Source organism: Pinus tabuliformis, chromosome 6 (genome assembly GCF_031772625.1).
Source record: "Pinus tabuliformis cultivar Carrire ecotype Pingquan chromosome 6, CPIR1, whole genome shotgun sequence".
NCBI lineage: Eukaryota > Viridiplantae > Streptophyta > Pinopsida > Pinales > Pinaceae > Pinus > Pinus tabuliformis.
In genome coordinates this window covers 1,524,011,515-1,524,155,693 of record NC_142292.1, presented here as the reverse complement: position 1 = coordinate 1,524,155,693, position 144,179 = coordinate 1,524,011,515, and positions in this window count along the sequence as shown.

Here is a 144,179-nt window from a genome sequence, read left to right as displayed (position 1 = left end):
ATTTGGGTATTGATCCTTGGTCGGGGTGTCAGTAGGACTATATCCTTCTAGCTCAATTAATAACATCCCTTAGGGATCAAGGGATATGTAAACTTACTCATATTGCAAACCTCACTTTGACAACCATATGGTTTCATGGGTGGAAAATTGTGGTTGATTTGGGCATCCAAAGAATGTTTTTTATACAATGGCACTTCTACGTATATGTACTAAATTTGGGGCACATCAAAATTTCTAATAAAGAGGATGATCTCATCTAGATAGGGGCCAAATGTGGTTCTTACTCTCCAAAGGAAGGGTATAATTATGTATATGTTTATCTACACCCTCTAGAGAGTAAATGGTGGTGGTCTTAGATGTGGCAAGTTAAATTTCCACCCAAAGAAAAAAATTATGTTATGGTGCATTTTGAGTGGAAGGGTATCGACTTGGGATGTCTTACAGAAAAGGTTTGCAATTGGTCCGAGTTGGTGTGCTCTCTATCGGCATGAAGGTGAATCGATTAACCACTTGTTTATGCATTTCACTTTCTATCAATCTACATGGGATCAATGTCGCATTGTCAAATCTGAGGTATCCTACTGGTAGGGCCAATCTATTGAATTTGCCTAGCATGTTTGGTACTCTCACCTTGCCTCTCGCAATTTTTTGGCCCTCCCTCTAATTATTTTCTGGGGCATCTAGATTGGGCGCAATATGGTGATCTTCTAGGACAACATCTCCATTCCTTCCCTTATTGTAGTTGAGGCAATGACGATTGTATGTCAATTCCCTTAGGACCTGGAACCTTGTCTTTCTCATGTTATTTTGGAATTCATCACAAATAAATATATCCCTTGGTCTTCTTTTGATGGTGCCTCCTCGGATATGGGTAGGCATAGCAGTGTTGTTTTCATTCTTCATATATCCATTATACACTCATTTCACATTTCCATTGGATTGGGAGCTAGCTCTAACAACTTTGCATAATTACATGTATGTTGGTTCCTTCTTACGTTTTCCATTAACCAAGGAGTGTCTCATCTTCATATTTTTGGTGACTCAAAATTAGTGATTTCATGGATGAATGGCTCTCATATATGCAGGAATTATATTTTGCAACGTATTTTGCTTGATTCTATGAATTTAAAAAAGATGCTCACACTGTGTTCATGTCAACACATATATAGGGAATTGAATCAAGATCTTTATGGTCTTTCAAAGGTGGCTCTCACCTTGGAAAAACATTTTTGATGGATTTTGGAGGTTCACATAAGCCTTTCTAATGTTAGAATTTCTTTCAGTCGTGCTCTAGACCTCCCTCTCAAGGTTGCTGGGGAGCCATAGTTCATATATATGATGGACATTATTGATATTTATAGTATGTATATTATTGTTTTCTTTTTTTGTTAATAGACTTATAGACAAATGACAGAAATTCTCTCTCTCTCTCTCTCTCTCTCTCTCTCTCTCTCTCTCTCTCTATATATATATATATATATATATATATATATATAGATAGATATATATATATACATATACATATATATATTTCATATATGAAATATAACGTAACAATAACAATATGATAATATGACAAGGAATATAATTTAACAAAGCTTAACTAACTACATATATATAATGGAATTGATATATCTATATCTATATATCTATATATCTATCTATATATATATATATATATATATATATATATATATATATATATATATATATATATATATATATATATATCAAAAATGTACAAATCTGTGTTTCCTTAAATTCAATACAACATAATACATAGGCTATAAATTTATTGTCCAATAGTGTAACTATCTAGGAAAAAATAACTACATTTAATATAATTTAATGTGTTCCATTCATAAGAAATGTATTAGTGGCAAATTTTCAAGAATGGTATCATGATATTTTATTGATAATTTCCATTGTCGTAGATTTTGTCTACTCTTCACTTCTTCACTTCTTTACTTCAAATAAATTCCCTAATAACACCACTAAACCAACTGGATATGTATAATTTGAAGGTTCTTTACACTATGGTAACAATGTGCTTTTTTGCTTAGTACATCACAATAAATAATAACACACTTTCTCTGGATTATCCTCTGGTGCAATGATAGCTAATACATGACCTTCTCTAACCATATCAGAAAGATGATCAAAATCCTTATCAATCACAACCACTTCATTGGTCATCTGCTCATCAGTGAACTTTGGAAGTGGGGGAAATAGTTCAATTCTTCATGTATCCATGGTTTGAAATATTTGTTATTATGGTTTACACACTCAATGGTGGAGTCCATGTCATCAATACATGCAAGACAGAAGCAAGAGTAATTTCATTTCTAAATTGAGAATATATTTATCATTTTCTCATTTCCAACGGAGTGCAAACCTCTTGTTCCATGGATTTGTTGGCAATTATATGGCATCGATCTATTAACATCATCCAATGCAATATTCCAAAATAACTTCTTGACAAAAAAACTCATGTAAGTTGAATTTATTTATTTATAAATATATCATTTCAATAGAAAAACACATGTATACACACACACACACACACTTACCTATGAACATGAGTCATCCTTGGATTTGATACATGGCTTAAATTTTGTTTGCACTAGTTAACAATATCATTTGAATCTACAAGTCAGGAAGACTCTTGATTCAATTTATGCATCCTAATTTTACGCATGCCACAACACCATCATGCTCTCCTTTGCCATGATATATATATATATATATATATATATATATATATATATATATATATATATATATATATATATATATATATATATATATATATATATATATATGCACATAATCCACATCCTTGGATTCGATACATGGCTTAGATTTTGTTTGTACCAGTTAATAGCATCATTTGAATCTACAAGTCAGGAAGCCTCTCGATTGGATTGATGCCTCCTAAGTATATGTTTTATGCATGCCCCGACAACATCATGATCTCCTTTTCCATGCCCCGCATAAAATAAATTCCATTTATGACGAATGTCAGTTTTTTTTATGAATGTGAGACTACCAAAGAAATTATCGTGATGATTTAAATTAACCGTCTCAATCATCTGACCATACCCAGTGTTCTTTAAAAGTGATTTTTTGTTATGATAAATCCTTATAAAGAATATTTTTACAATGTTGAACAAAACATGTACTATGTGTATGATCATCATTGATGTATAAATGGTACTCTTTAATCACTTCATGATTATTTTCATTACTATCAGAACCATTGGTATGAAGCTTTGCATGCCTATACAAAATTTGCATGAGTATAAAGGCCTGGTCTAAATTATAAAATTCACTTTATATTTTAGTTTGTGGAGCGAATGTGTAATTCTCAACAAAATCAACAATTGGTAATATTATTCCCTCTGGGAGCACATCATGTGATTGTTTGAACTATAAGTCTTTCCATTTTTCTCTGTGAGAGTACTTAATATATTCGTATATTTTCTCCCTAAACTTCTCCATAAAACATGTCATAGAAATGTCGTCTTTAATTAAATTGATTTTTCTTGGTGTTAATGTTGAATCTGCAATGACATTGTACATAACATATTCATATCTTCTCCACTTCACAGTGACATTTGACAATTTCAAATCATTCAAATCAATGGGATACTTAGCATCAAAGAGTGCCAAATGAGAGAATTCTTTGCATTTTCTTCCACCAACACGTTTTTCTTATAAAATAATTGGTCATTTTTGTGACCACATAATATCTTAAATAAAAATTCACAAACACTTGAAGAAGGAGGATCATTGGACCAATATTCTATGCTAAATTTTATAAATTCCACATAATATAATTGTATTCTACATGGTATCAACAATAACATGTGTCACGAACAACCACAGACTCGACATAACATGGTTTAATATTCACAAATGTGCAAAGGGAAATCTCCACATCAGCATTACTCTCCATAAAATTCAGAAATAACTCCACTTGGATAACTTATGTTATTTGTTTGGCATGATTTTCATAATGTTGTCTAGATATACAATGTCACACAACTTCCTTTTCATTTGGTAACACATTGGAATTTAAATTCCAAAACTCTTTCACCCTATCTCTCACATTATCTGGATGTCTATTTTGATAGGATTTCCTACATATATTAGCCCAACATGCAAGATCATCATTCTCATCTCCTTGAATCCTTCCTCCATGGACGTTTTCTTGATGTTTTATATATTCTTGTTTCCACTGACCTCAACTGATGCGATGCAGTTCCTTTTCCAACCAAACATATTAATAATGCTCTACGAGAAGTTTTTCCATCTCGAGATTGATTTTTTGCAAGTGTTACAAGGGTTTATGTCATATTCTTTTGTACCAACTGATTTACTTGCACCTCTTTGGAATATCTAATGCCTAGTAATTGAATTTCATCACTTAGATATTTGTGTTTGAAAAATTTATGTAACATTTAAGCTTGTGATATGATAGATTTAGATTAAAAAAACATTTTTACCACCTTATATACTTTATTTCAAATTGCCCATTCATGCATTAATGACCCAATTTCTTCCATTTTAGTTCGATCCATATTCTCTAGAAAATTATCATCAAAGACAATGTTCTTGTATCTTCCATATAATTTTTGTGCATTTATATATGTGGTAGGATCTTCTTGCAGGTTCAATGTTGTCCATGCATAAAAAAATATATAAATTTGTATTTTGTACTTGAAACATATAAATTGAACATTATTAAAATAAATTATAATGACAACTTTTAAATATAATTTAATCCCAATATTACAATTTATTCAAAATTTAAAACATTATTTGACTCACAAGTAGTATCGATATTCTTGTTGAAAAGTTCCTCGACATCTCTCATTTCCTCATCTCTTTCAAACTCTCTATTTTGTACCTCCACAACTCCTTCAGGCTCTCTATTTTGTACCCCTGCATCTCCTTCAAGCTCTTTATTTGGTACCTCCACATCTCCTTCAAACTCTACATTTGACATATCCACATTTCTTTCAACCTCTCTATTTTCTCTTAGTTCTCTCCTCTTTGCTTTTAGTTTCTCATTTTCTTCCTTTAAATCACTTTTAATAAGACTATACTTTTGTTTAAAATTCTTTTGGTTTCCCATGTTCAAAAATTTAGAAATCTAAAATCTAATTCGAAAACACAAGTGAGTTCAACCTTTTAGTACAAGTGATTCAAGAAAAATTCAAATATCTCAAAGCATAATGTTTTAATGGTGATTCATAATTTAATCTAAAATAAATTTCTATATATCTTCGTCTTTAGAAGAAAAGAAAAAACGCATTCAAAATATATTTTTCCATAGAAAAAAATTTGATATTTAATTTCCAAAGCGAAAAATAACAATATTCAATTTTCATAGAAAATCAATAAAATACGGTTCATTCTCTACCCTAAAATATTCATTTTCTCATATATATATATATATATATATATATATATATATATATCTCCTTTTTCCCTTAAAAAAAAATGTTTTCCATAGAAAAAAATAACAATATTTGATTTTCATAGAAAAACAATAAAATAAGGCCACTTCTTTCAATAAATAAAAAATCATCTATGTTTTCCTCATATAAAAAAAACAATCTTTATAGTACCTTCAAAACATAAATTTTCTCGAAAGATGAACTTTGTGTTTTGCACTTCACACTTTGACATTCTTTTCTTCAAAGGAAACTTTTGGCCAAGAATTTATACAAATATTGGCCAACAGAATTGTACATTGAAATGGGCGTCGATTCATAAAATAATCGGGTCAGTCTCAAGAGAGATTCTTTGACCAAACTCTTGGGATAGATTAGTTATAATCCATCTTTCATTTGTTACAAAAATGATAGATTAGAAACTATTGTCCCAATGGAATGCTCTATTTTCTGAACTTGTTGTTAGTTCATGTTTGAATAGCTATTCCCATTGTTGATTGAGAACTTGAGCTTTTGTTTCCACATTTCCAACATCTACTATTTTTGTAAATTTTTTTCTTGAATAGATTATTTGATTATGTCCAAATTTTTGTTTTCAATTAAGAACAACTTTCATTTCATCTAAAAAAGGTGTTTCTTCCTAATATATGGGTACGTGTGCATTAGAGTTCCCAAAGTTGTGATCTTTGATTTGGGTGGCTTTAAAAGCATGTTGACCTAATTGTTTGTGTTTCCCTTCATGTACTCGATCACTAAATGAAACTATTGATGAAACCCCATCCACTTATAATTCCTAGTCTATTGTAGCTTATTTTTGGCCTGCAAGTATTGTAGTGGCTAGTGATACATGTAGATTAGTATCTCCTTTCCCATTAGATAGTGTTTCTACTTCTTCACAGCTTACACAAGGGCATAGGAAGCTCCTTGTCATAGGTAGGGCAGTTGAGAACTGCCTCATCAAATACTTTAGAATGGTTTTTAGAGGCGAGGGAAGAAATGGTTGTCAACTCCACACTTTTTCCAATTTATACCTTTCAACCTTTCAGATGAGAGTTTTAAATAGAATCTAAACTCTCGGCAACAATTTTTAAATGGAATCTAAACTCTCTTTTGAGATATTTTAAATAGAATATACACTCTTGGCCAAGATTTTGTGCTCAAGAAATTAGTTTCAACCAAACTTTCATTTGAGAGAATAAATTAGAATCTAAGGCTGTTGCTTGTCATAGTTATAATCTAAACTTTTGGTCAATAATTTGTGCCCAAAAAAAAAAATCCAAAACTCTCGGCCGAAAGAATTTTGAACTCTCGACTGAGAAACTTTCAAACTCTCAGTCGAGAAAATATTTTATCTTTTTTTCTCGTTCGATAGTTTCTCGAACATAGTGAAAATTCTCTCCATATACCAAAATGTTTTTCCAATTTTTTCATTTTCACCCTTAAATGTTTCATGAGGGAGTTCATCCCTCACTCATTGGAAACAAAGGTTTCCATCCCTTATCCATTCTTTAAATTTTACAAAGAAACATAAGCTTTAATTTGAGCATAATTAACTATAGGCTAGTACATTAAACATGATGTCATATTTCTCAAACACATTACCCCATAGTTCCTCGAGCACAGTATCTTCGTGGCATGGTTGTTCCCAGCAGTGATTTATCCCTTATAAACTATTTTTGGTGATCCTTCCCTCTATATGAATAAATAGTCAATCATAATGACCTCATTTCCTGCCATTGTGTTAGTTATAATTCATCTTTTGGTTGTTGCAAAAGGGATAGATTAGAAACAATCAATCTCTTATAGATTAGTTATAATCCATATTTTGATTGTTACAAAAGGATAGATCAGAAACTATTGTCCCGTATGGAATGCCCTTTTTTTGTAAACATGTTATTAGAGCATGTTTGAAGAGATACTCCCATTGTTGATTGAGATCTTGAGCTTGTGTTTCCACATTTCCCATAGATATTATTTTTGTACATTTTTCGCTTGAATAGACTATTTGATTGCATCCAAATTTTTGTTTTCAATTAAGAGCACATTTCATTTCATTGGAAAATGTATTTTTTTCCCTCAGATATGAATCATTTCATTATATCTAGAGTATACACTTTGAATATGCCCTTTAAAAAATATTACAGAGTTCATGTTTTGGTTTTCTATTTTTATTCCTGGTACTCTTTCTAGACGATATATTCTCTTTTCCCTACACTCTATATGATATCAAAAAATTAAAAACATAATGGACAATTTTTTTGTCTATGTATGTTCTTTCTCATGCCCTCTATGTGATCTCAACAAATCAAAATCGTAGAGAAAACTTTCATTTTCTGGGTATGCTAACTGAGAGGACCACCTCACATTTGATGTAGGTGTTAGAGATGCTAAAGAATAATTATTTTTTGGAAAACCTCAAGAAATATGACTTTGCACAATAGTCTTTGCTGTATCTGGGGTATGTGATATGTGAAGGAGAGTTGAAGATAGATCTTGCCATGATGGAGGCCATCATGAAGTGGTCAGTGCCTACTAATGCTTATGACATTAGGAGCTCCATTGGGGAAGAATAGTACTTAAGGAAATTCATAGCCTCCTTTTAAGTAATAGTAGCACCACTCCATGCCACAATAGTAAGTGGTAAGATTTTCTAGTGGGGAATGGGTTAGTAGAGGGCCTTTGAGGAGTTAAAGAAAAATATTAATTAAACACCTATTCTAGCATTACCAATCTCCTAATAGCCATTTGAAGTGGAGAAAAAATGACTGGGTATGTTATAGGAGTGGTCTTGATGCAGGGATTAAGATTTGTATGTTACCATTTTGAAGTATTTCATGGGGAAATCTCAACTAACCTACCTATGACAAGGAGCTTCATATTCCCTTGTGAAAGCTATGAAGAAGTGGAAACACTATCTTGTGGGAAAGGAGATAGTAATCTACATGTATCACTAGCCACTTATAAAATACTTGCAAGCTAGAAATAATCTACAACATACCAGGAATTACAAGTGGATGGGGTTTCTACAGTAGTTTCATTTAGTGATCAAGTACAAGAAGGGAAGCATACACAAGTTGGTCGACATGCTTTTAAGGAAAACCACATCAAAGATCACTACTTTGGGAACTCTAATGCACATGGATCCATTGAACCATAATGAATATAAAGAATCATATTAAGAGGATGTGGACTTCAAGGAGGCGTTTCAACAATTATAGAGACAGATTAATGTGCACAATGGTGACAACAAGTTTCCTATTGTCTCTAAGATGTTTTACTGTACAAGTTGGATAAGTTATGTGTCCTTAAAGGTGAGTGATTGTAGATTATTATAGAGGCTCACATCTCCAAGGTTGTAATGCACTTTGATGTAGGGAAGAAAATGGCCAACTTGCAAAGATGTGCGTATTGGCCCAAGATGCAAGAATGGGTAGTTAGGTTCTTAAGGGGAAGATTTCTTTATTGTAATAGCAAGCCTAGTAACAAGAAATAGGATCTATATCATCCCTTACATGTACCTAATCATCCTTTGGAAATCCTTTCAATGGACTTTTTGGGAGGTTTACCAATGACTAGGAAGTGACATGACTACCTATTTGCGGTAGTTGATAGATTTAGAAAAATGTGTGTTTTAATGCCCTATAAAAAATACCAATAGCAAGCCAAAAGTAACAAAATTGTTCTTTAGATAGGTCTAGGTGCACTTTGTGATACCAAGGAGCATCATCTCAAACAAGGACACAAGATTCTCGTTGCATTTTTGACTACATTGTGGGAGAATATGGACATCAAGTTGAGGAGGTCTACAACATTCCATCCACAGATAGATGGGAAAATGAAAGTAGTAAATAGGAATTTGGTGTAGCTTTTGTGGGGTTACAATCAGAAGCATATGGTGACTTGGAATCAAAATATGGTATATATGCAACACTCCTATAATAGAGAAATCCACACTTCTACTGCTAAGTTTTCATTTGAAACTTGTTTCGGATATTTGTCACCTTCAACTTGGATATTGCATATGGGCATCAAGGAGGAGTTAGGAAGGATTTTATAGGGGATTTCTTAAGGGTAGGAAAATTTGTTGATAATATCAGGAAAATATGTATACAAGTACTGGAGATACTACATAAGTCACAAGAAAAATATAAGGTCGGACATGATCAACACAGAAAAAAGAAGTTCTTCAAGGTGGGAATCATAGTATGGTTATAGTTAAAAAGGAGAGTCTATAGGGTAGACTCAGTCTACTCCTATACATGTACATTTACTAAGTGGTGAAGGTAGATAATTTGAAACTCTATGAGCCTTCCATGGTAGATTTAGTAAGGGGAACAAACTTTACCATCTATAGAGGATTTAGCACCAAATGCTTAAGCAGAGTTCATAGAAGATATAGTTTTGCAAAAGAGGACCATAACTACAAGATAATGGCAACATGACCTTTGGAAAATTTGGATGAAAGGAAATAGTGTAGGAAAAGCTAATTGGTACACCTAAGAGAAGGTGGAGGGAAATTGTTCTCACCTTTTTCAATAAAATATTTTTGGGACCAAAATCCTCCAAACATGGGGCCGTGTGATTCAAATTGTGGAATTATATTATTTTTAATCCATATTTATTCTTTTAGAGTGAAAAAAGTGGAGGAATTATCTCATAGGACCTTTTTTATCAGCGGGTTCTAGTTCGGTGAATTGGGGTCTAAAACCTTCCATACGCAGTTTGAGGCATCAAATGGCATTTTTGGGGGGTAAAAATTTGTTGGTTATGTGTGGAATATTTTAGTGTTATTAAACACATTGATACCTTTACAAAATGAAAAAATTGCCTAAATCAGAGTATGTATGCAAAATATATTCCATTCAAAAGTTGATCTCCTTGTTTTGACCACCACAATTTGAGAGGATGCCAAATATTCCCCCATCATTCATGTAAAAAGGGCTAGCCACATGATCATGATGAAGACTCTAGAAGAGTCAATAGTGTAACTCTAGTCAAGAGTTAAGGAAGTAAAACGTAACCACTAGTAAGCTATTGGATTGTGTTATAACTAAGACACTAGGAGGAAAAGGAGTTTTATTCTATTTGAGTGCATTTTGTTCCATAGATGAGAATGATAGTCAATAGTGGATAGGGAGTGATAAAACAGAGAGTGTTTGTATAATATAGGATCCCGTGGCCCATAAGTCTCACTCCTTTGTATTCACATCCATTTTCCATTCAGAGAAAGAGAGTAGAGTAGTCTCACCTTCCAACTAGGTTTTATCCCGAAAGGGTTTCCAAAGTTATATCTTGTGTTAATTTGATGTTTATGAGTTTTATTTCGTTGTTTTATATCCTATTTTATCTGTTGCATGTGTAAGCACAACATAGTAATTAGAAAATCCAGAAATCTATGAGAAATTAACCCTCATAATGTAGATTTTGGATATTCTAATATATTTTATTAGATTTGTTCTGACAAATTGCCTTGTGGAATATTTGTGGTGGTTTATGGATCACTATATTTCTTCTACTTAAAAGTGCATCTTATATGACATTTTGTTTTCCTTTTCTATAGATGATTTCAAATTCATAATCTAGGATCTTTTTAACCCATTTTTGTTTCTCTTCTAAAGATAATTTTTTTTCCAAGAAGTAATCCAAACTATTATCATTTTTTTTTACTTTGAAGTCTCTTCGTATTAGGTAAGGTTGGTATTACTTCACTGCATGTAATATGGCCAATATTTCTTTTTTCATAAATGGGTTTAAGTAATTTCTTCTTCTTCTTTTAACCTGGATACTTTGAAAGGAAAGAGGCATTCCTTCTTTTATGAAAATTGCATCAATGCCATGGCCTGACACATCACACTCCACAATAAAGGTTTTTGTGAAGTTAATTGTAGTCAAATAAGAGTAACACATATATTCTCCTTAAGTTTTTTGAAATATTTTGTTGTTTTCCGAGTACAAGAAAATGACTCCATTAATAATGTGGTTAAAGGTGTTTCTTTTTTACCATCTTTCTTAGAAAAATTGTGGTAATATACTATCAATCCTAAAAATTCTCTAATATTCTTTAAGGTTTTCAAAATTGTTGATTCCATTATAGCCTTAATTTTTTTAGGCTCCCCACTGAAACCTTCATGAGATAAAATGTGACCCAAATATTCCACTTCTTGAACCCCAAATGTATGCTTGGAATGCTTTTCATATAGTTGTCTCTCTTCTAATATTTTAAGATCCTATCAACATCTTGTACATGCTTTTCCCAAGATTTTTGTAGATTTATATATCATCAAAAACTACTAAAACAATTTTATAAGGGTGTATTTTGAAATAGAATTCATTAAGATTTGACATGTTGAAGGTGTATTAATAAGCACAAATCACATCACCAAAAACTAATAATGAGCTTCATTTTTTCTAAATACTATTTTTGGAATGTCCTTTTCCCTCATTTTTATTTCATGATATCTAGAACATAGATCCAACTTAGTAAAGAAAATTTCTCCTTGCAATTCATCTACTAATTCAACAATGACATGAATAGGAAACTTGTTTTTGATGGTCATTTTCTTGAGTTTTCTATAATTTGGACACATACACCTTGAGCCTTCCTTCTTTTAAACCATCAACACTAGTGTAGAGAGAATTTTCTTTAGGTTGAATGATTCCAACCTCTAACATTTCTCAAATCATATGCTTCGTCCAACTCTTATGTGCATATGGGTACCTATAAGGCCTAATGGTAGGTGGTACACTTATTGGCTACAAAAAAATAGCATGGTAATGATTTTGAGGAAGTCAAATATCTGTAGACATCTCTTTAAATCCCTTATAATGATTGTTGATAATGTTTTGGAGATCCACTCGAGTAATGGGTCTTGATGTTTGAACAATTAATTAGCACAATTGTGCAATTACGTAATTATGTCTCTTTCTAAGTAATTTTGTCTAGATATTATAGATTATCACTTTATATGGTTTCCATTGGATACCTCTACCATCATTTTATTTTGGAGACATTTTTCCATGATAAAACACTCCATCCTAGCCATAATAAATCCATTTTACATCACTTTTGTCACTTTTTGAACATATTTCAGCCAATAAATCATTCCCTAAGGTGTTTTGTTATTAATTTTAAATTTTCAAAAGTTTCATGAAATTGATTACATTGTAAAATTAGTTTTCCATATTTAACAAGAAAATATTAATTCTCATAAATTTTCACTCTTTTTGATAGTTTCAAATCAATTGGGCACAAATGAAGACATGGGTTTTTTGCCCATGATCCCTAGTTGGTAAAATACCCCTTGGTTTAATGAGAAATGACATGCATAGGTCTGGTCAATGTGTGATCAACATAGCCACTGTGGCTAATAAAACACAGATTAAGTCAAAGAATCCACCTAGAATTGTTTGAACATCATTTCTTCCATGATCTAAGCCATGAGGGAGGTTGAATTTATCAAGAAGAAAGCTTTTAAGTAGCATAGAGGAATTTTAGTAGTTTGTTTCAAAAGTTATATATAAAAGAAAAGCTAGTGAAGCTTGTTGTTAATAACTTTATAATTCTATTGTGAGCTTAGTTTTTATAAACTTCAATATTGAATCTCTGATTACGCTTCATTACAATCAATATATGCAATCCTTTTTGAGTTTTCATTAGTTGGTAGCTCCTAGTGCGCAAGCTAAGGTGCGAAAGGCCCCCACAACCTCAGCATATGCATTTGTTTCCATTTATTGTGCATTCTTGTAGATGTTGGTGCACATTTTCACATGTTTTAATTTTATATTCATGCAAGAAAATAATTTGTTTCATGATATTTAAGCCATCTTGTTCATATTTTCAATTCTATGATTTTATGTGTTCATATTTGTTCATAAATTTGTTGTTTATACTTGTTTATAATGTGTTTCCCATACATGTTTGATTAGCTATTTTTCATGGAAAAATTGTGTCACTTTATCATAGGTTGATCAACTCACTTGAAAACAAACTTATTTTTAAACTAGGTAAAAGACTAGGATTTTTTATCTGTTATATCTCTATTTTGGAAAATTCCTTAGTGCATGCATAATTTATCAAACTAGTGTTGCCTTGGAAATTATAGTTCTTGCTTTCATATATTAATTATTTCTTGGTTTCATAGATTATCCAATAACTTGGCAATCGAGCTTATTGTTGGGTTGGGTAAAAGACAAGGATTTTTCGTCCATTATCTGTCTATTTTGGAAAAGGCTCTAGTGCATGCAAAGAACATCAAACTAGACTTACCTAAGCATTGTTTCCAATTCTTTTCATTTCCATTTCCAAGAACTCATTTTTAGTTTTAATACTTGAAATCAACCATACATGATGTGTAAAAGACTAGGAGCCAACAACTGTACCTTAGGAACCACGGGAGTGACAACATTTGCAACACTAGGGCATGATTGATCATTCAACATATTTTAATTATGTGTGTGCTTCACTTTCAAGATGCATGACTCGATTAGTTTTATTTTAAAGTTTTTTTTCATGCTTTCTTAATTTGATTTCTTGACTTTTTTTAATTTGGAATCTCAGGCGATAAGTAGTTAACCTCTCTACTAGTTAAATTTAGCACTTAGTCCTAATTTAGTTTCTATATTCTAACTTGAAAAAAACTCTATCCTCATTCCCTACATATTGTAATGTGCTTCTATTACTTTAACAGCACCCAAATTGATCTACATATTATGTCCTAATTTACACAGAAAGGTTAGCCTAACAATCACCAAGTTCAATTTCCTTATATTTTTAGAAAACTCTTATGAAAATATCCTAAAATTTAAGAGAAATTATTCGCAATTATTTTAACCATTGGACCACCAATATAACATCAACACCGCCCATGTGGATTTCAATCATTGGACTATCCAATAAATTTTAATGATCCAAGCAATTCAAAAATGATAAAAATTCAATGGATAGAATCCACTTTGATGGGAAACCTCCTTTTACAATGAATCCAATACAAAAGACAAGATGGAATGATCCTAAGTCTAGGTCTACTCGGTATATATATAGGAGACACAATACAATAATAATGAAAGTTTCTAGCTGACATTATAATATGACAATACAAAAGTAATAACTCAATATCTATGGTTTAATAAGGGGTTTATGTGCTTAGCATGCTCATCCCTTTCAAACAAGTGTTGTCCTTAACACTTGATAAACTCTAGGTGTTTCTGCATAAATAACTAATTTCCCATGTCACCTCTTCCACAAGTAGGTTCTTCAGTTTGATGGGGTACTTACTAATTTCTTGATTTTACAACTACTTAAACCTTATTTCAAGGATGCGTTCTATTTCTAGTATGATTTCCCCTTGCTCATTAATCTTTGGTAAAATAGTTTGGACTAAGCTCTTTTCATTGATTACCTTATTTGAACAAGAAACATGGAATGTCAAAGGTACACATGAATATGGAGTCAAATATAAATTGTAATTCATACTTCCAATCCTCTGCAACACCATATAAGGGCCATAATACCTGGCGTGAATTTATTGTCCTTATTTTACTACTTGAGGGTCATATTTTTGTATGATTGTAGCCTCAAAAATACCAAATCCCCCACTTCAAATTCCCTTTCATGAAAATGTTGATTTGTTGCATGAATCATCATATTTTGTGTTATGACCAAGTTGTCCTTTAATACTTTGAGAACCTCTTGTTGGTACCCTATGTGGTGTTCCACTACTTAAACCTTTGCAGCCCATTTAAAAGTGATGTAATGGATGGAGGATGATATTCATAAATTGTCATAAATGGGTAAATTTTTATGAAGTATTGAAGGATGTGTTGTACCACCATTCTACAAAGGGAAACCACGACTCATTGTGTGTATTTACTAAATGCAAAGCAATGTATATATCCTCTAAAAAATTATTCACAATATTAATTTCCCATCAGATTGAGGATGGTAAGATGAGCTATGAGCCAACTGAGTACCCAAACAAGAAAATAATTCAATCCAAAAATTTCTAGTTAAATTTGAATCTCTATCACTTACAATAACTAATATTCAGGATTCCATTTATGTTTTGGATTGTCTACATGAATGGTGCTATCAATATACTTTTGTTAAAAGGATGAGAAAGACCAAGAAAATGGGCATCTTATATCAATCAATCTACTACTACCATAGTGAAATTATTTCCTTCATATTTGAGTAACATGTAAAAATATCCATTGAAACTTCTTCCCAACATTTACTTGGCATAACTAATGGTTGTAGGAGACCTTATCTCTTGATTGTCTCTCCTTTTTCTATTTACAGACTCCACATTCCATCATAAAACTTTTAACATCATTTTTAAGAACTTCCAAAAAAAAAACCTTCTTAATCATGTGGTGAGTTTTCAAGAACCATAAATGTCCTCCTATAGGAGAAGTGGAAATTCCAAAATGACATTTTCTTTGAGATGGTAATTATTACATGAACATAGGAGATATTGATACCAAAGTAGATCATTCTTCAAAACAAATTTATCTAATGCACTTGGGTCCTCTTGTATTTTTTGAATGATCTTCTATACCTTTTAATATTGCTTCCATTTTATCCTTGCTTCTTCCACCCAATTATATTGTAGAATAGAAATATTACATAGTAAACCATATGTTTCTTCTTCTTTCCTTGAAAGTGAATTTGCCACAATATTATGTTTTCCATTTTTGTAGATAATTTCAATATCATAACCTAGTATCTTTGTAACCCATGTTTTTTCTCTTATGATGATAGTAATTGCTTCAATAAGTATTTCAAATTTTATTAAACTATTTATATTTTGAAGTGTCTTCCTATCAAGTAAGGGTGACGTTTTTTAACTATGTGTAGTATGGCTAACATTTCTTACTCATGAATTGTTTTGAGCAAGTTTATTACTTTAACTTGGTTGCTTTCAAAGGAAAAGAGCCTTCCTTGTTGCATTAAACTTGCATCAATTCCATGACCTAAGGCATCACACTCCACAAAAAAAGAAGAAGAAGGAAGTCAAGTGTGGCTAAGATAGGAATTGTACATGTAGCCTCCTTAAGTTTTTCAAAGAAGTAGGTTTATTTTTTAGTCCAAGAAAATACTTCCTTATTTAATAATATTGTTATAGGTGATATTAGTTGACAATAATTCTTGAAAAACTTATGGTAATAGCACATTAATCCTAAGAATCCTCTAAGTTTCTTCAAGGTTTTGGATATTTTCCATTCCATGAAAGATTTAATTTTGTTAGGGTCCACTTTGACACTTTCAAGATATGTAATATGACCTATATATTCCACTTCTAGAACCCCAAAGCCACACTTGTAAGGATTTGCATATAATTATTTATTGTCCAATAGCTTTAAGACATAGTCCACATGTTGTATATCCTCTTCCCAAGATTTGATATAATAATATGTATCAAAAAATACTAACGAAAATTTTCTAATGAAGGGTTTGAAAATAGAATTCATCAAGCTTTGAAATGTTGAAGGCGCATTGGTAAGTCCAATTGGCATAATTTAAAATGTTGTTTTGGGAATATCTTATTGCCTAATTCTAAATTGATGACATCCCAAACATAGATCCAAATTAGTGAAGAAAATTTCTCCATGCAATTCATCTAATAATTCATCAATGAAAGGAATGGGAAACTTATATTTTATCATCATCTTCTTGATTTTTATATAATATGGACACATACACCATGAACCATCCATTTGGGCAACTATCACCACTAGAGAAGAGAAAACATTTTGGTTGGTTGAATGATGTTATCCTCTGAAATTTCTTGAATCATATGCTCAATCACACTTTTTGTGCATATGGATATATGTAAGGTATAATTTTAGGTGGTACACTTCTTAGTTGCAACTGAATATCATGGTCATGATCTCTAGTAGGTGGAAAACCCTTAGGAATCCAAAACCTTGGAATAATTATTGATAAATTTTTGGAGATCCACTATAATAGAGAATATAGATGTTTGAACACCTAGTGAGCATAATTGTGAAATTACACTATGGTATCCCTTTTTTATTATTTTGTCATATTGTTAGAAATTACCACTTTAGAGGATTTCCCTTGAATGCCTATAAGCTCAAGTTCCTCTCTTTTAAGAAAAATCTCATGAAAATATATTGAAAGTTAAGAACAATTGTTCCCAATTATTGTAACGTTTGGACCCATAATATAGTATCAACATCACCCATTTGGATTGAAATCATGGAACTATCCAATAAATACTCCCCCATATTGAGATTAATACTATGAAACTTTCCTAAAAAATTTATGGCACCTCCATATGTAATTATTACTTGAAACTATGGTGCTAGAAATACAATGAAATTGAAATGTTTTGCTAATTTTTAATTAATGAAGTTATGGGTACTACCCAGATCAATGAACACTATTACCTTTTTATTTTTGATATATTCTTCTATCTTGAGGGCTTATGGAGTATTGATTCTATGAAATGCATGAAAAGATATCTTCGGAGTAGACTCTTATAGCTATAGATCTTGTGATGGTTCCAATTCTTGATCTTGTTACTCTTCACAATATATGTAGACTAATTTATTCTCACCACATTTATGCCCCTTAATATACTTTTTGTCATAATTGATACATAGTCCCTTTATTCTTCTTTCATCCATTTGCTGATGTCTCAACCTTGTCATTTGGGTGAAGTTAGGAGAGGGAGCATGTTGTTATCTATATTTTATAGTGACCACCCTTCTAGTAGCCATATTTGTACTTTCAACTTTCCTTGTGTTGACGATGCTCGATGTCGCCAATAGATAGGGGTCTCCCCAGTGTGAAGTCCCACCTAGATTGTTGGGTGTGTGATATATTCTTTCCACAACTAGTCATATGCTCCCTCCATTCATTGTGTCGGTCACAGCAAGGGGGTCACTTGGGGGGGTGGGGTAGCCCCCCCTATTAGGGGATTTACAAGGGGGCGATAGACTCCCCTACACGAGGTCCAGGGCAGCGGCCCGTAATTTTTTTTCTATATATATGCGGACCCAAGGATGGGGCACAGACCCAAAGATGGTGGGCGGACCTACCCATGGTTTTTTTCATGGGGTTTTCACATGGTTTTGGGCATGATGGTTTTCTTCCCATGGTATTTTGTAGATCTGGTTAAGGGAACTACAGTTATGTTATAATCCAGTGTTAATGGATTGGGTTTTATGAATGCTTCGGCATGTCTATATATATATATATATATATATATATATATATATATATATATATATATAGATATATATATATATATATATATATAGATATATTGTAACATTTAAAGGAACATAACGAAAAATTAATGTGGTAGTCCCGGTTTTGGGATCTAGGGAAAATCTCTGTGTATTTGTTTTATGTTCTTGCCATTGTATATTTTATGTTTTAAGAATTTGTTTGCAGGTAATTGTTGCATAGGGTTAAAACCTACATTAGACCTCACATTGTCTAGGATAGGAGCCCCATCCTGTATGTGGGTCTGGTTGTCACCATAAATGTTTTCACTCTTGGCCATCAAATGAAAAGGTGTCAAAGTGAGGACCAGAATGAAATTCCTAGATAATGAAACAAGTTCAGTCCAAGATTGACAAACCACAGAAAGAGGTACAAGAAAGTTACAACAACAATAAGAATAAGTATGCCATGAGAAGGATCAGTGAGCCAAAACCGCCTCAAACACACATGAACAAGAACATGCCATAGGTTATTGCAAATTAGTTCACAATAGGTCATTCGCGTGGAATGGAACAAGTAGGCACAGATTCAAAAGAAAACACACATGAAACAACTACAAACTAGTCCATAACATCTTTCCTCTATGAACACAACATACAAATACAATGAAAATACCAGACAACTAATACAACCACTATGAGTAAGCATGGGTCAATGCTGGAAAAGAAGAACTTATTACTGAAGTTGTTTCTAGTACAAGTACATATCCTGTAATTCATCAAAGCCCAATAGTGGAACATGGGCTACCCATACCATTATCCAATGAAAAACCCTAGCCTCACCACAAACTTACTCCTCTAGCTCCAAAGATTTGAGTGCCTATATCTCCTTAAGCACTAAATAGATATCTAATCCTGGCCCTAGCTCAAGTGCCAAAAGTCCTCCCTAAAATGAGGCCTGAGGGTATATTTATAGAAATTAGGAGAGTGACCTTTCACCTTCTCTTGTGACCTTTCATCTACCCTTTTGTCTCTTGACCTTTCATATTCCTTGTGGTCATAGTCGCACTTCCTAGTCATAGTCACCCTTGTAGTCACAATCACAATTTCTGGTGGCAACCATAGTTTCAAAGTGTGACTTGTCTTGTTAACATGCGATGAGAACATTCTTAGTTATAAGTCACATTTGTAGATAGTTGTGAGTAAGTCGCAAATTGGATCAACAATAGCTAATCACAAGTCATATCAATAGAGTCTAGTCACAAGTCACATTAATAGAGATTAGTCGCAAGTTTCATCACCAGGGGCTAGTCAAAATTTACATCAATAGTAACTAGTGGCAAGTTTCATCAACTAAGACTAGTTGCAAACCACATCAGCAGGGGCTAGTCGCAATTCGCATCAGCAATGACCAGCCGCATCTTCAAGTCATATTTTTGGTTGGATTTCCTCTTCACAGTGTTGGTCGCATCTCCAAGTCAAAGGGTTGGTCGCATATTCAAGTGGGGATGGTGATAAAGGAAAGTGTGACTTACAACTTGAGGGAAAAAGAAGGAAGATCTAGTCACAGGTCACAAGGATAAATTACAAGAAATGATTACTTGTGATGGAAAGAACATTTAGGGGTCGAAGAGTCCTTTTCATGCTCAAAGTGTAAGTCATTATCTAAGCTTGTAGTGGTGAAGAGTGAAGGTTTAATTTTGAGAAGAAATTGTGGGTTGCAGTAGAGGTGTAGTGGTTGCAAGGAAAGGGCACTTTGGAGAGTGAGGGCATATATGAAAAGGATGAAGAAGGATAAAGTCTAGGTGTAAAATATAAAGGGGCAATACACATATGATTCTGAGGTTTAGGGAAGAAAAAGGGTAGGGGAAGATGAAGAGACAAGAATACAAAGAGACATAGGAAAAAGTCGCAATCTCAAAACACAAGGAAGAGGGAAGATTGCGAGGTCATGAAAAAAAATAGGTCGCAAGGTCATAGGGGAGAGAAGGTCACATTGATCACTCACCTTCTCAAATGTGATCTTGTGACTTTGCGACTAAGGAATTTTCATTTGCAAATTGCAACTAGAGGTAGATCACAGGTCACATGGATAGGTCACAAGGTTGCACAAGAGACCAAGTCGCACATGTCATTGGTTTATGCAACTGTGATTATGACTTAGTGACTAGGGGTATGATAGTTAGGTCACAAGGATAGAAAAGGTTACAAGTCACAAAAAAGGGGATAGGTTGCAAAAGGAGAGGTTGCAAGAAAGCATAGGTGCAAGGTCACAGAAGAGACCAAGTCGTAGAGGTTACTAACTTTTCTAGTCGTGATTTTGTGATCTAAGAAAATTTCAAATCACACAATGGGTTAATGTTATTGTTGGTGGATCTGTGACTTGGTAGAGGCTAATATTAGTGACTAGGAGAAGAACTTATATCTTTCATCTTTTACAGTAGAATTTTCTAAGTTCTAAGGAACCTTAAATAAGTAAATGGGGAGTGAACTCTAAGATGCTATTGGTAAAGGATGATACAGAGTCCAATATGGAGGGGGTTCAAATTCATTATTGCATGTGGACTCAGGTGTGGATGAAGCTTGGTCAACTAGTGTGACAGTATGTCAACATTGAACTACAGATGGTTTGTGTTGCATCTTAAAAACCTTGACATAATAATGTATGCTTATTGCTATGAGTTGCATGTTGACAATGATGAAACTTCTAATCTAGTTGTAGCCTTGTCAAAAACCCTGGGAGATACAAAAGTACACATAAGTAAAACTTTGACGCTTTCTTAAAACAAATTATATTAACCTACATAAACATAAATGGAGAGGCAATGTTGAAACATTCTCTGCTAAACAAATGAATACAAAATGCCACAAACCATAATGTTAATGATGAATCCATACATGAAAGCATAGGTAGTGTGCTTCATGGACATATTATCACTAGTAGCCTCAATGACAGGAGTTTGACCATTGTAATTGGAAGGGGCATCAGTTAATACCTTGAAAAACACAAGGGGGGCAAAATTTTGAATATCATTGGAGTACTCTCTTCTAGCTAAAGATCTTGTGATGGTTCCAATTCTTTATATTGTTCCTCTTCACAATTTATGTAGACTAATTTATTTTCACCACATTTATGCCCCTTAATATACTTGTTGTCATAATTGATACATAATCCCTTTGTTATTCTTTCATCCATTTGTTGAGGTGTCAACCTTGTCATTTGAGTGAAGTTAGGAGAGGGAGTATGATTTTATTTATAGTTTTTAGTGACCACCCTTCTAGTAGAATATTTATACTTTCAACTTTCCTTGCTAGAATGAAAGCATGCTCTATGGATTTACATTCAAAGATATCCACATCATGTTGAATGTTTTTCTTTAAAGTTCCCATAGCGATATCTAATAGTTTGTCCTTTGGAATGTCCTTTAACCTAATACTTAGTTTTTGGAATTGTTTAATTTGCCCTACAATTGGATCTATTTTCCAAATATTTATTAATTTACTAAAGAATGCATTTCTCTTAATATCCCCGTAATGTGCTACAATTCATTTGTAAAAATGTACCAAGACACAATAGAATATATTTTTTTGTTTACAAATACATTGTACTATATAAACATATCATTTTCTAAGGTTAACACTTAGTGTAAATCAAAGAATTATTCCATCTATAATATCCATGTTATATGATCTTTACCATCGAACTTCCTCTTATCGATCTTATAAATAAGTGGTTCCTTGCAGCCAACTTGAAGCCCTGATGATGTGGATCTTGAAGTGATGAATGATCATGATTCTGAGATTCAATATTTGTGTTCTCAAATTATGATAAAATAGTATCAATATGTGATTTATTCTCAACATATTTTCTATCCTTATTTTGATGATTTCCTTGTATATTTGTATCCCTTTTAGGGAGCTTTTTAAGAAAATGTTTCTATAAAATTCATGGATTTTCATAGTTCTTCCTTATTTACATTCATGGACTTTTATGTTTATTACTTCGTGTATTTTTGTGTTTATTCCTTATTTTGATCCATCTTATTTTCCATTCATCCATATTTTTTTAAGGTATTCCTCACAGTATGATAAAAAATTTCTTGTTTCAACACACTACCACTCATTTCATCAACTCAGTCCTTTAATTTGGTTAGATTATTTTCTAAGTCTTCACTTTCTTCAAACACTATCTTTGAGTTCTTATGATTATTAGTGGTATTTCTTGTAGAACCATTTTCCATATGATAAAATAATAGTACTCCTCTTTATCACAAATTTTTAATCACCCAAAATAGATTTTCCAATCAAAATTTATGCCACTTCTAAGTTACTTACCTTTCAAACTTTAATTTGAATATCGTTTGGATTCCTGACCTTTGTTCTTGCATATATCTAATATTTGACCCTTTTGAGTTTGAAATTTTAGCCTATAATATTGTAATATGACTTTTTAAACTCTTGAAATTTCACAATCTAAAACTTCACTAAAAAAGCTACAAAAAAAAATACCAAAATGACTTGTTTAAGATTAATTTTAGGACTAGTAAAAATCCCTAACTTCCACAAGATATATATCACCAGCATAGATCCATCTTAAGCACAGATCTAACATGAGACGAGAGGGATCAAATTTCTTCATGTGCAAACTTCTTTGAGAGTGCAAAATACAATGTGTAATTTTTCACTTTTTAAGTTGTCTTTTTGAATGCTATATAGAGTACATAACTTTAACTTGTAAGTCCAAAAAAATTTGGATTTCGAAAAAAATATGTATACCTAAAAAATGACCAAATTGTAAAACAATTACACTACAATCGTTTTAACCATAAAAAATTTATTTTTCAATAGCTTTATATAATATATACATAATTTTATTCGTGCAGATTAAAATGACTTTTTTGTTATTAATATATTTTTAAGTGTACATCAACATTAATTCGTATTAAAATATTGTATTGATCATCCACATTGAATATTTTTATTATATGCAACTTTAAAATATTTTATTTTAACATTTTTTTTTACTTCTAATTACTTTACATGAAATTATATTACATCATATGGAAAATTAACTAAACATGCATAGCATATTCATTTTTGTTTTAAGAGATACACGTGTGGACTCCACGTTGAAGACGGACTTACTTACACATCACTGTCATACATGGTTGTAGAATGAGCCTCTTAGCTCAATAAAATATAATGAGTCGAAATATTAAATAAAATTACATAAGTAATTTTCTATTTCATATTAAGATTATAGCAAAAATTCCATGATGACTTTTAAAATTGATTTTAGAATTAGCTACAAACCCTATCTTCCATAGACTGTATCTCCAAAATATAATGAAACAAAACCCAAAAATTGTATCAACATATTCTATGGTATTTCTCCTTGGCCTCCGCAAAATTATGTCGTATGGGACTTCTCATAAAAAGAGTAATATTGAAACTTCCAATATGACTCATTTAAAATTGGTTTAAGGATTAGTTATAAAACATGTCTTCCATAGGCTCTATCTCCTAAAGTATAACAAACAAAAACCTAAAATTTTAACCAATTGTACCTTAATAGTTCACTTCAGTCTCCTTAAAAATTTTCTATCTGAAACTTCCCAAAAAAAAGTTATAGAAAAAATGCCAAGTTGTCTTAATTGAAAGAGAAAAACCCTAGGATCATAGGTTCTATAACCAAATGTTATGAAGTATATGTATCGAAAATGATAACAATTCAATGAATAATAATCCACATTGAGGGGGGAAATTCCTTTTACGATTAATCAATGCAAAAGAGAATTTGAGATTATCCTAAAACTAGGGTCTCTTTAGTGTTTGTGTGTATATATATAGGAAAAAAAGGATAAAATTACAATTAAAGGGTCTAGCTGACTGCAACAATATAGAAGTAGAAGTACAACTCACCATCTAGGACTTTACATGGGGTTTATGTTTAACATGTAACTTTTTCAAGGGTTTAACAAACATGATTTGCATTTTATCTTTATATATGAGTGGTAGCAATTGTCATGAAGTGGGGAAATGTTGTAAGACCTTAGAGTCAAGCAACATTTTAGCTAGTGTTTGAAGATAGATATATAGTTTGGCAGTAGAGGAGGAAATATATATATATATATATATATATATATATATATATATATATATATATATATATATAGATATCCTCCTCTAGTGACAAACTATATATACGAGTGATCACAACTATCATGGAGAGGAAATCATTGTAAAACTCTAAAATCAAGTGACCTTTTTCATAATTGGAATAGTGTATAATATTCTAGCTAGTGTTTGAAAATGGATATGTTATCTAATGCTAAAGGAAACAATATATATTTATCATATCTAAGGACTATTGAATTTCCATGGTTAGATTTTAAATTTGTATTCTTATTCTTGATTTAAATTTTTCCTTTGTGCTATATTTATTGGAGTTGAAAAGAAAATTTCAGTGAATTGTTTGATGAAAGGTTTAACAAGGCATGAACCTAGTCATGGATGTAGTGGAATTTTTTGTTAATTTATTCATTATTGTATTATTATTCCATGCCATCCTCAAAGGTTAGCTAAATTGGTTGAGTCCCTCTCATTAAAGCACCTTTTCTATTGAAAGGTTACGAGTTCAATTCTCTCAACACTCTTGAGGTCAGGTTCCATGGTTGAGCTGGTAGGAAGTGATCCCTTCGGGTGGATCTACCTAGTACAAATATTTTATGGATGTAGTGGTCATTGATTTTCTAGTTCTGTGAACCACATAGAAAAAATATTCTTGTTCCATGTGTGATTTATCAAATGTAAGTTGCAATCCAACAGGGAATTGATAGACACATCTAACATTCATGAACAATTTAGAACGAATTGGAGATATTTCAGTAGGTACACCTCATTTGTTAGGAGTTAAGGATGATTTTGGTTGTTATGTTTGGACAACAAATATAGTAGCCCCCATATTTATATATTTGTTGGAGTGTACACATCATGGAACTTTGATTGTTATATGATTAAACAGTCCAATTAAGCCAAGCATTAGAACTAGATAAAAATTGTGAAGGCACATATTGGTTCTTATCATCCTATAAAACATAATCAAGAGCAACACCATGCAAAATCCGGTGTAAGTTATCGAAATATCTTGAATGCATTGCTTCATAGAAAAATTCCATAATTGACAAAATTATTGTAGCAAGAAAAATGAAAGTTCCATGATGCATATAAAGTAATCTAATCATATAGAAATGCTTCCTCTGCAAAAATCTAACTAATTAAGAAGTCACAGTTCTAATCAATCTAGAACATTAATGGATTTTTTTAGCAAGTAGTGTTATCACCTAAAGGTTCTCACGTGTTACTCTTCCACAAGTCTTACTAAAATATCCCATTACTAACATGTTTAACATCCCTTTCAACCCATTTTGCACCATCATTTGACATCAAAAAAATACCAAGTCAAATCCACATTTTGACCAAAAAGGGATGGTGCATATAACACCCCTAAAAGTTGTGTTACTAGCATAAATAATACCCCCAAAAGCTACATAGCTCTACCAAATAATTGACTTTGACTATTTCTGGCATGGAATTGCCTAAAAAGCAAAGTTAGTCATATGCGGACCTTTATAACCCTAATTGGAATTCTTATGCTTGATTTGGTCATCTTTAACAACTATTTAAGACCATTTCATTGGGGTTTCAACACTATTTTCCCTATAAATAAAGGTTGAGTTTCTCCATCAATAATCAATACATTCATAGTAAGGACATGTTATTGAAATCACACTAAAAATATTGAGAACCTCTTCCTCTTAACAATGGATTTCATTTCGAGTTACCTTGATCACACACTAAGTATGGAATCATGCATACACCAAAAGAAACCAAGGAACCATCCCAAGGAAGGAGCTTTGGAGTGCACGAGTCTTCAACAAGTTCTCTTTACAGGTGTATCTTTGCCCTATCTATTTGGTATGGAGATATACTTTCATTCTTTGTAATCTCTTATTGATGTTGTGGTTTTCTTTCTTGCTTTTTCCATTTATTTTCATGAATAATGTGAATAGTATACATAGCTTGGAGTTAGGGTTTCTCATTCAAGAACCTTTTATTATTTGTGCTTGATAAACAACCATCAAGTTATAGTAGTTTTCTCACCATTTTCACAAATTACACACAACCATTGGGGATTTTAGAATGGCGAAAATTTACCACTCAACAAAATTCCAACATGAATCATGATATAACTTTTACCATACCAAAAAAATGAACAAAATTCAATTTACATATATTCTTTAAAATGGATGTTGATGGCTACAATTGTATCTGTGATTGCTATAAATTTGGCTTACTCAATATTTATTTCTCAAATATGTGATTGAGGATGTTGTGCATTCATTTATGTAGTATGTCTCCATAGAAGCAATACTTCCTTTCTAAGTTGTGCCTCTGAATATTTATGGAGACATACATGACTAATGTTATGATAAATGGTTTTGGTTGTGGGATATGGTGCACAACATATTTTGGTTCCTTTTCCTTACTTCTTTTATGAAGTTAGGTTGTGTCTTTCACTAGAAAGGTTGTGTCTCAACCTTTTGTGGATGTGGTTTTTTTCTCTCCCAAGAATGCACTTTATTAATAAGTATTGTTATGGATGCCCAGTTACTTAGCACTTGGTGCATCACTCCCTCAAAGGCCGTATACAATCATTTTTTTAAGAAGTTGCACTATTTTACTAGTTAAGTGTTAGATATAACATTGTGTATGGTCATTATATATGAAGTCTCATTTCATGTTGGTTGAGCATGGTTGTAAAATGGGCACAGTAAGATGAATTGGGCGAAGTGGCATTTAGCAAGGTGTTGTGATGATAGTTGTTGGAGATGTCGGCCTTGTACATAGTGCAGCGTTTAAACAATTCATATGGGAGTTGTGTCTCACCTACCCATACAAACCAAGAGATCAGTGACAAAACAAAAACATTGAAATCGTGGGCTAAATTCTAGTTAAAATGCCTCAATTGTGGGTGTTTATATTATTGTTTTTTATTTTTTTGTTTTTGTTTTTATTTGGCGCTTCAGTGTCTTGTGTTAGCTCCTTGGAACAAATTATTCTACTCCAATATAATGTTTTGGTGTGTAGTGATTCCATTCTTCAAAATGGAGAACCTCCTATGCCAAGATAATAAGCTTTATGATTCCAATGACCTCTTAGATTCCCAAAGGACTAGAAAAAGGTTGGTAAATTATTTCACCTACAAACCTTGCTCCAAAATTTATTATTTTTAATTAAAAAACCTTGTTAATAAATTAATTTAAAATCTGAAATTTTAATTTCACTATTTAGTTTTTATAATTTTAACAACTAATAATAGGGGTGGCAAGAGTGGGTGGGGTGCTCTATTGCCCTAAGGAAGTTAAAATTGAAAAGTATTCACGAAGCTCATGATGCGTGACAAACAAGCAAGCTAAAACTTATACCCTTTACCAAGGGATTCAATTAGCCAAAGAAAATCAAGTAGCTTCTCTCGCCATTTTTAGAGACTCCCTCCTTCTTATTCAATGTTTGGTGAAGGGTTCATCTTGAATGGACAATACATTAGAAAAGGATTAGGAAAGCAATGGAGGGTTCTCTTCAATAGCATATTTCCATATTCTCCATGATCTAAATAAAAATGTGGATTTATGTATTAATGAATAGTGTAAATTAAGATTTAAAAATTTAAAAATTAATAACTAAATCAAACTCTATCTTATTTTTTAGAGCTAAATAAATTAGCATTACACAATTAAGAAAGATTACATTATCTATAACATATAAAAAAAATTAATTTTATTTATTGATAAATTAATTTTATAAAATATATACTTTAAAGTTTTAGAATATTTAAAAGCAACGAAAAGACCAAAATCACAAATTTAACAATGCATCCATAGACATTTCAAATTTACCAATGTTTAAATTTCAATCCAATAAAAGAAACTGAGTTAGTATTTAGACAATGCCTCGAGATTAAGCATTAGGGCTATGAGAACCATATTGCAGGAGAATGGGCCTACACGTAAAATTATTTTAGTGATTGTAAATATTATTCTTGGTTGATGGAGTCATGCATGAGTCATGAAAAGAGAAGAGGTGGATATGGGTCATTAGCACCACATTTTATATATATTTATTTTAAATATAACAATTTTATTATGAAAATATAATAATTCCATTATGCTGGTTTATAAAAGTGCATAAGAATCTAACACGTGCTTATAGCTTCATAATAGCTTTGTTTTATGCATGATGTAAACATACGGATCCGGTTAATTATGTATATTTCCTTGTGGTATTTGACCTGGATTAATGGATTATATTTCCTTATATTACATGTATTATTGGTAGATTGCATGTAATGGTTTTCAGTGGACACCTCAAAGTTATAGCATGATTTTCATTTTATCTTCGTAAATGTGATGATTTTCAATTGGTTTTCAATTGGCACCATGGGCTCAGGTAGTAATATGATCTATGTTATGTTTTCCGTTTATAGATGTGTGACAACGCTTACCATGGAGGGGGAGATTGTTATACTACATTAAAGTTAAGTGATTTTGATTTTTTTCACTAGGTTGGTATACAACATTTTATTGGGCATTTGAAAATATATTCATTGTTTGTTATATTTTTATGGTTCGTAATAGGAATATATTCATTGTTGGTTATATTTATAGGGCCGATAAATATAAATATGGGTTATATAAATGCTTCGGCATATATATATATATATATTAAAATTTAAAGGAACATAACGAAAAATTAATGTGGTAGTCCCGTTTTTGGGATCTAGGGGAAAATATCTGTGTATTTGTTTTATGTTCTTGCTATTGTATATTTTATGTTCTAAGAATTTGTTTGCAGGTAATTGTTGCATAGGGTTAAAACCTACATTAGACCTCACATTGTCTAGGATAGGAGCCCCATCCTGTATGTGGGTTTGGTTGTCACCATAAATGTTTTCACTCTTGGCCGTCAAATGAAAAGGTGTCAAAGTGAGGACAAGAATGAAATTCCTAGATAATGAAACAATTTCAGCCCAAGATTGACAAACTGCAGAAAGAGGTACAAGAAAGTTACAACAAAAATAAGAATAATTATGCCATGAGAAGGATCAGTGAGCCAAAACCGCCTTAAACACACATGAAAAAGAACATACCATAGGTTATTTAAAATTAGTTCACAATAGGTCATTTGCATGGAGTGGAACAAGTAGTTACAGATTCAAAAGAAAACACACATGAAACAATTACAAACTAGTCCATAACATATTTCCTCTATGAAAACACACATACAAATACAATCAAAATACCAGACAACCAATACAACTACTATGAGTAAGCATGGGTCAGTGCTAGAAAAGAAGAACTTATTACTGATGTTGTTGCCAGTACAAGTACATATCCTGTAATTCATCAAATCCCAATAGTGGAACATGGGCTACCCATGCCATTATCTAATGAAAAAACCTAGCCTCACCACAAACTTACTCCTCTAGCTCCCAATATTTGAGTGCCTATATCTCCTTAAGCACTAATAGCTATCTAATCCTGGTCCTAGCTCAAGTGCCAAAAGTCCTCCCTAAAATGAGGCCTAAGGGTATATTTATAGAAATTAGGAGAGTGACCTTTCACCTTCTCTTGTAACCTTTCATCTACCCTTTTGTCTCTTGACCTTTCATATTCCTTGTCGTCATAGTCGCACATCCTAGTCATAGTCACCCTTGTAGTCACAATCACAATTTCTGGTGGCAGCCATAGTTTCAAAGTGTGACTTTTCTTGTTAACATGCGATGAGAACATTCTTAGTTATAAGTCGCATTTGTAGATAGTTATGAGTAAGTCACAAATTGCATCAACAGTAGCTAATCGCAAGTCATATCAATAGAGTCTAGTCACAAGTTACATCAATAGAGATTAGTCACAAGTTTCATCACCAGGGGCTAGTCAAAATTTACATCAATAGTAACTAGTCACAAGTTTCATCAACTGAGACTAGTTGCAAGCCACATCAGTAGGGAATAGTCGCAATTCACATTAGCAACGGCCAGCCGCATCTTCAAGTCATACTTTTGGTCGCATTTCCTCTTCATAGTGTTGGTCGCATCTCCAAGTCACAGGGTTGGTCGCATATTCAAGTGGGGATGGTGATAAAGGAAAGCACGACTTACAACCTGAGGGAAAAATAAGGAAGATCTAGTCACAGGTCACAAGAATAAATGACAGGAAATGATTACTTGTGATGGAAATAATATTTAGGAGTCGAAGAGTCCTTTTCATGCTCAAAGTGTAAGTCATTATCTAAGCTTGTAGTGGTGAAGAGTGAAGGTTTAATTTTGAGAAGCAATTGTGGGTTGCAGTAGAGGTGTAGTGGTTGCAAGGAAAGGACATTTTGGAGACTGAGGGCATATATGAAAAGGATGAAGAAGGATAAAGTCTAGGTGTAAAATATAAAGGGGCAATACGCATATGATGCTAAGGTTTAGGGAAGAAAAAGGGTAGCGGAAGATGAAGAGACAGGAATACAAAGAGACATAGGAAAAAGTCGCAATCTCAAAACACAAGGAAAGAGAGATCACAAATCACAAAACTAGTGGCTAGTCGCAAGTCACAAATATAGTGACTAGTCATAGCTTTCATTTGCATGGACAATTTGTAGGTATGAATGGTACTTCAAGGGACTTTCAGAGTGACACTAGGTCACAGGTTGCATAGATAGGACAGGTCATAAGAGAGGGAAGATTGCGAGGTCATGAAAAAAAATAGGTCACAAGGTCATATGGGAGAGAAGGTCGCATTTATCGTTGATCTTCTCAGATGTGATCTTGTGACTTTGCGAATAAGGAATTTTCATTTGAAAATTGCAAATAGAGGTAGATCACAGGTCACATGGATAGTCACAAGGTTGCACAAGAGACCAAGTCACACATGTCATTGGTTGTTGCAACTGTGATTATGACTTAGTGACTAGGAGTATGATAGTTAGGTCACAAGGATAGAAAAGGTTGCAAGTCACAAAAAAGGGGATAGGTTGCAAAAGGAGAGGTTGCAAGAAAGCATAGGTGCAAGGTCACAGAAGAGACCAAGTCGTAGAGGTTACTAACTTTTCTAGTCGTGATTTTGTGATTTTGCAACTAAAGGATCTAAGAAAATTTCAAATCACACAATGGGTTAATGTTATTGTTGGTGGATCTGCGACTTGGTAGAGAATAACATTAGTGACTAGGAGAAGAACTTAGATCTTTCATCTTTTACGGTAGAATTTTCTAAGTTCTAAGGTAACCCTAAATAAGTAAATGGGGAGTGAAACTCTAAGAGGCTATTGGTAAAGGATGATACAGAGTCCAGTATGGAGAGGGTTCAAATTCATTATTGCATGTGGAATCAGGTGTGGATGAAGCTTGGTCAACTAGTGTGACAATATGTCAACATTGAACTACAGATGGTTTATGTTGCATCTTAAAAACCTTGACATAATAATGTATGCTTCTTGGTATGAGTTTCATGTTGACAATGATGAAACTTCTAATCTAGTTGTAGCCTTGTCAAAAACCTTGGGAGATACAAAAGTACACATAAGTAAAACTTTGACACTTTCTTAAAACAAATTATATTAACCTACATAAACATAAATGGAGAGGCAATTTTGAAACATTCTTTGCTAAACAAATGAATAAAAAATGCCACAAACCATAATGTTAATGATGAATCCATACATGAAAGCATAGGTAGTGTGCTTCATGGACATATTATCACTTGTAGCCTCGATGACAGGAGTTTGACCATTGCAATTGGAAGGCGTATCAGTTAATACCTTGAAAAACACAAGGGGGGCCAAAATTTTGAATATCATTGGAGTACTCTCTTCTAGCTGTGGATCTTGTGATGGTTCCAATTATTTATATTGTTCCTCTTCACAATTTATGTAGACTAATTTATTTTCACCACATTTATGCCCCTTAATATACTTGTTGTCATAATTGATACATAATCCCTTTGTTATTCTTTCATCCATTTGTTGAGGTGTCAACCTTGTCATTTGAGTGAAGTTAGGAGAGGGAGCATGATTTTATCTATAGTTTTTAGTGACCACCCTTCTAGTAGAATATTTATACTTTCAACTTTCCTTGATAGCATGAAAGCATGCTCTATGGATTTACATTCAAAGATATCCACATCATGTTGAATGCTTTTCTTTAAAGTTCCCATAGCAATATCTAATAGTTTGTCCTTTGGAATTTCCTTTAACCTAATACTTTGTTTTTGGAATTGTTTAATTTTCCCTACAATTGGATCTATTTTCCAAATATTTATTAATTTACTAAAGAATGCATTTCTCTTAATATCCCCATAATGTGCTACAATTCATTTGTAAAAATGTACCAAGACACAATAGAATATATTTTTTTGTTTACAAATACATTGTACTATATAAGCATATCATTTTCTAAGGTTAACACTTAGTGTAAATCAAAGAATTATTCCATTTATAATATCCATGTTATATGATCTTTACCATCGAACTTCCTCTTATAGATCTTATAAATAAGTGGTTCCTTGCAGCCAACTTGAAGCCCTGATGATGTGGATCTTGAAGTGATGAATGATCATGATTCTAAGATTCAATATTTGTGTTTTCAAATTATGATAAAATAGTATCAATATGTGATTTATTCTCAACATATTTTCTATCCTTATTTTGATGATTTCCTTGTATATTTGTATCCCTTTTAGGGAGCCTTTTTAAGAAAATGTTTTCTATAAAATTCATGGATTTTCATAGTTCTTCCTTATTTACATTCATGGACTTTTATGTTTATTACTTCGTGTATTTTTGTGTTTATTCCTTATTTTGATCCATCTTATTTTCCATTCATCCATATTTTTTTAAGGTATTCCTGACAGTATGATAAAAAATTTCTTGTTTCAACACACTACCACTCATTTCATCAACTCAGTCCTTTAATTTGGTTAGATTCCTTTATAAGTCTTCACTTTCTTCAAAGACTATGTTTGAGTTCTTATGATTATTAATGGTATTTCTTGTAGAACCCTTTTCCATATGATAAAACAATAGTACTCCTCTTTATCACACATTTTTAATCACTCGAAATAGATTTTCCAATCAAAATTTATGCCACTTCTAAGTTACTTACCTTTCAAACTTTAATTTGGATATTGTTTGGATTACTGACCTTTGTCCTCGCATACATCTAATATTTGAGCCCTTTTGAGTTTGAAATTTTAGCCTATAATATTATAATATGACTTTTTAAACTCTTGAAATTTCAGAATCTAAAACTTCACTAAAAAGGCTATAGAAAAAATACCAAAATGACTTGTTTAAGATTAATTTTAGGACTAGTAAAAATCCCTAACTTCCACAAGATATATATCACCAGCATAGATCCATCTTAAGCACAGATCTAACATGAGCCAAGAGGGATTAAATTTCTTCATGTGCAAACTTCTTTGAGAGTGCAAAATACAATGTGTAATTTTTCACTTTTTAAGTTGTCTTTTTGAATGCTATATAGAGTACATAACTTTAACTTGTAAGTCCAAAAAAATTTGGATTTCGAAAAAAAAATATATACCTAAAAAATGACCAAATTGTAAAACAATTACACTACTTCAATCATTTTAACCATAAAAAAAAAAAAAAAAAAAAATAAATAAATAAATAAATAAAATAAAATAAAAATTCAATAGCTTTAGACACTATATACATAATTTTATTCGTGCAGATTAAAATGACTTTTTTGCTATTAATATATTTTTTAAGTATACATCAACATTAATTCATATTAAATATTGTATTGATCATCCACATTGAATATTTTTATTATATGCAACTTTAAAATATTTTATTTTAACATTTTTTTTACTTCTAATTACTTTACATGAAATTATATTACATCATATGGAAAACTAACTAAACATGCATAGCATATTCATTTTTGATTTCTTTATATGATTATTATTATAATGAACATTGCATTTCTATTTAGAGAATATTTTATTCTTATTTTAAGAGATACACGTGTGGACTCCATGTTGAAGACGGACTTACTTACACATCACCCTCATACATGGTTGTAGAATGAGCCTCTTAGCTCAATAAAATATAATGAATCAAAATATAAATAAAATTACATAAGTAATTTGCTATTTCATATTAAGATTATAGCAAAAATTCCAAGATGACTTTTAAAATTGATTTTAGAATTAGCCACAAACCCTATCTTCCATAGACTATATCTCCAAAATATAATGAAACAAAACGCAAAATTTGTATCAACATATTCTATGGTATTTCTCCTTGGTCTCCACAAAATTATGTTGTCTGGGACTTCTCATAAAAAGAGTAATATGGAAACTTCCAATATGACTCATTTAAAATCAGTTTAAGGATTAGTTATAAAACATGTCTTCCATAGGCTCTATCTCCTAAAGTATAACAAACAAAAACCTAAAATTTTAACCAATTGTACCCTAATAGTTCACTTCAGTCTCCTTAAAAATTTTCTATCTGAAACTTCCCAAAAAAAAGTTATAGGAAAAATGCCAAATTGTCCTAATTGAAAGAGAAAAACCCTAGGATCATAGGTTCTATAACCAAATGTTATGAAGTAGATGTATCGAAAATGATAACAATTCAATGAATAATAATCCACTTTGAGGGGGGGACTTCCTTTTACAATTAATCAATGCAAAAGAGAATTTGAGATTATCCTAAAACTAGGGTCTCTTTAGTGTTTGTGTGTATATATATAGGAAAAAAAGGGTAAAATTACAATTAAAAGGTCTAGCTGACCACAACAATATAGAAGTAGAAGTATAACTCACCATCTAGGACTTTACATGGGATTTATGTTTAACATGTAACTTTGTCAAGGGTTTAACAAACATGATTTGCATTTTATCTTTATATATAAGTGGTAGCAATTGTCATGGAGTGGGGAAATGTTGTAAGACCTTGGAGTCAAGCAACATTTTCCCATTGGAATAATATACAACATTTTAGCTAGTGTTTGAAGATAGATATATAGTTTGGCAGTAGAGGAGGAAATATATATATATATATATATATATATATATATATATATATATATATATATATCCTCCTCTAGTGACAAACTATATATACGATTGATCACAACTATCATGGAGAGGAAATCATTGTAAAACTCTAAAATCAAGTGACCTTTTTCATAATTGGAATAGTGTATAATATTCTAGCTAGTGTTTGAAAATGGATATGTTATCTAATGCTAAAGGAAACAATATATATTTATCGTATCTAAGGAATATTGAATTTCCATGGTTAGATTTTAAATTTATATTGTTATTCTTGATTAAAATTTTTCCTTTGTGCTATATTTATTGGAGTTGAAAAGAAAATTCCAGTGAATTGTTTGATGTAAGGTTTAACAAAGCATGAACCTAGTCATGGATGTAGTGGAATTTTTTGTTAATTTATTCATTATTGTATTATTATTCCATGCCATCCTCAAAGTTTAGCTAAATTGGTCAAGTCCCTATCGTTAAAGCACCTTTTCTATTGAAAGGTTACGAGTTCAATTCTCTCAACACTCTTGAGGTCAGGCTCCATGGTTGAGCTGGCAGGAAGTGATCCCTTCGGGTGGATCTAACTAGTAAAAATATTTCATGGATGTAGTGGTCACCGATTTTCTAGATCTGTGAACCACATAGAAAAAAAATATTATTGTTCCATGTGTGATTTATCAAATGTAAGTTGCAATCCAACAAGGAATTGATAGACACATCTAACATTCATGAAAAATTTAGAACAAATTGGAGATATTTCAGTAGGTACACCTCATTTGTTAGGAGTTAGGGATGATTGTGGTTGTTATGTTTGGACAACAAATAGAGTAGCCCCTATATTTATATATTTGTTGGAGTGTACACATCATGGAACTCTTATTGTTATATGATTAAACTCTCCAATTAAGCCAAGTATTAGAACTAGATAAAAATTATGAAGGCACATATTGGTTCTTATCATCCTATAAAACATAATCAAGAGCAACACCATGCAAAATTCGGTGTAAGTTATTGGAATATCTTGAATGCATTGCTTCATAGAAAAATTCCATACTTGACAAAATTATTGTAGCTAGAAAAATGAAAGTGCCATGACGTGTATAAAGTAATCTAATCATATAGAAATCCTTCCTCCTTTGCAAAAATCTAACTAATTAAGAAGTCACAATTCTAATCAATCTAGAACATTAATGGATTTTTTTAGAAAGTAGTGTTATCACCTAAAGGTTCTCACGTGTTACTCTTCCACAAACCTTACTAAAATATCCCATTACTAACATGTTTAACATCCCTTTCAACCCATTTTGTACCATCATTTGACATAAAAAAAATACCAAGTCAAATCCACATTTTGACCAAAAATGGATTGTGCATATAACACCCCTAAAATTTGTGTTACTAGCATAAATAATACCCCCAAAAGTTGCATAGCTCTACCAAATAATTGACTTTGACTATTTTTGGCATGGAATTGCCTAAAAAGAAAAATTAGTCATATGTGGACCTTTACAACCCTAATTGGTGTTCTTATGCTTGATTTGGTCATCTTTAACAACTATTTAAGACCATTTCATTGGGGTTTCAACACTATTTTCCCTATAAATAAAGGTTGAGTTTTCTCCATCAATAATCAATACATTCATAGTAAGGACATGTTATTGAAATCACACTAAAAATATTGAGAACCTCTTCCTCTTGACAATGGATTTCATTTCCAGTTACCTTGATCAGACATTACGGATGGAATCATGCATACACCAAAAGAAACCAAGGAACCATCCCAAGGAAGGAGCTTTGGAGTGCACGAGTCTTCAACAAGTTCTCTTTATAGGTGTATCTTTGCCCTATCTATTTGGTATGGAGATATACTTTCATTCTTTGTAATCTCTTATTGATGTTGTGGTTTTCTTTCTTCCTTTTTCCATTTATTTTCATGAATAATGTGAATAGTATACATAGCTTGGAGTTAGGGTTTCTCATTCAAGAACCTTTTATTATTTGTGCTTGATAAACAACCATCAAGTTATAGTAGTTTTCTCACCATTGTCACAAATTACACACAACCATTGGGCATTTTAGAATGGGGAAAATTTACCACTCAACAAAATTCCAACATGAATCATGATATAACTTTTACCATACCAAAAAAATGAACAAAATTCAATTTACATTTATTCTTTAAAATGGATGTTGATTGCTACAATTGTATCTGTGATTGCTATAAATTTGGCCTACTCAATATTTATTTGTCAAATATGTGATTGAGGATGTTGTGCATTCATTTATGTAGCATGTCTCCATAGAAGCAATACTTCCTTTCTAAGTTGTGCCTCTGAATATTTATGGAAACATACATGACTAATGTTATGATAAACGGTTTTGGTTGTGGGATATGGTGCACAACATATTTTGGTTCCTTTTCCTTACTTCTTTTATGAAGTTAGGTTGTGTCTTTCACTAGAAAGGTTGTGTCTCAACCTTTTGTGGATGTGGTTTTTTTCTCTCCCAAGAATGCACTTTATTAATAAGTCTTGTTATGGATGCCCAGTTACTTAGCACTTGGTGCATCACTTCCTCAAAGGCCGTATACAATCATTTTTTTAAGAAGTTGCACTAGTTTACTAGTTAAGTGTTAGATATAACATTGTGTATGGTCGTTATATATGAAGTCTCACTTCATGTTGGTTGAGCATGGTTGTAAAATGGGCACAGTAAGATGAATTGGGCGAAGTGGCATTTAGCAAGGTGTTGTGATGGTAGTTGTTGGAGATGTCGGCCTTGTACATAGTGCAGTGTTTGAACAATTCATATGGTAGTTGTGTCTCACCTATCCATACAAACCAAGAGGTCAGTGACAAAACAAAAACATTGAAATTGTGGGCTAAATTCTAGTTAAAATGCCTCAATTGTGGGTGTTTATATTATTGTTTTTTATTTTTTTGTTTTTGTTTTTTATTTGGCGCTTCAGTGTCTTGTGTTAGCTCCTTGGATCAAATTATTCTACTCCAATATAATGTTTTGGTGTGTAGAAATTCCATTCTTCAAAATGGAGAACCTCCTATGCCAGGATAATAAGCTTTATGATTCCAATGACCTCCTAGATTCTCAACGGACTAGAAAAAGGTTAGTAAATTATTTCACCTACAAACCTTGCCCCAAAAGTTATTATTTTTAATTAAAAAACCTTGTTAATAAATTAATTTAAAATCTGAAATTTTAATTTCACTATTTAGTTTTTATAATTTTAACAACTAATAATAGGGGTGGCAAGAGTGGGAGGGGTGCTCTATTTCCCTAAGGAAGTTAAAATTGAAAAGTAATCACGAGGCTCATGATGCGTGACAAACAAGCAAGCTAAAGCTTATACCCTTTACCAAGGGATTCAATTAGCCAAAGAAAATCAAGTAGCTTCTCTCACCATTTTTAGAGACTCCGTCCTTCTTATTCAATGTTTGGTGAAGGGTTCATCTTGAATGGATAAAACATTAGAAAAGGATTAGAAAAGCAATGGAGGGTTCTCTTCAATAGCATATTTCCATATTCTCTATGATCTAAATAAAGATGTAGATTTATGTATTAATGAATAGTGTAAATTAAGATTGAGAAATTTAAAAATTAATAACTAAATCAAACTCTCTCTTATTTTTTAGAGCTAAATAAATTAGCATTACACAATTAAGAAAAATTACATTATTTATAACTCTTTATTGATAAATTAATTTTATAAAATATATACTTTAAAGTTTTAGAATATTTAAAAGCAACGAAAAGACCAAAATCACAAATTTAACAATGCATCCATAGACATTTCAAATTTACCAATGTTTAAATTTCAATCCAATAAAAGAAACTGCGTTAGTATTTAGACAATGCCTCGAGATTAAGCATTAGCGCTATGAGAACCATATTGCAGGAGAATGGCGCTAGGTTGGTATACAACATTTTATTGGGCATTTGAAAATATATTCGTTGTTTGTTATATTTTTATGGTTCGTAATAGGAATATATTCATTGTTGGTTATATTTATACGGCTGATAATAGGATAAGGATATATATATATATATAGAAAAGGTTAATAAAATTGTAGGTTTAATGATTAAGAATATGGTTTTTTTTGTATTTGGAGGTCGTAAATTTAAAATGAGAGGGGATTAGAATTTGTACGTGTTGTTTGATTAATTTTGATTCATTATGACGAGGCTCGAAGAGTATGTAGAAATTTCGTGTAGGTTTGCAATTTCTCATGAAATTTTAATCAAAACCACAAGACACAAACTTACTCTACTCTTTTGCGGAATTAAATTCACAATTTAGAATATCAATCGCGAACATGCAATGAGAAATAACACACATGCACACAATATTTTTTTCTAGGGGAAAGCAATCTACTAAAAACCCCTTTGCTTGCTTCCATTAATATGATGAATAGAGATGTATTACAATTGCTAGCTCAATCTGAGTGTAACAACCCCTAGTTAAAAATCCATGCAACAAAGTTAATAAAAGAAAAATAAGACCAAGGTCATGGGACACTTATTCCAAGTTGAATGTTTGGCAAAACATCCTAACGTGTTTTCATTTGATTTATTATGGCTAAGGGGAAATTGGCAATGGAAATGGAAAAGACTTTGGAAAGGCAAGAGGCATTTATTGGCATTTTATTTATGAAAATAAAGGAAATTGGGAGAAAAGGAAGGTGAAAGGTCACAGGTTGCAGGTGAGGAGGAAAATGAAGGAAAAATAATAAAAATTCAAGAAAATAGAGGCCTCGTTAACAAAAAGGTTTGTGGGTATCCGTTCACAACCTTTTGTCAATTTAGTTTTGGATCTCTCTCTATTCTCTATAGTATCTCATACTCTTGCACACTTAGAGCATTTTTAAAGTACTCTAGCATTGGAGAAAGGAAGGCAAAGGAAGGAAAAGAAAGAAAAGGGAAGCAAAGATCAAGAAAGGAAGAACTATATCAAGCAGTTACAACAGGATTACTTGCAAGTATCAAGTTAGATGTCTGATTTCCTTGCTAGTTTTGTCAAGCATGGTACATGCATGTGTGTATTTGGTTCTCTTGTTGTCATTAGCATGGGTTTTTCCAGGTGTGACAGTGGTTTTCAGACCTGCCTTTCCATTTCCGAATAGTCATGGTGTGATGGGGTTTTCTTACATGGATGAGTTGGATTTCCAAATGGTTTCGAAACTGAGTGAGGTGGTCTCAAGAAAAATGACAAGGCCCAGGAATCCCTAGACTGGTAAAGGTGGGATTTTGGTAAAGCCTGGTTGTGTATACCCTCATTAGACCTAGGAATCCTCGACCGTAAATAGCGGGATATATGGTAAATCCTAGAGGTTTGAGACAAACAAATTCCTCATGGTTTAGGTGGAGAGGTCTTAAGGCATCCATGCTTGTATAGGCCTAGTGATCCTTGGACTAGTATGTGGTGGGATTGCGATAAATCTTGGTAGTGTATGTTTCTTGTTTGGGCCTAGGAATTCCTTCACGAGATATACATTAAAGCCTGGTTGTATTGGTGCTTGCTTCAGGCCTAGAAATCCATGACTGATTTGACAAGATATGCAGTAAAGCCTCAGAAGCATGGTCGATTTTGTTGTGAGTCCCACATTCATGCTTGGAATATTGGACGAGGGTGATTGGTTGAAACAAAGATTTGGTTCAACCCAATCTATGGTCGGGTGGTATGTGGAAGTCCCTAACTTGGTTGGATTTTTCATATGAATAATAAGAATATTTCCTCTTGATTTTTATAACTAAATGTGCTTGTTACTATGTGATTTTAATGGTTGTACTATCATTGTTAATTTTTTGGTTATATGTTGGTTATAAGCATGGTTTGTGACAGAATTTGGTTTTGGCTCGCATCATGTTTGGGTTATTAAATGAAATGTTAATGAATGTATGACCTAATAGATGATAATGCAGCTATTATGAGAGGGCATCAGACCTTCTTTACGAATCTCAGATAAGTATGAGCTCTATATGTTCATATGTGTTTATATGACATGTACATTACATGTTCTTAATGTGCTTGACGAAATTTTTTTCATGATTAGGATAAGTCCGGTTAGTTCCTTGTTCAAGTTTTGTAACAAAGGTCTTGTCTTCTTGTTATTAATCATTTCTAAGAATTTCGTCAAGTTATGGGTAGAGGCCTAGGTCCTAGCCTGAGAACATGGCTTAAGTCTCGCAGTCGTTGGCACAGAACTGGTTGAAAAAGGTTGCAGTCACTGGGAAGCAAGCCTATGGGAACAGCTAGAGGGTTTCAGCCACATTGAGGCCTTTTCATGGGAGCGACTAGGGGTTTAGTTCATTGAAAATCTAAGTTAACTCAGGGGTTGGGCACCTGGAGTGTTTGGTTATCTCCTGGGGATCCTGTAGCACCTGAGGAAGGTCTATAAAGTGTTGGTTCATCGATTCCACTTCCTTAAGGTGATCTAGGAGGTTGAATCATATCATAGTAACTCTTATTCACATATTTACCCCAGTGGACCAGTTGGCTTATGTAAGTGTGGGAGGAGGGTGTTACACTGAGCCCAACCTACAAGTGAATAACTTATCTCTCTGCTCACTCAGAAGCTTTGACCTAGACTTAGTCAATTTTCTGCCTCTTCTTGAGCCCCTATTTCCTTACGCAATTCTTGACGAAATTAGGCCCCTATTATTTAGGAATTTCCTCCAAAATGATTATGCAATTCCCAAGGTTGATCATCTTCCCACATGCAACACCTATACACTCAAGACTAGTCTATAACTGATGTTACACTGCTTTGGAATTTCCACCACATCTGGGGAACTCGAATTCTCTGCATGCACTAGCTACTTTAGGTTGATTGATCAGTTAATTGGATGATCACTGAGTAAGACTGAAGTCCCACTGCACAACTGGCCTTCCACTAGTCCTTGAACAGTCAGAACTAGTTTAATTGATAATAACTTAAAATAACTGACCTTGATTAATACAATTAGCAATCACGCATGCTTAACTGAACTCTAACTCCTCTAACACGAATTTACTAAGTAAATTGAGTGACACAAGCCATGTCATACAAGTTAACTGCATCCAAGTTGTTTGTTGATGTGGAAATTCAATTTTTCTCAACTTGACCAAGGAAAAATCAAATTGAGACTTTCTTTTTGCATTTTTCAACGCTCCCTCTCAATAAGAAAGGGATTATAAACCACCCCTATCCTGCACCTATGGAACTCCAACTTCCCTCTTGACAAGGCCTTTGTCAAAATGTTAGCGTCTTATTCCTTTGTCGGAATGTATTGTAGCAACATTATCCACCTCTGCACACAGTATCATAAATGGTGATACCAGATATCTATATGCTTGGATCGATCATGAAATACATAATTCTCATAGAGCTTAATGCAACTTTTATTATCACAATAGATCACAATTAGGTCCATCATCTGACCAAGCAATCTCACAAGTATCTTTCACATCCAGATTGCCTCACATGTTGCTTGACTTGCAGCCATGTATTTTGCTTCTGCGGAGTTGAGTGCCACAAATATTTGCTTCCTAATGTACCAGGACATTTTTGTGGACCCAACACTCAAAATTCCACTTGATTTCTTTTTCTATCAGATGGACTCCCTGCCTAACCTACATCTGTGAAGCCACACAGCTTCACTCCCTCTATATGTTTGTACCATAGTCCAAACTGGGTAGTGCCTATGATGTACTGTAAAACATGCTTATCTGCCTTCCAAAACAATTTGGTCGGTCTAACCATAGCTTGGCTCAGTTGTTTGACTAAATAGCACATATTTTGTCATGCATTCACAAGATACATTAGTGAACCCATTAGTTGTCGATAAATGCTAGCATCAACTTCTTCACTTGAAGTGGCATCTTCCTTCCTCTAGTTGGTTTCTAGAGGTGTCTCCATGGGTTTACAACTCTCCATGTGGAATATTTATAGTATCTCATTTTCATACTTTCCTTGAGACACAAATAGTTCCCCATCGCCTTTCCATACTTCCAATCCAAGGAAGTAGTGCATGAGACCCATGTCCTTCATTTCAAATTCCCTTGCAATGTCTAATCAGCTACTCATCACCAGTTAAAATCAAATCATTAACATATAAGACAATAGTAATCAATTTACCTTTTACCAAGATGTTATAGAGGCTTTCATCCACTTCTCTTTTGGTGAAGCCCAAATTGTTAAAAATAGCAACAAGAAATTCCAATTTAATTTGTCCTTGAATTAAATTGTGAATTAAATCAAAATTATATTTGTCCTTGAATTATATTGTGAATTAAATTGAAATCCTATTCTCATAGAAACTTGTAATAGTTAGCTAAGTTAAATTGACTTAGTTGATTTAGGAAATTTGAGTTGGAAGTCTATCTAGAACCATGTAGAATGATCCCTAAATTTATGGGCCCAGGTTGAGTTCTTTTTAGTTGTAATTAATTAACTCAGTCTAACTAAAAAAGTCAGTTAAACTAGTTCTAACTATTTGAGGAACTAGTAGGAGGTTTAGTAGTGGGGACAGGCACCAGTTCATCCTCATTACCACACCATTTAATGAAAGATTCACTCATAAATAACTCATGCATGTCAATTTAGAGGAAGGCCCGGTTGAGATTAGAGTTCAGGGACAATGTACTATCATTTGTATAATTTTTCTAGTTGTACATATGGTGCATGAAATCAGTTGAGGGCCTATGGATGGATTGTGTAGTCATGGAGAGTGGATTTCCCAATTGAATATGGGCTAATTCTCTCAGGAATTGTGCAAGGAAGTAGGGGCTTGGCAAGCAGAAAATTTGGCTAAGTGTTGGCTTGAGCTGGTTTGTGAAGTAGAGGGATAGATTGTACTAGTGCAGGAATTGTTCGGGTTGAATAAGAATTGTATTTTCTTCTCAGATCTTCTAGTTAATGAAATATATATAGCCTTGGTTTTTAGAAGTTGATTTCCCCAGAGAAATATTGTGTTATGTGCCATTGATATTCTTCCTTTTCTGCTTATTTTTTTCATCGATCAATTTTAGTTTCCGCTGAAGAGTAGAGTATATTATTGTCTTTTGTTTTAGCATATCACATAAGTTGTTGAATCTACAGTAAAAATATACATGGTATCAGAGCCAAAGATAGTATAGAAGAGGAGAATTCGATTTTGTTATGCAGGTGAAATCAAATTTGCAAGTCCATACTTCAGAGTCAGAAATATGTCATTCTATAGTTTGAGACTTGAGTATGCCCTGGAGGGTAGCTCGAACTACATAGCTTGGAAGGATGTGATGGAGGCGGTTTTGGAAGATAATGGCCTCAAGGAATTCATATATCATGATATTCCTAAGCCTCCAGCATCAAATGCTAAAGCTCTAGCTGAATGGAGAAAGTGTGCGGCAAAAGCGAGAAGGATTATCCTGGAAGGAGTTTGATATCACATTGTCTCAAATCTCCATGGTAAGGAAACTCCATTTGCAATGTGGAATGGATTGACGGACCTGTTTCAAAATAGCAGTGACGATAAGAATTTGGCACTGAAGGACAAACTCAAAAACATCAAGATGGAGAAGGGTGACTCAATTTAGAAGTACTTGACCAAGTTCACCCAATGTCGGGATGAGCTTGGAAGTGTCGGGATTATTGTTTCTGAAGACGATCTCATGAGCCTATCACTTTTAGAAATTCCCAAGAGCTTGTTTAGTTACCAAGACTATGTTAATGGGAGGGAGAAGCTACCAGAGTGAGAGCAATTGTGGTGCGACTTGGTAGAGGAAGAGATTCGGCGAAACACCATAGACAGATCCTCATCAAAGCGTGATGATGAGGAGAATTGTGCCTTAGCGGGTAAAGCAAATAAATGGAAGGTGAATTCATCCCATTCCAAATAAGATTCTTGTCAAGGTGGAAAGAAGAAGGACATGTCAAAAGTCAATTTCTTTCACTATCACGGGCTGGGACATTTTGCCACAAAGTTTCCTCTCAAGAAGGCTGGTAAGAAACCCTCAGGAGGAGTGGTCGATGAGGCTCTTTCTTCACAATTCTAAATGGAATTTACCCTCATCGCTTGTATGGTGTCATCGATTATGGGTAGTGTGTGGTACCTGGATAGTGGAGCTTCTTTCGACATGACTGGTAACAAATATCTCTTTAGTAACTTGGAGTAGAAGGATCTCCATATGCATGTCGAGATAGGTGATGACAGGAGGTATAGCGTTACCAGGATCAGTATAGTTACCTTTCATAGGGATTTGGATTCTCCCCTAACTTTGTGATATGTTATGTGTTGTCACTTTTAATGGCACTCGTAGCATAAGTGCTTTAGGAGACATATAAAGCTTCCTAGAGACAACCTTTGGGTTGATTGTAGATCAATTCCTAGTACATCTTATATAGAGGAGTGCATTTGAGATTATATGAGGGATTAGTTACGCTCCAATTGTCATGAAGTTTGAAAAAGAGAATGAAAGGGGGCTTGGTTCAAAAGGCTTTCATTAAGGTAAACTCCAGCCAACACATTGATCTAAATGTTCAGGGGGTAAATCGGTCCCATCTCAAGAAGGAACTTCTTATTCTAGTGGCTGACACACAACAAGAGAAGCTTAATATTAATGTTGCAATAAAGTGAAGAAGAGGAAAGGCAGGAGGTAAAGCGGTACGTAGGGTTGATTGCAATGCAGAATCCTAAGCCACGTTGTTCCAACATAAATATGAAAACGGGAGAAGAACAAAGAGCACAAATTAAGGTTTCAGGCCATTTACCTCATGGGCACATTTGTCACCAAAAGCATAAGTAAATATGTGCACATTACATGTACTTAAGTAAATATGTAGCTAACACAGGTACTGTCACTACTTAGTAACAAATATACAATCATGAACGAGGGCGAAACCTGCGGCTTCATCACACTATTTCATGGAAAGAAAACATATATGAAATGAGATTTATAGAGGGGAAAACATATTGTGCATTGCTATGATTGGAATCACCAATGAGTTTCATTAATATTCAAAGGAGTCCCATTCACCAGTCCATTTACATTCAACAATCTACAGCTCAAGTCCCTCATGAACAAGAAATTATAACCAAAATGGAAAAAAATAATTTGGACCACTATGGGTGAAGAATTCTGGAACCTCTATTAAGTGTTTCTTCCTCCCTTTTATAAGGAGAGGGAGAGCTCGACATGCAATAGCTCTACTGTTGTTGGCCTGTAGGGGCCTAACCCAGGTTTAGAGGTGATTTAGCCAAACAAATCCCAGTACTACTGGCCCTTTCGGCAACAGTCTACGAAGCGCGGACTGAGGTCTCACCCGAAGTAGTAAGGGAGGGTGTTATAACCAGGTTTCCGCACCCTAGAGATGTCTGATGAGTTCAAGTGGTCCGCGGTTCGACCCTGCGCACACGTTGCTACGCGCACTTACTCATTCCTCGCAACTTGAGGTGTTGCCTTCGCACAGCCCTACTCGGGGACCGAATAGTGTTATTACCCAAGTCCTTACTAGTAATCCAATATTAGTTGATTAATTTAGCTTATTTGTATGTTTTCAGTTATGCTTACAATATTCACAATTCATACAAGTTCGTGTAATAAAGAAACAATATATTTGCAAATGATATCAAACATGTAATTGCAATTCATAAAAACAGATAATAACTCAAGAACAGATACACAGAATTAGTAATAAAACCTTTCTTTTATTATTCTCTTCCCCTGTTACAGACTCAACTCCACCCTGTACACTCATTTGCAGGGGTCTGCACACTCAGCTGTGGAAAAATAGGCCTCTATGCACTTAGCTGCAGAGCCTTTTTCCTACTCTACGACCCAAGACACACTTAGACACTTGCTCTGTGCTTCTTCTTGCTATCTATTAGATTCCCTTCCTTCTATCTCAACTTAGAGCCTCGCTCTATTTATACAATCCCATGGTTCGCAGACCATGGGTAGGGTGACCTTACATTCAAAATAGGGTGAACATCTCTATGACTCTAACATATATTTCGCGCCCACAATTCACAAGATTTACAACAATATCAACTCAAAACTTGGGCTTTGAGCCCCAAAACATGTCGTGGGGGGATTTCGTGCGCAACAAGCCCCCAACACAAACATTGTGACTCGTCCTCGAGTAACTCTGTCGGCGCGACAATCTTGGCTCGGATTCCCTCCAATTGTTCTCGAATGGTACTGATGTTTGCAATGCACTAAGCTGCTGCTTGTTGAACCTACTGCATCCGTTCTTCTGAGACCTCTGTGCCCGGCGTGCTTCCCTGCATTTGTGCATGCATCCCCTGTATGTGTGTGACCTTTCCTTCGATATTCGTCGTGATTGTGAAGGCCTCATCAATCTATGGCTGAACACGCGCTTTGAGAACTGCCTCCTTGTGTCGCGCAACGTCCACCTGCTCCTTTAGTGCCTTAGCTTGTTGCATCCTCGCAAGCTGCTGAGTGAGGACAACTATCTGCGTAGTTCCTTGGACATTGTCATATTGTTGCTGAAGTTATCATGCCTCTGTCTTTAGGCATTAGATGTTGGGGTCCTCCTACAAATTTGTGAGTACCTCAAGTGCTTGTTCCAACATGCCAGTACAATCTCGCACTGCACCCCCTATTTCTTCCAACCCTGCTGCGATAGTGCTAGTGCATTGTTCTCTGGCTTTTGGGGGAGTGGAAGGTTGCGCCTTCAACCACTGCTCGACGATCTAAAGATTCAGCTCCAACTAAACCTTTGTCATTTCTTCCCTGGCCTCCTAGACTCCGGTTTCCAACCTGTGGATCTGCACCTCTACTGGTAGATCTACTGGGATGGCCAGCTTCGGGACACGTCGGCAAGCGACATCTACCATCTACTCCAAGTGTTTATTTTTTAATGCTTAAATGACCAAGTGTTGTTCGCTAGCCAGCCCTTTGTGTTTTATAGCACCTTTTGAATTCAAATTCGAGTGTTCCCCCCAATTTCAGGTCATTAATGCTTTCTTTGCGACAAATTTTCTCAAATCTTGGCCATAAATTGCGTCTTAAATGCCCGTCTTCTGCTCCATTTGGCCTCAAGTCGAGCATCCCATCGTGAATAGTGACTTCAACTATCACCTTCCAGCCAACACACGTGGCAGCCCAACCCTCCATGCACGGTCGTGGACCTTGTGATGCTCTGCTTCTGCGCACATCCCCAATATCGTGCAGCTCCCAGGCAAAATAGTTTATAGTCCCGCACTCCCTTTCAACTGCCTGGAGTGCTATGACTGTTCTTCCTGTGACTAGTTATGTGGTTGCACCACCCATGTGGGGCTCCATCCCATCCTCCATCATGGTTCGCAGAGAATCCCCACCTTCCATTGTTGTGGTCGGCATCACGCACACTACTATTTGCAACGCGCTACCCTAGTCACTACGTTTGGGGATACGTGGTCTAAGCTAAGGCAACAAACTAACCAGTTCACGGCGATAGTTTTCCCACTTGTCAGTATGATCATATGCACCTTGCCTTACCATCCTCAGTTTTTTGACGAGAAATGCTTCCTTTATTTTATCTTCTATCTTCTAGACCTCCATGTCCATCAAAGTTCTTTTCTTCCTTAATCGTACCCTTTTGTTTTCAAGTTCGCAGAGTCTAATGTTTCCCCATCGGATTTATTCCTTAAGTCTAATGTGTTATATTTCTTGAGGCTGTGTGATTCCTTTGTTCCAGGCTTCGTGGACCGTCGTATCTACGGATGCTACTATGTGCAGACTAGGCTTCGCATGCTCTATAGGGATCATAGCTCTTGCTTCATACTGCAGCTTCAAAAGTGCTTGCGTGGTCAGGGTTTTGCACATGGTCCTATAAGCCCATAGAACCGTTGGTACGCGTAGGTCCCAATCAGTGTGTCTCACATGGTGGACCGTGTTTAGCACTTCGCACACCTTGTCAAAGGCTTCCCTACATATAATCTTCGGCGTGCTTGGTCATATCATACTTCATCGTTCCTGCCTTTGTCGTGCCCACTCTTGCTTGTTGTTCCTGTTTCCTATTGCGAGGACGGTGTTTGTTCGTGTAGGTTGCGTACCATATGTTTATACCCATCTGGAGAGGTGGGCACGTAGGTTGTTTTGACCATCATACCTGACTTCCATCCACATCTGAGGCTTTCCAAACCATATAAGCATCAGCATTCTACATTTATGCCAGTCCACAAAACTTCTTTGATGCGCACCCCACCATCTTGTGGGCGTAGCGCGCAGTGCCCATTTCAGAGCGTCAAAACGCTACTGTTCTGGCACTTCTCTTTCAAATTTGTTCAAGAATTCATCCACCGTTGTCAACCCGTCATACATAGGCAAATCCCTTACCTCTCTTGTCATGCAACATAGTGATCTTACCATCATGTTGCAATTGAGCGTGGTTACCTCGTGTAACCGGTTCTGCCATCGTTCTATTTCCTCGTTCGAATCCGATGTGCAGGAGCTTTCATGCTCCCATGAAATCTTGTCATCTGCTATAAGATTCACCCAGTCCTGCTCCTGCGCGGTTATCTTGTAGATACAGTCTAGATCATCCTCAATATCATCATCGCGCAACGGTTTCGTATAGCGTGATCCTTCCACAGGGTCTAAAGGTACCACTATGAGCAGTGACTTTTTCTCTAAAATAATTTTTCACTTCTTTAGATTTATCACTCCATTCATATCAATGGCCCAATTTATTCCCAGTAGCGCGGGTTAGGGATTGTTGTCATCGAAAATCTCTATCACTTCAAATTCTTCAAGAGTTCTCGCACCCTCAATATCCACCATTACTCCCTGCAATCTTCCCATGGGTAGGATCTTTTGTTGATTTGACATTGGAAATTAAATAGGGGACCACTACAATGTGGGCCAGCCCATGCGCTCCCATGTCTGCTTTGGCAGTACATTCGCGTCCAATCCTAGATCCAGAATTACTTGATCCATTTCATACTCTATGATTTGTGCAATCAATCTCATCTCCCTTCCTATACGCATTGTGTGCTTCCCGAGATTTCAGACTACGCGCGGTTCTCCTGTCCCAGCACACCTAGTGATGAGTTCCTACAGTCCCTTCACATCCTTGTTGTCACACAGTAGCTTCATGCATGTCTCCAAAAAGGTAGTGAGCATTGAAGGATCCATCTCTGGTTCTAGTTGATCCTTATTACTTGAAGTGGAGGTCTCCGTGAAGCTCTTCTTAGCTTCCATGAATGTCTCCTTCGCACACTCCAAATAAAATTTAGGTCCCTTTGTGGGAGCCTTGCAAACCAAAGCACTTTCTTCAGGTTTCTTTCCCTTATCATCTCCTATCATGATACTGCTTTGAAGTCTTATGTTTACATTCGGGTCCTCTCTCAGACCTCATCATTTGCAAATTCTGAGTCGAGGGAGGCTAGAGTATCCCTTTATTGCGCAACCTTGCTATCAGTGTAGGGCAGTCCTCCATCTCATGATCAAACTGAGTACAATATAAACATGATTCTCACGTCAAGTTTGTACAATCGCAGGCATAATGCCCTAGCCCTCTGCAATTGTAAAAAATCAGCTGTCGGCGACCCCTTCCTAGTCCCATTCCACCTCGACCTCGTCCATGCCCTTGAAATCCAGTGTGTGCCATCCTTGCATTTTGATTGAGGGCTCACGTTTCGGTCTGCACTCTGTAGGTAGGAGTCTGATCCATCGTCAATTCATAATTCTACAGGTGCACTCATCATGGCCTACCGACCAGCAGAAATTACAGAACAACTGTTGGGACGTCTGTGTATACTTTTCTAATATATGACAATTATCTGTAGCATGTTTTCCTCCTATTTGACAAATCATGCACCATAATGCAGGCGTCACGCTCGGTCCTTCTTGTGCCTCTCGTATTAATGGCATCAACCCTCCTCCCACCAAGTAGTATGCAAAGACTAGGAAATGGTCCTTGTCATGTCCCTATTCCTTGCACTTTATGCACCATACCTCCTGACGCACCTCTGGGCGGGTTGTCCTGTCCTGTTTCAAACTCTCCATTTCGAGACATAAATTTTCCAATTGTGCGTGGATTTGTTGGTCTCCTAGACCAAGATCTTGTATTGGGGTCTCGTTTAGTCTCATTGCAATCTCCAAAGCTTCGACCTAGGTGGATAACTTCTGTTGTGATAGTCTGGTCCTTAGATGCGGCATTAGTGACACTACAAACCATGCGCGGTTCTACCCATCTGTCAAGGTCATGTTTGCTTCGCGAATCATGCCCTTCAGTCTCTGATCCAGTTCCTAAGGGGTCTCACCTGGAAGCATTGCGATTTCCTTAAACCTGATAATCGATTGTGCCTCTAATTTCAGCCTGCTAAATTCCCTGTTCAGAGCAGCTTGGATATCTGCAATCCCTGCATTTGGATTGTCATTGGAATGCTTAATGTACCATGTTAGTGCGCAATCCTGCAACGCACTTACCAGTGTTTCCTTCTTTATATTGTCATCCACGACTCCTTGTGCTTCCTATACAGCTTTTACCACAAACAAAAATTGGTTTGGATCTTCGTTCTCTACTCCTTTGAACACCGGAAATTTTATCACGCTTGCAATATTGAACTGTGGTGGTGGCAAAGGTGGTGTGGGAGGAGATGGGGGTGAATATGGTGAGACTGGTGGTGGTATAGGTGGAGGTGGTATGCACGGAATTCACTACCTTATCAGATTGATCGCACTTCTTGGTGAAACTTTCGTGAGATCTTCCTCGCTTTCTCGCCAAGGTGAAATCAAGTGGTTATTCTTTATCTCTGTGCTACCTTCATTTATAGATCCTCCCACTCCGTGTAGCCCCAAACATCAATTTATTTGCATAACCCATTTTTTACACAATAGCATTTTAATCCAAGTGTTCAAAGATTTAATGTACTTACCTCGCGGTCCTTTGAGGAAATGTTGTTCCGCCTCACTGTAGCTGACTGATGTATCTACCGCGAACTCGGTGATAAACCCTCCTATAATTCGATTGAGCCAATGGTCCACAGTGCGCGCAATCTTATTTTCCAACACTTTTAGTCTATGCACCAACTCTGGAGTCCACACGATTGGTTTGTCAAGCCTACACCTTTCGTGACTATCTGCTAGTTTTGCGATCCACTCGTACAACTCAGAGGGGAAAGATGCAAAGAAAATTTCATGGATTTCCATATACAAGTAGCACTCTAACAACTATTCCTTTGATACTTGCAGATTCTTGTTTTCCTGTGCCGCAAACTCGTGAATCTTTTTGTCCAACCACCCTTCAATTTATTTCTTCATCGAATTCTAGTGACACGACATCAGACATCCCTTATGCAGATCCCAGTCCTAGAAATGGAACCATTTATTGGCTTGTTGAGGCCTAACCCAGGTTCAGAGGTGATTTAGCCAAACAAATCCCGGTACTACTGGCCCTTTCGGAAACAGCCCACGGAGTGCAGACTGAGGTCTCACCCAAAGTAGTATGGGAGGGTGTTAGAACCAGTTTTCCACACCCTAGAGATGTCTAATGAGTTCAAGTGGTCTACGGTTTGACCCTGCGCGCACGTCGCTACGTGCACTTACATGTTCTTCGCAGCCTGAGGTGTTTCCTGCACGCAGCCCGTCTCAGAGGATGAAAATTGTTATTACCCAATTCCTTACTAGTAATCCGTTATTAGTTGATTAAATTAGCTTATTTGTATGCTTTCAATTATACTTAAAAATATTCACAATTCATACAAGTGCGCATAGTAAAGAAACAATATATTCACAAATGATATCAAACATGTAATTGCAATTCATAACAACAGATAATAACTCAAGTACAGATACACAAAATTGGTAACAAAACCTTTCTTTTATTATTCTCTTCTCCGGTTACAGACTCGACTCCGCCCTGCGCACTTAGCTGCAAGGGTCCGCGCACTCAGCTGTGGACAACTAGGCCTCTGCGCACTCAACTGTAGAGCCTTTTTCCTACTCTACGACCCAAGACACACTTAAACACTTGCTTTGTGCTTCTTCTTTCTTTCTATTAGATTCCATTCCTTCAATCTCAACTTAGTGCCTCACTTTATTTATACAATTCCATGGTCCACAGAACATGGGTAGGCCGACCTTACATTCAAACTAGGGAGGATAGCCCTATGACTCTAACATATATTTCACGCCTGCAATTCGTGGAGATTTACAACAATATCAACTCAAAACTTGGGCTTTGAGCCCCAAAACATGCCGTGGGGGGATTCCGTGCCCAACAACTACCCAAAATGATTCTAAAGGATTTGATTCCTTTCTTGAAAATACAGAAAAACTATAGAATAAAAAGAAATGACAAAAAATAGAAACAAGGGAAATTGAATGATGATGGAGGAAAATGTCCTTTTGTTGTTCCTGTGAAGCCTCTTAATCAGGCCACATCTCTGCATTGATGTGCCTTTCCTGCTACTCGGTTAGTTCCTATCACTTTCGCTTTAACTTTCTGGCTTCACCACTTTCTAGAGTTGGTAGCGATCGACTATGTTTGCTTGTCATAGAGAAGAATAAGAGTTTGTCTAAGCAATCCTTTACATTCACGACTGAGTGGAGCTCCACATTGAGGCATTAATTCTTCCTGAGTCCCCATACTGATTTACCACTACACCATTCCTTCATTCAATGTCTCAGTTACCGACGCATCTACCTTCAAAGCCTTGTACCATACTATCAGGGCATCGTTGTATTGGGACTTTCACGCTAAGAGGAATTATAGTATAGTGAGTCCCAATTTCCTTTGGTCCCCTTTGGTTTAGCCTATTTCTGACTTTCTTCTCATATGACTGGGGGGTTGTGACCTAGAGCTTAGCGCTAAGGCACTAGAGCCTTTATATTCTTGTTTGGGGGGGTATTTTTCCCTTTATAAGTGCTTTGTGTCAGGTTTCCTTGAGTCTTCATGACCGTGCACCCTTTATCGGAGCTCCTTTCTTGGCGGATTGCAATTGGGGTTTCCAGTCGGGACTTTTACATTAGAGCCACGACATGCTTGCAATCTCTGATTATGATAATCCTTTAGTGCTTGGCCCTTGGTTCCTCGAATCTTTATGTGATCGCGGGCCATCCCCCCTTCTCGGAGCCCCCTAATCAAAGGTTCACAATTGGAAATTCCTTTTCGATACACAACCCACCACAACTGTCAATCGCCGATCACCCTCCATGCTTAGCCCTTGGTTCCTTTGGTTCTTTATGTGACTATGATCCAGCCCCTGTATCGGAGCTCCTTTATTGTCGAATCACAATCGGGATTTTAACTTCGATGTAACAACATGCCTCAACCTGCAAATGCCGATTTTGATCTCTGATGTGACGTCATCCTCTTCCAAGTGTCACCTTGTGAGTGGTGATATGTGTCACCTCCATATACCCTCTTTCGACCTTTGTAAATGCCATATCTACATGCCACGTGTCCTCCATACTGCCACGTCATGCTAATGTCAGTGCCACCATGTATTTACCAGATCTAATAATATTCTGCCACGTGGCCTCCTGGAGGAGAGAGAAAAAAAGGCCCGCCTGCCCCTAGTTTTTCTTTGATTTCCTTTGTTAAATGTTTTTGGCCGTTTCCCGATGATTTTTACTATCATCTTAAATCTTGGCTCTTTTAACCACAATTGAAACTTTGGAAGGGTGTCATTTGTTTTATCATCGATTGCGATGCGCCGATCTTGCATTGTTAAGATCGCCGACATGCCATATTGCTAGAACCTTAGATATGGCCTGCTGCCTAATCCTCCAATTTGTGATTTTCAATATATTTATGTTGTTGTGATCGCTAGTCTTCGATTCACCCCACAGATATGCTTGATCACTGCCTTGGACCTCTGAAATTTGTGATCACCGATATGCGGGATCATTGCAACCTCTGATAGTTGATATATTGATATGTGCTTAGTACTACTTATGAGAAATCATGGATGTGCGATAGCCAGTATTGGAGCTCTGCTACACAAAGCATCGATTGCCTCATTTCTTACCTGATCCTTCGATTTGTGATTTGTGATATGCTCCCAGACCTACGATATGCTCTTCTCCCTTATTTCAAAGGCAACAAAACCCTCATCTTTAACAGGCCATATCTTTTGATTCTGGGGTCCATTTGAGGAGTTCCATATACTATTAGAAATCTTGTTCTGAGCACTATGAAATGGAGGGGAGGAGATTTAACTTTGAGTGATTCTATGGTATGGAAGATGGCTGCAAAATTTTCTGCTCTTTTGCACTTTGGGCAAATGAAAACATATTTTTGCAGCGAGTGATAACATTGGCTCCAACTGGGGACAGTGTCTTGTTGGCAAGGTGATGAGAACCTACAGACCAGTCACCTTCACCATTGGGCATGGAGTTAAAAATATAATGAACTTGTACAACAATAAAATCTCCATGAAATTTTGTTTGTAGGGAGTCCTTTCCTCATTAAACTAAAATGCAGAAAATAAATTCTACCAACTAGAAAGTAAATGCTCAGCTAGTGAGCTTATTTACATACAACTCCTACCTATGTACAGGGCTCAATTCACCTAAGTGAGTTCAACCCTCCAATGGAGCTAGACCAACATTTGGGTGTTGGACCTAATTCCACCTTGTTGCTGAAATTTAAAATTTAAACTAAGTATGCACCATGAAAAATATTCAAACAAAAAACTTGATGCATACTCCAAAAACAACCTTTGATACTAAACAAAGAATGTGTTCATGTAATTAGTTACAGGGTCATAGGTCCGACAAGAAGAATTTGCAGTTGCCTTATTTCCGTGAAAATTATGTTGACCGATATCTTCTTGGTCAAGGAAGCTGCAAATACTGTTCAACTCCTTAGCCTTAGATTTTTCAAGAAAATCTTGATGCTGATCTTTTGCTACCCATTTGTCAATGGGTCAACCCTCTTGGAAATTTGCAATAGAATCTTCAGTTTCTAAAATGTAAGAGTCATAGACTGGATGGGCTACTAAGAATTCCCGGTAGGGACAGTTCTGCAATAAGTAATCACAGACAATGCTTGGTCCTTCAACTTCGGGCTCTTCTTGAAAAATTTATTGTAGGGAGCCTTCTCGCCACTTGCTAGTAAATAACTCCCATTTAACCTCTGCCCGCATCTCATCCTCTTCTAAATAATATGAATCATAAGTTGGAGGAGGTTCTTGAACTTGATCTCCAAGCGAAGGCTCGGAATCATGGCCTAGAGCCTCTTCTTTCTATGCATCTTCCCATGACTGGGACTGTTGTAGTTCAACGTCGCTCGACTTCCCATCGGAGTCATACTCATCACAAGAAGGAGAATTGTCAAATTCGGTTGAATAAGATCTCTGAGGTTTTATTTGCAGCTCAATGATGTTTCCTTCTTTACTTTATTGACCACTGGGAAATTCTTCCTGATGTTAGATATCTTCTTGGAATGGAGTCTCACAAACATCTTTAGCAGGATCATTACCCTCAGGAATATTTTCAACATTAAATTGTGTGAAGTAATCTTCGAACAGAGCATTCAGTGGGTATACTCTTTTGCAATAATGATGGAATGCTATATGAAAAGATTTTAGAGAGGATATGTTGCCACATGGTATTATTCTGTACCAAACTCTAAAATCTTCTTCTAAAGAGTACATGAACAATTTCATTTGCGCATATTCACAAATAATACCTTGTTGCTCCATGAATTCATGAAAATATTTGAGGTGTTGGTCAGGTCTTCTACTGTGTTCCCACTGAATCTAAGAAAATAGGTATTCCATTCATGAACTGAAGGGACATGATTGGGATAGCCAACAATAGAAGAAAAATCTAGTGGGGCAAATTTGTTGGCCAAAAATTCAAGAATGGCCATTTTGAAAACCTTCCTAGGTGAGTGATTTCAAGTTCAAAGGTAGGGAAATTTTTCAGCTGCTTTAGCATCAAAGTGAGTATGATGCTGCTTGAAAACTAGGATGATCAAATAGAGATATGGACAATGGAGACTCCAGGATGTTTACCATAAAATTGAAACAGTGGAGTCTCAAAAGTGAGAGATCTTCAACCCAAACTTCCCTTGCTCAACTAACAGAGGGAATGTAAAGATTTGTCGTACCCAGGGAAAAATATTCTAATCTTTTCCCCAGAAACAATGCCAAAAAGATGTTGTCACTTTTAATGGCACTTGTAGCACAAGTGCTTCAGGAGACATCGAAAGCTTCCTAGAGACAGCCTCTGGATTGATTGTAGACCTGTCCCTAAGACATATTAGATAGAGGAGTGAATTTGAGATTATCTGAGGGATTAGTTTCACTCCAACTGTCATGAAGTTTGAAAAAGAGAATGAGAGGGTGCTTGGTTCAATAGGCCTTCATTAAGGTAAACTCCAGCCAACACATGGATTTGAATGTTCAGGGGGTAAATTGGTCCAACCTCAAGAAGGAATATCTTGTTCTAGTGATCGACACACAACAAAAAGCAGCTTAATATTGACGTTACAGTAAAGTGAAGAGGAGGAAAGGGAGGAGGGAAAATAGTGTGTAGGGTTGATTGCAATACAGAATCCTAAGCCACGTTGTTCTAGCATAAATATGGAGGAGGGAGGAGATGAAAGAGTGCAAATTAAGGTTTTAGGCCATTAACCTCATGTGCACATTTGTCACCAAAAGCATAAGTAAATATGTGCACATTACAGGTACTTAAGTAAATATGTAACTAACACAAGTAATGTCACTACTTAGTAACAAATATACAATCATGAACGAGGGTGAAACCTGTGGCTTCATCACACTATTTCGGAGAAATAAAACATATATGAAATGAGATTTATAGAGGAGAAAACATACTATGCATTGCCATGATTGCAATCACCAAAGAGTTTCATTAATCTTCAAAGGAGTCCCATTCACTAGTCCATTTACATTCAACAGTCTACAACTCAAGTCCCTCATAAACAAGCAATTAGAACCAAAATGGAACCAAAGAATTTGGACCACTGCAAGTGCAGAATTATGGAACCTCTATTAAGTGTTTCTTCCTCCCTTTTATAAGGAGAGGGAGATCTTGGAAATTAATTACAAAAATATCTCAGCCTGAGCATCCAGTTGTCTAATCGACTAGTTATCTCGGCGTGCGATAGCTCTACTACCCAAAATGATTCTAAAGGCTTCAATTCCTTTCTTGAAAATGCATAAAACCATAGAATCAACAGAAATAACATAAAATAGAAACAAGGGAAATTTAATGATGATGGAGGAAAATGTCCTTCTGTTGTTCCTGTGAAGCCCCTTGATTAGGCCACGTCTCTACGTTGATGTGACTTTCATGTTGCTCAACTGGTTCTTATCACTTTCACCTTAACTGTCTGGCTTCACCACTCTCTGGAGTTGGTAGTGATTGACTATGTTTGCTTGTCATAGAGAAGAAGTAGAGTTTCTCCAGGCAGTCCTTTACATTTATGACTAAGTGGAGCTCCATATTGAGGCATTAAGTCTTCCTGAGTCCCCATACTGATTTACCGCTGCACCATGCCTTCATTCAATGTCTCAGTTGCCAACCCATCCACCTTCAAAGCCTTGTACCATACTATCGGGGCATCGTTGTATCAAAACTTTCATGCTAAGATGCGTTATAGAACAGTGAGTCCCAATTTCCTTTGGCCCCCTTTGGTTTAGCCCCTTTCTGCCTTTCTTCTCATATGACCAGGGGGATGACACCTAGAGCTTAGCCTTGAGGCACTAGAGCCTTTAGATTCCTCTTCGGGGGCCTTTTTCCCTTTATAAGTGATTTGCATCGGATTTCCTTAATTCTTCAGAGCTCCTTTCTCGGTGGATCAAAATCGGGGTTTCGAGTTGGGACATTTACATTGGAGTTGTGATGTGCTTGCAATCTCTGATTGTAATAGTCCTTTAGTGATCGACCCTTGGTTCCTCAACACTTTATGTGATCGTGGGCCAACCCCGCTTATTGGAGCCCCCCAATCAGAAGTTCGCAATTGGAAATTCCTTTTTGATGCACAACACACCACAATCGTTGATTGTCGATCACCCTTTGTGCTTAGCCCTTGGCTCGTTTGGCTTTTTATGTGACTGTGGGAAGCCCCTGTATCGGATCCCCTTTATATGTGGATCATGTTATGTTCCTATACCAATAGGTGTCATATATCATGATTGACTTGATTTAGCTCTGAAATATATACATACCTTTGCTTGTTGCAAATGTTTTCCATATTCAAAATCAAAAGTTAAAAAATGTAAAGAGGGTATGTCCTAGAAAAAGAATAAAAGGACAAAAAGAATGAAAAGGTCAGAAAAAATAAAAAATGAACCCCAAGAAAAATAAAAGACCATGAAAGTGTGCTAGTCAAAATGCCACTGCTATTTCACTTTTTGTATAAATGATTGTGTGCAACTTGTCACTTATGCCACAATCCATGGTAATCAAACAGTTTAATCTTGGTTATTTCATGTTTTGAATTTCATGCTTAGAGATAGAGAATAAAACCTGACCAAACTATATAATCTTGGCAGATAAGTAGATAGGTAGAGTGAATAAAAGGATGCTCAACATTTTAATCTGAGCCCTTGGATGTAATAAGGTTAGACTTAGTTAGAATACCATTGTAAAAGAAAAGAAAAGGTTTTGATAATCGTTTGCCAATTTAAGTGCACCCTAATAAAACAAGTAAAAATGGTAGGATGTGTAGGTGGGTAAGTAGATGAATGATTGCAGAATTATGTATGATGAGTGATTATCCAGATATCAAGTCATATACTTTCATCATCAAAAGCACTTAAAGATATGGATGAAAATGAAGACATTTATATCATAGACAAAAGTCAAACTAATTAACCTCCTCACTCATTTTTTCCCTAAATTTTACTAATTTCCCATAAGTACTAAAGGCACCAACAACCTGAAAGTTAAAGGGGCCCAGAGCATTTCTCCGACTTTTGGAGGGACCGGACCCTCAGCCCAATAACTTGTAAGGCCTAAGTGCTAAAGCCCCTTCATAACAATTCACCCCCTTCATAATTCATTCATTACCTTCAAATCCTTTTCCCAAAGTAAAATCACTTTTTTACTTAGGAAAAATAAATGGTTCTTTATAAAAACCCCCCCAAAGACATTTTGGCCTAAGTTATAATGTTGGATGATGAATGTATTTTCTGAAACACTTACTTAGCGCATTTTATTTTCCATGGTCATATTAACTCTTAATTCCTATTGTTTAGTTAACTCCCGAAACACATTACCCTTTCCCGTATTATTAATAAAAATCACAAAATAAATAGATATCCCATCCTGATGGTTTGGAAAATAAACCATAATAAAGTTAATTAAGTTGGATTAATTAATCGAACCGTGCTTAATTAAGAGCCAAAACCCCCGATGTGTTAAAAAGGGATTAATTAGTCATCTGGATTAATTAATAGCCTCTCCACCAATACAATCATCCCCAATATAATTAAAGTCATTTTAATTATGTTGATTATGCCATCGGGCCCCCTCCATTAACTCCCTAACACTTTCCGCTATCGACTACCGTTCGATCTACCTTCCCTCATCCAACGACTCTCGCTCATATCATTTGGGCCTTTTGGTCGAATGTTAACCACTCGATACAAGCTATTTTGACTTTTCACCAATGTTATGTGTCATCCAATTTGTGGCATCGCGCGACCCTCTGCCAAAACCACCAACCTCCCAAAAGTCGTGTGATGAAAACCATTACCGCTTCCACTTACCGTCTCCACTGAATGATAAAGTGTCTCATTGGTTAGTTGACACCAACTGTCATTTTCCCATTCACCCGCCAAAATTCATTGACGTTGTGCATAAAACAAAAATACTCATTTTTTTCCCTTTTTTACCGAGAAAAGAAACTTCTTCCCCCCATGCATGCACAGAGTATGTCCAGACCAACAACTTACTCCCAACTGCCAACCACCATCAGTCGTTGAACACCAGGCCACTGCAGACTACTGTGCACACCCAACAAATAATTCACCACAGTCATTTGTCCCTTCAATCAATCATAACCAGGTATTTACCGCATTTCCTTCTCAGAAACCCTGTTTTTGTATTGGAACCTCCATCAAATTATTCTAGACTAAAGTAATCCAGTACAATTAAGTTGTTTCTTAGCCCCAAGGCTTCCCCAAGCACCTGTTTTATCTGAAATCATTGAAAACCCCAACTTTCTTCCTTGAATACACAAGAACCAAGGATGGAAGCTCCTATCGCCCTAAATGTCACGCCAATCACTACTCCCCACAGGGATTTGGACCACCTTCGCTTGGTCGATAGAGATTTTCAAATCAAGGACCTTACTTTTGATTAAACCCCCTTGAAGCTATACTGCAAGTATTGGGACAATTATCTAAACAATGTTGATAAAATAGGTCTTTGGGAATCAAACCTACCTAAATATCAATTCCCCACTGTCCATATTTTCCCAGATATTGTCCATGAATGCCATGCAAACTATGACCCCAATATGAGAGTTGTAATGTCCCCTCACTAGAAAGTACTTTTCACCATTACAACTGAATCTATAAATGAAATGTTGCAATTATAGTTTGGCCAGGACCTCACTCCTCCTTCCATTGCTGATTTACTTGAAAAATCTTCAAGGTTGTCTTGTTCTGAAATTAACCAAGTCAGTCAGACCTTCATTGAAGAAAAATATAGATCAAAAGACCCCCCTCCTTAGATGTCATGCACCTTTACTGGTCTGGGCAGGGATATTGTCACCATGTTTGCTTGCATTATGGATTTTACCACTAGTGAGTATGTAGACGAAATGACCTTTGCCTACATGTCTATTTTCACCCCTGGCCAACCTCCTGCAGCCAAATTTGACTATGCTGCATTCATTGCTGATAAGATGCATGACCAATTCATGAGATTAGAGAATGAGAGAGTATTTAAATATTCTTCAGTGATGTATCATCTTTTCCTTTACTACCAAACTGATAAATTCCCTTTCTCTGTACAAAATCTTGATAGCAGAGGGAACCCTAGGTTAGTCATCTTCTAGACTTCCCTTTTTCATTATTCGCTTTCTTCTCCCCATCCTTATACAAATTTTATTGATCAATTTGTGCATCCAGTTACTACCATGTTGAGAGGAAGTCCCCCTCCCAGAATCAGTGATGATATTAAGAGAATTCTTCAGTTATCCAAGCAATACAAGGTTGGGGACTGGTACTTATACTAGAACCATACCGAGATCATAATTTATGGGTGTGAGTTGCCTCCCTTTAAATTGCCCAAATACCTCCCCATGAAATTATTTTCCCTAGAGTACTACAAGCAAATGATCAATTATGATGAAATCCACTTTATGAAGACTAAGAAGAAAGCTCATCTAAGGATAAAGGATCACCTAGGCCCATTTATTTGCAACAACAGAAAAGCAAGGAAAGAGGTAGATGAAATCCTTGAGAGAATGAGATTGAAAAAGACTTTCATTTGGCCTTATGATCCTCATAGCTTCATCTGTGACAAAAGGCAAAAATATAAACTATCCCCCTAGATCCATCATAGAATTCCAGAGATAGAAAAATATGCAAATCAAAATGAATGGGTGGAGGGAACACTTATAGAAAAAGATAGTACACAAGTTGAAGTAGAAAATGTTATGAAAGATTTGGAAAGAAGACTTGATTTGGATTCCTTTGTACAGGTTCCTGGAGAATCTTCACAGAGACCAGCACAGGAGCATAGTGCACAAACATTAGGACAACCAGAGACTTCAGGACACGGAAAAGATTCAGGGTCACTGAGCATTTCTAAGGAGCTAACCCAGACTGATACAAACATGGGAAACCCTCCAATATTGCAGACCCCCCTTAATGAGGAGTGAATTCAAAAATAAGTAGGAATGATACTAGCCCCTCTACAGTGCCATTGGACCAGGTATATGTGAAGAGGAAAAGATTGAATCCTCTGTCCGAGTAGGAATATGAAGAGACAAGTGACACAGTGTAGACAACACTAGTAGGGGAGACACCATCTACCTCTCAAACACAAGCACTAAGCAGGCAGACAAGTGTAGAAGTGTCATCACTAAGGACAGTTTCATAGCAGAGCCAGAATTTGAAAGAAAATTACAAAGAGATTAAAGCTAGGAATGAGAAGCTCAAAGCTAAAACCTATGCCCAATATTTGAAAATGGCTCCTACAAATCAGACGAGGTTGATGTTAGCTTTTGACATCAAAGAGGGAAAGATGCAGATTTGATTTTTGAAGCCAACAATACAACAGCCAAAGTCCAATGATTACATAAAAACAAATTTTGAAGTTCTTGCCAGAGACATCCACCCACTTGATCAGATCGAGCTCCATAAGCAAACGGGTGAGATGGTCTATTCCACATTGACCAGTAAAGCCATCATTGCACATCAGTTGCAGAATTATCTGAGTAATATTACAACACAATTATAGTTGGAAAAAGCCTCTTCTCAGGCTAAGGACACCAGGATAAAATCATTAGAAGACCTGGTGATTGAATTGGGACATGATCCCAAAGATGTTAAAACAGCTAAAAGATTGATAAAGAAAAAGAATGAGGACATTGTTGCACTCAGGAAACAACTCAAACTCCCTCCCCTCATACATCCACAAACTCCATAAGAAATTGAGAAACAAAATGAGAAAGAACTTATGGACTTGGTCCTTAAGTTGAATGAGTAGTTGAAAGAAACAGAGCAAGAACTAGAAAAAGATTTGTAGTCCAAACAGGGCGAACCAACCACCATGCCTCAGACTGTAATACCCATAATTTCTACAGCAGTGCCATCTACTATTGCAACATCTTTGGCACCCAACATTCCCTTAGCAACAGCGCTGCCAGTAACAACAATAACAAGTACATCAGAAGCATCAATAAATTCAATAAAGAAAATAGAGGATTTAATAAAGTCCATGGAGGAAATGAAAATCCAAGCAACTAAAATAAAGAAACTAAAAGAAATGGTTACCAGCTTGGAAAACAAGTATGAGCTATCACAGATTAATTACACTGAAGAAGAGAGAAAAAATAGAAGGATGACTGAAAGAATCAAGACATTAGAGAAGGACTTAACATTGGAAAAGCCTTTGAGAGATATTAGAGAGATTTTATGGACCAATATCATTGATTCCATCAATGATATTTGGTCTTCTATCCAAATCATTTTTTAATAGACTGAGTTAGTTAAACTAGCTATAGAGGCTATACAGAAGACCAGGGAAGAATTGGGAGAAAAACCTGAAGAGGCAACCCAATTGATCAACTTCTTCAATAACAAAAGCAAGCACCAACTGGAATAATGGGATATCGAGGATCGAACTAGTACTATCCTTGAAAAGTTCTTACTAAAAAGAACTTAATGCTTAACCTGAAAAAAAGATGTCAAAGTATTCAAGAGGAAATAGATGATTTTATGTTAAAATATGACATTCTAAGAGATAAAGGACTTCCAAGCCCACTGGTCATAAATGACATGTTGAAGACTCATGATGACTACATTGAGAAATTGCATAAACAAGCTAGAAATCAAGGCAGCTCTTCCATAGTGAAAGCACTACCTACAAGAAAAGTGCTTTATGATGGTCTAGAAAATCTTTTTTATATTGAACATGAGGTGAAACACCTATTCACGGTCCAACCCAATTTTGTAAAATACACTAAAGCTGACAAAGTGTACAGGAAACTGATCAGGATGAAGATAGCAAATGAAGATTGGTGGACCAATATGATCGATATCCTATAATTTACTATGGTTACTCTGAGGTAAATAGAAAATATTTACTGAGGTAAACTCTGGTAAACAGGTAAAGAGTATCAGGAACAAGTAAAGAGTATCAGTAGGGAAAAGTAAGCAAAGATCCAGCACACAATTACTAAAGCAATAGCAAGAAGCAAATCCGAGTTTTAACCTCCAACTCATTCATAAATAAAGGGATAGCAGCAATCAGTTTTCCATCTATCTCTATCTTTTTTAAAAGATATTTTTTATTCCCTATAATAAATCTCATGTGGTTATGAGATATTTTTGATGTAATTTTTGTATAAATACTTCTCCATTCGAAGTATTGTTGGTGGATTCTATAACATCTCTGTAAATCTATGCTATCAAGCTGAGAAAGCTTTTTTACTCAAATTTGGATTTTTGCTGGAAAAGGAATGAAAGTTGAGGACATTTCATCATATTCCCGTGTAGTATAATTACAAATAAGTATTTTATCCTTGTGATTTGATGTGCTTTCTATATGTTTCAATGTTTCATGCATCTTAAATCTAAATGTTAAAATAGTCAAAGTATATCAGAATTAGCTTTATTGCTCTCTGCTATCAACAGTCTACCATTTATATGTTTTATTCTAAACTATCTCGATAAAGGAATTCTTAACTACTCCTCTATCCCTATAGTTTTTCTCTAATAAGTCCCTGGTATAGGATTCTTAAGTGCCCTCTTCTGGTTGACCTATCTTCCTTTCCTCTTTCTGATCCTAACTTGAGGATTCTTGATTTCCCTTTAGTTTTGAGAAGAACTATCATCCATTTAAGCCCCAAAGTTTGTTTCTATTATACTATCCTGCCTATTGAACTCATACCTCAGCAATTTGACTTGATCCAGTGAATTCTCCCTGATTGACTCCATAGCCCAATGGCCTAAAAGCCTAGTTTTCCCATTTGTTTCAAAACTCCACCACTATAAAAAAAAACAACCCTACTGAACACTAATACTAGCCTAAAATCCTTTCAAACATAGCTAAATCATAAAGAGAGAGCCCTCTTTGGACTTAGGTGGGATAGCACCCGAGTCTAAAAGCTGGTTTGTAGTTACCTTGGATCCTTTCCTTCTTTCAATAACTTCCAAGGAAAATCTGAGTGATAACAGATTTCAATTAGGTTTTTAACATCGATGTAACAACATGCCTCAACTTGCAAACATTGATTTACAATCTCTGATGTGACATCATCCTCTGCCACGGGTCACCTTGTTAGTGGTGACGCGTGTCACCCGGATATGCCCTCTTTCTACCTTTGAAAATGCCAGATTTGCATGCCATGTGTCCTTCGTACTACCATGTCATGCTAACGCCAATGCCACTGTTTCTTTACCAGATCCAATAATATTCTTCCACGAGGCCTCCTGGAGGAGAGAGGAAAAAAGACTCACATGCCCCTGATTTTGCTTTGATTTCCTTTTTTAAATGTTTTTGGTCCTTTCCCGGTTATTTGTACTATCGGCTTAAATCTCGCACTTTTAATCACAATTGAAACTTTGGAAGGGTCTCATTTGTTTTATCACTGATTGTGATGCGTTGATCTTGCACTATTGCGATCGCTAACATGCCATGTCGTTGGAACCTCAGATATGGTTTGTTGCCTGATCCTCCTATTTGTGATTTGTGATATATTTATGCTGTTGTGATCACCGATCACTGATTCACCCCACCCATATGCATGATCATTGTGTTGGACCTCTGACATTTTTGATCACCGATATGCGGGATCATTGTAACCTTCGACAGCCGATATACTGATACGCACTTAGTGCTACTGATGAGAAATCGTTGATGCATGATAGCCAATATCAGAGCTTTGCTACACAAACTATCGATTGCCTCATCGCTTGCCTGATCCTTCAATTTTTGATTTGTGATATGCTCTCGTACCTCCAATATTCTCTTCTCCCTTATTTCAAAGGCAACAAAACCCTCATCTTTAAAAGACCATATATTTTGAATACGAGTTCCATTTGAGGAGTTCCATATACCGTTAGAAAGCTCATTTTGAGCACTATGCAATGGAAGGGGGATGATTTAACTTTGATTGTTTATGTGGTTTGGAAGATGGCTAAAAACGTTTATTCTCTTTTGCGCTTTGGGCAACTAAAAACATATTTTTGCAGTGAGTGACAACATTATATATGTTCTTGTTTTGAAGAACTTGGTATTTGTTGCCATGTTGGAGGATATAGGCTTTGATGTGATATTTAGTAAGGGAAAGGAATTCCTTCATCACATAGCCAAAGGATAGGGGAAGAGGATAGGGGTTTGAGTGAAGAATATCTACAAGTTGGAGGTATAAGATTGTACTGCCTTGAGCATGAAGGCGGAGAAGGTGCAGAGTTGAGTCATCAGTGAGATGTGGCTCAAGAGGTTGGGTTACTTGCACCATGGCGCTTTGAAGATCATGCAGTGAATTTCTACCAATCTTCCCAAGGGTACACTAGAGAAGGTAGACACATGCAAAGGGTGTACATTGGGAAATTACACCAAAGCTTCCTTTCATAAAAAATACATTTGAGCACAGGCAATCCTCAATCGATTTCACTCAGATGTGTGTGGACCATTCTCGATAGCATCCACAGCCAAGCACAAGTATTATGCTATATTTTTTATGATTCTTCTCATAAGTGTTGGATCTTCTTCATGTAGAATAAATATTATACTTTTGCAAAGTTTTGTGAATTTAAATTACTGGTCGAGAAAGATACTAGAAGGAAATTTAAAGCTCTCAGGTGTGATAATAGTGGAGAGTATGTGTCGAATGAGTTCAAAAACCTCTATGCATCAGAAGGAATTTGATGGTAGTAGATAACACCTCATAACCCACAGCATAATGGGGTGGCTGAAAGGAAGAAAAGAAACATTGTAGGATTAGCACGGGTGATGTTACATGATCAGGGCCTACCACTACACTTGTGGGTTGAAGCATTTAACACGTTGTTTATTTGTTGAACAAAAGCCCTCTTGGGATGATTACATCGGAAGAGGATTTTTCAGGGAAGAAACCAGATGTGGGACACTTCAGGATTTTTGGTTCATTAGTGTACTTCCATGTAACAAAATATGCACGGAAAAATATTGAGCCAACAGTTGAGTTGGGGATATTTGTGGGGTACAATGATACACCTCACAACTATTAGGTGTACCTACTGACCAATAAGATGACAATGGTTCATAGAGATCAGCAGGTGAACTTTCATATCAAAATGAAGAAGAGCTCCTTGTGGATTGGCTCATGCGCCAGCTAGAACCACGGTTTTATGGACCCTTTAGTATTATTGAGAGGATTGGGCCAGTAGCCTATCGAATTGCACTACCTCCGATAGTGAAATTCCATGATGTCTTCCATGTCTTATTGCTTAAAACATATGATAAATATGTTTATCATGTGATTGACTGGTCTATATTGCAGGTGGAACCAGATGGAGAATTCTAGTTGGAGCCTCAGTGTATATTGCAGAAAAAGGTGCTCATGCTCCGGAACTGAGAAATCGAGCAAGTTAAAGTGCAATGAAGCACTTTGGGCCCAACGAAGCTACATGGGAGATGGCGGATAAGATTTGGGCTATGTATCCATCCTTATTTTCCAATTGAGGCAAAGTATATTTGATATGGTGGTTTGGTGATTGCTTATGGTGGTTTGGTATTTCCTTATGATGGCTTGGTATATGCTTTATGGTGGTTTAGTATTTTATTATGTTGGTTTCGTATATGATTTATTGTTATAGCACCATTTACCACTCTTGGTAGATCTGATGCTCTATTTATGGCCTAGGGAAACCCTTCCTTCCAGAATTGGTGTTGGCTTATGGGGGCCTGACCGAGGTTCAAAGTTATTTAGCCCAATAAATCCCTACACTACTGGCCCTTTTGGCATCAGCTCGTGGAGCGCAGGCTGAAGTCTCACTCGAAGCAGTATGGGGGGATGTTGGAACAAAGTTTATACACCCTTGAGATGTCCTTGATGTCGGTTTAGTCAACTAGACCTACCTTCGCACAGATCACTTCGCGCATTGTTCTACCCTTCAGTACCTTCGCGATTTATTATAATCAACTTTCACGTAGCCCTAACCAGGGGCTAAAGTCCTTTTGTGCTGCTAAGGCAGCGAACTGCGATATCTCCTAAACTATGCCAAGTATCTTACTTATCTTATTAACAGGCCTTGATTATCTTCACGTATACAGATACTCTATCTTGCATTCACTTAAAAAATATAGTTATACACATTCGTGCATCATACAAGCAATAGAAGTGCAATTCATACCCAATGGTAACATATGCATAAAACAAGAAATAAATATGCAGAATTGATAGAAACTTCTTGTTGACACCTAATCCGAAACGGATGAGGTGAAGCTGGACAGTCATCTAGAAGATGAACTGATCCGTTTTGTGTATGTATAAATAATAGTTGGCTAATGAATAAGATAACCAGTTCTGTCTTGCGCTCATTAATTGTTGGAGTTACCCTGGCCTGACATGGTATCAGAGCACAGGTCCCAGAAATAACTCCTGCCTCTGCCAGGTTTCTGCTGCCTCATGAAACCTCTGTCCTGAGACTGCGCACTGCCCCTGCGTTATTTGTCAGCCCACCTATTGCACTGAATACGGGAATCCTGAGCAGATGCTGGAGCGTTACGAGCTGCCTTTCAATGTAACGCAAGAAGGGTACGTTTTGAGCTTCGACTGCTATGGAAGCGGCAGCAGGAGGTATTGAAACCCTTGTATATTCAGATCTCTGAAAATAAAATCGCAACAATTTTTGCTGAAACAGTGAAAGTTTAAAACGTGCTCCTCTTTGCTGAGATAATGTGATTTTGATGCGCTGTTTTTGCTGATGAACCGTGCTCCTCTTTGCATTCATCTCAATGTTAAAAATTTGCAAGTGATCCTGAGTACTGCCAGGTATTTGAGTTTTTAAAGCGAGAATTCTGTTGTTAGGATTCATTAAAGCTGAATCTGCCATGATAGGCCTTCTCAATGGCTGCATAGACATATTCATATCAATGATCACAACACTCTTCGCAGGAGCAGTTTCCCGTACGCAGATGTACTTGTCGAACTCCATAGTGACATGAGTAAAGAGCTTTCGCCCTCCTCTGCCATGATCCCTGCGACATGAATTGTTGTGCATTTAATAGAGGGGAGTTCTAGCGAAGTTCTTGTAAGAGGATTGCATACAAATAAAAATGGTTTTCTCCCAAATAGCAAGAACAAGCCTGCGGCTGATCCCAAGATTCGGTTTTCTCCATTATTTGCATTTTCAATGAAGGACTCGTACGGAAAGAATAAATCACTTGGTTTTGCTAGACTTTCATTATTATTCCTACAGCTTTTCCCGTTGGGCTTTTTTTTGAAGATTTGTAGAGTTTTCCTCGGATCTTTTCAAACCATTGACAGTGGGATGAGAACCTTCAAGTTGCACTGCAACCAATGACTCTCCTTCTATGATGTTATTATGTTCACATGAAATGGGGAAAATAGAAACCTTTTCTCTGTGTGGAGAAGAATGCACTAGATAAGCTGCAAAAGTTAGCTTCGTTGTACTGTTAGACAGATAAACCTTTGAACCCTGCATTGAAATACGTCGTATATGACAACATATGCATTGCAGTAAGCGTTGGAACAACATTTATATATGTACATTGTTTAAGGGGGTTGAGCCTGTCTACAAATCATTTGTTTCACAGGATTATAGTTTTTAAAGACTTGGAGATGTTGATGAAAGGATTTAAAATCATCAGCCTTTTGATTTGAATGCCTATGCACAGTCTTGTTCATTCAAAGCAGTTGTAATATTGCACGATTTTTTTTTATCAGCAGAGATATTTTGTTACAGTATGCATTCAAGAGAAAGAAGAAGATATTTCAGAGGCAGGGGGGGCAGACACCCTCAAGAAGAAAAGGCAGACTTACATTGCATTTGCTGCAAACAAAATGGATCTCATGATGCTTCTACATGCAAGCTACCATGGGAAAAGATTGAGCAGAGAAGAAATCAGCAGAAAGGTAAAACTGATGACACAGAAAAAGGTAAAGCACCTGAATCCGCTCACTATATTGAGGCACAATGTAACATTGGAGTAAATGAAGATCTGTTTAATGCTTCACTTACTTCTTCGAAAAATGACTGGTTGCTTGATTCAGGAGCAACCTGTCATATGACTCATAGGAAAGATTTTTTTGAAGATTTCACTGATAATGTTGATGGAGCAGTATACTTTGCAGATCAGTCAAAAATCAAGCCATCAGGGCTTGGCACAGTCAGGCTTAAACTGCCTGGTCTTCCAGACTTTCTTCTGGATCATGTTCTATATCTCCCACAGCTCAAGAGAAACTTGCTGTCCCTGGTCCACATCCGCCAGCAAGGTCACTCCATTCATATGTTTGATGGAAAGCTTGAGGTAAGAAAGGCATCTGACCATTCACTTGTCATGAGAGGTATAGAAGAAGAAAGACTTCTTAAACTGCAAGGAACCTCTGCTCATGCACAACATTTTTCATATATTTCTCATCATGATGAAGGTACACTTCCATCAAGTTTATTATGGCATGCTAGATTTGGACATTTAAACTATGATAGTCTCCGCTTGTTGAAGAAAAATGGTGTTGCTGGTTTGCCTACAATTCCTAGAAAACATAAACAATGTGATGCTTGCATTCTAGGAAAGCATAGCAAACAGTCTTTTCATGATTCACATTCAAGAGCACATAGGAAGCTTGAACTTATTCATTCAGATTTATGTGGTCCAATGCCTGTTCCTTCTACAAATGGAAATAAATATATCATGACATTTATTGATGATTACACCAGAATGTGTTGGGTTTACTTATTGAAGAACAAATCTGATGCTTTTCAAACATTCAAGAATTTTCATAAGTGGATTGAAAATGATGCACAATCTCATATTGGGTCTATTCGCACTGATAATGGAAAAGAATATACATCAAATGAATTTGAACACTATCTTCGCCAACATGGGATTAAACATCAAACAACTGTACCTTATAATCCTCAACAGAATGGTGTAGCTGAAAGAATGAACAGAACAATTTTGAATATGGTACGATCCATGCTTTTCTTCAAAAATGTAAAGACAATGTTTTGGGCTGATGCTGTTCTATGTGCTGCATATATAAAGAATAGATGTCCATCTAGTGCTATAAGAAACAAGACTCCTTATGAATTGTGGTATGGACATGTTCCTTCGGTAAAACATCTCAGGATTTTTGGTTCCACCTGTTATGCTTTAATACCAAAGGTACATAGAAACAAACTTGGTGCTAGAAGTCGTAAGTGTATCTTCCTGGGGTATTCAAACACATCTAAAGCATACCGCCTTTATGATGAAGTAAATAAAAAGTTTGTTTTATCTAGAGATGTCATTTTTCTTGAATCATCCAAATCTGACAGTGTTGTTGAGCGGCAACTTGATCGCTTGTATAGATTCACAAAACCGAAATCATTCCAAGAGTTTGATAATCAGATTCCACATCTTGAAGGGGGGATTCCTATATAAGATCAACATGTGGAATCTTCTTCTGAAGAACAATCTCCCCTGCATGACACTCCAACAACGGATGATGCTTTAAGTGATGTAATTGATAGAATTGGGAGACTCAATCTTGATTCAGACCCAACTCAATCAACAGAACAGCCTGGACCATCTCAGAAAGGTCCCCCAAAGTGGCTGACAAAGACACTTGAAAGTGTTCATCTTGATGAAATTGGAAAAACAGGAACCAGAAATACAAACCGACAAGATGGAGGTGATGTAGATAACTCTAATTCACTTGTTGATATGGATGTTACTTATGATTGTGAATTGAACTTGTCTACAGATTTTGAACCAACTTCCTTCAAAGAAGCTGCTTCTCATGATGAATGGAAAGAAGCGATGCAGAAGGAGTATGATGCCCTCATAAAGAATGGCACTTAGAAGCTGGTTGATCCTCCATTTGGAACCAAACCAATTGGCTTCAAGTGGGTCTACAAGAACAAGTACAAAGCTGATGGCTCACTTGACAAACACAAAGCTAGGCTTGTGGCAAAAGGTTTTGCACAGAAGGAAGGGGTCGATTATGAGGAAACTTTTGCTCCCACAGCAAAATGGGCCACCATCCGGACACTCTTTGCACTAGCTGCTCAGAACGGTTGGAAAGTCCATCAAATGGATGTAAAAACTACATTCTTGAATGGAGATCTAAAAGAGAATGTTTTTATGTCCCAGCCTGAAGGATTTGCTGTGAAAGGACATGAACACAAAGTATGCAAACTTGTGAAGTCCTTGTATGGCCTCAAACAAGCACCACGAGCCTGGTATGAAAAACTAACTGAGCATCTTCTGAAACTCAACTTCAAACATTTTGATCTTGATGATGCAACTTTATTTGTCAAGAAAGTTGGCAAAACAGTTGTATATCTTGTGGTATATGTAGATGATCTTTTAATGACAGGGAACAATGAAAGCTATATTGCATCCATAAAGAAAGAATTAGGAAAATTTTTTGAAATGACTGATTTGGGCTATGTTCATTACTATCTTGGCATTGAAGCAACCCAACATCCAAAGTCCATATTTCTTTCTCAAAAGAAATACATTGGAGATATGTTAAACAGATTTGGCATGACAGAGTGCAATCCCCTTTCTTCTCCAATGGAACAAAACTTGAAGCTCACATCTATTGAAGGAAAGGAGTTTGAGGATGCAACAAAGTATAGACAGCTTGTAGGAAGTCTCATCTACCTCACTACTACCAGACCAGACATTTCATTTGCTGTTGGAATCCTCTCCAGGTTTATGCAAAAGCCTTGTGAGGGACATTGGTCTGCTGCAAAAAGAGTTCTAAGGTACTTGAAGGGAACTCAAGACCTTGGAATCAAGTATACACAGGTGGACGACTTCAACTTGATTGGATACTCTGATTCAGACTTCGATGGAGACAAAGAAACTGGGGTATCTACTTCAGGATATGCTATGAGTCTTGGATCAGGAGCTGTCTCCTGGAGATCACGCAAACAATCAGTACCAGCAGATTCCACAACAGAAGCAAAATACGTGGCAGCACTTGAAGCAACGAAAGAAATTGTGTGGCTCAGGAAAATTCTTGAAGATTTGCAAGTAAAACAAATACAATCTACTCCACTCATGATTGATAACACATCTGCAATAAAGTTGGCCAAGAACCCAAAGTTCCATGATCGCACTAAGCACATCAATACTAAATATCATCTGATCCGACATCATGTTGAGGCCAAAACAATCCATCTCCGTCATTGTTCCACAAACGAGCAAATTGCAGACATCTTCACCAAAGCGCTTGGAAGAGAAAAGCTTGAAAGATTCAGAACGATGCTTGGACTCACCAACATCCCTTCAGATTAAGGGGGGGAATGTTGACACCTAATCCGAAACGGATGAGGTGAAGCTGGACAGTCATCTAGAAGATGAACTGATCCGTTTTGTGTATGTATAAATAATAGTTGGCTAATGAATAAGATAACCAGTTCTGTCTTGCGCTCATTAATTGCTGGAGTTACCCTGGCCTGACACTTCTCTTTATTAATACTTCCAGATAATTACAGACTCGACTCGCCCTGCGCACTTAGCTACAGGGGTCCGCGCACTCAGCTACAGACTACTTGGCCTTTGCGCACTCAGCAGCAAAGCCTCTTCCTACGCTATGACCCAAAACTAGGCTTTACACTTCAGAACTATCTCGCACACATCCTTCTTCCTTAGACATTATGTGATTAGTTGCCTTAACTACTTAGAGCTTCGCTCTATTTATACAATCCCATGGTCTATGGACCATGGGTAGATCTTCTACAGCCGACATTACATTATCAAAATTAAGGGCAGACAACCCTATGACTCTTTTACAACTATGCACTCCGCGCCCACAAAATGTGGAGTCTTTACATTGGAATTACAAAATTAACCAAAATCTAGGCTCTAAGCCCCAAAACTTCCCTTAGGGGATCCTACACCCAACAAGCCCCCAACACAAGCATCACGACTTGCCCTTGAGTTACTTTATCGGTGCAGAGATCTTTGCGCGAAGACCTCCAAACTTTGATTGGATCACTGCAAGTTCGGTAGCGCACTGAGCAGCTGCCTGCTGAACTTCCTCTACGCGTTTTTCGGTGACCGCTGTCATCGAACTGCTACCCTGAATCCTCTCCTGAGTTGCTTGCAGCTGCGTGAGATTTGCTTCAATGGAGGTTGTAATGGTATATGCCAAATCAATCCATGGCTATAGGCGCGCTTTCAAAACTGCCTCGTTATGCAAGAAACATCCACCTGCTCCTTGAGCGCCTTTGCCTATTGCATCCTTGCAAGCCTCTGCATTAGGGCACCTGTCTGCATGATCTGTTTTACCTTGTCATTTCTCTATTGCAGCTCATGTACCTTTGTCTCTAGGCGCTCTATGTTTAGGTCCTCCTGTAGGGTGGTGAGGACCTCGAATGATTACTTGAATAGCTTCGTGTAGTCACTGCACTGTTAACCACTGCCATTGTTGTTGTGATTGGGGTGGTGCGTTGTTCCTTAACCTCTGGCAGAGTTGAAGGATGCGCCTTCAACTGCAATTCTGTTATTTGAAGGTTCAAATCCAGCTGAACCTTAGCTATTTTTGCTCTCGCGTGGAATACCCCTGCTACTAACTTTCGAACGCACGCCTCCACTGGTTCCTCTACTTAGATGGCCACCTCCAGTACCATTTGGCATACTTCCTCCACCACCTGCATTATCTATCTGTTATGCGTCACTACTTCATTGCGTTGCAGGCTCAACTAATCAAATTTGATGTGATGCTCACTCATTAGCTGTAGCACGCGACTCTCCCTAGCGTGTAGTTCTGCAGTGACTCCATCCTGCAAAATATAGAGCGTCTCCTCAGGGATCGCATCCATGTTTAACCTGATTCCTTTCAATCTGTTGACCATAGGCTTGTCTGCCTCATTTTTTGTAACGAGTGCTCCATTTGGTAGCACTATTTTGTTGGTCATTTGGGCGTGCAACATTTCCTCGGTCGCGAATGTGTCAACTGCGAGTGGTTGACACTGTGCCAACTTGCGGAGTGTGCACCTGTAACACCTGTATTTGGGTCCGGAGAGCCCCCAATACCATCTGGTGTTGCTCCTCAAACTGTTGGAGGGTCTCTGCAGTGACATCCCGCACCGTTTCATCGATATCATGTAGATCCCCCTCAGTGAGGGTGCTTGGGTCGAACAAATTTTTTTAGGCCTTTGTCGTCTTTCGTGGCCCTACCTACTCTCTTGGGCACAAACATTTTAGCTGGGTGGACATTGTCTACAGGTCTATGCCACCTTATTCTGTGTCTATTTCTAGCTCGGGCAAAGGCGACTTCTATCCTTCGTTCTCTTCTTCTGTTGTCTTCTATTGTTCCTCAGCCAACTTCACAACATCGTGTTCCACCTGGGCCTTAGCCGCTAATTTCTTCCTTCCTGCATTTTTCCACCAACTGCGCCATTCGCAGTTTCGTTTCTTCCTTCTTCCGCTGCACAGTGGACTTGTCTGCTTCCATCGTAGAGCTAGCTGGAGTGCGCCACTCCAGCGGCCAAGACTCAAGGACCATGAAAATTACATCATCGGTCACTAAGGTAGCTCATGCCACATCTTCGTAGGTTCCTTCAACACCCTAACGAAAACATGGTGGAAGTCTGCTTTGAACTCCACAAAGCTCTACAGACTATTGTAGACCATGGGCAATAACCATGGCTTGTGATTAATCCCCATTCTAATGTTCATCTCCATGAGCATCCAAAAGATATTGATCTCCCTTATCCTTTGTGCGTCCCTGGTTTCCCACAGCGAAGCATACTTCGTTGCCTCTGGAAGGTCCTGCGCAATCGATGGGAACTGGCTATCTTCAGGCAACTCCCATGCCACCAGTACTCTTGACAGCAGGAGCCATGCATAATGGAATGTTTTACCTTACTCTTATGCCTCACAGCAGTTCTCAAGGAACTCATTGCATAGATAGTTTGCCTAGTTGCACTGGATCCCTTCTGCGCATTGCGCTGCTAGTGTAACCATCAGTGCGGGCACCTCACCCGTGTGGCACTTCTGCATCACCTTCCCTACCAATATCTGCATCGTGACCTTGATTATAGGGTTGTTGATACTGGAGATGGCGTACCCTTGCTTCTTCTTCTCCAACTTAAATTTCTTTTTCATGGCCTCCACGATGGCCAAATTGTCACTCTTTCCTTCTAAAATGTTCGTCAGGTCCTCTCTTGCAGAAGGGAGCCGTGTAATCCTGTGAATCAGATGGTCTATGATGGGGATGGGCTCCTCCAGCCACAAGCACCCATCATGCACCAAGTAGCAGTTGCCTAATGACGAAAAGGGTCACCAGGGCGTGGTGGTAATGTGATACCCAGAGTAGGTTTAGCAACCCTACTTTCTCAACACCTCTGAGCCATTTGCACAGCTCCAACTCTATTATTCTAGTCGGCGCGTCTTTCTTCTGGCGCATTAGCTGCACAGTTACTAAATGCGGGAAATTCTGATGGTTTGCGAGGTCCCAATCTTGAAATTTAATACAAGAACTTGTCCCAAGTGCGCTCCTTCAAAAATAATGTCGTCAGGGAGCAGCAAGTTTGTAGAGAGCTCTTGCTCTCATCTATATCCTTGGGCACCTTAGCTATACCCTTTTGCAGAGGAACATATTCTGACAGCTTGGTGATAGGGTCCGCGCCCTGGGTTTCAACTTCCATTTCTACACCCTCCTCCTCCACCAGCATTTCTTCAAACTCTTCCTCCTCATCAGGCTCCAAATTAATGGCCTTCCCCTTTTCCTCCACTGTTAGCTTGGCCCTTATTGGATTCCTAGGTGAGACGTGCACTGGTATCATGGCCTGTTTATCCTTCTTGGGTATCGGAGTTCGCGGTGATTTAGGAATCTCAGCGACTATCTCGACGCTCTCTAGGGCTTCCACTTCCGTAATTTCCTGCACAGCTTCCTCGGCGATCATTTCTCCAGTATCCATGACTTCCTCGAGTGCTTCCATAGTGTGATTCCACAGTTCTCTCAACGTCTCTGGTAATTTCTCAAGTAACGAATTCACCTTTAGAATATCGAACAAGTCTCGGTTCATGAATATCTGAGCGCGCAACAACTCAGTTCTCAAATTGCCAAGTGTTCTTTTCTGGACAACCCTTTGTAATTTATAGCACCTTTTGAATTTGAATTCGACTGTTCCCCCCACATTTGGTCCATTAATGCTAGATTGGCGGAATATTTTCAAGAATCTAACCCATAAAGTTCGCCTTAAATCCCTGCTGCCCGCTCCATTTGGCCTCAAACCAAGCATCACATTGTGAATAGTGACTGTAACAGTCACTTTCCGATAGACCTGCATGCCAATGCAGTTGTCTTCGCGCTGTCGCCTACCCTGTGACACTTCACTTCTGCGCGCAGTCCTAACATCACGCAATTCTCGAGTAGAGTAGTTTATAGTCCCCCGCCTCCTTTCAGCTGCCTGGAGTGCTAATACTGTGCTTCAGTTGACTATTCAAGTGGTTTGGCCACCTATGTATGGCTTCAAATGACTTCCATTCACTTTTCCTGGGAATCACTCTCTATTTAACTTGACCAACTGTAATGCACCACCATCAATAATCTCCTTAATAACATACAGTCCTAGCCAATGCATTCTAAAATTTCTTGGGAATTTATCAAACTTAATATCATACAACAACACTAGATCATTTACCTTGAATGTGCATAGCTTGATGTATCGATCATGCCATGCCTTTTCACACTCATTTTGGACCTACTGGTGGAATCCAACCAAAAAATCATTCTTCTTCGAGCTCTTCTAGCTACGCGAGCCTCACCTCTAGGGCTCTGCAATCCATCATACCTATGAGCGATGCTATGCATAGACTAGGCATTATGTATTCCATAGGCATTATGGCTTCCACTCCATAGAAAATCCTAAAAGGTGTCTGTCCTGTCAGTTTCTTGCATGTCGTTCGATAAGCCCGTAACATTGCAGGTATGCATAGGTCCCAATCACTTCGTTGCGCATTGCATATCTTGGTCAGCGCGGTTTCCAGTACCTTTTTGAATGCTTCTACTATTTCGTTAGCATGTGGATGATACGGTGTGCTCTTTTGGTGATATACCTGAAATTCCTTTGTTAGTGCGTTGATCGTCTCATTCAGAAAGTGTGTACCGCGATCGGTCATCAAGATCTTCGGACATCCAAATCGTGTCAATATGTTTTCAAATAAAAACTTCATGGCAGTCGCACCTGTGCAACCCTTCACCGGCTGCACTTCTGCCCAACGAGTTAGATACGTTGTCGCAGTGATAATGTACCGCACGCCTGTCTTGCCTTGAGGTTTAATAGGTCCTTCAAAATATATTACCCACTTTTTGAAAGGTTGCAATGTCATTTGTGGATTTAAAGGCATCTCATCCCTTTGTGATGGCCTACCTATCCACTGACATACATCACATGCCTTGAAATATGATTTTGAATCTTGATGAAGGGTTGGCCACCACAACCCAGTGTATAGAATCTTTTGCGCGGTTGCTCCTCCTGCATAATGTCCTCCTGCAGTGCCCCCATGAGTGTCCTCTAGGATGCTACTTCATTCAAATTCAGGTACATACCTTCGCAGTATTACATCCTTCCCCATCTTGTATAGATTCCCAGCAATGACAAAGAAATATACCGTGTGCACCACTAATTCCTTCTTCTGCTGGACAGAGTATTCTTTTGGCGCAATTCCAGTTGCTAGAAAGTGAATTATATCTTCAAAATGTCCATTCACTACACGCAAAGCAAAGAGTTTCACATTGGGTAATCCTTCCTCCAAATTAGTAGGTTCCTCCTTAGTCTCAATATGTGATAAGTGATCTGGTCCCGCATTCAATTGTCCAGGCTTCACAACAACCTCAAAATCATATTCTTGGAATAATAAAAGGCATATGCAAATCCGCCCCCCAACACAGGCTTATTGACCTAGTAATTTAGTGTAGAGTGATCTGTATACATCTTAAAGTTACCTCCTAGCAAGTAGTGTTGATACTTCTGAAGTGCATATACCATAGCTAGTCCCTCGCGCTCAGTGGTGGAATAGTTCTTCTTTGTTTTGGATAATCTGTGACTTGCGAATGTGATAGGGTGATCCAAGCCTTCTCCACCATCCTGCATCATTACTTCCCCCAATGATATACATGACGCATCGACATGTACATGGAACTCTTTCTTCCAGTTCAGGAAGACTAGAATCAGCGCAGTAACCATCTTTTCTTTCAATATATCCAGGCTTTTCTTACAATCATCGTTCCAGTAGAACATGACATCCTTCTTCAACAAGTTTTCCATCAGTGTGGTTATCTGGGCATAGCCTTTGATAAACTTTCTTTAATATCCCTTATGTCCCAGAGTGGTGCGCATTTGTTTCACACTCCTCAGCGCTTCCAAGTTTAGAATCATAGCGATCTTCGCAGGGTATACCATCAACCCTTGTCTACAAAACACATGTCCCAATAGGTTTCCAAAAGGAACAAGGAACAAACACTTCTTGAGGTTGAGCACGATTTTGAATCTTCAGCAAGTATCCAACATCAAGCACAAGCTCACTACATGGCACCTAACTAGTCCAAATATAGTCCAGTCATCAAAATAGACCTCCAAGAACTTATGAATATATTCCCTGAATGTCGCAACAACCACGCACGAAAAGATAGCAGGGGCATTCTTCAATCCAAATGGCATGACAGTATATTGAAAGCAACCCCACTCAGTCACGAAGGTTGTATTTCTCATATCCTCCAGCACGATTTTGATCTGGTGGTACCCCAAGAACCCATCAATGAACGAATATGCTTCCTAACCTCCTACATTGTTTAACACTTCATCCGTGAACGGAATTGGGAATGGATCATGCACACAAGCGTCATTCAATTTTCTGAGATACACGCATATCCTTATTTCATCCTTCTGCTTATTCTCTTGTACCACCATTGGGCTTACCCAATCGCATTCTTTCACAGGTCAATGATGCCTACTGTGAGCATTTTGTCCAGTTCTACGCGGACCTTCTCCTTGTATTTCAGATTTAAGCGGTAAGGCCTCTGCTTAACTGGCTTTGCATCGGGCTTTAACGTGATCTTCATCACTCCTATGTCTCCGATTATTCCTTTGAAATCTGTAAACTTGGTCAGGAATAAGTCCTGATATTTGCGAAGTAATTCAGCAACCTTATCCACCGTCGCATCGTCCCAGTAGTCTACGATCTTCTCGAATTTGGGTTCTGCCTTCATACCAATGTTTACCTGCTTATTTTTCACCAACATTGTTATAGCAGGGTTCTCAATTTGTGGTCCGTGAACCTCGCGGTGGCCTTTTGTTTTTGAAATGTTAATATTCAACAGATCTTCATCCTCCTCTTCAGTAGTGACATTATAACATTCCAGCGCGCGACTCAGTTGAGTAGCCCATTCAAGCTGAATCAAGTCTACCGGCTCCTGTGGTATCCTAAAGATGGCTACTTTTACCTCTTGTAGCACTTCATCAGTACTGTCCCACCCATCCTCAAAACTGAAGGTCATCACGAACCCTTCACGCAGGATATCCCATTCACCTATCCCATGGCGAAGCTCTGTTTCTATATACCAATTCATTGATATAACATCTAGGGTATGATAGAACAGTTGCACCCACTCAAGTTGTGGCTTTTCTCCATAGACCTACGTCCACTTGTCCAAATGCACGCATGGATCATCCTGCCCATCATACTTGTCTGTCAGTCGCACCTTAGGCTTCCCAAATCGTACTCGCATCATTCTCCTACATTCGTGCCAATCATCAAAGCTTCCTTTGTGCGTACCCCACCATCTCGTAGGTGTAGCATGCAGTACCCAGTCTAGGGCTTGGAAGCGTTGCTTTTCTGGCAACTCCCTTTCAAAGGCATCCAAGAAGGTATATACCTCATTTAGACCATCATAAGTAGGCATATCTCTTACTTTTGTCGACATGCAGTGCAACGACAGGATCATCATGTTACAATTCAATGTAGTTACTTCGTGTAACAGATTCTGTCATCATTCTACTTCTTCATCAGAATCTGAAGTGCATAAACTTTCACACTCCCATGTAATCCGTCCATCTGTAGTAGGATTCACCCAGTCTTGGTCTTGCGCTGTTATCTTGTAGATGTAGTCCAGTTCATCACCACTTTCATAGTCGCAAACCGGCTTTGTATAGCACGATCCTTCAGCAGGGTCTAGGGGTATAATTACACGCAATGACTTCTTTTCAAAGATCATTTTTTGCTTCTTCAGATTAATTACCCCATTCATATCAGTGGCCCAGTAAATTCCTAGGAGTGCGGGGTAGGGATTGCTGTCATCAACAATCTCTATCACTTCGAAATCTACCAGTGTGCTCGCTCCTTCAATATCCACAGTTATTCCCTGCAATCACCCCATAGGTATTATTTTCTACTGATTCATCATTCTCAGCTAGATCGGAGACCATTGCAGCACAGGTCTTCCCATTCTCTCCCATGTATTGTTCGGTAGAACATTCGCATATGATCCCAAATCCAGAATGACCTGATCCATCTCATATTCTCCGATATGCGCGTTAAGCCTCATTTCTCGTCCCATTCTTGTTTTATGTTTCCCAATCTTCCAGACTACGCGCGGTTCTCCTAGCACAGTCCCAACACATCTATTGATGAGTTCATATAGCCCTTTCATAGCCTTACTGTCATGCAGTAACTTCATACATGTTTCAAGGAAAGTTGTCAGCATGGATGGGTCCATTTCCGGCTCCAGTTTATCTTTTCTTCCTGAAGTGGAGGCATCAGTGAAGCTCTTCTTAGCTTCCATTAAGGTTTCCCGAGCGTGCTCCAAATCACTTTGCTTAGTTCATCGGAGATTTTCGAACCCAAGTACTATCTTCTGTTTTTTTTCTTTTTTCATATCCCGTCGCAATTCCATTTCGGAGCACAATGTTTACATTTGGATCTTCCTCACATAGCTCAGACCTCATCATCTACAGGTTCTGAGTTAGGGGAGGTTGTAGCGCTCCTTTGTTGCATATCCTAGCTATCAGCGTAGGACAATCTTATGTCTCCTGGTACTCCGCAATTGTAGCAAATCAACTGCCCACGACCTCTACCAAGTCCTCCTCGGCCTCGTCCACGCCCCTAAAATCATGTTTGCGCCATTCCTGCATTTTGGTCAAGGGATCGCATTTCAGCCTGAACCCTGTAGGTGGGGGTTCTATCCATCATCAACTCATAACTTCTGCAGGTACGCTCGTCATGTCTCACTGACATGCAAAAGCTGTAGAGCAACTATTACTAATTTTTCGTATACTTCTGTAACAAGTGACAATTGTCCGTGGCATGTTTTCCAGCTATTTGATAGATTATGCACCATAAAGAAGGCACCACACTAGGTCCTACTTGAGCCTCCGGCCTTAGAGGAATCGGTCCTGCTCCTACAAAGTAATTTTTAAAAACTAGGCAGTGGTCTTTGTCATGACCCTAACTCTTGCATTTCATGCACCACACTTCTTCGCATACTTCTAGTCGAACCGTCCTGTCATGTTTTAGACACTACATCTCAAGGCACAGATTCTTCAGTTGTGTGTGGATTTGCTAAACTCACAGGTTAGGATCCTACATCGGGGTCTCATGTAGCCTCATAGTGATCTCTAAGGCCTTTTCCTGAGTATTTATCTTCTGCTGCAATAGCATACTCCTTAAATGTGGTAGTAGCGAAGCTACAAACCACTCATGATGTTGTCCATTTGTCAGATTCATATTTGCTTCGCGAATCGTACATTTTAGCCTCTGATCTAGTTCCCAAGGAGTCTCGCTTGGTAGCATCGTGATCTATTTAAATCCAATTATCGACTACGCTTCAGACTTAGGCATGCTAAATTCTCTATTTACCATTGTTTGAATATCCGCGACTCTCACATTTGGGTTATCATTTGAGTACTTAATTTACCAAGTCAGCGCACGATCCTGCAGGCGCTAACCAGCGTCACTTTCTTTATATGGTCATCTGTAACACTTTGCACTTCCCATACAGCCCTTATAATGAACCAGAATTGGTCTGGATCTTCGTTTCCCAAACCTTTGAACACATGCAACTTCATTATGCTTGCCATACTAAATTGCGGCGGTGGTGGAGGTGGTATGAGTGAAGATGGAGGTGATGGAGGTAAAGCTGGTGGTGGTGTGGGTGGAGGTGGTATTTGCGGAATTCTTTCTCTTATCATATGAATAGCACTTCACGGAGAGACCTTTACGAGCTCTTCCTCGTCTCCTCGCAGAGGTGAAATCAAGGGGCTATTTTTGGGACCCTTATTTCCTTCATTCCTATAAACCTTTCTGCTTTGCGTAGCCCCGAACATCAAGGTAACTGCATAACCCACTTTTTGCACAACAACATTTTAATCCAAGTGTTCAAAGACTTTACATACTTACCTCGCGGTCCTTTGAGAAAGCATCACTTTGCCTCACTGTAGCTAATTGAGGTGTCAACCGTGAACTCAGTAACGAATCCTGCTACAATACGATCAAGCAAATGATCGACGGCACGTGCGATCTTATCCTTCGATTCTTCCAATCTCCGCACTAGCTCTGGGGTCCACACAATAGAACCGTCAAGTTTCCACCTTCCTTGGCTATCTGCTAGCTTCGCGATCCACTCATATAGCTCAGTAGGGAAGGACGCAAAAAATATTTCATGGATCTCTGTATACAGGTAATTGTCTAACCAGTCTTCTATTGATGGTCATGGGTTTTTGTTCTCCTTCGCCGCAAACTCATGAATTCTTCTGTCCAACCAACCTTCAATTTCTTTCTTAGTTGGATTCCAGTGATACAACATCACACATATCTCATGCAGATTTCGATCCCGACAACAAAACCATTTGTTGGCTTATGGGGGCCTGACCCAAGTTCAGAGTTATTTAGCCAAACAAATCCCTACACCACTGGCCCTTTCAGCATTAGCCTGCGGAACGCGGACTGAAGTCTCACCCAAAGCAATATGGGGGGATGTTGGAACCAAGTTTCCACACCCTTGAGATGTCTGTGATGTCAGTTTAGTCCAACTAGACCTGCCTTCACACAGGTTGCTTCATACATTGTTCTACCCTTCAGTACCTTCATGATTTGTTATAATCAATTTTCGCGCAGCCCTAACTAGGGGTTGAAGTCCTTTTGTGCTGCTAAGGCAGCAAACTGTGATATCTCCTAAACTACAGCAAGTATCTTACTTATCTTATTAACAGGTCTTGATTATCTTTGCGTAAACAGATATTTTATCTTGCATTCACTTAACAAATAGTTATACACATTTGCGCATCATATAAGCAATAGAAGTGCAATTCATACCCAATGTAACAGATGCATAAAACATGAAATAAATATGCAGAATTGATACAAACTATCTTTATTAATACTTCCAGATAATTACAGACTCGACTCCCCCTGCGCACTCAGCTACATGGATCTGTGCACTCAGCTGTGGACTACTAGACCTTTCTGCACTCAACTCCAGAGCCTCTTCCTGCGCTACGACCCAAAACTAGGCTTTACACTTCATAACTATCTCACACACATCCTTATTCCTTAGACATCATGTGGTTAGCTACCTTAACTACTTAGAGCTTCGCTCTATTTATACAATCCCATGGTCTACGGACCATGGGTAGATCTTCTACAGCCGACATTATATTATCAAAATTAAGGGCGGACAACCCTATGACTCTTTTACAACTATGCGATCCGTGCCCACAAAATGCAGAGTCTTTACGTTGGAATTACAAAATTGACCAAAATCTCGGCTCTAAGCCCCAAAACTTCCCTTGGGGGATTTTGCGCCCAACACTTGGTCCAAAATCTAAAAGCAATGTTTTATTCCATATACATTACTTTTCCTTGTGATAAAAGCATGTACACGGGGTTAGCATATATCCAACCCGCATACATATGTTAAAACACTTAAAAAAATTAAATTTCCTTAATTTCGGGCAGAGTTCGTGGGTTTTACCTGTTACTCACCTCCTATTGTCTGTGGCCCAACTGTTTCCCAACTGAAAGAACTAATTTGGAGAGGTATAAACCTCCATGGGAAGGCCTTAAGAGAAAAATGATGAGATATTGATACTATAGTGAGATTATCCCTTATCAAGTCTGAAGAATCCCTGTGCCTCCTGCACTCCCCAAAGTTTCAGGAAACCCTTGTTTCCTTAATGATAGATATCCCCCGTCTTGCTTGAGATATCCTTGTGTTGGTGATGGAGGAAGATTGCTGAACGCTGGGAAAGGACGGATCCAGAGGACTGTTCTGCTTGGAGCCAAAGAAGGACTCAGGTTGTATTTCTCCACCTTATCTATAGCTTACTTCAATAAAAAGGAATGATGTTTTGTTTCCAACATGAAATGTGTTTATGCATCAAATTTATGTTGTAATTCATTTATGAATATTATATTGATGTATAATTATTCATTCATTTATATTATTTGAAGTTAACATCATGTATATCCTTTATGTTTCTACTGTCGTGTATGTTCTATTTGAATAATTTTCAGGTTTCAAGAACATTGGGAGAAGCTGAGGGTTTGCACCCTGTGGGATCTACCCAAACGAAGGACATCGAGTAAGGGCACTCCTACGCGATTTAGTAGAATAAGGAATTTTGATGATTGTTTGAGCATTTCTTGTTGAATTTCGCCCCCTACTCTATTGGGGTTCTCAACCCAAAGCCCTAGGGTGGTTTCACCCATAATAGAATTGGATACTCCACTGGGGATTACAATCTTGTTATTCCTGGTTTATGTTTTTTGTTCTTAATCAGGGTTCACTTTCTTGATTGCTTTCCTTTACAATATTGTTTGGTCCATTAGTGTCCCAGGCATCAAGTCTGATCTTCTTGATCAGACCTTGATTTTTGTTTTTCCTTATAAAGCTTTATATACGATTTTTACTTTGTTTACAGTAGCGTATACACACAGGTTTCTGTAAAGCAGACTCACGTATACGTGATTTTCCTGTGTTAGAAACGTGTGTGCACACCCCTGTGTTTTTACACAGTCACGTATGCAATTTTTTGGATGATTTTTTCAAATCTTTCTGCCTAGTTAGGTTTGTAGCTTGGTGATTTTTGTTATTGTATGGTCATGTGTTGTCTAGAGAATCTATTTTTCCTGCAAGCTTTCTTTTTCAAAATATCCTTCTCACTAAAAAGATTTGGCCTAAGTTAGCTTCTTAAGAAATTTTGTAGTTTGTATCTTGGTATTCAAGGCTTCATTTCAACGTTCTTGATTGTTTGGGTATTCCAGAACAAGAAATTGTTTTCAATTTCCTTATCAGCCCGATTTCAAGTTCTCTTGCTTTGCTTTCTCTTTTTTGGTGGCATTATTGCTTTTCTTGCTTTTTGAGAGCCTTTTTGACAAGTTTGAAAGTATTTCTTTCATGGTCTTTTTGTCAGTTTTTCAAAATCTTTTGCTGCTATTTGGGTCAGCTTGTACAAGTTGTAGTCTTTCTTGTTTAAGTTTCATTCATTTTCGAGTTTATAACTTGCAAGATTGAAAGATTCCTTGTGCTTATTTATTGATATTTTGAGTTTTAATAGTACACTTGTGACTTCAAAAAGTTGTTTTCATTTCCTTAAAAGAAAAATCTCAAAAAACATTGCTTAGTTTTTCTTTTTCCAAGTTTTTGGTTTATGGTTTCATTTTCTTTATTGTTGAAAGGTGAATTGCGATCTTTTGCAAATTGTTCTGCTTATTTTGAAGAGAGTTTTGTGTTCAAATTTTTGTTCTCTTCAGTTTTAAGTTGGCTCATTGTCTCTACAAAGTATTGCATGTGCTTATTAAGGTTGTTTAGGATCTTGCATCATCATTGCAACTTGCATTAAGGTAGTTTGCATTTTAAGGCATTCTTAGTATTTTTAGTTTTTGGGTGTGTGAAGATTGTTTTAGAAAAGAAAAGAAAAATATTGTGCTTTATATAAGTTTTCGTAGAACCCAAGTAGAGATCACTCTTCATCGAAGAAAATGACTGCATTCATATAGTTAGTTTTCTATTAATTTCTTTTGTGTCATAAAAACTTCATCAGTTTCACTCTCGTAATTTCCCCTGACTTAAAGAACAACTATAAAAAATCAAGCGGTTAATAAAATGAACTAGAACCTTTATTGTTGGCATTAAACAAACACCAATAAGCTTAGGTTCATTAGGGCCTTAGATTAGGTGAGTGGAGAGTTAACTCTCCATGGTAGCTCAAATTACAAAACGTAGAAGTTGAATAAAGAGCGAAACCTAATATCGTTAGAAAGACTGGGAAAGCTCTGTGATTGGGAGTTAAGCACGAGGGAGAGTGAAGACAAGGAAGAGATATACCCCCTCTCCAACTTGTTGGATCTCGCCTCATGACTGTTCCACCCAACTTTTGATACGAGTTGGTATCCATAGTTGCATTTCCTAGGAATCGCATAGGTGGCTGCAAAGGGGAATCATGTGGCACTTAAGGCTGCAGTTGCATCACATTCAATAATACTTCTGGAGGGTACCCTTGCGAAGCTTGGGTGCTTGCACCGGCAAAGGTTGTTGTCTGGAGGTCAACATAACTGCTTCTGATACCTTCACTAGTAGACTTGGGGCATAATTACCCCAGTCTATTTTCGGAAGGCCCTTGATTTTGGCTTTCTTGTATTTTGGTGTCTAGTCCTAATCACCCAGAGTGGAAATACTTGAGAGTTGTTTGATTGCTTGTATCCTTAGGAAGTTTTAGAGAGTGCTCTTTGCTCCTAGTTGACCTAGCTTTATAACTTTTTTGAGTCTTTAAGTAGATTTCTTAAAAATAATTCAAAGTGGCTGATCGACCAGCTCGTCGATCTAGGAGACTTTGTGGGCTATCACCTACGAGTCCTGATCCTTCTCCTCAAAGGCATAGGAGCAATATTGCCAGTGGTTTTCAACCAATGGCAACAGGCACATCGTAGATTGATCCTCCGGTTGGAGTCATTGATTCACAAGATAGACCTGGCACAAGTAGAGAGTTAGAGAGGAACACTCTGTTCTTTCTTGAGTCATCTTCCAGTCGGAAGATAATATTGAGGTTGAAGAGCTTCCTAAGTCGGTTGTGGCTCCTAATTCTCCTCTTCCTCCTGATCATCTAGACGTTCTATTGTACATCGAAACTCCAACCAACAGGCCTTAGAGCTTGGGTTTACATCAATATATTCCTTCGATGACCATTGCTGGAGACATGGCATCCATGACAACTACTACGAGTATGCAGAATCCCATATCTGTACAAGGAGGAGGAACAATTTCTACACCTTTTGTTACTCCTAGCACTGTTATATTTGGTTCTACTTCCATTCCATCATCGAGTGGAAGTTCTCAAGTTGCTACCTCTAGCATTGGATTTTTCCCTTTTGGAATGTCGACCAGCGCGATTCCTTTGTTTCCATTGAGTATTCCATTAGCTGCCTCCACATCCATGGCAAGTGGATCAGCTTCTTTTCAGGGTTTCTCATTTAGGGGTGGTCATATACCACATTCCAACCCAACAGTGGGATCCATGGATTTTTCCTTTTTAGGTCAAGGTAATAATCCATTTCAAAGTTGGACAAACCCTGCAGTTAGTGGTTTAGGAGTCGAGAATCAATCTTATTTTAGTAAATAGGGGAATATGCCGTATTCTTCTATCAATTCTAATCAAAACTTTTCTCCCTATGCTAATGCATGGAATCCTTATCAAGGGATTTTTGCCCCTTTTAACACTTCGTTAGGGGGTAATTTTACTAGTTACAAAGGATTTGTGGTAGGAGTTGGTCGAACTCTGAATTTTGATGGATCACAAGGATATCCTTATGGTTTAGTTGGGTCTATGAATTACTTCAGGCAACCTAGTGCCTTCACAAATCTAGGTCATTCTTTTCAGAATGTTGGGAGTTCCGCCCACACTGGGTGGAATCCTTAGGGTCCGCCACAACTCCATTTTCTAGCAGCGTTAAACTTGCTAGATCTCACTAAATTGACTAATGATCCGATTAGGTATAACCCAGTTTGTTCTCTGGTACCAACCAAACTTCCCTCTGATATCCCAAAATCCGAGGGGAAGACAGGTGAAGATCTAGGTGACCACGTAACAAATTTCCACTTATGGTGTTCGACCAACTCCCTAATATACGATTCAATCAAATTGAAATTATTTCAATGTACCCTAACTAGAAACATAGCTAAATGGTACATAGAGCTACCAGGGGGGCACCTTTACTTCTTTTGGTGATTTGGCTACTATCGTTTTGAACCATTTTCAATCACCTGTCCGATATGATGGCATAACTGAGCTTCTGGCTAATTTCCAACAAGATCAGGTAACTCACATTTCTGATCATATTCAGGAATGGAGGAGAAGGAAGAGGCTCTTCAAATCCGATATCCCACAAGATTTCCTTCTCGAATGGTTTCTTAAATCATTACAACCTGAGATCTCTAACGACGTGTCCCTCTCCTATATTTTCACTAAAGAGCGGGCTATTTTTAGGGCCAAGCAGTTAGAACTGATCTATTCTTAGTCTGGGGTTCTTCAAAAAATTCTACCTGAAACTCCTAGATCCAAAGTGAATATAGCCAAACCGAAGACAGGTCCCCGTGCGGACGGGCTAGTTGGATCTATTGATGTAAACACAGTTAACCTGCTAAATCAATTGCAGTAGTTGTATTTGCAAATTTCTTCCTCTATGCAGGCATCACCATCCACATCTACACCTTCTCAAACCACATCTATAAACGTCTTCCAAACTTCTAACCCCAAAGGAACTCAACAATCCGATGGGAAGAAGAAATGGCGAGGCAAGAAGAAGATCTAGGATGGGAAGGGCAATGCGAACAAACACGACAATGATGCCAAAGAGAGTAGGAAAGAGTCCAAGAAAAAGGTAAAATTTCCATGCAAGTTATGCAATGGGGATCATTTGACTCATCTCTGCCCTAAGATCCAAGACGCTCAGCGCTTATTAGCACAGCAGGGGTTTTCTAGCTCCTGGGTTGTTCTCACTAACCCTTTCCCCAAGGGCAGTAATTACTTGTTGGCACAAATTCTAATGTCGGTACCCTCCCAGGGGGAAACCAGGAAGGGGACAATTCATCAAATGTTTATATGATGAGCTCACATATCGACGTCTCTACGTGATCACATGATTATGGTGAATCGAAATCATCTAAAGCTAAGTCAGCTTCTGATGCCTCAGAGCTGCTCCATATTGAGAGGCCCTCTGTTGAGTCTATACCTCGGATGCCAAAAGGCTCCATGAAGCACTCAACCATTAAAGCTAATGCTAGGGCAGCCCAAAACTACTTGATTGTAGAATATCTGGCTCAGATTCCTTGCACTATGTCAACATTAAAGGTACTCCAGTCGTGCCCCACTCAGAGAAGTGCTTTGTTCTCGGCAATCGGAGCATTACATCCTAAAAATTCTCTTGTGATCACTTTTGATATGTCAAATGTAGAAAAGAGACTTCCCCATCATATGGCTTTCCAAACAAAGTCTACATATCGAAAGACCAACATCTTTCGAACCATTATAGGTGAGGGAGCTTCCACGTGCGTGATGTCCATGTCATGTTGGAAGGCCATTGGATCACCTCAAGCTAGTCCTTCATCGACTCTATTGACGGCAATTGATGGACATTCTCATAGGCCGCACGGGATTATTCTAGCCTTTCCCATATGTGTTAGGGGAAAGGTGGTAAATATTGAGGTAGAAATTTTATATGCGAACTTGGATTACAACCTCCTCTTAGGCAGGAATTGGATATACGACATGGATGCCATAGTTTCATCATTATTTCGCATCTTGTGTTTTCCTCATGAGGGAAGGATTGTAAAAGTTTATCAGATGGATTATTCTCCAGGTGACTCTCACGCATCTTTTGACTCTACTATTCCATTAGTGGACAATCCCAGGCAACTTATTGAAAATTTAGGAGTTAGGATGTACTCTTCTTTAATGGGTTTTTTTATCTACCTGCTCCTTCAGCTAGAAGCAATGCTATTTCATCCTCCAAGGAACCTTCTCAAAGGGAGTTCTTTCAAACTCATTATTTTTCGGACCCTTGGCCCTTACCTTCATCTACTACCACATTAGATGGAGGACAGGTAGGTGGAATGGCATTCCCCATGTCAGTGACAGAAATTGCTTATCATTCTATCGTTAACTCTGTAGAATCCCATCCTACTCCTTTCTCACCAGAGGAGTTAGATGGGGATGTGGCTCTGGCCTGGACCCTCGATTCAACTTCAACTCAGGATTACCTAGATATAGTCTTACCATCTAAGGAAGCAATTTTGGAGGCAATGATGGGTGTTGATAAACCATGGGATGATTTACATCATCGTTCATATTTCCTTCCTCATTTGCGCGAAATTGATTCAAGTTTGTCCAGTTCGTCGACTAGTGATGTTCATACAGTTTTAAACCCTTTGGCTCCAGCATAGTTTTCTGTCGAAGGTAACATGTCTGTTATCTCACAAATTGTACCTATGAACATCTCTAGGAATCCTAACATAATCGAAAATGTCTTCATCAGCGCTGATTGTTCCCCTGAAGAAATTCAAGTTTACACTGATCTCTTCATAGAATTTCGTGATGTGTTCGCTTGGTCTTATGAGTAAATGCCTGGAATAGATCCATCTATAGTCTAGCATGAGATCAAGCCATACGAAAATGCTAAACCTATTCATCAAAAACTTCGACTAGTCAATCCTAGAAGAGTAGCAGCTATTAAAGTTGGAGTTGAAAAGCTGCTTAAGGCGGGCTTTATATACCTCGTTCCTCTGACTCAGTGGGTCTCTAATCTAGTCCCCGTAGATAAAAAGCAAGGAACGATTCGAGTATGTATCGACTTTAGGGATCTAAATAAGGCTTGTCTGAAAGACAATTACCCCACACCCTTTAATGATCAAATTATTGATGAATGCATGCGTAATGAAATTTTTTCGTTCATGCATGGATTCTCTAGTTACAATCAAATTACTATTTGTCCATAAGATCAACACAAGAGAACCTTTATTTCTCCTTGTGGTACATTTGCATACAAAAGATGCCTTTTGGCCTTAAAAATGTTGGAGCCATGTTCCAGCGGGCCATGTCTTATTCTTTTCAAGACATCAAACATGTTATCAAAGCATATCTAGATGATTTAGTTGCTCGTTCATGAAAGAGAAGTGATCATCCTAAACATCTTCGGTTGATATTTGAACAATGTCGTTTTTATAAAATCTGGTTGAATCCAAATAAGTGTGTTTTCTCCATCACATCAGGTCAGTTGTTAGGATTCAAGTTGATCCCTTCAAGGTTGAGGCAATACTTCAGTTTCCTCCCCCATCTTCCATTTTTCAACTTCAAAGTCTCCAAGGAAAGGCAAATTTATTGAGGAGATTCATAGAAAATTATGCCAAGATTACAAAAGGATTTATGCATTTGCTTAAGATAGGAGTCCTCATTTTTATGGGATGATTTCGTGCAACGGCCTTTTGATGCTTTGAAAAAAGCATTAACCTCTGCTCCATTGTTGAGTCCACCCGATTATAGTAGAGACTTCCTTTTGCATCTCGCTGTTGCAGAATCAACTATTGGTATGGTTCTTGTTCAGGAAGATGATGCTTTCTATGAGCATGTAATCTAATACTTAAGTTGAAGCTTGGTAGGTCCTGAACTACATTATTCTCTCATCGAGAACTTGGCTTTGGTAGCTATCCACGTTGTCCAGCGGCTTCGACATTACATTCTGCTTCGAAAAACATTTGTCTTAGCAACCGTCAATCCATTTCAGTTTGTTCTCAGTAGGCAAGTGATTGGGGGCAAACACAATAGATGCATTGTTCTTTTGCAAGAATTCGATCTAGAATTCATGTCGACTAGATCTAAGAAATCTTTAGTATTTCCAGAGTTGATATCAAAGTTGCCTTGTGAAGAAGCAGTTATTTACGAGGAAAATTTTCCCGATGAACATTTATTCCTCATCTCTTCACAAGATCCTTTGTACGGAGATATCATTATATATCTCCAGACTTCGAAGTTTCCACCTGATTTCTCCAAAGACGAGCATAGAAAATTGTGTCACCTCACTAAGAATTATGTTATTATAGGTGACACATTATATCATGCAGGATTGATTCAATCCTTAGGCATTGTTTAACTTTGGAGGAACCTGAGCCAGTTCTTAATGATTGCCACAGTGGAGCTTGTGGAAGTCATCTATCAGGGCTTGCAACAGCCCAAAAAAATTTGCGAGCAGGCTACTTTTGGCTTTCGATTTTCAAAGACTATATTGAAGCGGTCAAAATATGCCATCCTTGTCAAGTCTATACTCAGAAAACGCAGGCACATCCAGCTCCGTTTTTCCTTGTTATCACCGTCAATCCTTTTACAAAGTGGGGCAATGGTTTTACTACTTGTAATCTACCTTCAGCAGGAAATCACAAGTACATAATTGTAGTTGTAGACTACTTTACAACGTGGGCTAAGGCTATGCCTACTTTCAAAAACGACAGTGAAACAATGGCTTTGTTTCTCTTTAATCATGTTATTTCACGATTGGTATTCCTAAAGAGATTGTCACTAACCATGGTAGTCACTTCTAAAATCAACTGATGTCTGAGTTGGCTCTCAAGTTGGTTTTCGGCAAGAGCATTCATCTCCATATTATCCTCGAGCTAATGGGAAGGTTGAAGCCGTGAACAAGTCCCTTAAAATCATCCTGCAAAGGACGATTGACAAAGCTCGATCCAATTGGCACATTATGTTGTATCCAGCACTTTGAGCATACCGAACGTCAGCTATGACTGCCACTGGTTTTACTCCTTTTCGACTAGTTTACGGGTTAGAATCTATATTTCCTATCGAATGTGAAATTCCTTCTCTTAAGCTAGCTGTAGAAATTCTTCCAGAGATGTCTAGTCTTAAGGAATGCCTCGTTCATTTGGAACATCTTAATGAGCAGTGTCAAGATGCCACCATAATAAATGAAGCACATAAGAAAAGGATAAAAACTTAGTACGATAAAGTTGTCCATCCTCGAAATTTTTCTGAAGGTGACCTTGTCCTGGTCTACGATCAAGACAAAGATGCCCTGGGGGTAGGCAAGTTCAAATCTATGTGGTACAGTCCCTTTATAGTTAAGCGTGTTTTGAAAAAGGGGGCTTATGAATTAATTGACTTTGAAGGAAAAAAATTGGCGGAGCCCAAAAATGCGCTCTACCTTAAGAAGTACTTTGCTTAGGCTTCGACTGAGCACTTACTTGTTTGTATATATTGTATGTTTGTACATATCTATCTAGCGGTTTTAGTGATGTCGATATTTTTTATTTGCTTTGGCAGGTATTGATGGACAATTCAGTATATCTAGGATTCGTCGATGGTGCGAGTAGGCATACCCGGAACCTTGCTTCCGCGGCTTGGGTGATTTATTATCCATCTGGCCAGTTGATGGTTTCGAGAGGAGTATGTATTGGTCCTACTTCGAATAATATTTTTGAATATACTGTCGTTATTAATTTGTTATCTGAAGCAATATCTCTTGGTATTGATTCGTTAGTGGTTTATTTAGACTCACAACTGGTGGTATCTCAGCTGAATAACACTTATCGGGTACAAGATCCCTATTTGTATCGCCAATTTTTGAGAGTGAGATTGTTGCAATGATCATTTGTTTATATCACATATGTTCACATTCCACGATCATAAAATTCATTAGCAGATTCTATTGCTAATCAAGAATTAGATTGGCATATCAATCATTCATCAAATTAAAAAAAATAAAAATAATTGAAAGTGTAATCTATATATATCATAAAATCGCCTACATGTAGATAGAGTGTTTATGTCCAAAAAAATAATATACAAAATTGGGACAAAACGCCCTACAAAATCTAGGCTTATGCCCATCATCATGTCCAATCATAAAAATATCTGATCATCTATCTAGCTAGCTCAGGATGAGCAGCCAGAAAATAAATCATTGGCTACATGCCGGAATAGCGCACTCAGTCCCGTGGTACTCCTACCACGCGACGCTGCATCTCCTCAGGTAGATCCTCTATGGCTATCATGGGTACTTGGTGAGTCAGCCTCACCAAGTTCCTCTGAACTGCATGAAGAACTCTCTCTGTCTCAGCTGTAGCCCCTTTAGCATCTCTCCCGCGACACCTATGTCTAGGAAATCCGTCAAGTCTCACTAGTCCCACATCTGAAACATGATCAATATATTTTTTAAGTATCTTTTCTCATCAAAAATATTTTTATATTCATTACAAAAATATATATATCTTAAAAAATCTTAAAAATTAAAAAATTGTTACCTATGGCACCCCATGTTGCATTTGGTGGTAACACTAAATCTGGATCTCCTCGGAAATCCATCCCGGCATAGGGGTAGTCATCGACTGCGATGACCTGTTGATATCACCATGCAAAAAACTCATTTTCAAAAGTCGTCCTGGTCACATCGCCACCCCCAGGGCATTTCATCAGGTTATCCCATCTACCCATTTGTGGTTCTCTAGGGCTGCTGATAGTCGATGATACCTTGGGTCGAAGCCCAAGTACTTTCTCAAAGAAGAATGAGCATAATATTGTGCCATACCCAAACTTCTTTGTCTGACCCTTCTGAATGGAGGTCAGTTGATTCTTCATATTAGTCAGTAGAGGTGTGCACCAATCAAACATTGTGATGAGACATTGCAATGCAAGGCTCATAGATACTCGTGAGGCCTGATGTAAAGCAGTTGAGCCATTTACCCTGGCAATGGTAAATAGTAAAATCTTCAAGGACAAGCTCTCCACGTGTTTGATTGGAATTTGACTTCCAATCTTTTCAGGATGACCAGGACAGTATATGTGGACGTAGTCTTCTACAGTAAGACTACCCCTCGTCCTGTCGGTCGAATGCACCACCTCTCCCCTTCGAGAAAGACCAGTAATAAAGTATATATCTTCGATCTCGATCCTTAGGGGCATATGATCGATCATGAAGGCGTCATCCTCTACACTCCAATAATGAATCAAAAGCTCAAGAAATCATGTGTTGGCTTTCATATTTGGCATCTTAAAAAAATTTAGCAAGCCACAGCCTCTTAAAGCATCCAAAGCATTTTGGTCCTCCATTACTTCATTATCTATAGCACTATGCTCTCTTTCTCTCCAGGTGATGGTCATCCTATCCAAAAATATGTTTCAAACCATTAGTTTTATGTTTTAAAACTTTTACTCGTGCACACGTGGGTTCCCTTTTCACACAATCGCGTGTAGGGACGCCATATACACGGATTACCCATATTCAACCCGCGTGTACGCAAAGTTGAATTTTTTGACATATTTTCCCACGGTCAAAACTTGAAAAAAACATCTAAAAATTCTCACAAACAATTAAGAGAAGGATATAAGGGTTACCTGGAAGTTTTGGAGTGATTTGAATGGTTCAATTAGTCAGAGGAAGCTTGCTTGAGTTTGTCTCCACAACTCCTTGCTCAAAACACAAATGAAAAAGTTGTGAGTCCAAAAGTCCTTATATAAGTTGGAAAATACAAAATATATTTTCAAAAATTGATTTTTGTCTTATGGACTTTTTGACCTTTTGGCTTAGAGTGTCAAGACTGGGTTTTCTTTAGAGGAAATTTTGGAAACTTCTTCGAGACATCATTTTGGTCCCATGGCCATAGAACCGTCATGGCAGGTATCATTTTCTTACTGTCATATAGGTTAAGGAATACCACTTTCTGCTACATTTTTCATACTAGCCTCCATACCATGATACATTAGCCATAGGATCGACCCCATCATATCTTGGTTTGCAAACCATTTTCACTCGCCGACTTTAAAAATCATGATGCGATGATAGAGCCATCCTTTACATGGGCATCTTAGTTAGATCATAGCTGAAATTGGTTGTCTGTGTTGCTTTATTGAGTAGGCTCGAGAGTCATCTTTAGTCTCGCCATGATTTGTGCGTTGAAGATTCATTCTCATTCTTCTACACCACTTTATGGCCTTATACCCTAGAGGCTCCTTTGTGTTGAGTTGTACTACTGCATTGCATATTGACTACTTGCACCTTTTGGCCTTGAGCCGACTTCACTTGGACTCGTGTTTAAGCCACTTTTCGACCATGTCTTTTGCAAAATCAACCTTGCAATCACTTAGCCTCTACAACTTGACACACCCTTATACCCGTGGAAAGAACATTCCTTTGAGTGTCCTTGACCAGTTTCGCCACCTTGCATTGAGCATAGGAATGTTCCCCTCCCAGGAACTAGAGCATCTGTTTTTTTCGACACTCGTTCTTTCCACTGTACTATAGCATTCTTTTATTCTTTTTCAAGCTTCATATAAAATAAAAAGACAAAAAAATTATATATTCCAAAAAAGAGTGGGAACGGGACATTATTTCCATATTTTGATGGCAGCTAGAGTCAGTCGTGTCGCCCTTGAACAAAGCACTCAAAAGAAAGTCTTTCCTCCATTGGGGTGGGCTTTAGTTTGACTTAGGAGAGCCTTAACCTTGTTATCGAGTCAGTCCTCCTTCGATTGGTTACCTCTTCCAATCATATGGAGAGTTTGCTTATGCCTCCTGCATGACAAACTTATACAAAGTTATCATATGTTGCCTTGTAGTCATAGTTGAGTTGTGCTTTTGTTCAAGGGAAGTAAACCTGAGTCAGCCTCTCTGTGGTGTCTCTTGACCTATTTTTCAGTCGGTCATCCCTGGTTGTCAGTGTCATGTTTGTTATCACATCAGTTTTATTGGTCCTTTGCTCGTGCCAGTTTGAGAAGGTCTCCATTGACTTCTTACTGGCGGGTCTTGTCCTTATCGACTACGACAAATTGCTCTGAGGGCAGATCTAGAGCCACACCCTAGCCCTATTTTCATTATTGATAGGTCACCTTGTGCTCAGCATCGATCAGTATCATGGGTCTTTGACTGGGTGGTTTCCCTTGTGTTCAACATCAGCTTTCATTATCACACATTGGGATTCATGTAGTGCCTTAGTTTCCATTTGACCCTATTGGTGGATTCCTCACCTCTGTGTCAACTTTCATTATTGGTTGGTTTAGAGGGTTTCTATCATGCGCTAGCTACATCTTGTGTATGCTGGAAACGTGCTTCGGTTGGGTTACTACATCTTTGTTCGTCTGATTCCTTCCACATTATTGGCCTACGGGTTACACTCACACTAGATTGATGAAGGATGCCTTAATGCCTTCCTTCTAGCAGATCTTTTCCCATTGACTTCATCTCATTTCTCTGGGAAAGAGATCTAGAGTCTATTTGTTAGTACCTTAGGGTTTATAGTCATCAGTGGCAGATTCCTTCATTATCGACAGTGAGAAAACATCATTGCCTCCTGATTGATAGATTCTTTCAAGTGTTCAACTACAGCTCATTTATTCGCACTTGTTAGATTGTATTGGGTACCTTGACTCTCATCATCATTAGCGGTGAGTAGTCTCGCGTTTGTTAACAGTATACATCAATGACCAGTAATCAAACGATTTCTCACATGGTCAACTTTAGATCATTTATTCCCATTGTGTATAAATGTACCATGGCAGTTGGTGAAGACCTCGGGTTTGCGTCAGCATGTCCTGGTTCACTTGTCAGTTGCTCCTATTTCTACTTGTTGACACCATCCACATTATATGTTGCAATTCCTTATAGCGACATCTTATATGTTGGCACCTGAGTTGCGGTGTAGTACCATTTATTCCATCATGTTCACTTGGTACTATTTGGATCAGTTTCTTGGCTTCAGTGATCAGCTTCATACTTCAGCAACATTGATAAGCTCTTTATATGTGATATTCAGACATGTATTTTCTTGATTATGATCAGATGATCCATTATGTATTTCCATTTTCTTTATACTTGTATGCATATTGGATTCACTTTTGTACTTGACATGCGAACATGCTTTACTATTTTTTAGCATGGGTATGCCCGCCTCATACAGCAATTTTTTTTATCTCTTTCGATGGCTTGGCAGGATGAATTCTAGTGAACTCCTCCTCAGTCTCGGCATGATTCCTTCCATACACTTAATACATTTCAGCCATCATGTACCCCTTCTAACCTCATATATTAGGGGGCATCTGTTATAGCACCATTTGCCACTCTTGGTAGATCTAATGCTCTGTTCATGGCCTAAGGAAACCCTTCCTTCCAGACTTGGTCCAAAATCTAAAAAACAATGTTTTATTCCCTATATGCTACTTTTCACTGTGATAAAAGCATGTACATGCGGGTCAGCATATATCCAACCTGCGTACATATGTTAAAACGCTTAAAAAAAAATCCTTAATTTCAGGCAGAGTTCACGAGTTTTACCTGGTACACACCTCCTATTACCCGTGGCTCAACTGTTTCCCAACTGAAAAAACTAATTTGGAGAGGTAGAAACCTCCATGGGAAGGCCTTAAGGGAGAAAGGATGAGATATTGATACTATAGTGAGATTATCCCCGATCAAGTCTGAAGAATCCCTGTGCCTCCTGCACTCCCCAAAGTTTCAAGAAACCCTTGTTTCCTTAATTATAAATATCCCCCATCTTGCTTGTGAAATCCTTGTGTTGGTGATGGAGGAAGATTGTTGAAGGCCAGGAAAGGACAGATCCGAAGGACGGTTCCACTTGGAGCTAGAGAAGGACTCAGGTCGTATTTCTCCACCTTATCTATAGCTTACTTCAATAAAAAGGAATTGTGTTCTGTTTTCGACATGAAATGTGTTTATGCATCAAAGTTATGTTGTAATTCATTTATGAATATTATATTGATGTATAATTAGTCATTCATTTATATGATTTGAAGTTAACATCATGTATATCATTTATGTTTCTACTATTGTGTATGTTATATTTGAATAATTTTCAAGTTTCAAGAACATTGGGAGAAGTTGAGGGTTTGCACCCTGCAGGATCTACCCAAACGAAGGACATTGGGTAAGGGAACTCCTACGTGATTTAGTAGAATAAGGACTTTTGATGATTTTTTGAGAATTCCTTATTGAATTTCGCCCCCTGCTATGTTGGGGTTCTCAACCCAAATCCCTAGGGTGGTTTCACCCATAACATTTATGGTGATTGATATATGCTTTATGATAATTGATATATGATATATGATGTTTTGATATATGCCTAGATATGGTGTTAGTATATGTTTGATATATGTTTTGGTATATGATTTGGCATATGTTTTGGTATATATATTTTTGATGATGTTGCTATGTGTACATTTGTGTATGGATGTAAGTATTGTAACAAGTATTGTTATAAAGATCCACTATGTGGTATGGGTGTCATGTTATTATGCTATCATGTGGTTATGTTATCATGATGTTGTGATGTTATATGAGTTGGCACTCAGTAGGATGATCATTATAAATACTGTAATGAGTTGTGTTATAAAGCTCCACTATATAGTATGTTGTCATGTTCTCATGATGTTATGTATTGAGCAGATCTTTCATTGTAAATAATACATTGAGCTGTGTTATAAAGCTACATAAGCAACATGTATTCTTTCAGTAGGTTGTAGAGGTATATGTGTGATTGAACATCGAGGATGGGGTCCCCCAAGGGGGAGGGTTCTGTAACAGGCCTGGTGAAAATTCGATGTAATAAATGTTAAAAACAGTAACCACAAATGACTAGGACACTTATTCCAAGTTGAATGTCGGGAAAGACATCATAGGGGGTGTTCATTTGGTTGTTTATGGCTAAGGAAATTGATAAAGGAAAAGGCTAAGGTATTAAAAGATATTTTGGCACATTTATTTATGAAAATAATGGAAATTAGGAGAAAAGGAAGGTGAAAGGTCACAAGTTGCATGTCAGAAGGAAAATGAAGAAAATAGAGGCCTCACTAATAAAAAGGCTTCTGAGGATCAGTTGGTAAGCTTGGTTAGTGAAGACTTAGTCAGTTCAGTGTTGGAGCTCTCCCTAATTATTCTCTCTCTCTCTCTCTCTCTCGTACTCTTGGAGGCTTAGAGTTTTCTTAGAGCGCTCTTAGAGGGTGTGGCATACTTTGATTCTTAGAGCAATAATTCAAAGGAAGAGCAGGAAATCACAAGAAGGCATCGACATTAGCAGCTACATCATATTTTCTTGCAGGTACCGAGTTGCATGTATGATTTCTTCACTAATTTTTGCATGCATGGTATATGAATGTGGTTTCTTGGTTTTGATCTATCATTCGCAAGGAATATTGCCTAGATCAACAGTGGATTGCCTAGCCTTGCCATTTCCTAGATATCCATGGTGATTGTGGGTTTACTTTCATGACTTTTTTTGGTTGGTTCTCATGATTCCTTAGCTTGGGTTGAGTTATTAGTTCCTAGAAGCCCTGGTTGGACAAATGCTCTGGAAGCCCTATAACATCTTGGGTTGAGTTACTAGTCTTGGAAGCCTTGGTTGGACAAACGCTTTAGAAGCCCTTGGTGGGTTGAGTTACTAGTCCTAAAATCCTTTCTTGGACAAATGTTCTAGAAGCCCTTGGTGGGTTGAGTTACTAGTCCTAGAAGCCTTGGTTGGAAAAAATCTCTTGAAGCCCGACGACAACTGTGGGTTGAGTTACTAGTCCTGGAAGCCTTGGTTGGAACAAACACTCTAGAAGCCCTTGAAGGCTTGGATGGAGACCAATCTGATGATGGTTTTGGCGATGTCTGACTATGAGGTGGAATCATTTGATGGGTTGAGGTGGATGGCCTCTGGAAGCCCTGGATGAGTTTTGATTGATGTGTTCTATGAGATCCCACATTCATGCTTGGAATATGGCATGGGGGTGAATGGATGAATTGAGATTTGGCTCAACCATTCTAAGGTCGGGTGGAATGTGGTAGTCCCATCTCTAGTTGTTTCATTGCATTCATTAATGAGAAATCCATTCCTTTGATTTTCATGACTAAAGGTATTGATGTATTTATGGATTTGATGGTTGATATGTTTATTGTATTTATGTTCCTATTATGTTGGTGTCATGCGGAAAGAGTCAATTTTGCGGACAAAACCGACCTCCCTAGAAGCTAAGGCTTTCTAGTGACAAACAAAACAATCAAGCACTATCTTTCCCTAAATATGCATTTAAAATAAAAGCAACCAGGTGTTTAAGGCTTACCTTTAGTCCAACTCTTGTTTATTGTAGTCCAGCCTCTACTGTCCAGATGAGCTCCTTCTCCTTGAAGCCTGCATTCACTAACAAGCAAACGATTACGTAGCACCTGAATAACTCATATAATAAAACATATTCATCATAAAGACCAAGGAGTTTATGAAACAAATTATATATAACAACTTGTTGAGAAAAATGAACTTAATTGTATTAATTGGAAACAAAAGAAACCATTACAACCAGTGCCTTGGTGTTGTGCAGGTCCCTCCCAGGGTCCAGCAAGAGTTCTCCTTTACTTTGATCAGTTCACCCACTTCCAAATGAAGCTAAGAAAGGATTGGAATCTCTCCTCTCAAGCTCTAAAAGGGAGTCCTAATTTCAGTAGCATCTACCCTTAGGAATGTTCAGCTTTCAACCTCCCCTCCCTCTGGCCCAATGCCTGTATTTATAGTGCTTTAGAGGAAGTTAATCAGGTCCACCATCAATGGGATAAGCCCCTCTTTCAATGGGATAGCTCCCCTCTTGATGGGATAAGTTCCTCTTTCATTGGGATGCATGAACCATCTGGAGGCGCTCAATCCACGTCAAACCATCTTCTAGAATGCTCTAGAATCGACCACAAGTAACGTTTTTGGAGTAAAACTTGCGCCTTTTGACCTTTACAGGAGTACGCACCCACCCCCTTATAGACAGAGCGTACAAGTACGCAGGTGTTATGAACTTGAGGTGCGTACACGCAGGTAAGGATAAGAGAAACTGCGTAACCAGAGTTATATAGATTTTTAAAGACTTTATCTCTTTCTTGGAGTTTGACATGAGGAGCAGAGGTATAAGACTTGCCAAGGAGGACAGTATGACTATTGATGGGGCCATACTGATTGCAAATAGTCATGGTGACAAATTTTAGTGTAACAGATTGCCCCCTAAAGTGCGAAGCCTGTAGTAGATTAGGGTTTCATATCATCTAGGAAGGGTGAAGTACTTTATCATTTCAAGGATTATCTTGTGGAGAGCCCAGTCGGAACCTGCAAATATTCAACACAAAATACATGTATGAGATCATATCATTGCTGAGGTAGGCATTCCCATACTCAGATCAAAAAACTTTAACTAACAAACTAACTACTGCTCTGATATAGGAATGATTTCGCAGTACATCATAATCATAGACTCATGTAGACATAGTATGGACGCAGCCATCTGTTTATAATTAGTCTACTATATAATGAATACAAAACTCCTCGCAGCCTGGATGGCGGAAACTAGATCCAGGATCTTCATTTCTACTTCCCGAAATAGTACGATTCTATCCATGCGAATAAATGAGTTGATGTCAAACATGGTAGAAACCACTTGATTACCAGTCAATGATGTAAACTGTTAACAAGTGTGAGAGAGACCACCAGTTATGTCAATGGTTCTCAAAGTACCCAGTACAATCCATGAGATGTGAATGAATGTGTTGATGTCGAACATGTCACGGAATCCTTCGATCGAAAGTCAATGATGTAAACTGTCGTCAAAGGCGAGAAACCTGCCATTGATGCATGCAGATTTCAAGGTACTGACGATTTCTAGATCATCTTTCTAGATAATGTGCTGATGTCGATAGAAAGCGATCCGTCGTAGGCAAGCCCACAACACGAAATCACAGATCAAGTTGAAGAAATGTAGCTGTAAGGACTGACTCAGGGATGGTCAAGATGGATGACAGGTATTTTGCAGATGAATGTTTTGTTTGCAGTGACCTCTTGAACACATAACGACACAACATATGGCTTGGTGACAATTGACCCAAAGTTAATACCCAGAACCTGGCTGAAGACTTTCAATGTGGTTTGATCAACTGTGAGGCAAAGGATTTCCCAACCCAGGTGAATGAAAAGTGTCTTGTTCAAGAGTGGTGATAAGGTTTCTCTGAGACAAAGGATAACAAATAGGCTCATTTTTCTCTCTTTTCCCCCACCATTTCTGGCAAGTACCTCTTTATTTTTTAAAAAGCTTGAGGAGGATAACATTTGCTTGATTGTAAGCTCATCCTTCAGATGAGTCCAACTTAGTTTAGATTCGAACCCTAAGAAGGAGTGGTACGTTCCTATTTGTAATCGAACAGGTCCTTTACTGTGAAATTTTAACGAGTCCAGTATAGGAGAAACTCAGCGTTTTTCAATTTTAGAGAGTCTGAAAAACTTAAGAAGACTCCAGGGTTGACCTTTTTCGTAAATTTGTGTCTCCCAAGCCCGAAAAAGTATAAAATAATACTTGAGAGAACCGCTTGATCTTTACGACCAAGGAGTACTTTCATGATTAGTGTCTCTGACCTGAAGAGTAAAAAGCGATCAAAGACACGTCGTTTTATTTCCAATATCGAATTTGAAACAACAAAAATCCGGCAATCTTTTCATGTTTTTACGGTCAGAAAAGCGCTATAAGAGGATCGTCTTTTAATTCCGTTTTAACGAGTGTAAAAGAAACGCTCGGCAATCTTTTCATATTTTAGGAGTCAGAAAAGGGCTTAAAGATGACTCTGATGTTTTTGTTCGTAAAAAATGACAATTTTCCCTGAAAATCCTTTATCCTGCACAAAAACCAACACATTACTCATACCTGTTGACGATAGATAAAAATATTTTGAAAAATACCTTTTCATGGTGAAAAATAAACAAATTTACCATTTATTTACCCAAAAAACCTATAAAAAGAGCTTTTACCAATTCATTTTTACCATTTTACTGTTGACGAGATCAAAAGGGCTTTTGGCAAGAAACTTCCCATGGACATTGCAGAGAATCCGACCGTCGAAACCGAACGCCATCTCTTTCAGGTATTCTACAACATTCTCCTCTTCATTTTCATCCATTCAGAATTCTTTTTAGGCCCTAATTTCATTTTTTGGAGGCTTTGGGGTTTCAAGAACCGCTCCTCGGGGTACGCAGGTGCCACACTAGAGACCTGTGTACCCCGACATTTTCTCAGTTGGGAAAATGTTGGGCGTACGCACCTTGCCTTAAGGGAATCCGCGTACCCACGCTCTGTTCCTAAAGGCGGGGTGCGTACCCCGCAAAACGAGTTTTCAAACCCTAATTTCTCCAAAATGGACCAAATTTTTTTGATTTTATGGAATCAAATGGATGTTTTATGGTGTGTAGATTGCTCACCATGCTTGATTGGCGCGAGAGAGAGCACGAAGATGTTGATTTGGCCGCCATTAATCATCAACTGTCAATTGATGCTTTGAAGGCATGCGGCCTTTATAAATACTGGGCCATACCTGGCATGAGGGCCCAAGTGAGATTTCTAGAGTGGCTGGTAGAAAGGTGGAATGTTCAGGACCAGTGTTTTTACATTGGAGGGCACCAGCTCGAGATAGAGCCCTCAGACATTTACTTTCTCACTGTTTTGCCCAAGAGAGGCGAACACTTGACTCTGTTCGGGACTAGGCCGGGTGGCCAGTCCATTGCTAGTCTCCGACTAGAGTGGTGTAACACTCAGAACTAGGAGAAGGGGATAGAGATCAAAACTATATCCCGCCCTGAACTTATGGTGATTGCCTTTACAGTTACCAGACTTTGCGGGGCTGCCTCTTTGCACATTGCCACTGGGTCCCAGATGCGGATGGCGATTGATTGCTATCGAGGTACCATTTTTAACTGGTGTGATGCTGTGTTGGCCAATGTAAAGGGCCAACTGACTCGAGCCAAAAACGGATAGCTGAAGACTTTTGGTTATGGGCCTTTAGTTGTGAGTTTTGGCTTAGATAGGGTTCCGATGCTGATCCCACAGCAGCTCACTGTTGGTGTTGGGCTTCCTCGAGAGCCCAAGTTGATGCGAAGGGTTGCGGTTATGGCCCATCATCCTGATGAGGGAACGGAGGTTGTTCGATTTACTGCGGAGTACTTTCACTGGTTAGAGGACCAAGTATTTTCTATACAGGATTTTCCTTATGCCGGCGTTGATTTTTGTGGAGATCCGGACATGATTCTTCCACCGGGAGAACAATGGGATGATACAGGTAATTCATTTTCCACAAGTTTTTAAACTATCTATTTTTTTTTTGTTTTTATATCGTCTCAAAACTGATAGTAATAATTTTCAAAATGCAGATGTAGGCCCACGTCATCCAGCCAATCTCTGGCCTTTCGAGAGGAGACTACCAGTTGCAGCGGTACCGGCCCCACAGGGCGAGGCCACAGAGACTTTAGCTGAGTTGGAACATGACCTAGAGCGTCTTACAGCTGATATACTGGAGACTACTATAGATGTTATTCCTATCAGGCTTCAGCGCTATGTAGTCGGGGTCCAAGGACCTTTTAGGAGGTTCTTGTGTAGGGTAGCCCGTGCAGTGGTGTCATATCGGGATCATCACCAGTGATTGGATGGTCGTTTTTATAGACACATGTGACATTTTGGTTTTTTGTACTTATCATTTTTGCCGATCATAAGGTGTTTTTCAACCTATGATCGAAGACGATGTATTTTTTGACACACTCCTATCTATATATATCATTATTACCGGCTTATCTTGTAAATCATATTATGGAATGGTTTTAAATTTACATGTATGATTATTGCAAATGTCTACTTAACATTCGAGAAGCAATTGCATCTGCTAATGTATTTAAAGACCTTGGAATATGTTGATATTCAATGTAATCAAACTCACGTTCCAAGAGACGCACTCTCAAAAATAAACTTAATAACACTGGATTTCTAATGGCATACACTCTATTAAGTTGTAATACAACGAGTTCAGAATCTAACCTCACTATCAAACTCCGAATCCCAAACGAAATAGATTCAGACAATAACTCAATCACTGCACTGTATTATGCAATGTTGTTTGTTGTTTGACCGAGGCTCACCCCATGCATAGAAACTAACTCGTCAGAGGGCGAATAGATAACCCAAGCTGCGGAAGAGATATTCCGTGTACTACGACAAGCACCATCAGCGAAACCAATGTATGTTTGGAGAGGCATCGACATCTGCATCATCAAGAGTAAAACCAAGATAAGCCAGAATAACGATGAAAACACACTTTCTAAGCTAAGCACACTGTCTAAACTAACAAACACACCAGCTAGAAAGAAAAACTAACCTAACTAAAAATCTCCATACCCATCTTTTAAGCATAATACCTCTTTAGGTAAATTCCATTTCTGGGTTTACCCAAAGAGTCCCCGTCAAAGTCTACCAGCTCATAGGCCCCTTTTGCTAGCTTTCGCTTGACAATATAGGGCCCATGCCACATAGGAACGAATTTTCCAGCACCTAATTTATCATTAGCTTGATCATATAATAACACTAGGTCTCCTTCCGAAAAATTTCGAGGGGTCACATTTCGATCATACTGAGCTTTCATCCGTTTTGCGTGAGTCTCGATCGCCAATGCAGCATCACGTCGATTCTCATCTAATTGAGCTAAGTATAATAAACGCTTCTCCTCTTCAGAAGTAGCTGGAAGTAACTCGATGGCCATTTGTAGTGACGGGATTTTGCATTCAATGGGTAGCACAGCTTCCAGACCATAAACTAGTTGGAAAGGAGTGAACCCTGTTGATGTTTTCACTGAGGTTCGATACGCCCAAAGCACTGAAAATAACATGTTGTGCTAATTCGACCGATGAATACCAATGATTCGTCGGATCATGATAACTAAAACTTTGTTGATGGACTCAACCAAACCATTTGCTTGTGGATAATAAGGAGTTGAACTATCGTGATGCAAACCAAGCTGGCGTCATCATAACGTTTCGAAAATGGCGCCCATGGTCAGTGATTATTGCTTGTGGGACACCAAACCTAGCAATTATGTGATTGAACATGAAAATTGCAGTTGTCTTGCCATCTGCCTCGAATGTAGGCATCACCTCGGCCCACTTAGTAAAATAATCTACCGCAAGGATGATATATGCATGCCCCCCGGCCGAGTGAGGGTTACATGTAATAAAATCGATACCCCATTTGGCAAAAGGACCAACGGCAATTATAGGGTGGAGAGGAGCAGGTGGAGCGCTCATCTTTCGATCAAACACTTGACAGTTGTGGCATTTTCGGACCGCAGTAATACAATATTTGAATAAGGACGGCCAGAAGTAGCCAGCTCGCAATATCTTTTGGGCTGTGGCATACCCAGACATATGACCGCCACACGCTCCAGAGTGACAGTCATTTAGGACCCTTTCAGCCTCTTCATGATTTAAGCAACGTCGAAAAATAGAGTCCGCCCCACGTCGATAAAGAGTATCTCCAATAATTTTGTATTGTTGGGACTAGAATTGAATTATCCGATGTTCCGACTTTGAAGCTTCAGGCCGAAAGGATTGGGTCTGGAGATAGATGATGATATCCCCATACCACGGATCTAAAGTTCTGATTAGAAACAAAGATTCGTCCGCAATGGGCTCCTCTGCCACAGTTTCCGTGTCAGCACGCGGGAAGTCACACATTAACTCTGCAAAAACTAAAGATTTCTTAGACTTAGATTTTTTAAACTCCAAGTCGAACTCCTGCAGGATAACAATCCATTTGGAGTACTTGCCCCCTAGCAATTGTTTAGTCAAAATGTAAATCATAGGGTTGCAATCCGAAATGATTGTAGTTTTACGGAGTAAAATGTAGTGACGAAAACGTTGGACAGCTTGAACGGCTGCCAAGGCCAACTTCTCCACATGTGAGTATTTTAGCTCAGTGGGATTTAACGTTCTACTAAGGTAATATATCACATGTTTCGTTCCGAATTCATCTTCCTGAACTAAGACCATCCCAATGGTGGAATGGGAGGCAGCGAGGTACAAAAAGTAATCCTGGTTGTAGTTGGGAGGATGCAACAACGGTGCATGGGTCAACGCGTGTTTGAGTGCATCAAAAGATTTCTGAGCTATCTCATCCCAAGAGAATTGAGCGCTCTGTTTCAACAACCGGGTAAAACCCTTTGTAACCTCGGCGTAGTTAGGAATGAATCGTCGTAAAACGTTTGCTTTCCCCTGCAAACTTTGGAGTTGGCGAAGACTCGAAGGAGGAGGCAATTTGATGATAGCTTCTACCTTCGAGGGATTGACGCGAATGCTGGCTTTCGAAACTACAAATCCTAGTAATCGACCCACTTCTATACAGAAGACACATTTGTGTGGGTTCAACCGAATACGATAATGCCTACACCTCATGAAGATTGCTCGTAAATGGACAAGGTGATCAGCTCGATGTAACGAATGAGCAGGCAAATCATCGAGATACGGTTGCACAATGTGTTTGATGTCATGAAACGCATAAGACATCGCCCTTTGAAAAGTTGCTCCGGTGTTCTTAAGCCCAAAAGGTAATTTGCAATAAGAAAATGTCCCCCATGGACAAATGAAGGCCGTTTTTGGTTGATCGGCAGGTAGAATATTGATTTGATTGTAACCGGAAAAACCGTCCATAAAGGAAAATATTTCACTGTCGGCACAATCATCAATGATTTGATCGATATAGGGCGTTGGGTAGTTGTCCTTTGGACAAGCTCGATTAATGTCCCTATAATCGATGCATATTCTTATTGTTCCCTGTTTCTTTTTTGATACCCAATCCGTTAATGGGATCGGATAAATGAAACCTGCTTTCAACAGCTTTTCAACTTCTGCTTTAATTGCAGCAGCTTTTCGTGGGTGAATCTGACGCAAAAGTTTCCGGACGGGTTTAGAATCCGGGTAAGTCTTAATCTCATGAACAACAATTGCGGGATCAATTCCTGGCATTTCTTCGTAGGACCAGGCAAACACGTCGCGGAATTCTTGGAATAGGGCCTTGTATGTCTGAATTTCGTCATATGTACACGAGGCACCTATATGAATGTTCTCAACAATTCCAGGCTTAACTGAAATGTCAATGGGAATAGTTCGAGAGATATTTCCCAAATTCAACTCTGAATCAGGATGTTTCATGGGATTCTGAGCTTCCTTGACATATTCAGCTATAAAAATTGATGAGAAATCATTTTCAAAACGATCATCCTCAGGTAAAAACGAAGATCTATGATGGGGATCGTCCCATGGTAAGTCATCTATACACAGGACTTCATGAAGTTGTTCGTCAGATGACACAACTTCGGGAAACGCTATTAACTCCGAGGTTGATGTGAAAAGTGATTCCTCACGGACCACATTCATTTGGTCGACTTTGGTTGAACACGGGTCGGTAAAAGACTGCACGGCTTCATAGGCAATTTCATATGGACTCAACGACATAGAATTACCAAATGAGTCTATTTCAGATTGAGAAGGAACGATCCAAGGATCGTCGTAATAAATAGTGTCTGATGTAATCATATGAATGGTTGCGAATGAAGATGACGCGTTGAGTGGAGGAAAAGGAAAAGTTCCCAATAAACCGACATCTTTAACTAATCCTACACCAACATCCTTATAGGGGATAGTCATTTTACCGACATGCTGGATACTCTCTAAAGAGGTTGGGTCGGATGAAAAGTAAGTCAGCTGGTCTATGGTTACGATCTTGCCATTGTGTGGAAACTTTATTACTCGGAAGACCGATGAAACGACCGCTGTCATAGTGTAAGTCCAACTTCGACCCAAAAGAAGGTTGTAGTCTAGAGGGGCATCAACCACCTCCACATATAGACTAACAGTTTTTCCTTCAACCCCTATAGGCAAATCTTGTAGAATGCCAAAAGGACAGAACCCACGGCCATCAAAGGCCTTAAGAATTGTCAGGGATTGATTTAGTGAAGGAGAACCAAGCGATCTCCAACACTGCATCGACATAATACACGTGGAAGCTCCCTCATCAATTACAGTCCGATGAATAGGCCTGTTTTTGACTATCACTGGGATCTGGAAAGCCATTTTATGAGGTAAACGCGGTGTACTATTTTCTAGATCAAATATTATTAGGTTCAGGTCCTGAACATCAACAGCTCCTATAGCCGACAAAAGTAATTTGCGTTGTGCTGGGCACGATTGCAGCACTTCCAAAGCCGACATTGTTGAGGGTGAAACAGCTAAGTCCTCAACAATGTTATAATTATGGGCCGCTCTCGCATGTGGATTGAAAGCAGACCTTCGAAGTACACCCTTGGCGGGCGGCTTTATTACTAAGTCTGGGTTAGGCTTCTCGATCTGTAGTGGATCGGAACCGGGAGCTGAGGTTGATGGATTAGAATGAGAAGATTATGCTTCTTTCGATCCATCAACAGGACTTTTACTACCATAATCTTGCGATCGAGTCGCAATCCTTACATGAGACATCATCAAAATGGGTTCTTCAGTGGCACTCGAGGAAGAACCTATCATTTTGCTATCTTTCGGAAATGGATCCTTCAAGACAGCAGGAATTTGGGAACCCTTGACGATCTTCGCAACCTCTGCTCGATGAGGGCAGTCTCTTGTAAAGTGTTCTTCTTCACAAATAAGACATGGATAACGAGGCTTGCGCTTTTCATCATTGGATTCCACCTTTTCATTTTTCTCCTTTGGAGTTTTGTCTGCTTTATTCTTCTTCTTGCCTTTCGTCTTCCCACCGGATTTTGATTTAGCCGTAGATGACTCTACAGCGTGAATGTCGGCGGAGAATTCAGCGGAAGAATCTCCCGTCGGGGAGTCTGGTAAGGTTATAATAGTAGAAGAATTCTTGGAAGATTTCTTCTTGCTTTTAGTGTTCACCATACCAATCATGCCATCAGCAGCATGAGACCCTGACAGGGCAGCAGCGATTTGATTTGACTTAGGAAGATCTGGGATCTTTTCGTGTAACGTACCTGACTGAGTATAAACTAAGTCAAGGTACTGCGCTTGAGCAATCACTTGCTCCTCAGTAACTACTCCGGCCTTAGCTACGTCTTCAGTAATATTCGGTAACAATGATTTAACAAACCATTCAGCTAAGATCTGGTCCGGGATAAAAACTTTCACTAACCGCCTTCGACGTCTCCATTCATGAATATGATCGGAAATATAAGTGGACGTCGATTGTTTTAATGAAGTTAGTAACTCCGTGCCATTATCATATCTGACCGGCAACTGAAAATGAGTTAAGAACGAGGTAGCTAACTGGCTAAAATTATAAAAAGAGGCCCGTGGTAACTCAATGTACCACTTGGCCGCGAGACCAATGAGAGTGCGCTGGAAAAGACGTAAGCGGATCGAATCATCCGAGATGGAATTAGAGGCACACCAGAGGTGGTAAGTCATCACATGATTCGACGGGTCCTCTCCAGACTTACCCTCGAACTTGGGAATGTCACTGGGCAACTTATTCGGCATTGGCGGCCAAAACGGAAGATAATTGATTGGATCGTTCGTTAGGCGCGACAAGTCTGGTAAATCCAAAGTTGCGATAAACGGTAGCTACCGATTAGGATCCCTAAAACTTTGGGTCACAATACCAGCCCCAGGAGGAGGATATCCAGGATAACTAGGAATAGGAATCGCGTTCAGGATATTGTATCCTCCTGGAAAACTAGGATTAACCGGACCGTACTGGGGTTGTTGTGGTTGTTGATAAGTGTACCCAGGATACGGTTGATACAGGTAAACTGGTTGCTAGACAGCAGGACCGAATTGGTACTGACCCTGGTACGGTTGATAAGTGAATTGTGGTTGACTTGTGACAACCGTACTTAAACCAGGTTGTCCTATAGGCATCTGAACCATAGTTTGAATCGTGGATCCAGACGATGGTAAAGATGTCTAAGGAGTAGATACAGGGACAGTAGAAACCGGAGCTGTCGATACTCCAGAAGTAAGTGTGGTAGATGGAACAGATGTTGCGGTAGTTGCAGCAGTGGTTTGAGATGGAGTATGAGGCGAAATAGGCCCAGACTGAGAAACTACCGAAGGTATAGAAGTTTGAATATTAGACTGAACTGGTTGCTGGGGTGAACCAGAAACTAAGGGTTGTCCAGTTTGAGATGACAACTGTACACTTGGCTGCAACACCTGTTGAACTTGCGATGGATCCCACACTATGTTTATTCCGGGGTATTGACCCATAACAGGTTGAGGATATTGAGATCCATAGCCGGGTTGAGGGTAGGATTGATAAGTGAAAGGTACATTTCCCGTACCTTGTACATAAGATTGACCTTGGGGTGGTTGGAAACCTTGACTCGAGTACTGACCTTGGGGTAGATACCCTTGAGGCATGTACTGATACTGGGGTTGACCTTGAGGTATAAATTGATACTGGGGTTGACCTTGGGGTACATATTGAGTCTGGGGTTGACCTTGAGGAATGTAATGTGCCGTAGGCACGTACTGTCCTTGAGGTTGCCCCCCAGATGCAAATTGTGTACCTTGAGGTTGCCCCCCAGGCGGTAACTGGCCACCTTGAGGTTGAGAAGCGGGAATAGAACCTGACATCATAAGAATGTCTTCTACACTCAACGGCTTTGCTCCATTGCTTCCAGTGAACATCCTTTGTTCAATGGATTGAGGAGATGCTCCTGAAAAAGTACCAAACAAAGACTGATACCCAGCAGGAACAGAAGGACCGCCGTACAAGAAAGATTCAGGCGATTGAGTAAACATGGACGACTAACTTGACATATTTACGGGAGTATAAATACCCCTAGGTGGATAAGAAACACGAGGTGGTGAAAAACTTGACACTGAGTTGTCCAAATAATTAGTTAAAGAAAGATACCAAGTAGTACTTCTAGGTGGACTGTAAAAAATGGATTCACGCTCCCTTAGATCAATAGTAGGTTGATCTTCAGGGATAGGGATGCCTATTTCTTCTTCCGGAGCAAGTTCTTCAATAGCTATCAAACCAGAAGGAAGATTTTCGGTGATGACTCTTTCTACCCTAGGTGAATTAGGAGCACTAGAAGCTGGAGAGACTAGCCCCGATGTTGGAGTAATAGGGTCAGATGTCTCAGGTTCTTCGCCTATATCACTAGTAGATGAAAAACTACCAGCAAGTTCGGAAACCGAAACAACTTCAGGATTATAACCTGTTTCTAGACTTTGGTAATCAGGATGAACAACCAACGAAGACTCTCCTTCTTCAAGTGACCCTACTTTACTGCCACTAGGAGTTACAAGGACTTTCAAACCTTCATAATGACCCGGGACGTCTTCAGGAGGTTGGCCCCGAAGTCTACGGGACTTCCTCAAGAAATCAGCCACGGTTACAACCTCAGGAGACTGGCCTTGAAGTCTATGGGACTGCCTTGGTAATTCAGCTACAGCTAAAAACTTTTGACTACTACACACGCAAACAAAGTAAAATCTCAAAGCAAACCGCCTAAAGCCTCTAAAGAACCAAACAAATTCGAATCACACGCCTAAAGAATCTAGGGCATCAAACCACACACAAACAGTAACCTTCCGGACCGAAAACACTAGTTGGTGATGAAATCCAACATCGCCGAATTCAGTACAGAAGTGGCGGGTGGAACAGTTACCCCGACAACCTGCTTAATGAATAGACTGGACCAAGTTCCTCCACTTTAACCGTCTCGAGTGAAGTGAACCCCCTAGAAAATCCAAGTGAGTCTAGCCGACGTCTGCTCCAGGTACAGTGGGATCTTCCCTCCACCGTCACCTTAGGAAGAATCCTAAAGATAATAGTCACTAAGGTCACCAACAGCAACAAATATACCTGGGGGAACAGTCTACGATCCGATAGCACGCAAGGGCAGAGTAACAAGCTCAATCCCCTTGCCGGCTCCTTGATAATAATCCAAGGTTTACCGACAAGTGACCCCAGGCTCCTCGACAATGGTTAATCCGAGGTTTACCGTTTGTAGTACGTGCGTATCTGGCATCGTTCCCAATGAAGGAGGATTGATTCCCTCATTGGTTCGGACACGATCTCATGCTTCTCCTTTAAGAGGAGCTTTCCCAGAGTACAAATGAAACAGTTGGATTTATCCTACCACAAGATAAGCTACTTGTTTGGTTTTACTGTCTTGGAGAGTTAATTACTCTCCTACTCCAAGACACTAGCCTGATCTATATTGGTGTTTCAGAGCCCTAGTAAATAAAAAGTTACTAAATTGATTTTACTTTAAGCGTTAATTTTTATAGCTTTTCTTTAGGACAAAAGGTAGCAGAGATGAAACTGATGTTGTGTAGACTCGACTGAAATCCATTAAAAAGATGCACCTAGGATGAAACAAAACAATCTTTCCTTTTCAATGAATTCCCTAGCTAAGAGAGTTGGAGAATGCAAAATTTATAAAGACAACTTCCTTCGCAATGAAAATCAAAGAAACAGTCTCTTTATCTTTTCCAAAGCACACAACACATGACCACTAATTATTTCACGAAAACTTCCTTTCTCTTTTCAAAGACTTCAAATGATACTAAAACAAACTTTCCTCAAAAGAGATTTTGTATTTTTTCCTATTTAAACAAAGCATGTAAAACTACTTAACAAAAATCAATCTTAAGATCTATAAAAATCAAATCAATTTTAAGATCTATGAAAACGAAAATCAAATTTAAGATCTATGAAAATCTAAGAGAAATTCACCTAAAAACAAATCTAATGAGGTAAAAGCCTACAAAATATAATTCCAGGTTGTTTTACTCAGCTACAATCCAACCAAGGACTAATTCATGCAGAATCATAAACTAGTCAAAAACAAAATAAAAAGTTTTTGTTCTTTTTCTTAAGAATGAAATTCACAGCTTAACCAACAAGCCTTCTCGAAATTCCGCAAAGAGACAACACAACGGTAGGTTTCTCACAAAGGTGGATTTTACGAAAGGTCCGACTCCTAAGAAGACTGAAAAGACCAGGGAGATCCAAGGTTTTTACAACTTCTAAAGCCAAAGTCACTACAAGACCAATACAAAAATCAACCCTAGGGCTAGAACTTCTATGAACTTCACTAAAACCCTTGATGCTAATGAAACAAGCTTAGATGAAAACTTTTGACAGGTAAACAGTGGATCTGGGCAGCAAAAACAAGCTATAAATAAAATCTAATAGGAAAAAAGGAAAAAATTGAAATTTTCTAGACTTTTGACAGGGTACGCAGGCAGCCTGTTTGCACAGGTGCGGCCACGCTTTGTGTACAAAGCAGAAGTGCATACAAGTACGCATTGTGCTTAACACAGAGGGTGTGTACTGCTCTCAAAATCAAGAAAAATGAAAACTAACTCAACCCTAAGCTATTCCACCCAAATTCACAGTCAATCAGTCAAAAACTAGAAAGAAATCAAATTTTCTCAAATCAAAGTATCAATCAAAAGAGAAATCAATCAAATCCATGGATTCCCCAGCGGAGTCGCCATTTTGTCATGCGGAAAGAGTCAATTTTGCGGACAAAACCGACCTCCCTAGAAGCTAAGGCTTTCTAGTGACAAACAAAACAATCAAGCACTATCTTTCCCTAAATATGCATTTAAAATAAAAGCAACCAAATGTTTAAGGCTTACCTTTAGTCCAACGCTTGTTTGTTGTAGTCCAGCCTCTACTTTCCAGATGAGCTCCTTCTCCTTGAAGCCTGCATTCACTAACAAGCAAACGATTACATAGCACATGAATAACTCATATAATAAAACATATTCATCATAAAGACCAAGGAGTTTATGAAACAAATTATATATAACAACTTGTTGAGAAAAATGAACTTAATTGTATTAATTGGAAATAAAAGAAACCATTACAACCAGTGCCTTGGTGTTTTGCAGGTCCCTCCCAGGGTCTAGCAAGAGTTCTCCTTTACTTTGATCAGCTCACCCACTTCCAAATGAAGCTAAGAAAGGATTGGAATCTCTCCTCTCAAGCTCTAAAAGGGAGTCCTAATTTCAGCAGCATCTACCCTTAGGAATGTTCAGCTTTCAACCTCCCCTCCCTCTGGCCCAATGCTTGTATTTATAGTGCTTTAGAGGAAGTTAATCAGGTCCACCATCAATGGGATAAGCCCCTCTTTCAATGGGATAGCTCCCCTCTTGATGGGATAAGTTCCTCTTTCATTGGGATGCATGAACCATCTGGAGGTGCTCAATCCACGTCAAACCATCTTCTAGAATGCTCTAGAATCGACCACAAGTAACTTTTTTGGAGTAAAACTTGCACCTTTTGACCTTTACAGGAGTACGCACCCACCCCCTTACAGACAGAGCGTACAAGTACGTAGGTGTTATGAACTTGAGGTGCGTACACGCAGGTAAGGATAAGAGAAACTATGTAACCAGAGTTATATAGATTTTTAAAGACTTTCTCTCTTTCTTGGAGTTTGACATGAGGAGCAGAGGTATAAGACTTGCCAAGGAGGACAGTATGACTATTGATGGGGCCATACTGACTGCAAATAGTCATGGTGACAAATTTTAGTGTAACAGTTGGTTATATGCACATTTTATGACTGCAACTATGTATGGCTCTCAGCATGTTTTTACTTATATGTGAATGGATAATGTGCCTATGACCTAATAGATGATAATGCAGCAAATGGAATGAGGTAACAATGGTTCATAGTGATTCTCAGATAAGTATGAGATCCCTACACTTAACTCTGTTATTTACACTTGTAGATTACATGTCGATGATATGTTTGATGAAATGTTTGTCATGGCTAGTAGGGATCCAGTCAAGGTCTTGAACAAGTATTTGCTTTAGTACTTTCATTTCCATGTTAATTTACTGATTTGAAGAGATGGGTCAGTTATGGGTAGTGACCTGGGATCTGGGCCTAAAAAATTGGCTCAAATCCTGAAGTTGTTAGCATAGCACTAACAATTTTGGTCCATAGTCATTGGCAAGCAGGCTTATGAGAGCGACTTTAGGTTGTTGGTCTCTCCCTTGCCCATAGCATGAGAGCGACTATGGCCCAAGAGATGTAAAACAATAATGGGACCTAGGGACAGGTTGTTTGAGTAGCTAACTTGTCTTCTGAGGGTTATGTTGATGATGTTGTATGTCTGTATGGTGTGTTTCCACCGGTTGCACTTCCTTAATGTGACTTAGGAGGTCTAACCATATCATAGTGGCCTCTCTTCGCATGTTTATCCCGGTTGGTAGATTGCTTGGGTAGATGTGGGAGGAGGGTGTTACAATATATTTAACATCCATTAATAATTTTAGAATATTTAGATGATATTTCAAAAAGTACATCTTACTTGTTAGGAGTTAAGGATATACTTGTGTTTAAACAAAACTAAAAGTAGCCCTTATCTTTCTATATTTTTTAGAGTGTATACATTATGGCAATTTGATTTCCACGTGATTAGGTTTTCCAATTAAGCCGACCATGAAAACTAGATAAAAATAATCAAGATGCATCACATCATCTTACATAACATAATTAATGACATCACCATGAAAATGGTGGCATGTGTTATCAAAATACTTTGAATATAGTGCTTCATCAGTAACTACATGTCCACATCATTACAACTAGGAAGATGGAAGTGTCATTATGAATATAGAACAGATTAATTATGTAGCAATCTTTCCTCCTCTACAAAAATATAGTTATTCAAAAAGTTACACTTTTGATTAATTTAGTTATTCAAAAAGTTACAATTTTAATTAATCTAGAAAAATGATGTAATATTTTTAAAGCATCTTTGCTAATTTATAATAAGAAAAAAAATTAAACAAAAATCCAACCTAGATAATGATAAAAAAAATTGGTATACCAAAAGAGTTAACATAATTTAACTTAAATTTATTCTTGAAAATAGCTTTTGATTGCTACAACTTTAACTCACTCTAACTTTACTTATCAAATATGTGACTGAGGATGTTTTGCATTCATCCTATTATTTTTTTTCTAAGTAAAATTAATCTATTAATATGTACAGAAAGATACAAAGAGGACAAGGCCTCGAACAAGGTAGCGTAGAGTATCAACAAAATCTGGACTGCCCCAACATTGGGGAAACCAGTCCAGTGAGAGTAGAAACTTCAAAAATGGTATCACTTCTCAAGTCCAGACCCCACAAAAAAAATAGTAAGATGATTCCTTGACGATTAGTCCATATAGGAAGCCATAAACCAAGCAACACTAGCAAAAAACAAAAAAACCAGATAATGAACACCTGGGCGGCCATGGCCAGCCTCGTACTATCATCAGGCAATCGCATATCACTAGAAGTAAAGGCATTTCCCTTTGGCCTACCCATTCTGTGATCCGCTGTCGGGTTCGCGTCATCACATTGCACTTGTGAAAGTGTGGAGGCTCTGTCCCTTTGTTTCTGCCAATGCGATATTGCGATGCGATTTGATCGCAATCGCATATCGCTAAAAGTAAAGGCATTGCCTTTAGGTCTCCCCATTCTGTGATCCTCTGTCGAGTCCGCGTCATCGCATCGCACATGTGAAAGTGTTGAGGCTCGCCCCTTGGTTTCCGCCGATGCGATATTGCGATGTGATCTGATCGCAATCGCATATCGCTTTAAGTAAAGGCATTGCCCTTAGGTCTCCCCATTCTGTGATCCACCGTCGGGACCATGTCATTGCATCGCACATGAGAAAGTGTGGAGGCTTCGCCCCTTGGTTTTCGTCGATGCCCTTAGGTCTCCCCATTATGCGATCCACCAAAATTGCGATGTGATCTGATTGTAATCGCATGTTGCTGGTTATCAATCTGCGATCTACCATTACTATTGCATTGAAGAGAGCCGAAGTCTGAGGTATGCTGGAGCGTGCTGAGGCATGATATCCGGAACTACTTAAAACAATTCCAATGAACCCTTCTCTTCTCAAATGCAGAGATCTATTGATCAGAAGCCAAATATCTGACTTGTCCTAGGTAGGCAGATGTCGCCCCATCTCGCCCCACCCGTGTCCCGTCATATTTTACGCCTGTCTATATACCCGCATCCCTTTGGACCAGTATTTTGCACTCCTGATTTTGATCATGATTCTGAATTATGTCTCGAGCTCCAGTGAGAAGAGTGTGCCCAGTTTCCACCCCCAAATTGGCAAGTAGATCAGCGACCTTTTTTCCTTCCCATTTAACGTGATTGAATATGATGGCACGATTGGTGTGAAGTGATTGTTCTATTGCATCCAATCTGTCTTAAATTCTCCAACTCTTGGAAATTTTATGCGCATGTTCCCCATTGAGGAGTTGATTGGACAAGTTGATGAGGATTAGGGAATCACCTTCGATCTCCAGAGGTTGGAAGCCATGACACTGGGAAAGGAATAATCCTTGCCAAAGACCCTCCAGTTCAGCCAAGTTGTTCGTGTCCGAGCCAATGTTTTCGAAGTAGATTAGGAGAGGTGAACCCTCATGATCTCTAAATATGCCACCAAATCCTGCTTTGTCGAGATTGCCCTTTGAAGCTCCATCAAAGTTGAGTTTGAAAGTATGCTTTAGAGGGGGGGTCCATAAGTTCTTTCTGATGTTGTTGCCTTCTGAAGGTCTGTGATTGTGAGTACCTTGTGGGAGTTGTATGTTCCAATTTTCCCAGATGGCTTTCTCATTTGCAAGAGTGGGAAAAACTTTTGTGTGCCAATTTTGAAGCGCCAAGGTCCCTTTAAGATTGAGACAAAAGTTACCCCAAATGATTTCTACAGGAGTGCTTTGATCTTTGAATATGCGCTTGTTTCGTTCTTTCCATATTGTCCAGAGGAGAAGGCCAGGAATCAATCTCCATAATTGGTTGAGTAGTTCGCTTTCATAAGGGTTCTAGTGCCAATGGCGATAGAGTTGATTATATCTTCGAACACTCTGCATCTATTTTGACAATGGAAGCTAGACTTCTCCCATAGTTGATTGGCAAGAGTGCAAGAGTCCAAGAGGTGTTGGAGCGATTCCTCCTGAGAATTACAATTGGGACATATGGAGGGCCCGTGAAAGTTTCTTTTCCTATGATTGTCCCAAGTGAGGATTTTCCGGTGCCCAATAAGCCAGAGGAATAGGGAGACTTTGGGCCAAGTAACCAGTGACCAGATTCTGCCCCAGATAGGATCCAGGGGAATTGGATCATTGCATATAATTTTATAAGCCTCTTTGGTGGTGAAGGAACCTTTTGGGGTATATCCCCATCTTAAAATATCCCTGCCTTAAGATGATCTAATGTGTCGATTATGGAGCTCACTCTCCATGACCTGCTTAGTCTGGTTATCTACATTCCTGATCAGCCTATCAATCTGCTTCCATTTTCTGTACCCCTGTTCTATCTCCGGAATCCATTGTTTGCTAGATGGATTCCTTTTGTTGCTCCTCCCACTCTTGGAAAGGAGGCAATCTATAGATGTCGTTGAGCTTTGGTAGTTGGTTCCAGGCATCCGTCTAGAACCGAGTAGTGCTGTCGTTCCTTATTTCCCAAAAGCTATGTTGGATCAACAAGAAGTGTTTTCTGGCAACGTTCCATATTAGTGATCCCTTTTCAGTTGGAGTGAATCTGATTAGCTCCTCCGTTGGTCTATGATTGGAATATTTGGCTATCCAGATGGCTGCCCATGGCTTATTAGAGAGCCATTGCCACCATATCTTTGCACCCATGATAACATTGTTGTGATGAGGATCTCTCAGGCCTATACCCCCTTTTCCTTTGGGCTTGCATGTTGTCGTCCATTTTGCCAAGGCCCATTTTCGATTTGTGCCAGTTGCACCCCAAAGAAAATTGCGTTGTAGACTTTTTTTCTTTAAGGACCCATTTAGGCGCTGCCAAGATTGAGAAAAGGTAGAGAGGCATAGCCTATAGCACAGCTTTGATTAGCACTATTCTGCTAGCTATGTTCAGAGTTCTTTGAGTCCATAAAGTGAGACAAGATTCAAGTTTCTCAAGGAGCATACGCCAAGAGGCGTGCTTGATGGCAGAATCTATTAAGGGAGCTCCAAGGTATTTGGAAGGTAAGGAGGCTATGGAGAAGTATAGAATGCGGGTAATAGCATGTTGAGTAACAGGGGGGTGTGAAAAAAGAAGATCTATGATTTGGTCGTGTTTATGCTCGTCCCTGAAGCATCAGAGAAATCATTCAGAAGGGATTTAAAAAGGGAGGCTTCCTGAACAGAAGGGTACCCAAACAACATGTTGTCATCCATGAACTGTTGATGAGTGATGGCTAGAGAGTTGTGTATGGATAGACCCTTGAGATGCTGGGAGAGGAGGGCATGCTTGATATGGCGACCCAGACCTTCCGCCATTAAAACAAAAAGGAAAGGGGAAAGTGGATCTCCTTGTCTGATGGCTCTAGAGGGGTTGAAAGGTCGAGAGGGTATGCCATTTATGAGGATAGATAAAAATGTTGTGGAAATTAAACTCAGAATCCATCGAACCCACATTGGGGAAAAACCAAAGGTTGTTAGCATTTTTTGAATATAGGTCCAGCTTAACTTATCAAAAGCTTTAGAGAGGTCAATCTTGAGAATCATACCTGCCTGTTTGGAGTGCTTGAGGGAGTGTATGATTTCATGAGTGAGGATAATGTTGTCCAATATTTGTCTTCCTTCTACGTATCCAGATTGTTCAGGCGATATGACCAAGGGTAAAATCGGCTTCAACCTGTTAGCAATGACTTTGGATATCACCTTGTAAATAACATTGCATAGTGCGATTGGACGGAATTTTTCTGGAGTACTAGTATTCTCTTATTTTGGGATGAGGGCGATGAAAGTTGAGTTCAGAGAGGGCAGAAGCCAATGAAGAGTGCACGATTCCTCCACCACTAGCCACACCTACTCTTTGATAAGATCCCAGAAAGAGTGGAAGAAGGTAGTAGTGAAGCCATCTGGACCAGGAGCTTTTCCCTCCTTGAGATGGTTCATAGCCAAATCCACCTCCTGAGGCATTACTGGTCAAAGAAGAAGTTGGTTGTGTTCTTCTGTGATAATTTTCGGCACATTTTGAGTGATATTTTCTATAGCAGGCCGTCTATCAATTTGGGGTTCTTGATGGACCTCCTGGAAGTGATTGATAAACTCTTGTTCGATCTCTGCATGGCTTTCCACTCTTTCCCCCCCTCGCTTCTGTATGAAAGAGATGGTGTTGTGCATTCTTCTCTGTATTGTAGTTCTGTGGAAGAATTTAGTGTTCCTTTCTCCTTCTTTCAGCCATCTAATTCTAGATTTTTGCTTCCAGAGAATTTCTTCCTGCTTTCTTCTCTCCTCCAATTGATTGTGAATGTGCTTTTCCTGTTCCAAAGTCTCTTCCTTGTAGCCCTCTGTGATTATCTGTTGCTGGAGTTCTCTCATTTCTTTGTTTAGATCTTGCTGAGCCTGGAAGATGTTGCCAAAAGTCTCTTGATTCCAACGCTTGATTTGGGATTTCAGGAATTTGAGTTTCTGTTGAAACTGAAACATTTTTGATCCCTCTGGCGAAGGGAAGTTGGTCCAGGTGGATCTGATGAGGTCATTGAAGGCGGGGTGGGTGAGCCAAAAAGCTTCGAAGCGGAAAGGACACCTGGTAGAGTTGCCTGGTCTTTGCCATTGGAGAGAGATAGGCCAATGATCTGAGCCTGAAAATGGAAGAATTGATGCCGAAATGTTGCCCCCAAGATGCACTGCATTATCTGAAATGAGGAATCTGTCTAGTTTGGAAGCAATTTGATGTCGCCCAACCCTGCGATTGCTCCAGGTGTGCATTCCATTGCAGAATTGCAGATCAATTAGCATATTGTTTTGGATAAAATCTTTAAAGTGGCCATTTTCCTGTTCCAGCTTGGCTCGGCCTCCCTGCTTTTCCTCCAGCTTGGTGATCATGTTGAAGTCTCCTCCAATGATCCAAAGAGGATGGAGTCTATTGAATTTGAGCGCTTCTATTATGTCTAAAAGAGCAATTTTGTTGCCTGCTTCCTGTGGGAAGTAGACATTCGAGAGATGGCCATGAATGTTGGTGCCAATTATATGAAAAGTAGCCTGTATAATGTGATGGGAGGCATGAAAGTCTGAGAGCGTTATAGCTTGCGTGTTCCAGGCAATTTCCATTCCCCCAAAGGCACCCGAAGCATCCACTGCAACCGAGTGACAACCTCGCCATGCTCTAGAAAGGATGTTTCCAAGTGTGTTACTATTACATTTCGTTTCCTGCATAAGAAGATCTGGGGATACTCTTGCTTTATCATGTTTTTTATCATTCTGAGTTTGTCGGGGCTATTGAGCCCTCTTAGATTCCATGAAGTGAGCTTCATGATTCACTATTTGTGGTAGGCTTGTAGTACTTTGTCAACTTAGCGTATCTGCCTGAGTCTACCAAGATTTTCCCTATTGCAATAGTTCTTTGAAGATATGTCTTTCTTCCACGTTTTTTGGAGTCTTTAGGAAAGAAGCTTCCATCCCATTGACTGCGCGGTTGTATGCCTAGTTGTTGTTGCTGGTAAGCCCTGAAGATGATGACTTCCAGGGTATTGAGTTGATGCTCTTGAATCTTGTCGTAGTCTTTCCTTCTGCATGCTTGTTCAAGCTCAAAGATGTCAAGTCCTCCCAAATCAATGCTTTCCAGTTCTTCTTCCATATGTTGCGTCTGACTGCTTTCTGTTGAGGTGATTTCTAAGTGCAGGGTCTCGCTGGGGCTACCATCAACATCCATTCCATTAGGTTTCCAATCAGGGTCCTTTCGAGCCGCCTCAGGAATCTCGATGTTGTCACTCAGGGGTTGGGCGTGGGAGAAGAGCCAGACAGGGGGGGGGGGGGGGGGAGAGGTCATGATGATCAGCGGTGGGATTGAAAAAATGCTCTAAGGTAGGTCTTCTAAAGTTTAAGCAAGAACCTCCAAGCTATTGCTTGTGGAGGGAATGGAGGCAGTGTCCTGCATGGGCTTTTTCCCGGAGGAGGGTTTTTTATGCGATCTTTTTTTATTTGCGACCTTGGTAAAGCCATCATGAGCTGACTTGTCTGAGGGGTCAGAGGTTTGGGGTTTAGCATTTAGAGGGCAGTCCCGAAAAAGATGCCCATGGGCATGACACTTGCGACAGCGAAAGGGTACATGTTCAAAATCTAAGGGTTGGATCCATTCAAAGTCATCATGGTAGAGACTTACCGAGTCCGGAAGGGCTTTGTCCAGGCACATGAAGACACAAATACAGGCATAGGAGGTGTATCTGCACAGCTTCGTTTCCTCAACAATTTTTATAAACTCCCCCAGCCCCTTGCCAATGTCTCTCAGCGATTCTTCGTCCCAGTATTCCAACGAGAGCGAGTACATCCAGATCCAAACTAGTGCCCAGCTGAAATCCTCCTTGTCAAGGTTAAATCTCTCTACCCATTCCCTTAAATACAGACTGGTGGAGTTGAAGAAGTAGGGACCTTCATCCATAACCCTATTCCAGTCTTCGATGCAAATGAAAATCACAGTGAAAAACCCTTTTGGTCCTAGCTGCAGGGTGACATGTCCCTTGGGTTTCCATTTGGCAAAGATCCATCCTTGCAAAGCTTTTTCAGTCGGCCAGTATCCAATAAATTTTCCAATGAGCGCATGGTCCTTCATGTACTGGATTTGACCATTGATTCTTTGGCTGGGAAGTTCTATCTTGGGTCATTCAGCTGCTATGGGTTTGCATGTCGTTGATGTAACCTTGGGCGTTTCCTGTTGCCCAATCTTTCCTTCTTGTACTTCACTACGCCTGTCTGACTGATCAGTGGGAGCGTTTGTCGTATCTTGCATTGGGAAATCTCTTGTATCCATGTTTACTTGTTCTAGACCGGAAGGCTTTGTCGGTTCCTTCGCTTGATTATCTCTCTTGGCTGAGGGGGAAGGCTTTGAAGCCCCCCCCTGAGGGTTAGCCATTGCAGTGCGATCTATGCCAGCAGCTGTTGTCGCAAGGAGGAAGGTTAACGAAGAATAGAAGCAGGGAGGGTTCAGACTGCATCGTTGCAAGGGCAAGTAGAAAACCATAGGTTGCAGAGCTCTCAAGCAGGCATGTCCAAGAAAAAATAATCGCTTTAGTGTGTGTTTTTATACATTCATCCTATGTTGCATACACATTACACTATCTTTAAAAATTGGGCCTATGATTAATTCTAGAGACATTCGTGACCAAAGTTACATTATAAATGGTTTTGATTGTTGGTGCACAATAGGTAGTTGTGCTTTTACTTGCTTATTTTATGAAGTTATATTGTGTTTTTCACTCGGAAGGTAATGTCTCAACCAAGTATTCACTTTATTAATAAGTTTTGTGTGGATTTCTCTTCCAAGTACTCACTTTGTTAATAAGTTTTGGTATGGATACGTCACTTCATTTCAAAGTGCATTAATTCCTTGAAAACCATTTACAATTATTTATATTTTAAATGGCACTAACCAAGTTTATAATATAAAATCATGTAGGGCCATTGTATATGGGTCTCATTTTATGTTGGTTGAGTGTATCTGTATAATGGGCATGATGAGAAGAGCTAGGAGAAGTGGCATTTAGCAATGAGTTGTGGGAATAGTTGTTACACAAGTATGTCTTTAACAAAGTGAAGTCTTTGAATAGTTCAAATGGGAGTTGTGTCTCACCTACATATTAGAAGGTAAGTGACAATATAAAATAAAATAAAAACTAAAATTTATTTAAAATACCTTCCCTCTAAACATTTGTCCTATTATATTTTTTCCATTAATAATAAAATATTTTGAGTGAACTCCCTAAACCAAATTAACCTACTCCAAAATAATATTATAATACATAACCATCACCTGCCCTTGCTTTAACATGGAAAACCTTCTCCATTAAGATAATAATCTTTTATGATTATAATGAACTCTTATATTCTCAAAGGACCAAAGAAAGTTGGATGATTGTTTCACGTACAAATCAAAATTTATTATTTCGATAAAGTTTTTTTAATAAATTAGAAATGTGAAATGTGCTTTGTAAGTATTATTGTTGGTCGATGAACCACGCATGGAATCTAAATAGGAAGAAGTGGATTATATATTTATGGCATAATTTTATTAGGTTAATATTCGATGAGAATAATGAGACATTAAAATAAATGTCTAAATTGAAATATAGATATGCTTGGCCGTTTGAAATAACTAAACATTGAACGGAATTGACAATGATTTGAAGAACAAATTGATATAAAATGCATTCTTTCATAAGCTAATTGTAATTCAAGCACAAATAAAGGAAGGTGTACATAATACTGTCAAGTACATTGCAAAACAATTAACATGATGAAGGTATGAATGTATTCAGGCATCAATTTTGTAGGCAATGAATGCAAAGTAACGTTATGTCTATGAGATAAGCAAAGTCAAAAGTGGTTTACAATTTCATGTCGTATTTTCACTAAGCTATAGCGAAAGTGAAGAAAAGAAACAAATGAGGCAAACAAGCAGTCACCATGATAATAAAAGAAGTGCTTTATTCTATGTAGATTGAATCTAGATAACTTGTGATCAATTTCTTGCAATTTTGATCTTTTTCAACGCAAAACTATTACTTATTGCCATAAAATATATTAAGACAAATTGACAATTTGACCAAATGTGACAATGATTTATAGCATTAAGAGCATGGATTGCATTGAATGTCCAATCAGCACACATGATACTACGAAATTTTTAGACCTCATGTATTATCTAGTCTACATTATCTTTGTGATTATCTTATCTCCCTCTTTTTTTGTTTCACAATGCTACGAAAATGAGTATGTAGCATTGTGACAAAAGAGTGGATGAAAATGCCATTAGGAGTCCTAAAGATTGCATTTTTTTGCAATTGAAACATAATTTAAAACTATAGACATTTATGATTCCAAGTAGGTATACACAAAAAAATGACTATGAGATCTAGAGATGAATTCAATATCTCTTGATTTTAGCATTACAATCTATAGGAATTCTTTCTCACTTGAGACACAATGAATAAACAAATTTAACATCTAAATCACACACACAAAAAAATCTTGCATGTTGGCTTTTGACAGTCATTCATTATTCTCTAGATTTGAATAAAGATATTGCATCCAACAGCGTAAACATTTGCACCAATTAAAACTGCATCTAATCCACCTGCCACTGAAATTGCATTCAAACCGCTCATTGTTTTTCCTTTTCTCTAATTTATTTGTAGAATGCAATTTTTAATTATCATACTCCTATTTTATAAGTTCATGCAACAACTTTGAAAATTCCACAACTACACATTTCATGTCTTAAAACCATTCACAATTGCATAGCACTATTCTATAACGTATTCCACCCAAACTAACAAACATCACCTGAATCCAGTATACCATCAAGTCAAATAATGATTAGACATTATACTTCAAATCAGACCAAATGTTAATTGGTCAAAAAAGTAAAATCTAAGTATCTAAGGGTATTTTAAGATCCTTATACTTGTCTTTAAGTGTTTAGACATTAAATACTATTAAACACCACAATTACAAATGACAAAGGTTGTTTTAATTCCTCCTAGTTTCTTTTTGTTTTTTTATTGTTTTCCACTTGGTTTGAAAAAACACACACACATAATTGCTACATAAAACAATAATATTATTTCATAATTCAAAGAATCATTTAAAATATTAACTTACAATCTAGCTACAAGTAACATGTAATTTAATCTAAAATTAATGAACAACAATAAAGTTCATTTAAAATTTCTAAAAAATCTATTAAGTTTTGGATATTGCTCCATCTAAATAAAAGTAATTAGCACTTTAAAATTCAGAGACAATTCCAAATTGCACAAATGTCCAAGACATCCTAAACAATACAATCCCACACCTATAAAATAAAAATCCCATACATAAACAAATATTTCTCAGCTAAAAAATGGCAATTATTTTATCAAATCCTATAAATACATATTTCAAAGGCGCATCATAAACAGTATACAGGGATTCAACAAATGCATGATCTATATACATAAACCACCCAGAAAGAATAATGTATATTAGCACTTTGTCTCCGTGGCTCCATAATTTTGTTGCTCAATTCAATCTTTATTTCATTTCTATTTTTTTACCAATGACATATGTTCATTGAATATCAAACAATGCATCATGACTTACAGAAAATCACTAATAAAAATAATAACATATTTCTAACTATACATCACTTAATATTAATATATATCTATATCTATATATATATATATATATATATATAGATAAAATAAAAAACTAAAACTATTATAATATAATACAAGACAAGACAATGCATTTATTAACTATTAAATTATTGCAATATTCATGTCATTAAATCCAATATAAATGACTCAACATCACAATGATGTCCATGAATAATAGTTGAATAAGCAATTTTAACATCCATAGAATTTAAAATACACAAATATAAGACAACTTAATATAATAATTTAATAATCTATATATTTGTATATAAAAACAATAAAATTTGATAATAAATCATTTTAGCATTATACAAACAATTAGTATAATACAACATAAATTTCAAATATATATATATATATATATATATATATATATATATATATATATATATATATATATATAAGCATATATTGAAATTTCAATAATATATGTATATAAACTATCATAAATATAGTTAATTTTAAATTTAATTACTTAATATTCCAAATACTTAATTTACAAAATATATGAATAAATTTAAATTCATATTTATATGACTTTAAACAAAATTACCTCTACTTTACAATGAGTGAAAATAATCAAAATATTCACTAAAACATTAATTCATTTTGCAACCATCCACAATTTTAAGTAAAACCAATAAAACTTAACAATTTAGTCATTTGCCACAGTTAAAAATAATTAGAACCCAAAAAAACAAAGAACATGCTCAACAAACAAAGTAAAAAAAATCTTGATAGAAAATGTACGATAGAACAAAAGTTAGATATACTACAAAGTTGTGTTTTAGATATAAATAGATAAAATTGTATTTTAAATATTTCACAGATATATATATATATATATATATATATATATATATATATATAGAATCCATTCTCTAAAATTGTATTTTAAATAAATAATTTCCAAACTTAAAATAAAATTGATTTAGAATTCTTCCATGCAGTACTGTAGATTCGCTAATTTGGTCGAGGACTATAAATAGTCGGGAGTGTCTAGAGAGACCATTCAAATGACAAATCCAACTTTTGACCTCATAGAGGGACCCGTCTTTTCACTTGCCTTCAGTAGGGACCAAAACAAAATATGTACATATAGTTGGGCATATTTACAAGGAGGTCATTTGGTCGCGGAATGTCATAGCACCATCCAAAATACAATGTCGACCTATCATCTCATAGCCAACCCAACCATCGACTTTCTTGTGGCAAGGCCCACAAAAGAAACGTATATATATAATTGGCTTCTTTCTAATTTATCATTTTTATATTATTTGATAAAATTAATTTAAACAAAATTATTTCTTTATCAATAAAAACATAAATTGAATAAATTATACTTATAAGATAAAATGTTTAAAAGACGTGAACTCATTATCCCATTCTCTAAAGAAAAAAATGAAATATTGAAGATGGAGACGAATTGGCAGAGAAGTATCAGTAGTCGGTAGTGTCTAGAGAGACCATTCAAACCACAATGTCAACCTCTGATCTCATAGTCGGGACCGACATCCGACTTGCTTCTACAAAGGCCCACAAAACAAACATATGTGTCTACAATTTATTATTTTGTTTTTTCACATAACATATTATTTAAATATAAAATGACAAATTGTAATATATATATATATATATATATATATATATATATATATATATATATATATATATATATATATATAGATATAGATATATATATATTAGAATTCATTCTCTAACATTGTAATTTAAATAAATAATTTTCAAATTTAAAACAACATTGACTTAGAATGCTTCCATGCAGTATTGTAGATGGAGCCAATTTGGCCAGGGATTGTCAACGATTGGGGGTGTCCAGAGAGGCCATTCAAACCACAAGTCCTACTTTTGACCTTGTAGTCGAACCCATATTTAAACTTGATTTCAGTAAGGACCACAAAAGAAATATGTATACATAGTTAGGCATATCTACAAGGAGGCCAATTAGTGGCAGAATGTCATAACACCATTCAAAACAAAATGTCGACCTCTCATCTCATAGCCACACCGAACATCAACTTTCTTCTAGCGAGGCCCACAAAAGAAACATATATGTATAATTGGCCTCTTTATAATTTCATATTTTGTTTCTTTCATATTAAATAATATTTGATAAAATTAATTTAAAACAATTTTTTTTATGAATAAAAACACAAATTAAATAAATTATACTTGTAAAATATAATGTTTAAAAGATGGGAACCATTCATCCCATTCTCTAAAGAAGAAAATGAAATATTGAAGTTGGAATCGAATTGGTCGGGAAGCGTCAGTGGTTGGCAGTGTCTAGAGAGACCATTCAAACCACAATACCCATCTTCGATCTCATAGTAGGGGCTGACCACCGACATGTTTTCAATAGGAACCATAAAAAAATATGTGCATATAGTTATGTGTAACCTTATAGATAGCCTAACCTCATACTTGCTTCTACAAAGGCCCACAAAACAAGCATACGTGTCTATAGTATATTATTTTGTTTTTTCACATAACATATTATTTAATAAATGTACTTTAAAATACTTTATTCTTTTATCAATAAAGAAACAAACTCAACAAATTATTTTTATAACACATTTAACATTTAATTTATAACATATCAACTTATGATAAACTTCATCATAGACCCCATTTAAGTCGTTTATAAGAAATAATAATAATAATAACAACAGTGAACCTAGATTCTGAGCCGAATTGGCCAGGGAGTGTCACTAGTCAAGGGTGTCTAGAGAGACCATTCAAATGACAATATTGACCTCCAAACTCATAATGGGAGCCGGCCTTCAACTTGCTTTCAGTAGGATCCACAAAATAAATATATGCATATAGTTACGCGTGTTTACACCAACCACATCCAACCTAATACTCAATACAACCTCTGACTTGCTTCTACGAAGCCCCACAAAACTAACATATGTGTCTATAATTTATTATTTTATTTTTTTACATAAAATATTATTTAATAAATGTAATTTAAAATACCCTATTCTTCTATCAACAAACAAACAAATTCAAAAAAAAATAAAATTCTAATACATATATTTAAAGCAACTTTATAGAAAGATTATTATTCTTCCTATCTAAAAGTTTAAGATAACAAATCCAAAAACTACCTACAAATTAAAAGAAAATTAGGATTATAATGCTTAAAATATACGAACCCACCAGCCCTCGTATAAAGAATAAAACAATTTGAATATGGTACATAAATTGAAAAAATTGAAAACAACTAAACTTAAACATCAGTTGCAACTTCAAGCTACTTGAAAGGTCACAAGTTGCATGTGAGGAGGAAAATGAAGGGAAAATAATGGAAATTGAAAAAAATAGAGGCCTCATTAATAAAAAGGCTTATGAGGATCAGTTCACAACCTTTTGTGAGTTTCGTTTTGGATCTCTCTCTCTATTCTCTCTACTCTCTCATACTCTTGCACACTTAGAGCATTCTTGGAGCACTCTAGAATTAGAGAAAGGAAGGTTAAGGAAGGACAAGACAGTAAAGGGAAGCAAAGATCAAGAAAGGAAGAGCTAGATCAAGTGGCTACATTGGGATTACTTGCTAGTATCGAGTTGCATGCATGATTTCCTTGCTAGTTTTGGCATGCATGGTACATGCATGTGTGTATTTGGTTCTCTTATTTTCATTGGCATAGGTTTTGCTAGGTGTGATAGTGGTTTTCATCCTTGCCTTGCCATTTCCGAATAGCCATGTTGTGATGGGTTTTTCTTACCTAGTTGAGCTAGATTGTCAGATGGTTTAGAAACTGAGTGAGGTGGTCTCAGGAAAAATCACAAGGCCTAGGAATCCCTAGACCGATAAAGGTAGGATTGTAGTAAACCATGGTTATGTATACCCTCATTAGGCCTAAGAATCCTCGACTGGTAAATGGCAGGATATACGGTAAATCCTAGAGGGTGTATATGGACAAATTCCTCACAGTTTAGGTGGAGAGATTCAAGGGCATCTATGCTTATATAGGCCTAGTGATCCCTGGACCGATATGTGGTGGGATTGTGGTAAAGCCTGGTAGTGTATGTTTCTTGTTTGGACCTAGGAATCCCTCGGTGGGATATATGGTAAATCCTAGTTGTATTGGTGTTTGCTTCGGGCCTAGAAATCCTTGACTAGTTTGGCATGATATGCAGTAAAGGCTGAGAAGCATGGTCGATTTTATTGTGAGTTCCACATTCATGCATGGAATATAGTACAGGGGTGATTAGTTGAAAGAAAGATTTGGTTCAACCCAATCTTTGGTCGGGTGGTACATGGAAGTCCTTAACTTCATTGGATTTTACATATGAATAATAAGAATATTTCCTCTCGGTTTTTATGAGTAAATGTGCTTTTTACCATGTGATTTTAATGGATTTTCTATCATTGTTAATTTGTTGGTTATAAGCATGGTTTATGATAGAATTTGGTTTCGGCTCTCATCATGTTTGGTTTAGTAAATGAAATGTTAATGAATGTATAATATAATAGATGATAATGTAGCTATTGTGATAGGGCATCAGACCTTCTTGGTGAATCTCAGATAAGTATGAGGTCCCTATTTTCAGATGTATTTATATGACCTGTACATTACATGTCCATGATGTGTTTGACGAAATGCTTGTCATGGTTAGGATGAGCTTCGTCAGTTCCTTGTTCAAGTTTTGTAATGAATGCCTTGTCTTCTTGTTATTTATCATTTTTTTGAATTTCATCAAGTTATGGGCAGAGGCCTCGGTCCTGGCCTCACAAAGTGACTTAAATCTCGCGGTCACTGGCACAGAACTGGCTGAAAAATGCTACAGTCACTGGCAAGCAGGCCTCTAGGAGTGACTAGAGGGTTTTAGTCGCATGGAGGCCTTGTCATGGGAGAGACTAAGGGTTTAGTTCAGTGAAAAGCTAAGTTAACTCAAGGTTTATGCACCTAAGGAAGGTTTGTAAAGTGGTTGTTCATCAATGCCACTTCCTTAAGGCGATCTAGGAGGTTGAATGATATCATAGTAACTCTTCATCACATATTTATCCTGGTGGATTTATTAGCATGGGTAAGTGTGGGAGGAGGGTGTTACACTGAGATCAACCTGCAAGTGAATAACCTATCTCTCTTCTCACTGAGAAGCTTTGAACCGTACCTAGTCAATTTCTGTCTCCGCATGAGCCCCTATTTCCTTACGCAATTCCTGAGGAAATTAGGCCATTATTATTTAGGAATTTCCTCCAAAATGATTGATCAATTCCCAAGGTTGATCATCTGACTTCATGCAACACTTGTGCACTCAAGAGTAGTCTACAACTAATTTTAAAATGCCTTGGAATTTCCACCACATCTAGGGAACTCGAATTCTTTACATGTACTAGTTATTTTACACTGATTGATCAGTTAATTGGATGATCACTGAGTTAGACTGAAGTACCACTGCACAATTGACCTTCCACTAGTTCCTCCAACAGTCAAAACTAGTTTAATTGAAAATAAATTGAAATAACTAAGATTGATTGCTACAAATTAATAATCACACATGCTTAATGTAGGAATTTACAGAGAAAGTTCTTCAGACAGAACAGCAAAGGACACTGCTCACAAATCAATACACCAGTATTATTGACGTGGTTAAAACCCTCAAAGAGGGAAACAATCCACGACCTGAGCCAACGTGACCACTTCAGGCAATTTATTAATAAAAGAATGAAAATTTACATAAGCTTCTCTCATGAACGGTTACCCTACAAATTACCCTCCATGCTCTTTAAATAGAGATCATGGAGCAATCGGGTGTTAAGCCACAAATCAAGTATCGGTAATACCGAGGAGAGAATGAACCGTCAGATCACTACATATCGTGACCTTCGGATTGTAAGTTACAAAAGTACATAGTAAAGAAACACACTTTACCTAACTCTACACTAGACCAAGTTATACTTAACTATTTCCTATGTGTCGGAACATCCTAACATCCCCCCTTAAGAACAACTTGGGATAGGATTGAAGGATGTACAAATATGACACAATAGGAGAAGGAAGGAGGCATTAGAGCATATCCCTCCTTAGTGACAACTTCCTGAACTCCAACCATAACTCGATGTTTAGTAAACTTCGCCTCTGTGAGAGCCTTTGTAAAGATGTCTACAACTTGATCATCGGTTGAACAATATTGCACTTCAAGAACATGGTCATGAATGAGCTTTCTGATGAAGTGCATGTGTAGTTCAATGAGTTTGTTGCACTGATGTTGGACTAGATCTTTGCATAGTTGAATGGAACTTTGATTATCACACCAAAGTGTAGTCGCATGCTACTGCTGAAAGCCAAACTCTGGCAGGATCTGACGAAGCCACAGGGCTTCCTTACTAGCTTCTCCAGTGCCACGATACTCTACTTTTGCTGAAGAAAGAGAAATCACACTTTTTTTCTTGCAAGCCCATGTAATAGGTCCAGAACCAAGTGAAGACATAACTTGTAGTAGACATCTGATCATCAGGGTCACCAACCCAATCGGAATCAGTGAAACCAACCAATAGAGGAGATGTGTCTGCACTGTAATGAATCCAAAACTGAACTGTACCTTGAACATAATGAAGTATTCTTTTAGCTTCTTTCCAATGACTTTCATGTGGGTTTTTCATAAATTGAGCAATAAGGCCAACAGGAAAGGAAAGGTTAGGATGAGTATGGGTCAGATACAAAAGTTTTCCTACAAACTGACAGTATAAGGAAGCATCATCTTTAGGGGAAGTACAAGTGACTGAAAGTTTGGCTCTAGACTGAAAAGGAGAAGGGGCTAGCTTACAGTCTTCCATGTGAAAGCCGCGTAGAAGATCAGAGGCGTACTTGGACTTGGAAAGGGAAATACCTTCATTGGATTGCAAGACTTGAAGACCAAGAAAATAATGCAAGTGTCCTAAGTTTGTCATTTCAAACCTTTTTTTTAAGGTTGGACTTCACATGGTTTATAAGGTTGGGATCACTACCAGTAAAGATAAGATCATCAACATAAAGAACAAGAATCATAAGAGTCTTACCCACTTTCTTGGTGTAGACAGTATTGTCAGAATGACACCTAGAAAAGCCAGTATCTAAAAGAAAGTTATCCATTTTGGCATACCAAGCCCGAGGGGCTTGCTTGAGACCATAAAGGGATTTCTTAAGCCGACATACAAGGCTGGAGTCTAGTTGTATAAATCCAGTAGGTTGTTCCATATAGATTTCTTCATGCAAGTCCCCATGCAAAAAGGCACATTTAACATCCATTTGATGGGCTTCCCATTTGAAAGAGGCAACAAGGGAAAGAACAAGGCGGATAGAGTTCATTTTGGAAATAGGGGAGAAGGTTTCAGTATATTTAATGACTTCAACTTATGAAAAACCCTTAGCAACAAGACAATATTTATGTTTATCAACTTTTCCATCTAGTCCATACTTGGTTTTATAAACCCATTTTCATCTAACAAGTTTTCATCCCTTTGGAAGAGGAACAAGATCCCATGTATCATTTGCCAATAATGAACGATATTCTTCATTCATAACTGTGTCCCAATCTGGATGGACTGAAGCTTCTACAAAGGTGTCGGGATCATAATTTGTTGAAGCTTGAGCTAGTAAAGAAGAGGCTCTATCAAACTAAGAACGTGTATGTCAGTGATCTGTAGGATCACCTACAAGAGAACCTGCTGCATCCCAAGTATAACAAAACCATTTTGGAAGCTGAGGAGCTGAAGGAGGATCCTGAGAAGGTGGGGGAGGATTGTCATCCTCGATTTCATCATTTAAAGAAGAAATATTTTCAAAGTAGAAGGGATAGAGAGAGGTGGCACATTCACTGAACTAGGCTCGAAGGCCGATATATTTTCAGAAAACTTTACATCTCTTTTAATGATAAAATTTTTAGACTTAAGTGGAATAAGTCTATATCCTTTGGCATCTTTAGAATATCCAACAAAAATACATTTTTCACTCTTAGGTTCTAAAGCTTTATGTTTCTCATCTGGAATATGGGCCCATGCTTCACTTCCAAAAACACGAAAGTGACTTACAACTGGTTTAATTGAGCTTCGTGCTTCTTCTGGAGTGATATTATTTAAAACCTTAGTAGGAGTGCGATTTACTATGTAATTTGCACATTTAATTGCTTCCTCCCAAAAATTATGACTAAGCCCTTTAGATTGAAGCATACAATTAGCCATTTCCTTTAAGGTTCGATTCTTCCTTTCAGCTACACCATTTTGTTGTGGAGTATATGGAATAGTATGTTGCATTTGAATTCCATGCTTAGTGGAAAAGTTGATGAATTTGTTGTTAACATATTCTCCACCATTATCATATCTTAGCTTAAGAATTTGATGTCCAGACTATTTCTCAACGAAGGATTTAAAGGCCAAGAACATGTTAAATACTTCACTCTTGAGTTTTAAGAAGTATACCCAAGTGCATTTGGAGAAATTATCGATGAAAGTTAAGAAATACTTGTAGCTAGAGAATGAAACAACTGGAAGTGGACCACATAAATCACTATGCACAAGTTGTAAAGGGGATGAGGTGTGCCAAGAAGCACATTTTTCAAAACTAACCCAATGATGTTTTCCAAGTAAACATCCGGAACAAGCACCATCTCTGCAAGATACCATTGGAATACCTGTCACCATATTTTCTTTACATAGATTCTGAAGGGAGCAATAGCTTATGTGACCAAATTGCTCATGCCAAAGTTTGCTCACTTCATCATTATGAGCAATAAATGTCGAGGGAAGATTTGATGACCCAAAGTTGTTAAACTTATACAACCTTGTAGAATCATCAACAATGCCAGTAGCTAAAATCTGTCTAGGATCTCTTAGGTCCTCAATTACAACATTGTGAGGTGAAAATTCAACAATTTTACCTTTTCCTGAATGAGTTAACTGATATACAGATAGAAGATTGCAGGATAAGGTTGGAACACATAATACATCATTAAATTGACCATTGTCTAGATGAACAGTTCCAATCCCTACAATACTAAGAGATCTATCATCACCAACATATATATTTTTGGTGTTACAATCATTTAAAGAAGAAAACATGGATTTGTTTTTGGCTATGTGATAAGAAGCTCCAGAATCAATGAGACACTCATGAGAATGAGAAGAAGAAGATACATTTAGTGCATAACCAGACCGAGATGCTTGACAACCACATGCAGAAAGTGTTATTCCTGAAGATGAATTTGAAGTTGAAGAGTGCTCCAAATGGATGTTATGCTTCTTCATTGTTGCTTCCAAGGCTTCCATCTTCTTAAAGCATTTGGATTCTAAGTGGCCATCTCGATTACAAAAGTGGCAATATCTATCAATCTTCTTCCCTTTCTTTTTATTTGCCTTATCATTTTGTTGAAATGATTTTTCATTTTGAGACTGAAATTGCTTAGGACCCTTGTTTGGTTTAGGACCATTCTTTTTAGGATACTGCTTCTTAGGATTCTTTGAATTTGGTTGCTGCTAGGTGGCTAAGGCTTTCTTAGAAGAGTTTCCAAGATTAAGAAGACAAAGATATAAGAGCTTTTCTTGTTCTCTTATTAAAGAATCACAAAAGGCATCAAAAGAGGGGGACTTGTAGTCTTGCCCTTGAGAAATAAAGGCTTCTCTAGTAGAATGGAAGGTGGAAACAAACACAGAGTAGGTTGGTCTCAACTTAGTAAGAATGGAATAGATAAGGCTACCATTTTCTTTCTTAACCTTAACACCTTCCAAGAGAAGTCTAAGGGTCTTGAACTTGGACAAAAAATCTTCAATGGAAGAAAAATTATTGGGGTCCAATGTAAGCAACTCATTTTCGAGTTGATGGGATCTAATTTCATTTTTAATTCAAAAAACTTTAGTGAGTTGTTTCATTGCTTCATTAGGAGTATCAATTTTTGCGATATGGAATCTAAGGTCTGGAGAAATAGACATCCCTATCAACCCACGTGCTTGATCTTGCCTATTTTCCCATTTGGTTGCCTTATCTTCACCTTGAGGTTTGGTTTCTTGGCTTGAGGTTATTCTGTAAAGACCTTTACTTCTAAGTAAATCCACAATGTAGGACCACCATTGGAAGTAGTTGGTGCTATCAATAATAACTTGGCATGGACTTTCAATTTTAACAAAAACTGAAGTTGTAGATGTTGAAACTAATTTTTCCAATGGAAAGATCTCGAAAAATTAGGCTGATTAAAAAAAACGGCTTCCGGATGAAGAAGTTATGGCTTTTTGAAGAAAAGTTGTTGAAGATGTCGACAAAGTGCGTGAATGTGCGGAAATTAATGATAATGTTATATTTAAAAAAATCCTCCCCCCCTTCCAAACTTAATCTAATTAGCTCACTTTAAAAAATAAAATTATGTGATTCACTTTTATAAATAAGTGAAAGTCACTTTTACAATGGTACTTTATGAGCTACCCATTAAATTGTAACTTAAATAAAAGATAAACAGAGTTTAGAATTATAAGTGACTCACTTTTTATAATGGGTAAGAACACTTTTACATAAGTAACTTTAAAACATAAGTTACATGTGTTTTTTGAAAAAGTAACTCAACAAAAAGAAAGACTTGAACTCAAGACCTCTATTTTCATAAAGTAACTTTGGACCAAGTGAGCTAGTTTAAAAGGCTAGTAATTTTTGGAAAAGAGGAAAGGGTTTTTTTTTTAGGCATTGAATATTTGGGGTGCATGCTTACTTGAGAAAACTCTTCTTTTGTCTACAAAACAAAAACCACAAAACCCAACACGAACATATAAAAGAAAAACAACAACAACAACAAACCTTACGGTTGGAAGTTAGCTCTAGTCGGAAACTAAATATTTTCCTCAATGTTTCTGATTTTCCGAAATCACACTAAGGCGCGGCAGAAAAGAGCAAACGCATGAGAAAAATCCTTCCTTTCTATTTCTGACTTGCCCAGATTGCACATAGTCGCGGGGCAAAGAGCATACGCAAAATGAAAGGTATAAATCCAGTAATAAAAAACAGAGAGCTAAATAAACCAAAATAAACAAAGAGATGAATAGCTAGATGTTACACAAAAATATTGTCACCATGATTATTTGCAGTCAGTATGGGTCTATCACCACTTGTACTGTCTTCCTAAGCAAGTCTCAGACCTCAGCTCTTAAAGTCAAGCTTTGAAAATGAGAGAAAGACATTGAAAATCAACAAAGCTTTGGTTCTGCACTTTCTCTCACTATTGCCTGCGGTCCCGCACCTTCTGTTTACAAAAATTGCGGACCTGCCCGCTCTATCCCTAAAGGTGTGGGTGCGGACCCCTGTGAAAGTCAAAAGGCACAAGTTTATTCTAAAAAACTCACTTTGGGTTAATTCTAGATGATTCTAGAAGGAATTTTGACGTAGATTGGTCGCTCTTAGGTGGTTCATGCATCCCAAAAGAGAAGGAGCTATCCCTTTGAAGGAGGGCTTTATCCCTTTGAAGGAGGACCTAGTAACTTCCCTCCATTGCACTATAAATTCAGGCATTGGGCTGGTTGCTAGGGAGGTTGGAAGCTGAACATTTTTGAGGGTAAATGCTGGTGAAATTAAGACTTCCTAGTTGAGCTTGAGAGGAGAGATCGCATACCTTTTTGGCTTCATTGGGAAGCGAGTGAAACTTGTCAAAGTAGAGGAGACTTCTTGCTGGACCCTGGGAGGAGCTTGTACAGCGTCAAGGCACAGGTTGTAAAGTTATTCTTTGATTTGAATTAATACAACTGGATTCATTTTTCTCAACAAATTTCTCATGTCATTTGTTTCATGAATTCCTTGACTTTCATGTTAAATTTGTTTTATGATATTGGCTTTTCAGGTGCTATTTAATTTGTTTGCTTGTTTGTGTTTGCAGATTCGCGACAAGGGAGTTCATTTGGATCGAAGGAGCGAAGGCTTCCACAAACTTGCGTTGGGCTCAAGGTAGGCCTAAAACACTTGTTTTCCTTTGTTTATAAATGCATATTTAGAGAAAGATAGTTTGTGATTGGTTTTCTTGTCATTAGGTCTTCTTTAGATTCTAGGAAGGTCTATCTTGTCCGCAAGATCGACTCATTCCGTGTGACACTAGAACTGTAAATAAAGATTGTATACCTCCAGATCTTAAAAATGACGTAGTTAGGGCTACCAGAAACCTTTTCGCGTGAAACGAAAGGGGTTCCTCACTTGAACAGATGATCCTAACACAATAGAGCAGTCCTCTCAGCTTGAAAGAAGTCAGAAACAATAGATCTAGGAAACGACAGTCGGATGCAGTTGTATCGACTTCAGATTTGGATCACCAACGGATGCGTCCCTCAAATAGCTCTGATACCATGTAGGAATTTACAGGGTATGTTCCTCAGACAAAACACCAAAGGAAACCACTCACAAATAGATCACAGATCAATACACCAATATTCTTAACGTGGTTAAAACCCTCAAAGAGGGAAACAGTCCATGGTCTGAGCCAAAGCGGCCACTTCAGGAAATTTATTAATAAAAGAATGAAAATTTACATAAGCTTCTCTCATGAATGGTTACCCTACAAATGACCCTCCATGCTCTTTAAATAGAGATCATGGACCAATCGGGTGTTAAGCCACGGATCAAGTGTCGGTAATATCGAGGAGAGAATGAACCGTTGGATCACTACATATCATGACCATCGGATTGTAAGTTACAAAAGTACATAGTAAAGAAACACCCTTTACCTAACTCTACACTAGACCAAGTTATACTTAACTATTTCCTATGTATTGGAATATCCTAACACTTAATTAGACTCTAACTCCTATAACTCGAAATTTACTAATTAAATTGAATGACACAAACCATGTCACACAAGTTAACAACATCCAAGTTGTCTGATGATGTGGAAATTCAAATTTTCTCAATTTGACCAAGGCAAAATCAAATTGAGACTTTCTTACTGCATTTTTCAATACTCCCTCTCAGCAAGCCTAATGGATTATGAACCACCCATATCCTGCACATGTGGAACTCAAACTTCCCTCTTAACAAGTCCTTTGTCAAAATGTCAACATCTTGTTCCTCTATCGGAATGTATTGTAGCAACATTATCTTCATCTGCATACAGTCTCGTAAATGGTGATACTAGATATCTATATGCTTGGATCAATCATGAAATACAAGATTCTCAAAGAGCTTAATGCAACTATGATCAGTACAATAGATCACAGTTGGATCCATCATCTAACCAAACATTCCCATAATTATGTTTCTCATCCAGATCACCTCACATGTTGCTTCACTTGCAGCCTTGTATTTTGCTTCTGTCGAACTGAGCACCACAAATATTTTCTTCCTATTGTACTAGAAAATTGTTATGGACGCAACACTGAAAATGCCACCCAATGTACTCTTTCGATCTGATGGACTCCCTGCCCAATATGCATTTGTGAAGCCATGCAGCTGCACTCCCTCTATTTGTTTTCACCATAGTCCAAATTGGGTAGTGCCTCTAAGGTATTGTAAAACATGCTTAGCTACCTTCCAAAACAATTTGGTTGACCTAACCATAGCTTGGCTCAGTTGGTTGACTGCATAGCACATATTTGGTT